This window comes from Crocodylus siamensis, chromosome 2 (assembly GCF_052110815.1).
Source record: "Crocodylus siamensis isolate JL-2025a chromosome 2, ASM5211081v1, whole genome shotgun sequence".
NCBI classification, from domain to species: Eukaryota; Metazoa; Chordata; order Crocodylia; family Crocodylidae; genus Crocodylus; species Crocodylus siamensis.
In genome coordinates, this window is record NC_143396.1 from 231,468,373 (window position 1) to 231,612,551 (window position 144,179).

General features: G+C 46.1%; 2 protein-coding genes across 11 annotated transcripts; both read right to left on the minus strand.

Annotated features, from left to right (window-relative positions):
* Nucleotides 1–7,206: 7,206 nt before the first annotated feature.
* On the minus strand, nt 7,207–81,364 carry TYRO3 (TYRO3 protein tyrosine kinase). 10 transcript variants are annotated; one of them, XM_090033380.1, is made up of 20 exons: nt 80,643–80,774; nt 79,889–80,090; nt 76,739–76,922; nt 73,088–73,188; nt 68,873–69,043; nt 64,773–64,859; nt 61,318–61,433; nt 56,718–56,895; nt 51,209–51,351; nt 47,570–47,714; nt 33,289–33,418; nt 33,004–33,104; nt 32,253–32,348; nt 27,662–27,742; nt 24,407–24,499; nt 21,579–21,700; nt 21,216–21,325; nt 18,398–18,557; nt 15,855–15,991; nt 7,207–10,188 (listed from the first exon to the last, which is right to left on the minus strand). In XM_090033380.1, the coding sequence occupies exons 2-20, from the start codon at nt 79,893–79,895 to the stop codon at nt 9,813–9,815; spliced, it is 2,538 nt and encodes an 845-aa protein (XP_089889506.1). In that variant the 5' UTR covers nt 79,896–80,090; nt 80,643–80,774; the 3' UTR covers nt 7,207–9,812. The 10 variants fall into 10 exon arrangements, with proteins under 10 accessions (XP_089889506.1, XP_089889507.1, XP_089889503.1 ...); XM_090033381.1 differs by having other exon boundaries at nt 79,889–80,093; nt 80,643–80,739; XM_090033377.1 differs by lacking the exon at nt 79,889–80,090 and having other exon boundaries at nt 76,739–76,940; nt 80,643–81,364.
* Nucleotides 81,365–90,105: 8,741 nt separating this feature from the next.
* LOC149871860 (transmembrane protein 151B-like) lies at nt 90,106–92,078 on the minus strand. Its single transcript, XM_090034648.1, has 2 exons — nt 91,932–92,078; nt 90,106–91,536 (listed from the first exon to the last, which is right to left on the minus strand). Exons 1-2 carry the CDS (start codon nt 92,076–92,078, stop codon nt 90,106–90,108), a joined length of 1,578 nt encoding a protein of 525 aa, XP_089890774.1.
* Between the last annotated feature and the right edge of the window lie 52,101 nt (nt 92,079–144,179).

A 144,179-nucleotide genomic window follows, 5' to 3' on the forward strand; every position in this document is an offset into this window, starting at 1 on the left:
TTGTCCTCCATTACAGTAATTCATTCCTACTGATTTACAAATTACAAAATTCAAACATTTGGGAATATTTGCCTGAATATATCTAGCTAGAAAAAGGAGCCACCTTTAAGCAAAATTCCCTGCTGATGTCTGTAGGTGCAGCTATACTAACTTTAATGGAGTTCTGACCATTTATTCCAGCAGAAACTTTGGCCCATTGGGAGGTGAACAATCCTCAGACACTTTCTTAGTGCTGCCTCAGAGAGATTGAATAAAAAGGTGCATTTGAGCTAGAAAACATTTCAGATCATGAAACAAATTCATCTCAGGTACACTCGTGAATCCAGTTGCGCCAGTGAATTCAGCTACCCTAGCTTAACTAAGATCTAATTTGGCACAATACTTTTAAATACCAAGCAGGGGATTTCTAGGCACACTTAATGGCAACGTCTGACCCACTATATTCAAAGGTATTTGCATGACTTTCGTGGAGTTCAGTTTCAGTCCTCTGCCTGTTTACTCGTCCCCCTTATCAAAGTTTGCATTCTTCATTTCAGTAATGCCTTATGGCTCAGGCACACACTCCACAACTGATGAAGAACTTTACAAGCTCACATTAGTAAATAAACAGCGTGCTGGTGGTAGATTTAATCTACATACCAGTTCTTCTTTCTCCTTTGGGGCATAGTGCACACAATGGGCAGAATATTGCTTTCATTCATGCTGATGCAGGTCCACAATCATGCAAATTAAATTTGCAGCTGATTTGTTTTAGGCCTACGCTTAAGTAACTGAATGGAATTGAGTCTAGTTATGAACTGTGCTCTGCACTGTCACTTTGCTTTAGTTGAATATGAAGAGGAATATACTTCCTCAGAAACAACAAGAAAACCCATAACTGCAAAAGCATACTGCCATTCAAACCTCACTGTACTCAACTTGAGGGTTCTCAAGCTTTTTCTGTAACACAGACAACTCAATAGGGCAGATTTGCAGATCATCTCCCCTTCCATTCAGGCATATAAAATATCTGAAGGGAACCTACGGCAAGTGCTTACCCAGAGAATATATCAGGAAATGCATTGAACAGATTAGTCTGTCAGCTGAGGGAAATGGAGCTGTGCCAATTTCCACCAACTGAGAATTGGGCCCACCCTGTTTTAAACTCTCTTGTAAGATAATTTAACAAGTAGAGAGCACTGTGCTCTCTGCAAACCACTAGCAAGTGCTGTGTGAACTATCAATGCTACCCAAATCTGAAATGCTGTTGGCACTCTGAACACATTGTTCACTTAATAGACAGAATGCCTTACACAGTAACTAAGTGAGCAGTACCATGCTGAATTCATTGTATCCGTCATCACATTACAATTACAGCATTTTGTTCTTTTCAAAATAGCCTTCAGTTGCTCCCAAGACTTTCAGAGCTGTCAGTGTGGCTGGCTTTGGTGAAGTGCTGATCATCATTTAATACCATGGTTAATGTTTCCAGCAGGATTTCCCAATACACAGAAAACCCCATTTTCCTTCACTAAGTCCTAATAATTCATACAGTGACTGACACCAGTTGGTCCCTGTAAGATTTATAAAACACTAAACCAATTCCTTTTTACCCGTTATCATGCTCATCAGAATTTAAACCAACAGGAACAACCAATTTCCTGGGTCAGACATTTCTTGTAGTTACTTTTCAGTGAGGTAGCAAAAACTTGGGAAAACAAAACACTTACGACCCTTTTCAGCAGCCTTGTTAGGCAGGTTCTGAGAACATTGGTCAGTGAAACTATAACAGATGCAGACCAGCAGGAAGGGTGTTCAACTGCACAGCTCCTATTAAAGAAGTCTTTGTGCTACTCTGGGCAAGGCCAAAGACTATTCTTTTTCCCTGCACTACTAGGTTTAGGACTGGGCCTGTTTAAAGTACCTGGAGTGAACCCAATGGCAAAGCAGGATCAAAGCCATTTTCCATGCTGTTCTATTGTAAGGCCTCCAATCCCATAGTTATTAGGATCTGATTCTCACTGGCATTCAGGCCCTTTAGTCTTTTTTTGCTCTCAGACTGGAAAACATATTTGTGATGATTTTAAAATGTTATGTATTACATAATGAATATTGAATAATAAATAATTCAATAATTATTAGCTCAGGAACATATCTGTAGGTATAAGATACTGTAACGACAAGGGTCATAGACTAGTCCAGAAACAAAATTCCTGAAACACTGGGGATTTGCAAATGCTGGCAGTCATTTGATGATACCAAAACAACAAGTAGCACCAGTAACAGCAAATGGAATTGCCAATAATTATCCAAGCAGACAACTGCAAATCATTTGACCTGCTCCAGGTTCTTCTCAGGCAGAGCTGTGGTGGACTTCATTTGGAGCTTTTTTACTGAGGAAAGACCACAAGATCAGACTCTGTGTAGGTCAAGGGGAAAAAAAGGTGGGGTTAGGGTTACTTTACTTCAGCTAAGTGGCTTATTCTTACACTTCCAGGAATATCTGTCCATGTAAATCAAATATTCCATTCCTGCCCATCGAAACTGCACTGCTCAGATGTGACAGCAGTCTCTGGGAATATGCTAGCTGTGTTAGACATGGCAGTTGTGCTCACTAGATTCACTAGAGCCATTATCCAATAGCTCCTCAAAAGAGCCATGTATCACAACACATCTTGCCCCCATTCCCCCTCCCCCACTACTCTCTTTGGATTTTACATCACAAAAGGCATCTTAAATGCAACAACAACTGCCTCTGAGTGGCTTGAGAAGACAATACTGGGAAGAGGTTACTTCCGCTTTGAAAGTGAGAGTGACTGAACTTGCAGGGGCAAGGATTTCTTAGGATGATAGCTGTAACTGTGTAGGGCAGGTTCCTGCGATTTCTCTCAAAACAGGCAGCTCAGCCTTCAGATTATTTGCTCAGATACCAGATGGAAAATTCAGAAAGGGCGCAAAAGTGTGGCACTGGGAAGGCAGTGGCGTTTTATTGGCTCCATTCAAGAAGCAGGAAGGCAAACTTTTGAAGACAGCCTTCCAATATGATGATAGTAGGGATGCCAAAAATCAGATTCACAGAAGTTTACTGGTGGAAGGTGTTGGGGAGTAAAGGCCCCAAGGTCACGGTGGGCCGGGCGGTTCGAGAACGAAACAGGTGGGATTAGCGGCGAGGAGTCTTAGCGGCGAGCAGTCTGAGCGGTATGGGACTCGTGCAGTTTCAAAGTAGATTGACTTTATTTACTTATGCTTTGGAGCATAGGCAGAATTCTTGCTTCAGTTACAGTTACAATAAACGAACACGAACAACAAAGGAGACTGTTGGCCCACGGGGTTCCCGAGCTGAGCCCTTGCTTTCTACCCCGAAGGATAGGTGCGGCTGCCCACTCGTTAGTCCCAGGGCTGGTCAACAGCTTATTGAATGGGTGACAAACAATGAAAACTGTAACACGATGAACGCTGTTGTGACGCCAGTCCAAGGTGGACGAATGGGTAGTCGAAGAACAGTGCCGAGGTCGAATGTTGAGATGAGATGAAGATGTCGTAGCCAGTTGGTTTGGTTAGGATTGAAGTCAGTCGGGTGAGTCAGTCAGATATCAGAAGCAAGGTCGGAAGCCAGAAGATCAGAGGAGTATCAAGTATGAGATCGAAAACGAATCGCAAAACCGCACGGTGAGAAGACCGGTGCGCTTAAGGCCCTCCTGAGGAGCAGTCCCTGCAGCCACAGCCTCTGCTTTCAGGATCAGGTTGATCTCTCCCTGCGAGACAGTCTCTGCTCAAAGCAGTCTCCACTCTCAGGTCGAGTCTCTTCCCTGTCTTTCTGGTCTCCCCACTTGGTAGGGGGCTCAAAGTCTTTTATAGCAACCAAGCGGCCAACCAGGTTGCTAAGCTTTTGGAACGTTCTGGTTTAATTACCTCATTCTGTTGGTACAACTGAGCATGTGCGTACCAGATTGCTTCATATCTCTGCCAGTACTGAGCATGCAAGCAGGCCAGGCATGATTGACAAGCCTTCAGGTCATCCAGGGGGCACATGCTGGGCATGCTGTGGAATTTTCCATTAACCTGGCTTGTTCAGGCGTGTCAAATCCAACTCTGTGTTGTCAGCAGTCAATCAAAAATTTTGCTCTGACAGAAGGGACCTCTTGAGATCATCGGGTCCAGAGCTACTAGACTGAATCTTACTTCCTGTGCTCTGCTGACAGGGTCTATAGCCCTCCACCACCACTGAAGGAATTAGCAAAAATCCTGGGTACATCTGCAGGAGATATTTACTGTGGAGCTGCCTAATTAGCTCCACAGTAAAGTCTTAGCATCTACACATGTGTCTCTGTGTGTGTGTAACTAACTAATAATATATGTCATCGTCTTCTCTGATGTACGGCTGGTGTCTAACTTCTTCTGCTGTGTTGTGTTTACTTGTGTGTATGTAACTAAAATAATATCTCTTCTTCTGTTTGACTTCTGTGTTGTGTTAATCTGAATCTCTATCTGACTTCTTCTGTGTTGCCTTTAGTCTGTATGTAACTATAACTAATAATAATTATATATAGTCTCTTCTTCTATGAATGTCTGACTTCTTCCGTGTTGTAATAATATCTGACTTCTTCTATGATGTAGGTGTGTGAGTGTGTGTGTGTGTGTAAGTGTAATGTATGGGCTTCCCTGCACAGTGATGGATTACACTGCCATATACTGCCAGGAAAAACAGCTTTTTAAAAAAAATGTTGGGGAAAAAAAGAACAAATATAAATTGAAAGAAATGGATTGGATAGGGATACGTAGAGGGATTCTAGTTGGTGAGCTATAGCCATTCCTTTCCAAGGACAGAAAGTAGCAGGAAACTAAGTAGGTAGGAAGCCAAGCCAGTCCAGTACCTTTCAGATGCTGTACCTCAGGCAGAAACAGCTCACAAAAGGCACAAAAAGCCTACAGACAGAGTCTTATATACTGTTTCTATGTCCCTCTCCCTGTGATTGGAAGGGGACTCAGGGAAAGATCATAGTCACTGGCCAGGTAGAGATGTCAGTCTTTTCCCCCCTACTCTTCTTCCCTCTTCTCAGTTGGTGATGCATAGGGGGTGCATGCGGGTGCACCGGCACCCCGTGTGTGCCAGTGCACCCCTTGCGAAAAGGTGCTGCCAACACTGTCAACAGTGCCTGGGGGTGGTTGCCGCTTGCCATCCCCCCCTCGCTGCTGACACCAGCAGCGGTGTCTGCAGGTGGTCTGCAATTGCCACTGGCTGCTGCTGCCAGCAGTGTCTATGGGTGGTCGCTGACCACCGGCTGGCGCTCACCACCCGCCTCCCCCCATCGATAGCGCAGTAGCTGCCTGAAGGAGTTCCCCATTTGCTTCTGCCACACTCTTGCTGCTGGCAGCAGTGCTACCTGTGGGAGCTTGCCAAGCTCGCCCCCCCACAGCCTCCAGGAGCATGTGGAGTTCATGCCTGAAAGACTGTCTTCCAAATCTCTGAATCTTTCCCAAATCGATTCAGAGGTTTTTCTTTTCCCAATTTGATTTGGATTCAGTGATTCCGCCTTTGAATTGGGCTGAATTTTCTCTGAATTTAATTGCGAACCAAAGCTTCGCACACTCCTAGTGGGTAACACTCTGCAAACTTCACTGGAAGCACAGATGTGTCTGCATGGCCTGCTTCTAAATCTTGTACTCTCTAGGCTGGCCACCTAGTGCATAGTACTGAGCAATGGCTTTTGGTAACTATAGCATCTGCAGAGTGATTGAGAGCGAGTGTGTGTGTGTGTGTGTGGGTATGACCACTCTTTCCAATATCTTGATTAAAAAAAACTGGCATCTTGCCTCATCCCCCTCATAAGGTCTCACTCATCATTTGAGCTAATTGGTAATCTGTGCAACAAGGCCTCCTGCCAGCCAGGACTGCTCCGACCCAGCTCAATGTGCTGCAGTCCCAACTGCGTGTTTAAATGTGGTGCCCAGGAGCAATAAACTCTGACGTGATGTGCACCGGTGTTTATTATGTCTCATTAATTGCATGTATAGATGTGCCCACTGACTGCAAAAAGAGCAGAAGCAGACTGTCTATACAGCTTCTAAAAATCCTACATTTGAACAGCTCACAGGGCAGGTGAGGTTGTCTGGAATTTCTCTGCTTTCAATCCAAAAAATGCACCTGGAGGAGTCTGAGGCATGACAGTCTTTTCCAGTACTCTGTATGAAATAGTCTCTCTTCAGCCTGCCCTTCTGAAGCCCTCAGCTGCTGTGTTCTGCATATGGTACAGGGCCTTTCTTAATGGACAATTTTCATTCTTCCCAAGTTTTATTTTCCCTTCTCTCCTCCCTCTTTTATCACCTACTCTGCTGTTTGGATCATTTTTTTCTGCATTTTACACCTGGGTCAGCCTAGTTTGAAAGCAAAAGAACTGTATCATATTCTTAACCCTGTCCAAGATATATGACTGGGAGATGGAGTCTTAACCAAAACAAAAACTGAAGCAAACACAGTATGCCTGGGATGTCAGCTTTCCTACAAAGCAGATGGAGGTTCTGCCACAATTAGAGCTCACACCTTCCCTTCACCATGCGAGGTAGCAGGCAGCGTGCATGTGATCAATGTGCTGGATGCCAAAGAAGGAGAAGAGAAAGTTGAATCCTTGTACTTGGACTGCAGGAAAACTAGAGTCCTGACTGTATTACATTCGGGTCACTTACCTCAGCAGCTGTCATTTTCAGATGAATGCAGCCTTCATTCAAGGGGGCTGATAATGAGGCAAATCCAGGTACAAAGACTGGATTTTTAACAGACTGGCTGCAGGAAGATTTGGGAGAGTCTGTGCTGAGATTCTGTATCCTTGAATACCATGAAATCTATCCCCAGAGGGGCTCTGTTCATTCTCTCTCGAGATTTGGAAGAAAAGCTGGGCTTGACCTTCCTCTGTTTATAACAACCAGCCACAACCCATCAGAGAACAGGATCCCAACAGCCACAGCTTCTAACAGTGTCAAGGCTGAAGTAGCACTGAGTGATTCCATGGCCTGGGAAAGCTGCAAATGTCCTTTTCCCCCATTCTAACCCCAGAAAGCACCTTGCTTATTTCAGGTAGGGTGTGGGGAGGAAGATTGGTCTTGACCTGTTTATATGAGACTGAGAGGACTCACATGCCAGGCCAACAAATTTAACCAATGTCCCATTCAAGTGAGCAGACACTTTAAGAGCAGCATCCCAAATTCTGTGGATAAAAGCTGGGACTCTGACACAGTACACATTTTATTGTTAAAAAAGCATAAAAACTAATAACATGCTTCCAAGAGTTAGAGTGATATGTACATCTGCCCTCCCCAGGAGGCTGCACGGAGCTTAGCCTTCAGCCCTTACAACAAAACATGCACCCCTGCACAGGCTTTGTGGTAAAACAATACTCCTTGTTAAGTGTTATTTTTTCACCTGTGCCCTGGATTTTCTTGTAAACTGGATTAAAAAATTGAGATTATCTGGTGTATAAAATGGTGCATGTCATACTAATGACTGAGATACTGTTCAATACTTCTGGGAGGCATCACTAGGGCATCGTTGCTTTTGGGTTTCAGTTTAAGTAGATTTAAAAATATGACAGACAAAAGCTCTAGCCAAACCCTCAGATCCAAACTACCCCAAGCTTTGAGTGCTCTAAACCAGGGGTTGTCAACTGGGGGTATGCAACCCCCCACGGGTACTTGAGAAGGCCCAGAGGGTACACGTGGATGGGCGGGGATGGAGCACCACCATGCAGCATCCTGCGCTGTCGTGCAGGTACCACCCACCCAGCTGGACATGGCGGGGGGGCAAGGGAAGCTCACACGCAGCAGCTGCTCCTGCTCCGCATTCAGCCACATGCAACCCGTCCCCTCCTCCCCCCCCGGCATCTGGCTGCCAGGGGTACACTGCTCCATGTCTGGCCACTGGGGATACAATGATCTGAGAAGGTTGAAAACTCCTGTTCTATACCAGCAGTCAGCAAAGTTTCAGAACTGCAAGCCAGAATGACCTGGCTTGGGTCTGAAGTGGGCTGGTGTTCCCACCTGATCAATGCCATTGCTTCTCCCCAACACCTTGCTGTGGCACTGGTGCAGGTCCCAGCTGCTCAACCCCAGTGCAGCTTGTTGCTGCCTGGTCCCAGCATGCCACTGAAGCCCCCTTGATTTGTGGACTATATGTTGCTGATCTCTGCTCTAAAAACTGATTCAAAGTAGATCCAAATTTTGGAGTCTATCCCCATCTTTACAATGGGCTGAATGAAAATCTTGGACACCAAAGTTTGGACTGTTCACTTCCCAGATCTGCATTCAAATTATGCATCTTGCTCCCATCATTATCAAGTCATTAAAAAACATAAACCGAATTTTGCAGCATTCATTCCCAGGGAAGAGCAACGTAGAACCTTAAGTTGCATGAACCTGTGGAAGTCTTCAGAATGCAGGAAATTAAGAGAAAAAAATCAAGGCCTAGACATTCAGATAACCCGGCTAAGGTGTACTGCAGTTTCCCTGCAAGTATTGGGAAACCCTGCACGAAAACACACTGATTTACATTAAAATATTAAATTATTAAAAACATACATAAACCTTTTGCAGTTATAATGGTCAGACATGCCAATTTGAGGGAAGAAAACCTCATAGAGTTAAAATACAACTTTCTCCCTGCCTCGATGTTTGCAGTGATACTTGTGAATGCTCCAGTGTGGCTATCTTTTACAAGATGCCAGAAGTCAGGAACGCCAGTGGTTCTCAAACATTTTTCATACTGAGGACTACTTTTTTAGACAGAGCTCTCCCCCTTGTTGGCCCCTTTCCCACCAACATTGATCCCACACCCATTCTTCTGTGCCTTCAGTGTTTGGTAATATGAAAAAATAATCAGGCAGTTAAAAAGAAGATATTAATCTATTCTCCTCTAAAAGCAAATGCTGGAGCCTGCTCCCACTGAAGTCCACGCTTGCTTACAGACCCTCATTCTCTATTTCCACTGTTTCTTTCCTCATCCTAAGTGTAGCACTTTACATTCATTAGTACCGTTTCCCCCATTGCTGCCAGCCCCACTCTGCACTACTCTCATTAGATTTATTTGCAGTTTGATTCTGTTGTCATGCATGCCAGACCCCCCCACTTCCATTTTTAATCTCAGCTGAAATTTTGATCAGGGCTAAAATTAATAGGCTACTGGTTAGAGAAAGGGCTAGCTTTTTGTTGGTTTCAATTCAGTTGCTCACAAATGTGCCAGGAAAGTCTTAGAGAGCCTGGACTGGGCTGTGTCTAGTGACAAATGTCACTGCTTGAAAATGACAGATGTTTAATATGTCTTGGCTGGATAAAAACAGCTCTGCAGAACACAGCTTGAGAACCACTGAGGTAGGTGACAGGTCTAGACAGTACTGCTGAGTGAGTACAAGGGAGCTTTTTTCCCTTATGTCCTGAATGACCGTGTAAATTGCTAGTGCTTCTAGATGTACCAGTCCCAAACTCACACAATTGGAGTGGAAAAAAAACACCCACAAAATAGTGAGCACTGATTGACTAGCAGGTACAGTACACTCTGTGCCAGCAGCCAATGAGAATTAGCTGAGCACAAGCTCTCATTGGCTGCCATTGCTCTGAAACCACTCCCATCTGATGTGATCGACCTTTAAACCTACCCCCACATATCCAGAGGGTGAGTATGATTTGTGATCTTCCTGAGCTGTCCACAACTACAGCTCAAACAGATACTGGCAACTACTTGTGCTCCTTAGAAGCATCCCACCACTGGCTTTATAAAGCAGTGCAACATGGTAATACAGCTGCATACATCCCTTCTTGGGGAAATGGAGTGTCTTTTTCCTTACAGGCTAACAACTCTTTTCTCCTTCCAACTCCAGTTCATGCAGAAGGCTCCTGGCCTCCCCTTCAGCTGCATCTGAATGTCTTTCACCTTCAGCATCATTCCCAAGGCACAGAGGGCTCATGATGTAACGGTAGTTACTAGTGACAGCAGCAGCTGCTCCAGCAACATTCTCTTCATTGTCCAAATCTCCAAATGAAGTGTGCAGGGCAGGGTCACACCCAGAAGCCTCTTTGTCTGTCCCAATGTTGACATACAGAGGATCTTGACTGGAAGAGAGTGTAGACATTCTCCCCTGAATCATTTCCAGCTGTAATTTCAGCATAGCAAAGCTAGGTCTGAACTTGGGCTCAGGATGCCAGCATCTGCACATGAGATCATAGCTGCAATACAAACAAAATAAAAAAGAGCTGAAAAGTATAGAAGCCATCTGCCTTCACTCTTAAAGAGAGTCTGTGTTCAATGTAGACTGCCCACTAGTAAAGAGATTAGGAGCACTATCAGCAAACAAACATAATCCAATTCTTCACTCAGTGGCAGGTATGCAAATACAATTTAGGGCTTCATCACACAGCTAATGCACTGGGCCATGATAGAATGATACAATTCTGCCTTATCTCCATGAAAGCAGTGAGGAGAATTCTGATATACAACCAAAAATCTCTGTATGCAAAATGAATCCCCAAGCAGCCAGATCTACAAAGGAGCAACTCAAAATTCAAAAGAGAAGGTTCACAGAATTTTTCTGGGCAGAGGTTGGGTTAAGTGGATCAAAGACAGGGTGATGATGAGGAAGGGGATATTTTATCTTTGGTCTGTTAAGAGCCTTAGTATGGTTATTTGTTCAATTTGAATCATAGGTATTCTTTGAAACTAGGCTGGATGTGTCACTACAGCACTAGAGCTATTTAGACATGTGCATTTTTGTCAATTGACAAATACAATTAAAACAAAAAACCCCACAAGACACTGTTCTCCAGAATCTATTCACAAAGGCCATTCTGCTCAAGTTTTGAACAGGGTAAGAGAACATGGCTTCTAATTTGAGGAAGAAAATCAAAGTCTAAGTCTCCTGACATGTTCCAAAATGTTTGCATTTTAAACAAAACAATTGCTGAGAAGAAGGAGGTTATTTATGATGCTTAAAACAAAATGAAAAAGGCCAATCAGACATAGGTGTTTTTTAATTAAAGTTTCATTTACTGATGCTGATTGGCACAAACCAAGTGGAACAGTTAGTAACGGATTTTTTATCTGTTCATTAAAATGGGCATGTTTTATTATCTCAGCAATGGATAAGAAACATTATCTTTCCAAATTCTGATCTAATGCAGATGAAACTGTGAGAAAACAACAGAAGCCTTGCTCAGTGCTCATGCTTTAGTAGGCATGAGTTATTTCTAGTATGAATAATAGACGGTTCTCTCTAAATGCAGGGATGTAGTCAGGAAAGCCACAGCAAAATTGGAGTTGCAACTACCAAGGGATGCAGAGGGTAATGAGAGGTTTCTACAAGTATGTCAGTAACAAGAGAAATATCAGGGAAAGTGAGAATCCCTTACTGAATGGGTGAGGTAACCTTGTGACAGAGTATACAGAAAAAGCTACAGTACTCAATGCCTTTTTCACCTTGGTCTTCACAGGCAAGGTCAGCTCCTACACTACTACAACTGGCAGCAGAGTTTAGGGAGGAGAAGAGCAACCCTCAGTGGTGAAAGAACAGGTTAGGGACTACTTAGAAAAGCTTCACACATGTCCATGGGGCCAGATGGGATGCACTTGAGAGTGCTGAGGGAGTTGACTGATGTGATTGCAGAGCCCCTGGACATCATCTTTGAAAACTCATGGCTATCAGGAGAGGTCCCAGATGACTGGAAAAGGGCAAACATAGTGCCCATATTTAAGAAAGGGAAAAAGAAGGATCCAGGGAACTACAGACCTGTCAGCCTCACCTCAGTCCCTGGAAAAATCATGGAGCAAATCCTCAAGGAATCCATTTCTAAGCACTTGGAGAAGATAATGATTAGGACCAGTCAGCATGGATTCACCAGGGGCAAGTCATGCCTGACCAACCTGATTGCCTTCTATGATCAGATGACTGGCTCTGTGGATGCAGAAAGACCAGCGGATATGTTATACCTTGACTTTAGCAAGGCTTTTGATATGGTCTCCCACAACATTCTCGCAGGCAAGATAAGGAAGTATGGGCTAGATGAATGGACTGTAAGGTGGATAGAAAATTGACTGGATCATTGGGTTCAGAAGATAGTAAGTTGGCAGCTGGTATCAAGTGGACTGCCCCAAGAGTTGTTCCTTGGGCTGGTTCTGTTCAATGTCTTCATCAACGACCTGGAAGATGGCATAGATCGCACCCTCAGTAAGTTTGCAGATGATACCATGCTGGGCAGAGTAGTAGATACGCTGAAGGGTAGTGCTAGGATTCAGAGAGACCTAGACAAATTGGAGGACTGGGCTAAAAGGAATCTCATGAGTGCAAGGTCCTACACTTAGGATGAAAGAATCCCATGCACCAGTTCAGGCTGGGGACTGATTGGCTGGGCAGAGCTCTGCAGAAACAGACTTGGGGGTAACAGTGGATAATAAGCTGAATATCAGCCAGCAGTATGCCCTTATTGCCAAGAAGGCTAATGGCATACTGGGCTGCATTGGTAGGAGTCGACAACTAGATCTTGACAGGTTACAGAGGTGGGCAGATGAGAATAGGATGGGTTTCAATACAGACAAGTGTAAGGTGTTGCACCTGGGGAGAAAGAACCAGCAGCATACCTACAGGCTGGGGAACTCCCTTCTCATCAGCACAGACAGAAAAGGATCTTGGAATCACTATTGATTCCAGAATGAACATGGGCTGACAATGTGCGGTTACAGTCAGGAAGGTCAACCGCACTTTGTCACGCATCCGTAGATGCATCATGAGCAGGTCCAAAGAGGTGATCCTCCCCCTCTATGCAACACTGCTCAGGCCGCAGTTGGAGTATTGCATCCAGTTCTGGGCACTGCACTTCAGGAGGGATGTGGACAGCATCAAGAGGGTCCAGAGGAGGGTCACTCGCATGATCAGGGGACAGCAGGGCAGGCCCTGCGAGGAGAGGCTACGGGACCTGAACCTGTTCAGTCTCCACAAGGCTGAGAGGGGAACTGATGGTCGCCTATAAACTTGCCAAGCAGGCAGTGGGAGAGTCCCTGTTCCCCTGAACACTACCGGGGCTAACAAGGAACAACGGCCATAAGTTGACTGACAGTAGATTCAGGCTAGATTATCAGGAGGTGCTACTTGACAGTCAAGGCGGCTAGGATCTGGAACCAACTTCCAAGGGAAGTGGTGCTTGCTGCTACCTGGGGGTCTTCAAAAGGAGGCTAGATAGCCACCTAGCTGGGGTCATTTGACCCCAGCATCCTTTCCTGCTCATGGCAGGGGTTGGACTAGATGGTCTGCTTAGGTCCCTTCCGACCTTACCAATTATGAAACTATGAGTGTTGCCAGCAGGGTGAGGAAAGTGCTCTATTCAGGACTGGTGAGGCCAAATCTGGAGTACTGTGTTCAGTTTTGGGCTCCCTGCTACAGAAAGGATGTGGACAAATTGGAGAGAATCCAGTGGAGGGCAACTAAAATAGTGAGGGGGCTGGAGGTCATGACTTATGAGAAGAGGCTGTGGGAACTGGTCTTAGTCTAGAGAAGAGAAGACTGAGAGGGGATTTAACAGCAGCCTTCAACTACCTGAAGGGGGGTTCAAAAGAGGATGGAGCTAGATTGTTTTCAGTGATGACAGAACAAGGAGCAATGGTCTCAAGTTGCAGCAAGGGAAGCTTAGGTTAGATATTAGGAAGAATTTTCTCACTAGGAGGTTAGTAAAACATTGGAACAGATAATCCAGAGAGCTGGTGGAACCTTTATCCTTGGAGGTTTTTAAGACCCGGCTAGACAAAGCCTTGGCTGAGATGATCTAGTTGGGGATGGTCCTGCTTTGAGCAGGCGGTTGAACCAGATGACCCCCTGAGGTCCCTTCCAACCCTAATTTTCTATGATTTTGTTTCAGAGGGATGTGAAGGAAGTGGCAGAGCCCTTACTGTTGGAATAACCAAGCTGAAAATGGCCTTTCTATTCTAGATACTCTGCAACTACAAAGAAAAGCTCCTCAAGCCATTTATCAGCCACAGTACCACTCATGATTTTTTGAAGTTGAATGTGGATTAAACTTGGGTTACTGCAGCTGAAGTAATTTGAATATTGGTGGATTAAAGTCATTGGCACAATAATTGGGGAGTGGGAGTTTTCAGTTCTTCTCTAACTTCTGCTTCAGCAGGCAAATCTCTGACAGTTCACTAGCTGAATTACCATATGTTTGCCCTCCATCCTGCTATGGCTCCTCCTGGCACTCATTTAGCTAGAGTACAGCCAATTCTATTGTTCTTTTTTCTCTCTGTGCATCATCCACAAAATTGGCATTTAAATTTCTATCCCTTTATTGTTGCCAATCCTGCCGGAAAAGGGAACAATGTGTTATCTTAAAGTGCTGGCAGTGAAAGCCAACACAAACAAACCAACCTAGTTTAGAGCTGCACACTGAGCAAATTCAATAGTGTGTTCATTGAGGAAAAAGGACCTAGCATTTTCTGAAGTATGGTAATTTTTACTTGACCAAATCCTAACTACTTTTTATTGCTTTTTATTTTGTAGCAGCAGATTACATATATTTTCTGGCTTTGTTGTCTAAATTAAACAACGGTATCTACAAAGGTGAAACAGTGCATGGAAACAATTAAAAAAAAGTAATCTGCCAAGAGGACTAGAAAGAATGACTTGTTCATTAACAAATGCCTAGAGCCTTATGTGGAAAAGAGAGATCCCATTAGATCTGTGTGAGGGGGTAGCTTTCATAAGCCCCATCAAAATGTCTTCTGATTTGGGGTTTGTGATGGGCTGGTTCATCAAAAAGACATGGATAAGTAAAGTGGTAACTGGCAAAGGGATTTAATGGCCGCATAACCTATTTATAAAGGACAAATGGGGAAATAAAAAACAACTTTGGGAATTATTCAGCACAGAGTGTTTCTTATTTCCTTTTCTGAAATGCTTTTGTCCTGAATTAATAGGCATTTATATTTGGAAAAATACTGGAGGAATTCAAGTTGCAGAGGAAAACATCTGTGCTTGTGGTCAGTTGTTAGACTCTAGTTTGAGTGAGGTGGAAGGTACTGAATTCTAGGGGTGAAACACTGCTCCAATGCTGAATACCCAACCCAACTTGTTGTACATTAGGTCTGTTCCGAGACTCACTTCCCCCAGTGCTCTGCCTGATTATTATCTAGCCAACCTTTAGGGCATTGCTGGAGGCCCACATTGTTTCTTAGCCATTGACATAGAGGAGTGAGTTTCTGAGACTATAGCTAGTTTCTCAAGAAGTCAGAGACCTCATTAGAGGTCTGAAACTGTGGTCAGAGACTACAGTTTCACAAAAGGTCTGAATCTTTTGCAAGAGGAATAGAATATATTCTAACACATTAGAATGCTGATATTGTTTAAGCTCTTGGGCCAAAGTAGGTGTCAATGTATATACCCTGATCTCAGTTGAGTTATACAAGTAGGAAAACTGATGCTTTGTTTTTATGGTAGCAGCAGCTCAAATAATTTTCTAGTGGGTGCCATTATATATTAAAAAATAAATAAAATCTGATCAGAAGCCCAGCCTGTTGCCTCTGTCTGTCTGCCTGTCTCCATTAAGCATAGCTTATTTGGCTATATCTTTTATTGGACCAACTAAAGAGTGGGAAACATGTTAGACAAGCTTTTGGGCACAAAATGCCCTTCTTCTGGTCTGGAAAAGAAGCAAATAGGCTGTATCTACTATCTGATATACCTCCCAACTCTATAGTTGGTCCAGTAAAAAAGGATACTACCAAACACACCTTACTTCTCACATATTGCCCAGGCCTTCATAGCTATAACAACACTATGGCCCTACTACTACCACTATTCAGACAAAATCCACAATGGGAATCAAAAGAAAGCATGGGGCAAATTACTCACACATCTTCCAGGCACTCCGGGGGCTGCTTCAGCCTGTTTCCGCTGATGAGGTAGTTGTAGATTTCTGCATTCTCAATGCCTGCATATGGAGTCTGTCCTCGGGTCACAATCTCCCACATGGTCACACCAAATGCCCACTGAAATAGAACAGCAAGCAAAGCTAGCAAACAAACATCTCTGCTTGCCAGAGCAAGGACCCTTCCTTTCCAAATTATTTCTATTACCTAATTAGCTTAATGTCCTGAGCCAGACCCTGGAGTGACACAGGTTTAAATGGAAACAGAATTTGGCCCACAAGCTGAAGATGATGCAGGTAACAAGGCATTTTTGGCTTGTGTTCACTTGCCCTTAACAGCATAGCACATGCCAATGAAAACAGGGGAGCATCACCCTCCATGCATTCTTCACATGTGGTAGTAGGCACACACTTCCAGTATGATTTTCATACACTGTAGTAGATATATGCAGGGAAGAAAGAGCTAAGTCTAAACTAAAGATACTGGAGCCAGAGGTATAACTGGAAAGGTTTACACCCTGGGCCAAACCTACTGTAGGGATCAGGGTTGAGGGCAGCAGGACTCAAGGCAGACCCAGCTACTGCAGGGCAGGGGGAGGGGGTGTCAGTGTGGTCAGCAGCTAGGGAGTTAAAAGAGCAACTGCTGAGCAAGAGACCCTCCTGTGGCTGCCACCAAATTTTGTCATCAGTGCTGATCAACAAAGGCAAACTGAGCTGCAGAAAACCTGACAGCTGCAGTAGGGCCAATGCAACACCTGGCAGCTGGTCTGTTAGCCCCCACACTGGTCCCCATGCCAACACCTCCTGCCAGCAGCGTTTTGGTGCCCCCTCTAAGTCTGTGCCTGGCGTTCTGCTTGCCCATGCCAAGTTATGCTGACTGGACATATCATCTTAATTATCTAATTAAGTTAATTAGATGATATGTTGTGTCTAATGAGGTATGTTCCTCAGGAGAAATATCCCATTCAGATGTGTCCAAACATCAATCATTGTACAATGTATATGTGGGCCACACCTTGCACCATGCAATTTTGTAGCCAGACTTCAAGGTACTGTATTTACTCAAATCCAAGATGAGTTTTTTTCATCCAACCAGAATGGGGGGAATGCCTCATCTTGAATTTGAGTACCAGATTGCAATAAGCAGCAGCTCAGCTTGGGGCTGAAGCCAGAGCTGAGTTGCTACCTACCTGGGGCCAGGGGAGAACAAGGGAGACTGAGGGGGATGGGGAGAGGGAGGAATGGGGGAGACAGCATGTGTGGTTGGAGGGAGCATAGAGAAGACCATGCAGCCTGCCTGCACTTACCTTCTGCTCCAGCTGTGGATCCTGCAGGCCTAACCCAGTCCAGCTGGGAGCTACCACTGCTTCTCCCTGGCCAGGGTAGGATGGGGCTGAGCTGGGGCCATTACTGCCGCTGACTGCCCCAAAGCCAGACTCCCCCCGCCCCACACACACACAGTTGCTGTCCCCGCCACAGCAGTAGAGGGACAAATTTAAGATCTTCCAGTAATCAGATTACATAAATGGAAAATTATACATTTATAATCTTCCTTGTATAGAATCAAATTATTGGGAGATCATTTTAAATTTTAAGTTTTTGGATTGAGGTAAATACAGTATTGTTAGCCTCCTCTTAAAAGGCAGGGTGAAGAACTGGTAATTAGGAGCGCAAGTTCACAAGCCAAAACAGAAAACAGTAGGAATCCAAATCAGAGGGGATCTAGGGAGAGAAAGGAGAGAACCAGAAGATAGGTCCAGAGGAAAGGGAGATGAGTTCCAAATTAATATACTTATCCTCAACTACTCAGCAAAATGGAATGAGGATGAGTATCTCTAGAACAAAAATACTTTTTGGGCTGTATTCTATTTGAATTAGGTGCCTACATGTGATTCTATTCTACCCTGCCTGCGACCCTGAAAATCCATTAGTGCATCTTCTTTTCTAATAACCGCTATCTTACCTTTAAGATGAGTCACAAAAAAAGCAGCAATAAGTATTGTGGTAGCCCTTCCCAACATTGCCCTCTGTAGGGTGAACTATTACTGGCACACCTGCTTGCGTGTGTGTGTGTGTGTGCGTACATGTGTGCGCGCACATGCAGATGAGAGAGAATGAGAGAAATCACTTCACCTTCCTGTAACAATGGAAGGCAGAAAAAATGGAAAAAAACAACAGTGTGAAAGAAACTGAGAAGAGATGGAAGCAAAGAAAGAAAGATAAAACGTTGGGGAAGGAGGCAAAGGATGAGAAATAAAGATATGTAGAAGTATCAGATGACAAAAAGATTCATGACATGCATATATGCAGAATAAACTACTCCCCCTCCAGTTTAGATATATCTCTTGCATTTCTCACGTTTGGAGAGCATCTCAGCCACAATGCAGAGAAGGACCTGTCCCTTCAGACAAAGAGTTGTCACATTCATACAATGCTCTCTCATCACCAAGGACCTGACCCAATGCATGATAAAGTCAACTGTAAGATTTCCACTGGCTTTTAGAGGACACCCAAAATCAAAACTCACCACATCACTGTGTGTTGTGTAAAGATTATCCGCAAGGCTCTCTAGTGCAAGCCACTTCACAGGCAGCTTGGAGGCACAGCCTTGGCGATAATAGTCTCCACTGTAAATTTTCTTAGACAGTCCAAAATCTGCAACACTTACATTCATATTTTCATCCAACCTAAGGGAAAATTTAAACAAGTAAACTGGAATCTGTGGGTTATACCAAGCAACTGGGCACTGGATGGCTCAGGGAAGTAACAATAAGATCAGGGGCAAGCAAAATACGGCCCACCAGGCCATTCTATCTAGCCTGCAAGGCCCCTTAAAAATTTAATAAATTAATATGTATTATCTCCTGGCTCTGTTTGAAAGCAGACAGGAGCCAGGGGCAGCAGGACCCAGAGGGAGCCTAAGCAGGCTTGAATAGCCCATCCCCTCCCTACCCACAGCCAGTTCCCTGCTTTCCTTCCCCAGCCCTGCTCCAGCACCAGGTGGCTCCCAGCTGCATCGCTGGACTGTGGAGCGTGGGACCACACTGTTAAGTGCACATGCAGGCTGAGAGGGGAGCATCTGTGCATGCAGGCTCAGGGCAGAGTCTGTGTGCGTGTGTTCATAGGGAGAGTCCCACATGTACCCCTCACCATACACATGTACCCATACCCTCCTTGCACTGCCATACACAAACCCCAGCTACCCTCCCCCACATACAGCCCTCCGCAGACCCATAAGCACCCACACGCCATATATCCACACACACCCACATGCTCCCTCACCCCACATACACACACCCTACAAACCTATACCCGCCCCCCCAACAACATACAAGAGTAAGACTTCATTTTAACCTATTGTGCAATCACCTCTATGTATACTACACAAGCACATGTAAATCAGGAGAAAAATATTTTTTGAAATCAAATTAATGAATGCTGTAGATGTTTACTTTTTAGAATATACAGTAAAAACTTTGTTATCCAGCACCCATGGGGAATGGGGGTGCCGGATAATAAAATATGCTGGTTAATTGAGAGACCTGAACAAGCATCTTTGCCTGTTCGGGCAGCTGCTTCACCCGTCACATCCGGGGCGTTGCTGTCCCTCCCAGCACATTACCTACCCTACTGCGGGCCCAGAGGGACAGGGAGGTGGGCTCTGTGCAGCCTGCTATGCCCTGGGCTGTGCAGGCTTGGCAGTGCAGGCTGCTTTGCCCCGGGTTATGGGGGCCTGGCGAAACTGGAAGTGTCACAGTGTGCGCTTCCAGTTTCGCTTTTCCCTTACAAGCTGGCATGCCGGTTAATAGAACATGCCAGCTTGTAAGGTGCCAGTTAAGGCAGCTTTTACCATAATATGGTATTTTTCTGGTTCCAAGATGGCAAAACCTTTTGCTGAAAGGAGTACTTCTGGGGGCAAGGCGAGGGACTTCTGGTGGCAAAGGTCAGGGGTTAGGGAGCAGGACTTCTGGTCACAAGATGGCAACCAGGGGGCAGAGCACCTGTTAAGGGGCAGGGCTACCCATGCAGCCCTCGACAGCTTGCCAAAACATGGTAAGTGGCCCTCCACCCAAAATAACTGCCTGCCCCTGAATAGAGATATAGAGCCTTTCAAATCCACTTCATCAACAGGTATGGCTCAGGTGGGTGGTGACTAAGTCATCCATGTCTCTTGACTATTTGGGGGCCAATGTGAAACTATGTTTGGTGGCCTCCATCCAGGGAAATTACTGGAGCACTGGCAGTGAAGATGCAGAGCAACTTCAACTAAAGAGGTCTCACAGAGGAACATCTCTCCTTTCGCCCAGGGCATTCAAGTTTCTGCTGCACAGTTTGCTTTTAAGGTATGCAGATGCAAAAAGATGTAGATAGAAACCTTAAAAGATTTCCTTTGATTTCCCCTTTAAGAACCTCATTTAACACCTAACCTAACTGCATTTTTCAACTGTTTCGAAAATCTGTGTCTCATTCAGTTTCACTGGCCAGAGGTGGTTTTGTTTATAGATGCATGAAGAATTCTATTAAAAATCGTTTGCCTCCAATCTTTGCTCCTTCCCAAAAGCAAAGAAATGAGCAGAAATATCCTCCCCTTCATCAGAGAAGGTATTAAAATCAGGGAAGAGAAGTGTCAGTTTTATATCACATGTAGCTGCCAACAACTGAAGCATGTCTGCACAGCCTCTGGCCCGTGCTAGGGAGTGCTATTATAAAATGGATATAATGTGTTGGTGCATGCTCATCACCACTCTGGCAGCTATGTTACATCTGTTTCAATGTGTAATGTGACATCCTCACTCAGTGTACATTGTGCTTCACTATAGTGGTCCAGGTGCATCGTGGACATGCCCTCAGTTGTTTCAATAGAGAGTTTTTCACTTAAGCCAGTATCTGGAGATAGCTCCAGGGTTTGATGTCTTTTGTGGGAAATCTTGGATTCTTTTTACAGCAGCTTTGAAAGCACCACTCTCTTACAAGATCCCAAATACATTCTTTGCTCCCTTGTATTGTGATATTGTAGCAATGCCCATTGTCAGAATGATACAACACTACAAAAATATAGTTTGTATCAACCTTGTGCATACCAGCTAGATGCAGGAGGGATCAATCTGGTTACTTAGCTGAACCTTAGAAGTCTCCCATGAGGACCTGCACTCCTTCCCATGGCCCCTGACCAGCACTGGTTTCCCCTTACCTGCTGTCACCTACTTGGATGAAGAAGTGATATACTGTTGATCTACCACCAAAAGGCAGGCTCCCCCCTTCTGACTTTGGGAGCTTCTAACTCCTCTCTCTCATATTCTGCCCCAGCAGCCTTTGTTTGGTGTGAAAGTGCTTGGTCCACTTACATGCAATTCCGAGCAGCCAGGTCCCTATGTATAAAGTTTTTTGAGCTCAAGTACTCCATACCACTGGCAATATCGATCATGAACTTGAGTAATGTCTGAAGAGGCAAATTCTGAAAGAAAGCAACAGTTCAAGACTTAATACTGGAATATTCAAGACACTAAGCACTGACCCCTGACACTCACCCCAGACACTCACCCTGGTTCATACTATGGGCAGTGAGGAGCTGGCTCCCACCAGATTACATACAGTCATTTCAAAATTGCATTGGCCTGGAGTCTCCTGGACACTTTGAGACAATCTGAATTTCACATCCCAGAACCTACACCATCACTAGACAACTGTACAAAGAGAAAAAGACTTACAAAAGGATTTTCTCCAATCCGTGACATCAGCAGAAAAGCATGAAGGTCTCCGTGCTTCATGAAGGGCAGGATCACCATGGGTATTGGGAGACGGCCCTTGGGACGACTCCGCAAGCTGACACCTAGGGTAAGAATATGCACAGAAAGAGTATTTTGCAACTAGATTGATACTGCGGATGAACCTGTTGCTCCCTTCATCCATCCATTTATAGGAAACATAGTTTCATAGTTTCTAGGGTCGGAAGGGACCTGAGCAGATCATCTAGTCCGACCCCCTGCCATGGCAGGAAAGAGTACTGGGGTCAAATGACCCCAGCAAGGTGATTGTCAAGCCTTGTCTTAAACACCCCTAGGGTAGGAGCCTGCACCACTTCTCTTGGAAGCTGGTTCCAGACCCTAGCTGCCCTGACAATGAAGTAGTGCCTCCTGATATCTAACCTAAACCTACCCTCTGCCAGCTTGTGACTGTTATTCCTGGTCACTCCTGGCGGTGCTCGGGGGAACAGTGACTCCCCCAATGCCTGCTGATCCTCCCTGACTAGTTTATAACAGTCCACAAGATCCCCCCTCAGCCTTCTCTTTTGGAGGCTGAACAGGTTCAGGTCCCATAGCCTCTCCTCATAGGGCCTGCCCTGTTGTCCTCCTCTGGACCCTCTCCATGCTGTCCACATCCCTCTTGAAGTGTGGCGCCCAGAACTGGATGCAGTACTCCAGCTGCGGCCTGACCAGTGCTGCATAGAGGGGGAAGATCACCTCTTTGGACCTGCTCGAGATGCATCTGTGGATGCATGCCAAGGTGCGGCTGGCCTTCCTTACTGCCTCTCCACACTGCCGGCCCATGTTCATCTTGGAGTCAATGATGACCCCCAGATCCTTTTCCGCCTCCCTGCTGACAAGAGGGGAGTTCCCTAACCTGTAGGTGTGGTGCCGGTTGTTCCTCCCAAGGTGCATCACCTTGCACTTGTCTGTGTGCCATCCTATTCTCGTCCGCCCACCCTTGTAACCTGTCTAGGTCTGATTGTAGCCTGTTGCATCCTTCCAATGTGCCCACGTCCCCCCACATCTTAGTGTCATCAGCAAATTTGAACAGGGTGCTTTTTACCCCCTCATCCAAATCGCTGATGAAGATGTTGAACAGCACGGGCCCAAGGACCGAGCCCTGCGGAACCCCACTGCCCACGTCCTTCCAGGTTGAGAAGGACCCATCCACTACCACCCTCTGGGTGCAGCCCTCCAGCCAGTTGGCGACCCATTTGACTGTGTGGGTGTCTACACCACAGCCCCCCAGTTTCTTAATGAGAACAGGGTGAGAGACAGTGTCAAAAGCCTTCCAGAAGTCCAGGAAGATTATATCCACTGCTACCCCTGCATCTAATGATCTGGTGATCTGATCGTAAAAGGCCACCAGGTTGGTCTGACAGGACCTGCCACTGATGAACCCATGTTGGTTGCCCCTAAGCATGCAGTCCCCTGCTGGCCCCTCCTGGATGTGTGCCAGCATAATTTTCTCGAACAGCTTGCCTAGGATCGAGGTAAGACTAACCGGCCTATAGTTTCCCGGGTCCTCCTTCCTGCCTTTTTTGAAGATGGGGACTACGTTGGCCCTCTTCCAGTCCTCCGGTACCTCACCAGAGCACCACGAGTGCTCGTAAAGTTGTGCCAGGGGACTTGCAATGACCTCGGCCAGTTCCTTTAGAACTCTAGGGTGGAGATCATCCGGGCCTGCTGACTTGAATACATCCAACCCGTCCAGAAGCTCCCTAACTAAATCCTCGCTAACCCGTGGCCCAGGTGTGCCTCCCCCGGGGCCCGAGGGGGCCCCAGCAGGGAGGTGGCTGTTCTGGTCCCTACTTAGGAAGACGCAGGCAAAGAAATCGTTAAACATGTTAGCTTTGCCATCTGGTGTGACGACCAAGTTTCCCATGGCATCCTTCAAGGGCCACACATTACCTGGGACCTTCTTTTTACCCCCTACGTATTTAAAAAAGGACTTCTTATTGTCCTTAATCTGGGAAGCTAGCCCCAGTTCCATCTCTGCCTTGGCCTTCCTAACTACCCCCCTACATCCCCGAGCAACTACAGAATTGCTCGGGGATGTAGGGGGGTGATCACTTGTAATTTTGGAGGGTTGTATTCTGTGTGTTGAGCCCACTTTCAAGGCCCAATTTCATGGGACATGGAGAAAACTCTAGTCTCACTTACTCAAATGGTACCTCTCGTGAAGGCCTTGGCTCCTTGCTGGGCTGGGTTCTGAAGTTTCTCAGATCCCTCTAAAGAGGTTTCACCTGCCCCATATTAATCAGAACGGTTTCATTTCTGAGGCTGCTCCATGTTTCCCACTGTCTTACAGGAAGGCAGTAATTGTTCTACTGTCTTCTCCCCAGGGCCAAGGGGCTTTAAATCAAAGGAGGAAGGGTTTCTTCTCTGCTATTCTTTTATTAACCCATCCATTGCACCTCTTTGTTTTGCCACAGTTTGGCCATTTCTCAGATGTGCCATCTGTGCTCATAGTTACGTAATACATTTGCAAAAGCCAATAAGGGCTGGATAAATGGTTTAAACAAGAAAAGGAAATTACAGATGCATTAAAAATGTGTGTGTATATATCTATGTAAACACACGCACACTTCAGCTCCTTCCAAGCCTGGAAAGGAGCAACTTCCATGGAATCTGGAAGGCTGTGGGCTTGAGAATTGCTGTTTGCCACCCTCGAGATGGCTGCTATTCAGTGCCTTGGGACCATATGTATAGTTTGTGAAGGAATTAGGGATTCCTTGTTCTTGAAGGTACTCTACTGTGACTCCTGTGGAACAGTACTGTTAGCTCACCAATCAATTTAGTAACATGAGGGTGGTCAAACTCCTTCATGCAGGCAGCTTCTCGCAGGAACTCCTCAATGTCACTCGAGGTGAAGATGTCCGCTAAAAAGAAGCCACATTAGAATTGGTTCATCAGTGCCTCAGAGTCTCCTGATTATCAGAAGCTTGCCTCATGAGGCATTACACACTGTCTCAGGCTAGATCAAGCATTTCCCAAACAAGCATATCCTGCCTCATTCATCTGGGGTGGACAAAAGTTGGAAGAAGGAGACAGTCTTATATACCCATCAGGGACATCTGGTAAATTGCTTCTTGGCAGAAAGAGGGCCTGTCTATTAGCAGCTCTTTTTTAAGCAACAGCTTTCCTTGGAAGCCATGGAAATCACACATGGGTTAAAAATGTGAGACCTAATTAGCTAAAAGAAACTAAATTATAATCAGGGATCCTTGTTTTCTCTGATAAAAAAAATCAGAAATTCTCTAATATATATATTAGTTGAACACAATGTTTTTTGATGTATTTACAGTTTTAAAGCAATTTGGAAGCCTACCAGTGCCTCAATTAATATAATAAAATAAATTCTAAATACCTACATATTTTGGCATTTGATTTTGGGTTTTTCATCATGGAAAATAAGAGCTTCTGCTGAGTCCACTCTGTACACCCAAGGGAATTATGTACAAAACATTCAAAATTATGTGCAGGAAAACTCAAAAATATGCAAATTATCATTATTATTATTATTTTTACAAACTAAATATAACACTATTTTAATCTTCTTTAGAAATATATGCATGTACCTTGTATGGTTGGAGGTGTGTGTGGGGGGGGAGAGTGTGGGGTTTGTGTAAGGTGTAAATATGGGAGTATGTGGGGTTTGTGGGCAGGTGTGGGTCTTATGGGGCAGTTGTAAAGGAGTGTGTGTAGGGGGTGTGTGTGGGGTGGGGGGGTTGTGGTGCAAAGCCCCCGCTGCCAGTGGCTCAGCAGCAGCAGGCAGCGGGCCTTCATGGTGTTCATGGCTGCAGCAGGCAGAGCCCTCAGCAGTGCGCACACGCTTTCACACCAGCCTGGTGTGGCTCCATGTCAGTGCATGGGGCTTATACCACTGCAAGCAGAAACTGCATGCCACTGGGCTGGGTGGGCTCTGTGCCTCCATGAGCAGCTTCTCACTGGAAGCCCCATGTGGAGCACAGAGCAGGCTGGCCCAGCCCAATGGCGCATGGCCCAGGAGCTGCGCACCATGGAGCCTGGCAGGCTCTGTGCCTCCACATGGGACTTCCAGCACTCCAGTGGGTAGCTGCTCATGGAGGCAAGCAAGAGCCCACCTGGCCCGATGGCGTGCGACTCTGTGCCTCTATGTGTGGCTTCCCACCTGGCCTGATAGCACACAGCTCTGGATCTACATATCATTGGGCTGAACTGGCCTTCCGTGTGGGGCTTCCCACAGACACCTTCCCGCTCCCTCAGCTCCACCCATACACCCCCGCCCTGCCCCACTGGCTCTTCCCACAGCCTCTAACCCCCACAGCCCTGGTAGTTACTCACACCCTCCCCATAGGGGACCCCCTCCAGGAGGTCTGGGGGACTGCAGATTGGGGCTGGAGGGGGTCCCCAGTTGGCCCCCAGACCTCTGTATATCCCACTTACCTCAAAGGCTACAGGGAAAGCGAGCCTGAGCCAAGCTCTCACTGACAGTCTCAGGCCCCACCCTTTCTCCTCTCCCTCCTCTTTGGGACAGGGCTCAGGGTTTGCCACCCTTTTTGCAAGAAGCTGTTGCAGGCTGGAACTCTGTCAGCCTGCAGAAAGCTCTTTGCAAAAGTGGAAAATCCATGCGTATCTCTGTTAAAATGAACAATCCTTTTTTTTTCTGTTTAAATTGAAAATTCACATTTTTTTCTGTTTTTTCCATGGGAAACAGAAAACGTGGATCCCTGATTATAATGGAGGAGGAGATTTAGGTAGCACAAAAGTTCAAAGAAAATGTTGTCAACTGACTAAATAGATTGGAATAACAGGCCAAATGGAGACAATTTAATTCATGACCCTGGTGACATGGAAGATCAATACTTTTATACCTTTTAGTGTTATTGATCCTTTTAATGTGTAAGAGTTATGATTTCTTTGGCACCAGCAGCCCTGGAGAGCTTGGACTGAATTCAGCACAGATCTCAAAAGGGAGGTGAAGGTCATGCATAAGACAACTTCTGATCTCATCACATCATATAAAACCACAGTCATTTATGTGATGATACTGCTGTTACCCCACATTTACACTGGTTTAAATAAGCTCAGAATTTGGCTCAGTAGGTAATGTTTCCCACTAATGATGCCACTGCTGAATTCAGTAGGTCTCTAGATTGAGGGCTGCAAGCTAGGCAGAAAAAATGATAGTAAATGAAAAGTACTAACTTGGCATTACATACATACAAAACATATAATTTAAACAGCCTAAGATTCTCAGGGAGATCATATTGAGTTCCAGGTAGAAACAAGCGTTACTTTTGTTTAAGACAAAAATACCTATGTCCACTTACACCACAGACTTTGGCTCCAGAAGTGATAGGGACAGTGTGGCAGAGGTTAAATCAGATATGTTTGGGACAGAACTGCTTTATACTGTCCTGGTAGCTGCTTTTCTTGCTTCAGCCCCTCAACATGCAAGTTACACTTGTTTTGTACCCACCAAATATCATTTGAAGTTATGCTATTGTCACATGCAACTGACCTGAATTTATACTGCTCGTCGCCTTGCCCCTAAATTTGGCCCAGAGTTTTTAACCTATTTTCTCCAGAATTTGGTCCTGCAGTGCTATCTGAGAATGGCAAAGTGGACTTGACTACACCATCCCTACCATATAATTTAGCATGATATAAAATCAAGCAGCTAAGATGGATCCCCCATATTTCACAGTAGTAGATGCAGTAGTATTTATAATTAGTTTCTGTGTCTCTGTCATATACTAGATGTTGTGTAAAGACCCAAGCAGGAATGATTCTTGCCCAGACAAGTTTATATTCTCAAAAGTTAGGGATGAAGGAAAAGGGAAGAACTGAGTGAAACAGCTCAGTGGAAAGTGCCCAAGTTTAGGTGTAGGGAGCAGTGGGGATGAAGGTATGGAGATGTTTTCTGGATGAATGAATCAACACCCTCCAGGCTGGCACTACTGGCAGAACAGACTGGATGGGGAGAGGAGGCAGTAATCAACTGAATTTTTCCAAGTTGTTTTAGATGAAGTACTTCAAGTGGCCCTGCTTGTACTCACCTTTCAGCATTTTCACTGCTACTTTCTGGAAAGAGCCATCCTGTAGTTTCAGTAGTGCTTCTCTAACTGAGCCAAACTCCCCTGTGGATTAGTGAGAGCAGACAGTCAGGGAACATGTCTAATGCAGAGGGGGTGACTCACACCAAGCTTTCTCTTTGGGTCATGAAGGGAGGAGCTCAAAGGCTATGAAAAGTGTAGCTATCAGCCACATTTTTAGGCCTTCCCTATCAGCACCAGTGGATACATGTGCATGGGAGGCAAGGCAACAAGGGCTGGGAAAGGAGGAACAAAATAAGGAGAAACAAAATCAGACTGGTGATATGGTAGGCAGGACACAGTAAAAGCAGTTTCAACAGGCAATCCTCTGCTGACCTACTGGCTGAGGATATGCTGAGTTAGAGTGGAGGTTGCAGCTGGGAGATGACAGGAACATTTCTGGGGAAGAAGTACTGTGAGGGTCTCAGCTAGGGTCAGAGAGGGGACTTACAATTGCAGAGTTAGGGTGATTGGTCAGCGAGGGAAACTGTTAACATGACAGCTTTCTGAAGTGACAGCTCTCAGAGATGATATTCCAGTGACCATGCCAGTGAGAGGCGTTCACATCAGCACTCAGTCAACTAAACCCAATCAGACCTTTTCTCTCTAAACTCAGGGAGTGCCTTCCATCAGCTCCTCTCTCAAGAGGAGACAAAGCTCTAGTGTAGATGAAGTGTGGCTGACTGACCCCAGTTATATTCTTTTAGCCTGGAATGATTAAAAAAAAAAAGTTTTAAAATGAGCGTTAATATTTCTTCACCTTAGTTTCGCTCCTCCTTTGATCTGCCTGATATGGGATGGTCCAGTTGCTAAATCAACCTAATTCTGTAATTGCTTATCTTGTATTTCAATGCATCTGGTTTGAGGTGCCTTGAATCAGGTCATAGTACTGCCAACCAAGCAAGATGAGCCAAGAAGCAAAGCCAGACAGATTTTGCTTCTCTGCCATGGCTATGTTTGCTTCTTTCTGCTAGCTACTCTATTTACTTGCATACCACATGCAGCTTTCTTCCCAAAATTAGCCACCCAAAACTTGGGTATGCATTTTAAGTGAGGAAGTCAATTTCTATACTGGAATGGAAGCATGGGGATGCTGGAATGTTGCCCAGGGCTGGCTGCCTCCTGGCTGCATAGATGAGTGAAGTCACAAGCTAGAAATGTAACCCTACCATGGCTGCCACCAAATTGGCAGCATCCACATGACAAGATTAAACCACTAGGCTGAGTGGGAACAGGAGGGTGAATGATGCCGGTAAGTAGACTCTGTTGCTGTTCCATGACGACAGAATTCAGCTACAATTCTGTAAAAATCTTTTTCTCTTCATTCTACCTTCCCAAAACAAGGTACATGTCTTATCTGGGGACACGTTATATATGAGAATATACGGTATTCTCCAGAGCCATGCTTTATGGTAATGCTGCTCATTCCCACGTCACAACAGTTAGATCACAGACAGCTTCAAGTCACATTTATACTCCCCTAATCCTGGGAAAAACCAAGATCTGCTACATTAATGGAGATTACCACTGCAAATCATCCTGTACTCTCTCTCCCACACCCAAGATTCCCCTCTGCTGAGAACAGGGGTTGAGACCCAGAACAGGGAAGCATAGAACAGACCACACCAGGGCTATGGCAGCTGGTTTTCTCACACTGAGGGTGTCCCCAAGTTCCTTGTCAGCAGTTTTCCAGCTCATCTGCTGCATGAGGCAGCACAAAGGAGTCAGGGCAGGAACCAAGGACAAAAAGGGTTTATGCAGGGAGGATTCTCAATGGTTGTCCCCCAAACTCAGAACTGGCAGGCAGTAACAGGCAGAAACATTATTTCCATCCCCAATATTTTTCCTTGTAACAGTTGGAATCTGAGCCCTTTGCTGCAGGTAGGTTATCTTCTAACCAAGAACTGACATTTGTTTGGGAATGCTAGGGAAAATGGTCTCATTGCAACTGGGTTGCAAATAATTACATTAAAAGCAATTTTTGTATTAAAAGGAAAACCACACCTCTCAGCTCCCTTCTCCATGGCCTACTCTGCCTAATTTCTATTTCCACCTCAACTACTGGTCTTCTGATTGAAAATTATTTTTTCTAGGGAATAACCTGAATTAAACAAGGAAATATAGTAAAACCTAGTTGTTAAGACACCAGCCTAGGACTTGGGAAATCGCCGCTCTGTCACAGAGATGCTCTGCCCTTAGTCTTCTCCAAACTAAATAACCCTTGTTCTCTCAGTCTTTCTTCATAAGGCCTGCTTCCTAGGTCTCTAATACTTTTTTTCACTCTACCGGACTCTTTCTAATCTGTCCTTGTCTTTCTTGAAATGTGGGGCCCAAAGATGGACCTAATACTCCAAGTAAGGCATAACCAGTGCCAAACAGTATGGAAGAATCACTTCCATCAGTTTCCTTGATTTGTAAGTGATACTCCTTTTAATACAACCTATTATGGCTTGGCTTTTTTGCAATAAGAGAACCCTGTTGGCTCATATCCAGCTTCTGGTCCTCTTCTATTTTAGGCTATAGACATGATCACTGACTCACAGACCACAATGGTGGGTGAAGACTATGGACCTAACAAAGATCTGAGGTATGAATACTGTGCATTTCAGCTGATATACAATCAATAAGCTTGCATTTAAGTTATAAGGAGTAGCCTGGAAAGTAGAATAAAAATCTGTTCATCAAAGCCACTAATATTAGAATAGGCCAAGAATTGCTTTGTTGAAAGTGCTTTAGAGCAGCTAAAAGTAATAACTGATGTTATAAGAATTAAGTTGTATGTAGTCAGTTAGAATTCCATTGAAATAATTAACCAATAAGGCTACAAGTACACCTCTGAAACATGGAAGATGCCAAATTTTAGCCGATTTTGGATTTTACACTTCACTGCAGAACAACAAGGAAGTTTTTTTACCTCTCTGCCTGCCATCTGACACCTCCAGGGAAGGAATTCTACCTGAGCTACACATCAAAGAGCTACTCAACACAGCTCACAAAGACTCTCATGGACCCAGAGGGACAGATTTCCATCTTCAGCTCCCTCTGTGCAAAAATGAAGTTCATTTCCTACCTATGGGGACTTTTTACCATCTTGTAGCATCTACACTTTTCCCAGAGCCTGATGAAGGGACTTTGATCCTGAAAGCTTGCAGAAAAAGACAATTTTCTTGCCATTTTCCAGTTGGTCTAATAAAAGGTATCATTTTGGAACTAAGAGTTCTAGTTTTTTGTATGTACTGAAATAATTATACATCTTTGTTAACCTGTTGTCAGCCTTGGCCACCTTCAAGGGACTTATGCTTGGTACAAAAGTATGACCGAAGCATGCCTCAAAGCCTGTTTCAGAATGAAACTTTGCAGATGTTACAACTAGCCTAATCAGCAAAGTAAAAGAAACAGAACATGGCCATTAATGCTCTCAGATGGTGAGGGAACGAGAAGAAGTCCTTTCTCCCAGAACTGTACTTTTCACAAGGACATAGTTAACTGGCATCTTCCAAGTCCATGTATAAATATTAGGTGTGAAAATGGCAGGATTTTGAGAAAACCTCAGCAAATTAAAGGCAGCCTGCTGCCACCTTTCTTCCCCTCCTACACCTTCCCCAGCTGGTATAGGTGAGAATCTGTATTGGGCTGTTGCAGGTAGCTAGACAGGCATTGAGGTGTAATTGATAAAAGGCTGGGCTATAGACCTGTCTCTTGCCTTTTCATCTGGTAGTAATAATACCTTACCTGTTAAGAGGAAATGGAAAATCATTAGGACACGTAATTTTACCTTGACTTGGTGTACAAGAACGGTAGGCATTAAGGAATTTGTCCCTTAATTTGTGTTTAAGTTTGCAAAAGATTCCTGATCATAGATAGACTGCAGTCTTGTCTCTCTAAAGACCAAACAGTACTGGGTTTTCAGTAACACAGCAGTACTGCGGCCTAATCAGCCACTACCTAGTTCATGTCTGTGCATTCAAATATTGCATTTGTGCAGGACTTTGCATTTGTTCTTGCTGAACTGCTTCAGGTTGATATTGGATCATTTCTCCCAACTGTCCAAGTCATTCTGATCCTATCCCAACCCTCTTGTATATCAGTAGACCAGGAATACTGTGTAATCCCTGATGTACAGTAAGGTTCATAATTTGGTTACAAAATTCTTGACAGCCACAGTGTAAGAAGCGCCTGGAAGTGTTTTAACACAGGAGATGGTTAGAGGTCCATCTAAATTACAAATCTCAACCATGTTTAACAGGATCAGGGACAACAGAGTTGGTACTGCTTTCCTGTACATAGTGGGCACATCTATGTGAGATGCTACATGGACATCGCTATGGCAATGTAGTGTCAGCGGGCACAAACCATGATGCCAACACTACTGTACAGTAGCAACAAACTAGTGCACAGTAGGGTCGGAAATGAACCTTGTGTTGCCAGGATTGCTCAGCAACAGCGGTTACTGCACTCAGGCACATGTGTAGATGCACCCAGTCATGGCTGTAATATAGATGGGGCTTTCTGTCATAGCGCATAAGGTCTTGTTCAGGTTTTGATATAAACTTACCTTTGCCTAGCATCCTTCCTAAAGTAAACTGTTGCTCCTGAATTAAGACATCCTTGAGTTTGGCTTTCAGATCATCACTGATCCCTATGCTCTCCACTGGAAAAACAAACAGAAGAGAATCAAAAGGGAGGCAGGATCATAGATTTTGTCACAATATCCAGTGAGTCCATCTTGGTGGTGCCACCTCATAATCCAGCTCTTTAGTCCTAGCCCCACTTGCTATGCTGAAAAACATTATAGGCAGAATTCTCCCCACACTCCAGATTCAAAGACAAGAAACCTGTAATTTTCAGGCATAAAAACTTTTTTCTTTCAGTGTTATAGCAATTCCCTTGCTGCATCTTTGACAACACTGCTTTGTACTGAAGTTTTGGAAGATAATATCCATTGGATTTTTCTGAAGTGTAAAAAAAATCAAATGGATTTGATTTTAGTTACACACTATGTAACTAAACAGGTGATAAGCTAGCCTTCTGTTTCTGCAACCTTTGGTTCAATCCAATGTGGTGAATTGATTCCAAACACTACTGGCCACTTGTCCGCAAGACAGTCCAGCTTAATTGCCAGACTCTTCCTTGGACTGGATTAGGAACAGGATCAGTTGTGAGCACCTATGAGAACCACATGGAGAACCATGCCCATCACCTGCCCACTTTATGCCCAGACCTTCTTTAAACTACTCTTAGCTTTTTATTCTAAAAAGCACACTTTAGGCAAAAAAGGAGGGAGTCACTCAGACCATTTTACTTACATGTTGCCTCAATAAGCTCTGGGCCTTCCCTGTTGAAAGACCTGGCAGCTCTGAAATGGACCATTGGCTCCCCCCTGCCGACCACACTGCCGAAGGCATGACTAGGTGGCAAAGAAAAGCAGAAAACCATGACTAGCCAATTCATTGTTACAAAAACTGCCTGGAAAGGAGCAGAAATGTTTTATTTCCAACTTCTTGTATATAAAATTGATGAAATATTACTGATGAGGCCAAGTCAAAAACCATTTTCACCAGCTTTGAAAGCCATTAAGGAATGTCTCTTACCCAAATCGAGTTTCTTTTCTTCTTTTGCGAAGGAGAATCAGTGCCAGGGCAACAGCTGTCACCAGGGCGGTGAGAATGCCCAAAGCTACAGGAACCCAGGATGTCCCATAAGGGGGTTGTCTCTGGCCACCTACATGAAGGAGAAGACACCAGTTAAAGAGACCATCAGTGCCTGACAAGCAACAATTGAATGAATCCACATCATCCACCTTTCCCTATGAGTTAACAGGAGTGCCAACATGTTGCACAATGTGTACACTGGGGATCATTCTGCACTGATATTTGACCTATACAGTCAACAAACCATCAAAAACTTAATAGTGTAATTAGGGCCATTATATAGCATAGGTATGGCAGAACTGCATCTAGTGGGTCAATTCTGTTCTTAGATATAGAAAAAGACATCATACCAAGTTAAAAGGAGGAGGGAAATACCAGTCATCACCTGCTTCCCAGGTATTGTTTTGTGTCTTCACTCCTTTCCTATGAGATGTGAAGCCAAACCAGAGAAGTAGTAGTCTTTATTCACGTCTAAACTGCTTCAGCTTAACTTCCACTTACTACAAGATTACATACACAAAATACTATATAATCTCACATACAACACACACCTTTTCCCTCCAAAATCAGCCCCCCAAAACTGAGGTGCATGTTTGAAGCAGGGAGGCTGTTTCTTCACTGGAAAAAGAGAGCTCCTGCAGACACTGTGTATACCACGGAGCTGCCAAGATGGCTGTCATTTGTGCCTGCTCAGCGAACCGAAGGGGCAAAGTCCTGCATCAACCCTTTCACAGCCATGGCAATAGGGTAAGTACTGTAGTCTGTGCCCAAAGCAGCAACTGAGCTGCTGGTAGTATCTTGATGAGGCTTGCAATGTGGAAACAACACTTTATTTACAGGAACTTATACGAAGAACTACTTGCAGTAAAGAACTAACAGTTTTGCTTCTCCCCTTTGGAAGGGGTTACCGCAGTGCTTCCCAAACTTTTCCTCACCAAGGCCCCATTTATGGCCCCATTTTCTCAGCATGAGCCCTCACTCCCAACCCACAGCCCCCCACCCATGTAACCCCATCCGCTGATGTTGCGACCCCAAATGGGGTCGCAATCCACAGTTGGGAACCACTGGTCTAAGGCCTAACACTGTTTGACAGATTAAATCCTCTTGGGAACATAAGTGTATCCAGGAAGCATGATATTGTAGGAGACCGTCAGCCACACCAGGAAGCTCCTGATACTACACTTCCTGGACACACTGGGCACATCAAGACAAGTGGGAATGTTTGTTTCTTCGGGGGGACAAGTAGCAGCTGCACAACTTGTACTGCTGTCACTTGACCCAGAAGAATGCCCATACTATATACACTCTGGCATGTGGCAGGTTGGGGTAGGAGAGGCTGGGGCCAGCAACTGTGTTGGCCCCAGCAGCCTTACTTGCGGTTCTGAAGGCCCTGGGGAGCTGCAGCCACAGCACTCCTACAGCAGGGAGCCTGGCCAGCAGCTGGAGTGTGGCTCTGACCCGGTTTTGGGCAGCGCATGCTGCCACCATGTGCACTGTACACTGCCGCCCTGCTTTTTTTTTAGCATGCTTTTTTTGATCCCAGGATCTCCCTGGGTCAAGCCCACTCCCCCACACTGCAAGGTAGCAGCATGGGGAACACCTGCATGTGTGGTATGACACTGCAGATGGGTCTGCGGTGCAACATACAGCATGTCCACACCCATCCGGACGCAGCTACTATGTTTTCAGGCCTTACTATAGGTTACATGCTCTGGAAAAATAATTTTCTCTATGATCTGACCACCAAAAACAAGATATGTGTTTTATTTGAGGGCCTGGTGTATGGAAAAGTGTGGTAGATACTGCAGAACAGCTGCCACATGATAATACCCTCCCTTTTTAAGGTATCTGTCTGTTCATACCCTTAGTGTAGTAATGAATGAAGTAATGGTTATATTGTAGGTTACACCCTTTTAAGTGAGGTCAGACTGGTTCATCATATTTTGGGACACTTTGGGGTAGAGTCTGACTGTTTAACAAGGGTAGTCACATGTAAATGTATTACTCTGTCTGGTCTTTGAAAGAAGTTTCTGTGGAGTCTCGGTTATGTCAGAAAAGCTGTATCTGATGTTGATAACATTTTGAAAGACCGAGGACAATTTGATTTATCGTTTTGATTTCTTTATTTTCTACATGGCAAAATGCAGTGCTGAACTGAGTTATTGCAGTGACTTGGAATAAGCTTGATGCTCTGTCCAAACTAATTAGCTCTAGGGTTAGGCAAAACACCTTGCAAATGCTATTGTATTGCTTCCAGCAACTGACCCATCTTATTCGGAGCTGGTTGGGGTATCCCATAGCCATTACAGCACATCTTGTACACACCCACAGACCCTGGGAAACATGGAATTAGTTACAACTCCAAGGTATGATAGGACCTAAGCTTAAGAAGCTAACTTTCTGAAAGGTCTCTGAGTACATGAGCTTGTAAGAAATTAAGCATAAAATTGGTTCCATCTTCTGTTTCAAGACTGCTTTTTACAGTTTTTTACCCAGGAAAGGCAATATAGGAATCCCTTTCTTTTTTGAGAACTGCCTCCAAAAACAAGCATCTTTGTGAATATTCTTGGGGAAGGAGCGAGGCCACATAATTGTGAATGTCCCTGGACACAGAAGAACCTGGAAACCTGCCAATGTGAGGATCTGAATGGTATGGAATGGTATTCCAGCCATCAGGAATGAAGGTAGTGAAGCAATAACATACAAGCATTGATATACTGTTGCTAAAGTTTCAGTGGTACCTCAGTTTAAAGTGTGACATTTTTATTGATTTGTTCTCATATTCTTAAAATCCAAGATAGCACTAACACCTCCCAACTATTCGAGGATGAAAAATAATGCAGAATATGTCCCTCAATAGCTCTTCGACCTTGACAGCAGCTTGAAGCCTCCACCAGCTGACTTTGCTCTACTCGGAGCGGAGGGGAACGAAGTAAGAAATTTTACTGCAAGTTCGCTTACGGCCTTGTCACGCGTTGACTTATAATAGTTGCAAATCCATTGAAATGTTGTGATGTATTGAAGTTAGTAGGTGTTAGGGGATAGTCACACATTCATTTTCAAGAGATGCAAATCACTGAAATGCAGTGACCTATGAAGGCAGACATAACACTTGAGCTGTTCCGAGACTGTCACAGAGAACCAGTTCATGACTGTCCCAGTTTTGAGGTGTCTCCACATATACTGACAAGGGTTCAAAGTAGAGTCACTTTCCAGGCATTGCAGTGCTATCAAACCACCACCAGGGGTTGATAGTGAATATCTAGCCCAGCCTACCTCCCAGTGGCAAGTGCCCCAGCATGCATTGAGTAGGGAGGAAGACATCAGTTGCCTACAATTTTCTGATCCCTTTCTTGTGAACACTGAGCTCAATAAAGAAGATTCCTACATTTTACCAAAACCTGCATGGTGGTACCCAGACTGGGGGTGCCCAAGTATGTGTGTCAGGGGGAGAGAAGGGGGAAGGAGTAGAATGGCTGCCTAAACCTCTGCTTCTAGGTTCCTGAGAGCTGGGTAATCAGGGGCTAATCAGAGCTTCCGTAGCTTATAAAAAAACACTTCTCCAAGCTACTCAATTTATTTAAATTCCTGACTATGTATCAGCATTTGGTGCATCACAGGTTGATTTGGGGGTAAAGGGGTGGCCAGTTGGTTGGGGCAGAGAGCTACCTGGATCCCTGCTTCTCCTTTTTTGGAGGGCTGGGTCGTCCAGGGGATTACCCAAGATCTCCAGCTCAGGCTACTGTCTTAAGAAGACTTTTCCTAGGGATGGCCATGTGGGAGGGGGCTTGGACCTCTGCTCCTGGGTCCTCCAGAAAGGTGAGCATTCCATCTCCACTACTTGGAAACTCTGTTTTTCTCCAAGCCACTTATCAATTTCATTCCATTTGTAGCAACTGGACAGGCTTTGAAGCACCCCAGGCTAATTGGGAGGGGAAGAGGGGTAGGCAGAGGGGGTATCCCTGCTTCTGGGTTCCCAGGGGTTGCCCAAGATCTATCGGTTGCCAGAAATTGAATGAAACTGGCCAGTAACTTGGTCAAAAATGCTTTTTAAAAGCTGCAGTAACACTGGGCAACTCTCCTAGAGCACCAGCACCCCAGAAACCTAAAAGCAGGGTACTCCCCATGTATCTGACCCCCCTATCCCCAACCCAAAAATGAGCCAGGGATGGCAGACTGGGTCAAGTGCAAGCAATATTGGTACACAGCAAAAACTCCGCTACCCCAACCTGAATAGCCCGTTTCCATGCAGTAGGTGGGGCTGGCGGAAGAGCAGTGCAGTATGGGATGCCTGGAGGACTGACCAGACACTAGTCCCAAATAGCTTGGTGTCTGCATGTAACACTGAACAGGTTCAAGAAGGACCATTTCAAATAATACCCGACTATCTAGGTATACTTTTGAACTGTTTAAGGAGGTTTAAAACATTCTAAATTGGCTTGTACATCTGGGCATTTGCAGTTTAAACAATGTTTAAAATGTTTTAGGGATGCAGACAGATGTAACGTTTACAGTCAATACATAAGGAATAAGACTTGCCTGAAAGGGAACAACTTTGCAACTGCCAAGAGGGCACTTAACACAGGCTAAGCTGCTTGAAAATATATGCTCACATTTTAACTACACTTAGCAAATGTTAAGTTGAACATATGAAATGTTTATTAGGGCTGTGCGAAGCTTCAGTAGCCGATTACATTTGGAAGAGATTTGGCCCAATTCCACGGCTGAATCCCTGAATCCAGAGACCCATTAAAAAGGTCCAAATTGAAATCGAAAGCCTCCAAATCAATTCTGAAAACTTTCGGTGCCACTTCAGACATTTGATCATGGACTAAACAGGCAGCAGTCCTCAATGTTGGAGACAGCTGCCTCAGCTGGTAAGTCTGCTGTGGTGGGCTGAGTGGCAGATAGAAGGGGTGTGAGGGGGGACAGATCAATGCCCCCACAGCGAGGGAGGGATTGGGGCTGGGACCTGGGCTGCGGCAAGGGCTGCCCAGGGAGGGGGTGGGGCGGGTCATGCTGCTGTGTGCCACCAGTCTGGGAGCTGCTTGTGTGGCAGCTTGTCCAGAGGCTCTTGCCACTGGTCTGGGAGGGCATGGGGCAGGGGCATGCACCAAGATCTGCATGGGGTGGGCAGGGGCTGCGCCAGGCAAAAAAGACGGAAGGCACTGGGAGCAGGGGCTATACCATTATGCTGCCTCCGGACAAGTGGTGTGCAATGGTGGGAGCCGGCCCAGCCTCCCTGTGCCCTGTGCGTGAGCAGCAGCTTCTTCCCGGTTGGGCGAGTGGCAGCAGGGCAAGGGGGGGGGGGGGGGGGCATGTGCTACCAAAAAGTCACTGCAGCCCCCCATAGCTCCCTCCTCCACCCCGCATGCCCTGCAGCCACTCACTCAGCCAGGGTGAAGCCACTGCTCATCTGGAGGCAGCACAGGGGCTCAGTCTTGCACTGGCCCCACACCAGCTGGGCGAGCTGTGTGGGGGGGCATAGCCCCCACTCCCAGCGCCTTCTGCTTTTTGCCCAGGGCAGCCCTGGCCCTGCCCACCCTGCACAGATCCTGGGGCACACGCCCCTGCCCCATGCCCTCCCAAACTGGTGGCAGGAGCAGCGGCGAGAGCCACGGGACAAGCCACCACACAAGCAGCTCCCAGACAAGCCACTCCACCCCTTCCCTGGGCAGCGCTTGCCCCAGCCCAGGTTCTAGCCCCAGCCCCAATCCCTCCCTCACTGTGGGGGTGTTGATCTGCTGCCCCCCTCCCCCCCATGCTCTCCTTATTAGCTCCCTAATGAATCTGCTCTGCCTACCACTACAGACTTACCAGCTGGAAGCAGCTGGTGTCCAGGGTTGAGGACTTGTGCCTGTTTAACCTATGGCCGAATCTCTGAAGCGATGCCGAATCTTCGGATCCCATTTGGCCAAATTGAAATCGGGACAGTATTTCGAATCACTGTTCCTCCAAATAGGACAAATCCAAATCAAATACTTGCCACTTTGCACAGGCCTGATGTTTATCCCACAGTGAGTGAAGGATAAATTACTGCAAGTTAGCTTTCACTTAACTAGGGGCAAGACCATGCACATAGGCAGCTACTGTGGAGAAGACGACATGTAAAGCCCTACTCCCTTTTAGCCTTTTGCAAATTCTGTGTTTACTGGCAACTAATCATACCCGTCTTCCAGATAGGAAGAGAGGGCAATCCAAGGGGCTGAGAACCAGAGGAACCTGTCTTTGGGGTCTCAGACAGAAGTTGAGGGAAGAGTCTGGTATTGTTGCTGGTGGAGCCTTGCTTGATGAATACATTTCTGGACCCTTCATACCATTTGATTGTATGTCTCTGAGATTCATGAGATTTTTTTAATAGAAAGAAGAATTGATAATCTACTAAACAGGGGCAAATTAAAGGAGAAATATCAACTCCCGAGTTGGAATAAATAACGGATATGGGCTAATAGTCATCCTCTTGTTAAAAAGCATTTAGTTTTAGTTAGAACTTTAGTGCCCATTTACCAGCACCCATATTTTGTGACGTTATTTAGACCATTCAGCATCTGATGACTCACGTGTGCTGCTTACAAAAGCTTATGCATTTCCCATTTTTTTAGTCTATGCAAGTGCAAATTTACCCTGGTTTCTGCCAGACCATCTACACCAGTCTCTAGGCACCCTTTTCCTTATTAGCTCCCTAATGAATCTGCTCTTTGAGAGAGGATGAAGAGGGATTAGAGATTTATAAATACAGCAGCAAAAAAAGTCTCTCTCTCTAGCTCTGTTCACAAGTCTTCAGAGAAGCTGGATGTCCCTGCCAAATGATCAGAAGGGGAAACAGTTAATGGTGCTGATGCAAATGGCCAACCCTAAAACCTAGAGATAAGGCCCCATTGAGACCAATCTTTCTCCAAGCTATTGTTTCAGTCTCTGTTTGAAGAGATTTGCATCACATTCAGACAGGATCTTTTTCACAAATCAGAAGGGCAGGAAACTAATCTTTCTTGCTTTAAAAAGCTGAAATCTTGTAGAAACTAATGGGACCATCAGAGATGTGTAGAAACAGGGAACCACCACCCAGCAGCTCAATCTGACCACTCTGAAAGATGGAAGGGAAACACTACTGTAAGCTATGACCATCCCCTTAGCTCTACCCACTCCCAATTCAAACAATGTCAATCTACACAAGGTACCTATATAGGCTTAGGGGTCATGGGAAGAGGAACAGCCAACCAGTCAAAGAACCTGCCTATTTAGATCCCTACTTCCCACATAACTAGAGAGAAACACTGAAGTCGAATAAGTTAGGTCCTCAAAAGTTGCCTCTCCCCCCACCATCTCTCTCTAGAACATGCCTGAAGAAATGCTGTGCAAGGCAAACAGAAGGCAATATTATACATGTGCTTATAGGAGCATTTGAGGGAACTCTGGCATTGTGAAAGCACTAGTTTATATTAACTTAACAGTTCTTTCATCCTGAGAACCTACAAGGAGTGCATCCTCTGAACCCTGTTCAGCACATGATCATAAACATTATGAGTCAGAGAAACCTATTAGCTCATTCAACTTGTGTCCTTAAAGTGCAGGGCACAGGCCACTATCACGGGTGCCTCTTAAAGCATTATGCATTCTTTGTGCCTGCTTCCCCTGTCAGTGAAAGAGTTGCATAGAATCATAAAGAAGTAGGGTGTGGAAGGGACCTTTGGAGGTCTTCTAGTCCAATCCCCTGCTCAAAGCAGGACCATCCTTTACTAGATCATCCCACCCAAAGCTTTGTCTAGCTGGGTCTTTAAAACCTTCAAGGATGGAGGTTCCGCAAATTGTCTAGGTAGCCTGTTCCAATGCTTTACTACCCCCTCTTAGTGTGAAAGGTTTTCTTAACGTTGAATCTAAACTTTCCTTGCTGGAACTTGAGATCATTGCTCCTTTTGTCAACTGCCACCACTGAGAACAGTCTAGCTCCATCCTCTTTCGAACCCCCCTTCAGGATAGCTAAAGGCTGCTATTAAATTCAGTCTTCTCTTCTCCAGACTAAACAAGCCCACTTCCCTCAGCCTCTCCTCAGAAGCCATATTCCCCATCCCCCCCACTATTTTCACTGCCCTCTGCTGGGCTCTCTCCAATTTGCCCACATCCTTTCTGTACTGGGAGCCCAAACTGTACACAGTGCTCCAGATGTGGTCTCACTAGTGCTGAATAGATGGGAATAATATTCCCTTGATCTGCTGGCAATACTCCTACTAATGCAGCCTGGTATCCTGTTAACCTTCTCGGCAACAAGGGCACACTGTTGGCTCATTTTCAGCTTATTGTCCACTGCAACCCCGAGGTCCTTTTCTGAAGAGCTGTTGCTTAGCCAGTAGGTCCCCAGCCTGTACCAGTGTGTGGGATTGTTCTGGCCTAAATGCCTTTGTACTTGTCCTTGCTGAATCTAATGAGATTCTTTTTGGTCCAACCCTCCAATTTTTCTACATCTTTCTGAATCCTAGCCATATCCTCCAGCATATCTACTACTCCTCCCCCCTGCCCCCCATCTTGGTGACACCTGAAAACTTGCTAAGGATGTACTCTCTTTCATTTAAGTGGTTGATGAGAATATGGAACAAAATCAGCCCCAGAACCAACCCCTGGGGCATTCCACTTGGTACTGGCTTCCAACTAGACATCAAGCTATTGATTACTGCCCTTCGAGCCTGGATGTGTTCAAATCAGCGGGTCCAGATGCTCTCCACACCAGGGTGTCGAGGGAGCTAGCAGGGGTTATTGCAGGGCCCTTGGCACGGCTTTACGAGCGCTCATGGTGCTCGGGCCAGGTGCCAGATGATTGGAAGATAGCCATTGTGGTCCCCATCTTTAAAAAAGGGAGGAGGGAGGACCCGGGCAACTATAGATCCATCAGTCTTACCTCAGTCCTAGGGAATCTCTTTGAGAAGATCATCGAGGAGCACTTCTGCGATCGGCCGGCCTCAGAGATGATGTTCAAGGGCAACCAGCATGGTTTCATTAGGGGCAGGTCATGTCAGACCAACCTGATTGCCTTTTATGATCAGATCACAAAAGCATTGGATGCAGGTGTCGCCGTGGACGTAGTCTTTCTAGACTTCAGCAAGGCCTTTGACACTGTCTCCCACCACATCCTCATTAAAAAAATTGGGCGACTGTGGCATTGATGCCTACACAGTCAGATGGATTGCAGATTGACTGAAGGGTCATACTCAGAGGGGGGGTGGTGGATGGGACATATTTGACCTGGGGGGAAGTGGGCAGCGGAGTCTTCCAGGGCTCGGTCCTTGGGCCCACGCTGTTCAAGTTCTTTATCAGCAATTTGGATGACGGGGTGAAAAGCAACCTTTTTAAATTTGCTGATGATACCAAAATTTGGGGTTAGGTGAGCACACTAGTAGGGAGGGAAAGACTGCAGCAAGACCTGGACAGGTTACAGGGGTGGGCTAACAAAAACAGGATGCGCTTCAATACTGACAAGTGCAGGGTGCTGCACTTGGGCAGTAGGAACCAGCAGCACACTTATAGAATGGGAAACTCCCTTCTTGAGAGCACAGAAGCAGAAAGGGATCTTGTAGTCATTGTTGACTCCAAGATGAACATGGGCCGACAATGCGAGGTCACGGTTGGCAGGGCTTGTCGTGCATCCACAGGTGCATCTCAAGTAGGGCCAAGGACGTGATCCTCCCCCTCTATGCGACACTGGTCAGGCCACAGCTGGAGTACTGTGTCCAGTTCTGTGCGCCGCACTTCAGGAGGGATGTGGACAACACTGAGAGGGTCCAGAGGAGGGCCACCCGTATGATCCGGGGACTACAGGGCAGACCCTACAATGAGAGACTGCGGGACCTGAACCTGTTCAGCCTTCACAAAAGAAGACCGTCTATAAACTCACTAGCGAGGACCAGAAGGGTTTGGGAGAGACCTTGTTTCCCCTAGCGCCCCCTGGCATAACAAGGAATAATGGCCACAAGTTGTTGGAGAGGAGGTTTAGATTAGACATCCGTAAAACTACTTCACTGTCAGGGAGGCTAGGATCTGGAACCAACTTCCAAGAGAAACGGTGCTGGCTCCTACCCGGGGGGGGTCTTTAAGAGGAGGCTTGATGCCTACCTAGCTGGGATCATTTGAGCCCAGTTTTTTCTCCTGCCCAGGCAGGGGGTCAGACTTGAAGATCTACAAGGTCCCTTCCAACCCAATTTCTATGATTCTATGAGCCTGACAATTCAGCCAGTTTTTTGTTTGTTGTTGCTGTTTTTTTTTTTTAAATCTACCTTACAGTCTATTTATCCATCCTGTACTTCCTGAGCTTCCTTACGAGAATATTGTGGGAAACTATAAAAAGCCTTGCTGAAGTCAAGGTATATCATGTCCACTCATCTCCCCAAATCCACAGAGCCAGTCATCTCATCATAGAAGGTAACCAGGTTGGTCAGGCAAGACTTGCCCTTGGTGAATCCATGCAGGCTGTTCCTAATCACCTTCTCCAAATATTTGGAAATGGATTTCTTGAGGACCTGCTCCAAGTTTTTTTCCAGGGACTGAGGTGAGGCTGACCAGCCTGTAGTTCCCTGGATCCTCCTCCTTCCCTTTCTTAAAATGGCCACTATATTTGCCCTTTTCCAATCTTCTGGGACCTCTTCCAATCACCATGAGTCTTCAAAAATAAGTCTGCAGTTCTGCAATCACATCAGCCAACTCCCTGAGCACCCTCAGGTGCATTGTGTCCAGCTCCATGGACTTATATGTGTCTAGCTTTAAATAGTCCCTAACCTGTTTTCACCACTGTAGCCTGCTTACCTCCTTCCCAAACTGTGCTTCCAGGTGCAGTAGTCTGGGAGCTAACCTTACCTGTGAAGGCTAAAATAAAAAAGGCACTGAGCAAGCATGGCAGCTTTTTTTGTCACTAGATTGCCTCCCCGATTCAGTAAGGGACCCAACACTTTCCCTGACCTTCCTCTTGCTGCTAACATACTTGTAGAAACCCTTCATGTTATCCTTCACGTCACTTGGTAGCTGCAACTTTGGCCTTCCTGATTTCATCCCTGCATACCTGAACAATACCCTTATATTCCTTCCTACTCATTTGTCCAAGTTTCCAGTTCTTGTAAGCTTCCTTTTTGTGTTTCCCACGTGAACAAAGCAGAGCTTAAGTTGCCTCTCTGCAGTAACAACTTACCATTTATATAAGCTTGGGTATCTCTATTGCTGTACTGGGAGACAGTCACAAACCACTCCTGGCTGTGCAAAGTCTGCCCAGGGGTAATTTGCTATTTTTGGAAAATAAGCAACTTTTCCACCAGATACAGGCTGGGACCAGAGGTTGATTATTTTTGCAACTCTGTTTTAGGACCTATTAGTATTTCCATAACAAAGTTGTATTTCCGGATGCTAATATCCATGGCTGCTTGTGCTTGCTGTGGGCCAACCCTTGGCCAAAGCATAGATCACGTCAGAATTTTATCGTAAAGCAGTTTTTGAAATCAAACTAAATTAATGCTGGGTTCTTTTAGGGTTATCTTAGTCCATTTCAAAAGGAAGCCATCAACTGGCAGTCTGTCAATTAAGAAGCACCTAAACATTGCTTCAGGCACCACACCGGTGGCTGCTGCCAATTTTGTTGAATTTCAGTAACATTTTCCAGGCCTTTAGGGTAATTCTTTCTCCTCCAGTGTTATGGAAAAAACTTGTGCAAATAGTAAAGGTAAAATGACTGCCTTGAGGGCAATGTCACCCACAACCTGCAGTGAAGAGCCAGAGCAGAACCTGCACCTAACTTCATTCCAACTCAAGACCTATAATGAAGGTATAGATGACCTGTGACACCGACCTCTTTGTCATCCTGTGACACTGACCACATCTCTTTGGGCATGAAGGACCATCGCATTCATAATGAAATGGCTGTAAGAAGGGATACAACTTCCCTCAAAGTTCAGGATGGGTCTCAGATGTTGTTATTCCTTCACTTTTGTGATCACCAGATTGACACAACACATTTTGAATTATAACCAGTCAAGATTTTATTTTAAAATTGGGGGGGGGGTGTTGAAATCTATTTAAAGCAAACAAAACAAACAATAGTGAAGCACCGTGCAGGAGATGACTGAAGCCAGTAAAAAACAAAGCTCTTTTTTGTTCTCTCTCAAACAAAAAAACCCCCAACAACCTTAGACATCACTGTTCAGAATAGGCCCGTTGGCCCACTGCTTTGCATCTTGAACAGTGATTTACAGTCTGATGTGGGTGAAGAATATTTTCAAAGCAGAACCTACACTGGTCAGCCCTTCTCATCTCACTGGGTCAGGTTTCCCCTGTTAAGAGCAATACCTCTTTGTGTAAAGGTAAAGGACTGGATGAGATGGAAGACAATGGAAAGCCCTGTGGTTAGGTCTATTCTGTACTTACACCCTGTAATTTCACAGTATACCAGCCAAGGATGTGGCAAACTGGCATAGATGTACACTAGGCTGCCCAACTTATTTGGCCCCACAGATCAAATCCAGACTGCAGGGCAGCAGCCTGTCAGCACAACTGCTGGAGCTACTACATTGGTGTGACCCTGGAATGGAGAGGGTGAATGCCACTGCTGCTCACCCCTCCATTTCCTGTGATGCCAATCTGAGTCACCAGAGGAGAGAGTCAAGATCCTGAATTTGGTGGTGGGAAAAGGTGTGTGGGATGAGTGAAGGCGGCATTCACCCCTGGGTTCTGGAGCTGTGCCAGTGCGGTGGATCCAGTGGTTGTGCTGATAAGGCACAACTTAACCCTTCACTGAAACACCTGCATGGGTCACATGGAGTCCATGGGCCACCATACAGACAGTTTTGCTTTATACCATTGACATGCTGATTTATGCCAGTTATTGATCTGCTCCCCTGCAGCAATGATTTTGTCCCACATTTATACCAGTATAGAAGGCCTGTCTACATTCAGAGTTGTAATGGCTTAACTTAGAGCAAGGGTGGGCAATTATTTCGGCTGACGGGACACTTAAATTTTGGTGAGCTGTTGAGGGCCACACACAAAATCTTTCAGAAAATATAAATGTTAACATATTATAGACAAAACAATTACACTAGAAACCTAACACTTACTATAACATATTTAATTGTATTTAAAAAAGTAATTTTTACCTTGATTTATGTTTTTTGAGTAGTGTATATATAGAAGCAATTGCATAATAGCTCAAAATAACATCTTACTCTTGTATATTGCATGTGTGGGGACAGGGGAAGTTGACACGTGTGTGTGGTGGGGGTTGTATGCATATGTATGGGAGGCTGCCCTTGCACGAGGCCCTGGGAGCCAGCAGGGAGGTGGCGGGGTGGGGAGGGGGCAGGGGAAGGCAGAAGGCACAGGCAACTGAGCTTCCCCAGCGATGTGGTGCAGGTGTGGTCAGCCCTCTCCCCCAACCACATCCAGCCCACGGCTGCCAGTGTAGTGCTCTGCATGGGACCAAGCCCTGCCTACTCCTACCTGGAGGTAGCCCATGTCCTGCTCTCATCTGTTCCTGCTCCACATCCACCAACAGCACCATCCTGGCCCCAGCCCCAGCTGACAAAAATAGGTTCCTGCTGGCCACTTGAGTACTGCTTGGTTCCCCAGGGTAAGTTACTGCAAGTTAGCTTTCACTTAGGAAGGGGTAAGAGCATGTACATGGGCACCTACTATGGAATAGATGACATGTGGTAAAGCCTAAGTAAGTCCCTTTTCACCCCTTTGTAAATTGTTTCCATGTCCACTGTCTACATGCCGGACTGCAACAGTTTAAATTAATGTGTGATCTTAAACCGATTTGAATTCAGTGTCCACACAACCGTTTACATGAGAATTCTTTTGTTTTAAGTAAAAGTGCTCAGGAATGACTTTAAACTCAAATAAGGTAACCAGACAAGGCATCACTGATTTAATTGAATTCATTACTGATGTGTATGGATAAGGCATAAGCAAGGAGCATCAGGCTCCCATCTTTCTCTCTCGTTCTGCATCTCTCTTTTCCCTCCCTGTGCTGCCCACACAGCATCAGTTAAAGAAAATGTGGCACAGCTGGGAGCTGTTTTGCTTATGCCACAGCTTTAAGTAATCCTTAAGTCCAGTTTTGCTTAAATGAAATACCCTGGACCTACAGCAGCTCTGCTCAATTAGAGATTCAGGCCATGAGATTCCACTATCGCCATCTTAAAGCTTATGCTTGTTATCAGCAAATACAAACCAAAATCATCCAGCTACTCACCTAAAACCTCTTGAGCTGCAACCACTAGAGGGTCACTCCAGGGTCCACACCCAGCTGAGTTCAGTATGCACACTCTGATGATGAGGTCTTTTAGAGGATTCCATGTTGTAAGATTGGCAGTTGTCTCCTGCACGATCATCTCTCCCTGAAAGCAGAAAACAAAAGTAGTCACCTATACTCAGAGGAACCTATTTTGGACTTGCCATCTCTGGAAATTGTTAAGAGCAAGTTAGATAGACATTTGGCTGGAATGGTTTAGCCAGGGATGACCCTGGCTTGAACACAGGGCTGGATTAGATGACTTCATGAGGTCCCTTCCAGCCCTATTTTCTTATGATCCTGTTTTTTATTAAAGCAGAGCATCCTGTGCAGAGTTTAGAGTTAAGGCTGGGAATAAGGATTCCTGAGTTCTAGTTCTGGTTCTGCCACATTTCTTTAGGCCAGGGGTTGACAACCTATGGCCCACAGGCTAGATTAGGCCCACATACACATGGCTTTGGCAACACTTGGCAGCTGGGGATGCCTTCTACCAATGTTCTCCTTGTGCAGCCACAGGGATGAATGCCAGTTGTGGCAGGGTCCCGCCCTCTTCTGCCCCAGGTGGATTTTTGTGATCTGCAGCTGGAAAATGTTGCCTACCCCTGGCTTAAGCCAAGAGCTATTGGCCTTTTTTGACTCAAGGATCCCTTTGGAAAATGCCAACTCATATTTTTGACCCATCTTTTGACCACAGGGAAATATTTAAAAAATTCTGTTGTAAACAACTCTGAAAGATCACAGTAGGTCAGAAGGTTTTTGAACTATAGGTTCCTATTTGAAATTTCTGGGCTGCTCCCTAAAGTCATGCATAGGTGCCTGCACAACTAATAGTGCCAATATTGTATAGCACTGTGTCACCTCATGGCACCCTGGGGTGCCGTTGCATCCTGATTGAGAATCATTACCTTAGGCTTCTCTTTCTACATTTTCCTTTTGCTGTCTCTGAAAGAGCCTTTATTTTCCTAAGCTATAAGAATAGCATGTAGCTTAGTTAAATATCTGGGATCTTTGCATGAAAGTTGCTATAGAAATGTGTTTTTACCCTTTTAAAATATACAATTTCTTCTTCAGTTTCAAACACTTTAATGTTGCTCAAATTTCAGGACAACATTCATGTTCAAGGTTCGCTTAAAAAGACATGACAAGGTACTGTCCATAATTTTAAAAGATCTTTTTCACACACCCCACAACAGATACTTGAAAACCTGACTCCATTTGGCTTCCAATACTGGGCTCATTTTTCCACGCTCACTGATACAGTTCAGGAGGAGCCCCACTCCAGGCAACTGAACTCTACTGGGGTAAGACTGGTGCATGTGAGGGCAGAAATAGCTCCATTTTCCTCTCCCTTTGTCTGCCATTATAGGGCTATCGGCAAAACAAATATAACTTAAAGAAAAAGCATCTGCTTGGGTTGAAAAACTACCATAAATCATGTAAACTTCAAAAGCAGGAACAATGAAAACTAAGCAATGGAGGCTGAATCTGGAACCCAGACAATAGCTAGGGTCTATGTTAGGGGTAGGCAAAATGGCAGATCCATTCCCCAGCTGCCCCTGTCTGTGCCGCTGCAGCTGGTTTCCATGGCGACCTTAGCAGTGATGGTACCATGCCAGTGAGGGGCAAGTTTCCAGAGACCAGGTCCCAGCAGCACTAGCAGGGTGTACAGCAGAGTGGCGAGCGGCCCCATGGCTGGGGCTGGCGTTTTGCATACCCCTGCCCAGGGCACATAGGCAGAGGACTGCAGCTCTGCCCCAGCTCTGGACCACTGTCACTGCTGCAAGATCCCAGCCCCAAAGCAGCTCCCCACCCAGCTACATGCCCTGCCAGCACTGCTGGAGCCGGTCTCCATGGAAACCCTGGCCCCAAGTCATCATGGTGCCACCACTGCTGGGGTCTCCATGGAAACCTATCACAGTGACATGGGAAGGTGCTCCTGGGCAATGGAGCCTGCCACTTTGCCTGCCCCTGGTCTACGCTCTAGTCAGCTGCAGGGATGCTGGCAGGGGGTGGGACATCTGCAGTGGCTGTAGCAACTGGGCTGGCAGCAGTGGCAGGTGCCATTAATGTGCACCACCTAAGTGTCTGCTGCACATTATGCTCCTGCTAGAGCCTGTCACCTCACCAGGGACCCTTTGAACTGCCAAGGATCAAACAAATACAAGATGTTAAAGCTTTCTTCTGAACTTAATTTGCAGCATAACGTACATTGTTTAGATAATCACTGGTATTTAGGGGGAAAAATATCTGACATCATAGAGAGGCCAGATATTCCCCTCAGGTTGAGCTGTGTTTTGGGGCAGGATCTTGAGGGAAGAGGTAGTTTTTCATCTTTTCTGTATTCCCCTGAGGCAGGGAGCAGCTGGGAACAGACTTGGCTCTCAGTATAAAAATTGGAGAGTGGGGCTGCTTTAATTTAAATCATGTACAAATGTTCAATTCTAGCAGTGGAAGCTTTTCATCACAGTGGAAATTTTCCACTGGTAGAAGCGATTCTGGGAGATGATGCAGTACGTGTTCAGTCTAGTCGCTCCTTTTCCCCTGCACCTTCCTGAGACTGGGGTGATCCCAGCTGGGGAAAGCATGGTCTAACGCAGTCCTCCTGTTCCCAGAAGGACTAAACAGCACAGCAAAGCCCTCTACCTGCTACTTACTCTGGGACTCTGGCGCAAGAAGCAGGCATTGGGTTCCCAGTACCACTACCTCTGCTTGGTTCCCTATGTCTGGGAGCCAAATGGAGAGTGAAGTGGGGCAAATCCCCCTGCCTGTTTCTCATGCTGGGGATTCTGGAGTGGGAAGCAGGCAGCTGCTGTTCCTCTCCCATTCTGGTCTTCAGGGAAAAATGCTACCATCTCTACATAGTAATTCTATCCAAATGATTTTGGGGGGCGGGAATCAGACTTCAACCAACCTTAAAAAGAGCAAGCAATCAGTCTGAAGGATTGTGCTTTACCTACCTGCCTTCTAATACAGCCACCAGCCTGGTTTATTCTCTCCCTCACATGCACATACACAGCATGTCTGCACACAAAGAACTCCCACTAATTTCAATCAACTCTGTTTACCAATTTATTTTTGGACATCATTGGGAATTTGGGGTGAGCAAAGAATACAGGGCTGAGCACAAACACATTAAGCCAGATCCTTAGGTGGTGTCCATCTGTGTAGGCCCAGCAAAAATCCAGGGAGCAATTCTGGTTTACACCAGCTGAAAACCTAGTCCACTGCTTGTGTAGAGAAAGTAGCATAGCTGAAGAGGAGGGAAGGGCAAAAATAATGGGGAGGTAAGGAGGAGAGACCAGGACAGAGGTCCTAGGTGCTGCCTTTGGGGAAGTACATGAAAGTAGCTGCTGCCACATGGTGTCTGATAGAGACATACAATTATTTTTGCCCCATGATCTCAGAGACATATAATTATTTTTGCCCCCCCCATCATCAGCACCACAGCAGCCGGCACTGCCTCATGCGCCCTCCCTGCCCTGATGAATCTCTGGGAGAAAAATAATATAAGAGACAGGGTGGTCTAGAAACCTCAATTTTAACACTCCCAGTCACAAGTCAGCTGCTAGTCTCTCCACTATTTATTTCTCAAACAGTTACCTGAGTGACATTGTCTTGACTCCACTCTAGTCTGTATCCCAGTAGATTTTCCTTCATTATTTCTGGCACCACTCCTTCCCACTCCAAAATCAGGCTAGATTCTCCTTGGATGACATGGACGTTTTGTGGGATACTGCTTGGAGCTAAAAATGGAGGATAGCGAGTTAATCATTCCGCACAGATAAACACCCGTTGCACCCGTGGGAACCATAAATTCATAGATTGTAAGGCCAGAAGGGACCTTGGAAGATAATCAGGTCCAGCCCCCCTGCACTAAGCAGGAAAGATTACTGGGGGTCACGTGACCCCAGCAAGGTACATGTTTAGTCTCCTCCTGAAGATTTCCAGAGTAGGTGATTGCACCACCTCTGGAAGGAACTTATTCCACAGTCTGGGCATCCTGACCCTGAAGAAGCTTTTCCTAATGTTGAACCTGAAATGGTCTTCCAGGAGTTTGTGGCCATTACTCCTAGTTTTCCCCCTTGGGTGCCCTGGTGAACAGTTGCACACCAACCCCTTGATGTACTCCCCCAGTGTAACGGTAAGCTGCTACCAGGTCCCCTCTCAGCCTTCTTTTCTTCAGACTGAAGAGTCCCAGATCCCTCAGCCTTTCCTAATATGACTTGCTGTGTAAGACTCAGATCATACAGGTGGCTCTTCTTTGGACTCTCTCAAGCTTGTCCATGTCTTTGTTAGGGTGTGGCGCCCAGAACTGGATGCAGTACTCCAGCTGTACTCTCACCCATGCTGAGTACAGCGGAAGAATCACCTCCTTGGCTTTGCTGGAGATGCACTGATTGATGCATATCAGAGCATTATTTGGCCTACTGGCTACAGAATCGCACTGCTGGCTCATAATCATACTGTATTGAGCCGTATACTCAACAGCATACTCATATACCCAGATCACCCCTTCCATGGTAACATACAAGAGGTGAGTCTAGGGTGCAAAAGGGTTTGTTTCTAGTTCTTCCACTGGGCAAGCTGACATTTGCTCCTGCCGCTCACTCCTACAGAGGAAGCAGAGGGTGAACTCACCATCCCGCAGGCAACACAGGCTCTACTATAGCTACTGCTCCTGCTCTCCCCAAGACAAAACACAAAGTGTTTGTCATGGGAGACTACAGCCTGAGGGGGCAATCTGCCAGTCTGACTCCTTATCCCAGGAAGTCTGCTGCTTCCCAGGAGCCCGCATCCGAGATATTGAAGAGAAGATCCCTAAACTCCTGCAGCCCACTGACCACTATCCCATGTTCCTCATCCAGTGGGCACCCAGCCAGGTCATGAGGCACTACAGGGATTTGGGCTAAAGGGTCTGGGGGTGCAGGTGGTGTTTTCTTCGATCCTCCCAGTCTTGGGCTATGGGCTGAGGAGGCAGAGGAGGATCCAGGTAGTGAACTAAAGACTGCAGTGCTGGCGTTATTGGGAAGGCTTCAGCTTCCATGACCACAGCTGCTCTTTGGTGACAGAGGCAGTGAGCTGCTGGGAAGGGACGGCCTCCACCTCTCTCCACTGGGGAAGAGGCTCTTCTCAGCCAGGCTGGCTGACCTGCTCCACTGGGCTTTAAACTAAGCCCACCGGGGGAAGAGGGGACTACTGCCACTGATGGCTGCCTGAGCAACCCTTGCAAAGCCAGCAGGCCTGGGCACTTAAGGAAGCCCACCCTTGTCCCAATCTGTGGGCAAGGCAAGGGCTCCCAAGGGGACACCTGCCGGCCTGTACATGAATTCCAGGAGCATGGGGAATAAGCAGGAGGAACTTGTCCTCCTGCTTAACATAAATAATTATGAGGTCATAGGGATAAAGGAGACCTGGTGGGACTCCACCCATGACTGGACCACGGGTATAGATGGTTATACCCTGTACAGGAGAGATCGAGTAGACAAAAGGGGTAGAGGTGTAGCTCTCTATGTCAAGGAGAGCTACATGTCCCTGCAAGGTGATATTGGTGCCCGGGGTGGATGGCTGAAGCCCCTCTGGGTTAAAATCCGTGGGGAACACAGCACAGGGGACACAATGGTGGGAGTCTACTACAGACCTCCCACCCAAAGTCAAGAGTTTGACCAGGAGTTCGCCAGGGAATTGGCTGAAGTCGCATGCTCCTGGTGTATGGTTGTCATGGGAGACTTCAACTACCCAGACATCTCATAGGAAGAGCACTCAGCTAAATCCAAGAGGTTGCAAAGGTTCCTCTCATGCGTTGATGACCTCTATCTGACTCAAGAAGTCTACAGGCCAATGAGAGGTAAAGCGCTGCTTGATCTGGTACTGGCAACTGGGGATGACCTAATCAGCGACCTAACGATAGATGGGAAGCTGGGTGACAGCGACCACGAAGTGATCATCTTCATCATCTGCCCTAAAGCTGGCAAGTCAGTCAGCATTACAGAAGTCCTTGACTTTAGGAAAACTGACTGACAAGCTCAGGAGGCCTGTTGGTGAGGCCCTAAGGGACCACGACCCTAAGGGGAGGGGAGTTCAGGAAGCATGGTTGCTCGAGGGAGCGATCGTCGATGCACAAGCTCAGGCTATTCCGTCTCAGAGGAAAGGCAGCAAAAGGGCTCAGCAGCCCCCTTGGCTCTGCAGGGAACTAGCAGACCTCCTGTGTCTAAAAAGAAAGACCTACAAAGGATGGAGAACTGGATCCAACTCCAAGAAGGAATACTCTGCACTGCTCTGGACCTGCAGGGAGCGAACCAGGAAAGCCAAGGCTGTGATCAAACTTCAACTAGCTACAAGTATCAAGGACAATAAAAAGTCCTTTTTCAGATATGTGGGGAGCCAGAGAAAAAGCAAGGGCAACATTGGACCCCTGCTAAACCAGATGGAACAACTGACGCCCAAGAAAAAGCCAACCTATTAAATGGGTACTTTGCATCGGTCTTTCATCAGTCCCACAGGAAACCCATGCCCATTACGGGACAGGGAGATGCCCTGCCCTCCATCAATGCTGACCTCGTGAAGGAACACCTTGAGAGGCTGGACACCTTCAAGTCAGCCGGCCCTGATGATCTACACTCCAGGCTACTCAGGGAGCTGGCGAGCGTCATAGCCCAGCCTCTGGCACAGATCTTTGAGAACTCCTGGCACTCTTGGTGTAGTGCCCAAAGACTGGAAGAAGGCCAATGTGGTGCCCATCTTCAAGAAAGGGAGGAAAGTGGATCTAGCAAGCTACAGGCCCATCAGCCTGACCTCTATCCTGGGCAAGGTCTTGGAAAAGATTATCAAGAATGCCATTCTCAACAGACTAGCTGACAGCAATATCCTGAGGGATACCCAGGATGGGTTTGTTGTGGGTAGATCTTGCTTGACCAATCTCATTTCCTTCTACGACCAGATGACCTATCACCTGGACAAGGGAGAGGAGATTGATGTCATATACCTTGACTTCAGAAGAGCCTTCGATCTAGCATCTCATGATCACCCCTTGGCAAAACTGGCCAACTATGGCCATGGGTCCACAACGATCCGCTGCCTGGGAAATTGGCTCCGTGGTCGGACCCAGAGGGTGGTGGTTGATGGAAGTCAATTGTCATGGTGTCCTGTGACCAGCGGGGTCCCACAAGGCTCTGTCCTTGGACCTGTATTGTTCAACATCTTCATTAATGATGTGGACATTGGTGTCAGAAGTGGACTGGCCAAGTTTGCCAACGATACCAAACTCTGGGGTAAAGCATCCACACCTGAGGACAGGAGGGTGATCCAGGCTGACCTCAACAGGCTCAGGAAATGGGCACACGAGAACCTGATGGTGTTTAACACTGAAAAATGCAAGGTTCTCCACCTTGGGAGGAAAAACCTGCAGCATCTTTATAGGCTCGGCAGTGCTACGCTGGTTAGCACTACAGATGAAAGGGGGTCATGATTGACCCCAAGGTGAATATGAGCCTTCAATGTGATGCTGCGGCTAGTAAAGCGGGCAAAACACTGGCTTGCATCTATAGATGCTTCTCAAGTAAATCCCGGGACATCATTTTCTCATTGTACTCAGCCTTGGTGAGGTTGCAGCTGGAGTACTGAGTCCAGTTTTGGGCTCCACAATTAAAAAAGGATGTGGAGAAGCTTGAGAGAGGCCAGAGAAGAGCCACACACATGATCAGAGGTTGGGAAAACTCCTTATGACGACAGGCTGAGAGCTGTGGGACTCTTCAGCCTGGAAAAGCGCAGGCTTGGGGTGATCTGATGACCACCTATAAGCTTATCAGGGGTGTTCTCCAGGATCTGGGGGAACAACTGTTCACCAGAGCACCCCAAGGGATGACAAGGTTGAACAGTTATAAACTCCAGCAAGACCGTTTCAGGCTGGACATAAGGAAGAATTTCTTTACTGTCCAAGCCCCCAAGGTCTGGAACAGCCTGCCATTGGAGGTGGTTCAGGCACCCACACTAAACACCTTCAAGAGAAATTTATCTTGCTGGGATCCTATGACCCCAGCTGACTTCCTGCCCCTGTGGCAGGGGGCTGGACTCAATGATCTTCCAAGGTCCCTTCCAGCCCTGATGTCTATGAAATCCTTTAAAATAGCTCTACTCATTTGCAAGACCCACACAGATCTCGGAGAAACACCAAGGCCTAAGTCCATTCATACGGAAGTCCAATAAACTAACTTTGGGGGCCCCTTACATTTTCCACTACCATAAAAGACCTTCCAAAAAGTCAGTACGTCTATTAGGCCTACCAGGCTAACGCAATTATTGAAGAATGAATCAGATTCTATTCCATGTAATGTATCATTAGTGGTGTCAGCCATATTCCAGCAGCAGGTTTTTTCCTCCCAGAGATGATGTAAGAGGAAGAACAAATGTGCCAAATTCATCCCTGATATCACTTCACTTAAGTCAACAAAATGACACCAAAAATAAGTCACAAGGGTGATTTTGGAGTTTATAACTTTTACTGCTTGACTTGCACATTGGGCAAATTTGATCTGTAAACAAATTACTGAATGAGTTTAAGTCGGAGCTGCCAAGACATCACTTTACAGTCACTTTTCTGACAATAGCATGACTCACTTTGGGCATGTCTCTACAACTAACCCACAAACGCTTGCACTATAGCTGAGAAAATAAGCTCCACCCACCTTTCTCCCCCCTTATGGTGTACTAGTGAATAGCAGTAAGGTAGGGCAGGTGGTTCAGGAGTGGCCTCAAGAGCTCTGAAGCAGCCCCAAGCACTCCAGGCCTGCACTCGGGCTCTCCCAATACAGAGAACCTGGGCTTGGCCCTCAGCTGCCTAGCAGCCAATCTTTAGTGCACTGGAGCAGATGCGAGAAATGAGAAGGGCTGTTCTTTCAGCAGTGATCCCATGAAGACATGTCCTTCAAGACAAATGAGAGCAAGATGGTAGGAGTCCTTCAATGCACCAAGCAAACTAATAATTTATAGGTTCCTTGCATTTCTGAATTAACAGGGTGTTCAGTGAAGAGTGCTAATGGTTCTTTCTGAGCTTTCAGGACCAATTTATTATAGAGTCCAATTATAATTTTAGCTTTTCCTGATATTTGCTTACCTAACCCCAGAGTCTGAAAATAAACCCAGTCTGTGAAAGGGGAGCTGCCCATTTCATTGGTGCATAGTACACGAACACTGTAATTGGTGGAATGTTGTAATCCTTGTAAACTGTAGGCAAACGAAGGGACAGGAATTACTTCTGTTGAGATGTCTTGATCATCATGGGACTCTGCCACCTGTTTCAAGAGGGAAAGCAAGTAGATGTATATTAGGATAACCAATGTGACAAGCCAGTCTGTGTAATAGAAGAGGGTGTCATTTACACAAATGGTCAATATCTGATCCTATTTAGGATTTGGCAGCAACAGATGCTGAATCAGCAGCACAGTATATTTAAAAGGAACACTGCCAAATTTAAATTCACGAGCCACATCCTTATTTAATTTAATATGGCAGAGTTTCATTGACGCCAATGCTACTACAATTATTTTACACCAGCTGAGAACATAGGTAAAAGATTCTAAAGTCTGAAGGCTATATTACAAATGCATTAGATTGCTAGCAGTGCAAAGAATTATACAAATCTTAAATTTTCTTGATGCCATGAATTCTATCCATTAGCTTAGATAAATGAAGAAAGTTAAGATAATGAAAACAGATCAGCTTCACTTCTGGCTATTGTCAGTTCCTAATCAATACCCCCTTCAAGATTTCTTGATCTAGCACAACGATTCCCAAACTGTGGTACATGTACCCCTAAGGGTATGCACTACATCTCTGGGAGATGCAGGAGAAATTGCATAATGGAGGGTTTAATTTTAATAATAATTGGCATTTAAGGGGTTAAAATATAAAATGTATGCTGGTAGCGGTCCGTAGGCAGCTGGTAAATCTGGAAGGGGGTACGCAATAAGAAAAAGTTTGAAACCTCTTATCTAGCATAATGCCACTGGGGGGCAGATTGCAAACATCTCAGAGGCAAGTGTCTCTGCTTTAATTGTGCAACTCTCTTGACTAGAATTAAAAAGAAAGACACTTGGCATCATGTTTATTGGTCACACTTTTGTAAAATATGCATTTGTACAAAACCTGAATTTTGGTTTAGATTTGATCTGACAGTGTCCCTTTCCTAAGCAAACACAGCCTCTCTTCTGACCTGACAATAGCAGGAATGCAAAGGTACACCAATATATCAGTCCATATTTGATTGGCATGGTTAAAAGGAAAATTTACAGCATCTGAAATTGGCTTTTTTTGGCCGATGTAGCTGATAATGTCACTGATAAACGCTCTGTGTGTGTGCACAATGGCAGCATGCACACAGCCAGGAATGCAGCCTGGCAGCTTGGAGGGCAGAGTCCAGCCAGTAAGTCTGTGGCAGGGAAGGGGCAAATCAAGGCCCCACAGGAGGAAGGGAGCTGGGGTGGGGCCAGGGCATGGGACACAGATGAAGGCAGCTCATCTGGGGGAGAGGGGGACACATGCCCCCAGATTCATGCGCAGGGCGAGGGTGGGATGCCCACTGTGGGCTTGGAGCCAGGGGCTGCACCACGCTCTTCCTGGGGGGGGGGCTGGGCTGGAGCTGCACTCAGGGTGGGTAGCAGCAGCAATGCTGGGAGCGGGGGCTAGTCACCCCAAAATTCCCCGTAGCTCCCCCTCCCAGCGCCGCTGCTGCCCTCCCCACCTCTGCCCACCACAAATGCAGACCCAGCCCAGCCCCTCCCCCCAAGAGGCTGGCACAGTCCCTGGCTCTGAGCCCATAGTGGGCAGCCTGCCCTTGTCCCATGCACAAATCTGGGGAGCACATGCCCCCATGCCTCCCCCATGGTTGTGCACAGCAGCAGGGAGCCACCCCCTCTCCAACTACCAGGACAAGCTGCCTGCAGCTCCATCTCATGACCTGTACTGGCTGGGCAGTGCCTGCCACTGCCCCTCTCTCTCCCTCACTGTGGGGGGCCTTGACATGCCCCTTCCCCACCACAGACTTACCAGCCGGATGCTGTTCTTAAAGCCACTATGCTGCAGGTTGCTTACTGGATCAGTATTGGCCGATATAGCTGGTTAATAATTGGCCACCGGTATTGCTCATAAAAATCTTTATCAGTGCACCCCTAGAGGAATCCACTGGGTAGCTCCCAGGGTCAAAACACAATTAAAAAAGATGGGAACAGAACCTAGACGTTCTGATAAAGGTGAAACTGTGTTTGCTAACTTTATTTTCATTAACAACAGCTCCCCATCCCAAAACACACACACACTTCGGACTATAAATTTGCTTAGCTACTAAAACAAAGGAATCTTGACTTGTGTACAGTCTATAATAGACAAACACATTGCTCTTATTGTCAATCAGTGTCATCCTAATCCAGGCGGAAACTATGACTTTTTTTTTTTTTTTTTTTTACTGTACAGTTCTGCCATTCTGGTTAGGCTTCTCTTCTACTTCCCAAGGGGAAGCAAAGAACCTACATTCATTCCCCACCCCCACCCTCTGAATACTTCCAGTGCTAAAAGGAATGAGATGAGCAACATTTTAGCCTTTCATGTGAGCAGCCCCCTGTCTGAGCCAATGGTGCATTGACCCATAACATGCCAAACAAACAAGAACCAACAACTCCCTCCTTCTGTACCCCTCCTAGTAGAAGTACAACTGTTCACTCACTGGGGGCCAGAGACTGCATTTTCACATTGAAATGTGGGTCAGTGGCTCTTACAAGAATCAGAGCCACGGGGACAGGGAGACAGGGAAGGATGAAACATAGTATTTCTGGTGCCAAAACCACAGCAGGAAGCTCAGCTCCCTTGGTCTAATACTTTTCTGTAAATGGAGGAGTCTTATTGTTGAGTTCACCTGATCCGAGATGCAAGCACGGGGACTCCATTCTTCCAGCACGGAGAGAAGGGTCTGCAAGGCTTAGAAAAGCAGCTAGAGACTGCTGAGTGGATGGAATCTGAGCTGCTTTGATTCTGCTCTCTCTCTAGCTCTCCCACTCCAAAACAGAGAGGAGGAGCTCACAACCCAGAGAGAGTAGCACTGTTGAGGCTGATGAGCATGCAAGCCAGGAAGAATAGGCTGTACCAACTGGGGCCAACTCAGCACTGTGAGTGCAGGAAGAAATTCATTTTGGTTCATAAACAAGAACAGCAGCCAACACAAAACACTGCCCAAGATGAGAATGATCAACTGTATCCAGCTACTCCCTTCTGCCAGGGGGTTAAAGTAAACCTCACCAAGACAATGCTTGCTTTTATTTGGGAAATAAACATCAGAGCTTAAGCTCTCCTCCTTCCCATCACTCTCCCCAAGAGAAAGCAGGTTAGCTTGTGCTGCACTGGTGCTTTGGTTTATTGTTGTGCTTCTGATCACCCCTCTCTCCTCCAGTACCAGCTGTCAGCAGCACAAAGGGGATCCCCTGAAGCTCACCTCAATGCTGTAATCAGGGAGGGGAGCCAAGGGGCCCGTGTGTGAACACTGCCCAACATTCAAAGCTGTTACAAACCACTCAGTGAAGGACCACGTCTAGTTCCACAGGCCTGGTCTGATGTAGGAATTACTGCTTCACTCTGCTTGGCTCACTGTCACTAACTCCGTGATCCAGCTTCCAAACAAAGCATGTAACACTAGGGGCCCTGCGACATGTTCAATAGGCCTGTGCAAAGCAGCAAGTCTTCACTTTGGATTCGGCTGATTCAGAGGGACAGTGATTTGATTCTGTGATTCGAATCACTGTCCCAATTTGATTTGGCCGATTCGGATTTGGAGGTTCAGCCATAGACTATAATGGAGAGTCACTAAAATACCTATAACTGTCATTTCTTTGCCGATTCGGATGAAAACAGCCGGGATGGTAGCCCCTTCTGAGGGCATGAAGCATGCCAAGTTTCAAGATAGGTGCAGGGTTTTCTGTGAAAGTGAACCTCAAGCTGTGCCTTTTCCACATATGGAAGATCACCCCATCCCCCTCCCTCTTCTCAGGTTCTGTTTGCTGCAAGCCTTCCGAATCTGCAAATCTCTCTGAATCAATCTGGAGGCTTCCAATTTGATTCAGACCTTTTAACGGGTCTCCCGATTTGATTCAGATTCAGATATTTGGCCACTGAATTGGGCCAAATCTCCTCCAAACTGAATCGAATACCGAAGCTTTGCACAGCCCTAACATTCAAGTTAAAGCTGGATAGAAATGAGCTAGAGTTCTGGCACATTTTCAAGCACTAATTTTGTAGCTGGATGGCTTTCATGGCTGGATAGTCATTTTTATGGTAATAAATCTTATAATAAAATCTTTGCACGTATGGCTGGTCTAAATTTATTGTGCGATTAACCAGTTAACAGTGTAATATATGTAAAGTGTAGCAGAGGTCTAAGGTTACATTTTGCCTGAAGTTAAGCACCTGGAATTTTAATTAGGTTACTAAAGACATGGTCTGATTTTCAGAGGTATTGAGCACACAAATATTTCACTCAGCTCAACTAGAGCTATTATCATCCCTGAAAAATCAGGTACTTCTCTAGGTGTCTAAATGGGACTTCAGTTCTCTCCTTTAGGCTCTCACATTGTAAAATTAAGGCTTACAAATATCTGAGAGAAGGCCTAGCAATGAGACAGATCAGAGAAATCCCACTGTTCATACAGGGCAGAGAGTCTCGAAGGCCATACCTGAACAGTGCAAGAGCGAAGGGGAGAGCGACCATCAAATCCTGGAACCCACGTAATGCTGGCATTGTAACTGGTGACTTGGGTTACCGTCACATTGACAGGTGGGAGAGGCATTGCTACAAGAAAAGCAGGGAGGAAGGGGAAAACTCTTTAATACACACAGAACTGAGCAGATGTGCACATAGAGGAAATTCGGAGCTCGGATCTTAAACTCAGTGAAGCCATGAACTGTAATGAAGCCAAACCAAAGCAGGCCTTTGGAGACAGTCCCTGATTATTGCCAGTTGAAACTTATAATGCTTGACAGGGATTCCTCCTTAAAATAATCTTCTGCTTTGTTCTCTTAAACAATGATCTCTCTGAATTGACCTTTATATGGAAAAGTGGTCTAATGTGTTGTGTTTCAAAGGCCTGAGTCTCCATGGAACAAGAGATGTATTTCAGTTTAAAGCCCAGATTCTCCATTTCTCATGGACTGCATTCAGTGGTGAGAGGAGGAAGGTAGTTTTAAATCACCTTTATACCTACAATGTTCTTTGTGCTCCCAGAAGTCAGTTCAACCATGCACATTAGTAAAAGCAGCCTGAAGTCTGCTCTAACTTACGCTTGGCTACAACTGCTCTCTAGAGGTCATTTCTCAGGTGAAAATAGTTAAGAGTGCAGCACATTCTAGTTAGGTCCTGTCCATCTGTATGACTCCTACACTGAAGGCTATGAGAGAAGGTGGCATTAAGCAAGTCTTCATTATCCTACAAGTGTTATGAGGTCCCAGGGCAGGAACTGTGCTTTCTTAACAGAAGAGGGGCTTTGAGGTTGACATTAGGTTGGTACTTAGGCTGAGAGATAAACACAGGTCTCCTTTCTATGGACTTCCTACATGAATAAATCACTTAAGTGCTGTGCCTTGGTTTCCATGTAACATGATAGTAACTTTTTGTGTCCTAGCTTTTGTCTGTCTTTACAATTTAGGCTATAAGCTCCTTGGAGAAAAATGTCTGTGGGTTTTGTTTTCAGTGCAAAGTGATTTAAGATTATAACTCAAATGTTGCCTCTAACTCAAGCTCTTGCTACATGCAAAAAACTTTAACTCCAGCAAGATACTGCTTCAAGACAGCAGGTTCATCAAGGGATACAGGCTCTAGCTCTAGGGAGCACAGACTGCCAATTGTGAATATGCTCACTATATAGTATGAATGCAGGCTAGCGCTACTCAAGCACAGTAAGACCTCCCACCTGAAGTCTTCCCACAATTCCCTTTCAGACCAGAAAGGGACAAACGTTCTCCCCAAAAATCCCTGAAAAAAATTCAGTGACTCAATTTACTGTATCATGAAGAACTATGGGACAGAACCCCAGAAATGTTAGTGTCGCATTAGTGAGTGCAACACCAGTGGGAAAAGAAAAAGCTGAATGTTAAGATAAGTTAACTACAGTGAAGACATACCCTCTTATGTGTGGTTTTAGAGTGCCTAGAACAATGAGTCTTTAAACTTGATTGGTGCCTGTGGGAGCTACAATAATAGTAATTTTCTTTTGGAATGTACCCAGCACATTGTGGGCATCACTGGGAGTGCATAATGAACCACAATAATGAAATAGGAGGGGGAGGAGATTTTAACAGTTTGTAATTGTCCCATCAAAAAATGTTTGTCCATGGAGACATAGAAGAAGAGTCAGTAATAAATTAGAGACCCAGAGACCCCATATATCTGTGAAACAGCAAGACCTGATCCATAAACGTACCTAGCTTTCCTTACACAAGCAGCTTCTTTAAAGTCAATGGGATTACTCACATGCTTCAGAGAAAGAACACATATCTGTTGGATCAAGACCTAAATATGCATTTCCTACACGTTCTGCTCTGTCTGAAGCCATCAAAAGTTTTGCCCTTTACTTAAATGGGAGCAGAGCCAGATCAGCAGCTTGGATCATTTGTTAACAAGCAAGCTTCCCTCACTTTATAACTATTCCTTTCAACATATTTTTGAGGAATGGAATACAAGAGGCTACAGTATGTGACTGGCAATATGAAAGCTTGGGTCCTTTCCCTTGCAGCGCAGCAAATTTTGTGACATCTGGTAAGCCCCTGAACCTCTTGGTGCCTCCCTTCCTACGTCTACAAACGATCACCTCCCAGGGGGGCTGGAGAGATTCATGTGTTGCTGTCTGATTGTGAAATAGTTTGAGATCAACTAAATGCAATTATTACAAAATACATGAAAACTTTTAAACCTGAAGTCAGCCTGCTTCTTTATGTTCAGTTTACTGAAAAAGGAGTCTGTTCTTTATTTAGTTTGTCTATACATTAAATATATTTCAGATTAAGATACAGCATGAATTTAAAGGGCAACAGATTTGTGAGTTAAACCAAGTAGAAAAAAGGCACTGATATCCCAGAATAAAAGTGGCCGTAGGGGGAGCTATTCTGCAACAGCTAATTTCCATGTATAAAACAAGCTTTTTGGGTGACAGCACCAAATGTTTTTGAATTATGTTATACATAACAGCAGAAGAGGCCGTCGCATTAAGGGAGGTCACCATAAAGGAAAACATAACCCATGAAGTGTCGGTCTAAACTTGGCCATTAAAATTTAACACATTAACCAGCATGATAGTAAATTCTGGTTAGACACAGTTGTTTGTTCCCAATTGCATTTAGCCTTAGCTGGGAACAAAATGTGCATGATGTGGCTAGGCCAGAATTTAAAAAAATCAAGTTATATATTGTGTTGTTAACATACAATTAAAAAAATAAAATGTCAAACACAAAGATGCCCTCAGAGGAAGGTGTGTGGGGCAGGGAGGAGATATGCGATTATCTCTCTCTCTCTCGTTTCAGTTATTTGGCTCAAGGGAGAACATGACAAAGGCTCAGGGACTCAGAGGGATGTTTGTTTATGGAAGGCCTAGAAATCATTCATTTAAAATGAGATTTTAAAGGGTACCAAACACAAAAATCCATAAAAGCATTGTCAATCTGTGCATTTTAATGGCCCCTAGTGATCTCTTTCCCTCTCTCCTTCCAGTGTCTAATGAGATGCCAGTACATTGCAAAAAGGAGGGAAAGGTCTCTCCAGCTCCAAAGACATCTGTCTCTGGGAAGGAAAAATTTCTCTTGTTACACTTTTAGATTACATCCAGCCATATCTTTAACGAACAATTCTGCTGCCTTGACTCTCTCATTTTTAAGGAAAATCTGTTATTTTACACCATGTTTCCATTCCTGACTCAGCTGTGGTTTGTTTTCAATTGCCAATTTCACTGCAGGGATATGGGCCTGCATATCAAACAGTGAGAAGCCATTATAGCACAGTGCATTGTTTCATTGGCTCAGAGCTGTAACCAGCACAGCTCTAAGGCAACTTGAAGACAGCCCGTGAAGTCAACATCACCCCTTCATCCCCTCCCCAAAATGAGACTCCCCCAGCCACTCTTTCACCCAGGAGTTCTCTCACCTTTAATTTGGACAGTGGCTGTCCGGGATGAAGACAGTCCCTTTACATTGTGGGCTTCGCAGGAGAAAACTGCGCTTTGATTAATACCTGGAGATCGGCCAAGGAAAGAAAAACAAAGAAACACAAATGGCTATATAATCCTGCTTCAACCTCCAGCAGAATTTCAATTATGTTTGACATCCAGCTCATACCATATATGCAACTGGACCTGAACTGGATGCAAGTGGATTTTTTTTGGTGTAATTAACATGTCATTTGCTTTGTCTAAAATGAAGACCATGTGGGCTTGTACAGGAGCCCCCCCACTGGTGTTTTACACAGAACACCAAAAGCAAGAGAAGCTGGAAGCAGTAGTGTGAAGCCAGGAGCTCTCACCTCATGCCTGCCATTTTGTTATTACTAACCTCAGCCTCCTGCCCCTGCTTCCCTTTGATTGTTAGCTGCACTCACTGATTGTGAGTTGTGTGTGCAAGGTCTATGTTTACCCATGTGTTTACTCCCTGCCTATTGCAGCAGATACCTGATGCTCATCAAGAGCTCTGGGCACAACTGAAATCCAAAAATCCAATGCACTGCAAACAGGCTACGAATCTAGTTTAAGTCACAAGGAAACAGGGTTTGGTGCTTCCAGCCTACAGACAGGTTGCCCTTTGCCCTTCACCCTGAATAGCCACACACAACAATGCAAAGTAAGTGTGAAGTGGACATGAAATTCTAGTGAAACAGAACAGAAGTACTGACACCCAGCTCGCATGGATACAAATCACTAGATGATGGACAGGGCATGGCAGGGTCAGGCCTCTGCATCCCAAAGCCAAAGCATACTGTAGGACTGTTGTTGACAGACAACTTTGAGAAGCCCAAGATCAGCGTTTCCAAATTAATCAAGTTTGAGATGCACTGTAGAAGAAAATCCAGTACTTGCCATCACTATGCTTGCCCTTAGTCTGCTCTATAGGGCTCTGTTCAAGACAGGCCAATAATTGAAATGGCAGCTGTGCTTGTGGGTTAGGTAGGAGATGCTTTCTCCAAGCTGTGTGCAGCGAGTAGCTTGCACCGTGCCTGCCTTCGCTGCATCTGACTCATCTTCAGCAGGACTGAAATTGACAGAGAATGAAAAGCAGGAGGGGTGGAGGAGAGGAGGTGGAAGAAAGAAGAGACTGCAGGGAATAAAAGAGCGAAGCATTTTAATATCTTCCACTTATCCCACCCAACCACTGAGCAAAGCATTCCAGCTGGCAACAGACCAGGCAGTATTGCTATTATTCAGAGTGCAGTAGTGCCCAGATTGTAGTGGGCAGAGAAACAAATCATCTTTGTCCCAGAGAGGTTACAACAGACCTTGTGAACCCAGATTGCCTTCCTCCCCCCACCCAAATGCTTGCTTGGCAGCCCTGCTTTCCCAACACAGCAATCTGCTCCCCACATCAGCCAGGGGCCAATTGTTTGCTTAGATCAAGACATTTGCTTTAGTTAGTTACTGCTTTAATAAATATTATTTTTACTAATTCCATACTTTCTTCTGCCAAACCAAGCTCATTCCCTCACCCTTTCTGCCCCCAAAACTCAGCCTGTTCTAACAGGCACTGTGACCATTATAAGGATATGCAGCTTCATGCCTTGAAAGCTGTTTGCTGTTTCAAAGGCAAGACCAACAGGCAAAGCCCAGGGACTACTGGAATGTGATATTTTCTGAGTAACTGCTGGTTGAATTTCCAGTCCAGAGGATTTATTTTCCTTAATCCTCCTCCTGGTTTGAAAAGGACAAGATAAACATGACAGACCACTCACTATTTTAGATCTAAGCACCTCTCTGCCTGGCAGGGGTTGAATCGCTAGAATGAGAGCACACCCCAGTTGGCCACCACCCCAGGACTCTGCAGAAGGATAGTAGGAATGGGCTTTCCACTAGCTAACAACATTGTTTCTTAGGTCTAATGCTCAGAGCAACATCAGCTAAGACCAGGAAGAGCTAGCCTTATGGAGCGTTTTCACATGTGCTGGGCAGAAGGGGGGCATGCGTTAAATAAAGCAGCTCCGAGAGCCACTCTCATTAAAGTGCCCAGAGCATCTCATGTATCAGTGTCCCCATGCTTCAAAATGGTGGTGAGCGCGCTTTATCTAAAGCTCATCAAACGAGCTTTGAAGTGTCCTCGGCGCCATTCTGAAGCACAGGGACCAAGGGCCAGACACACGCATGGGTGAACCGGGCAGCCACTTGAGGCCCCAAAATGCTAATTTTTCCATTGTCTAATTATTGTTATTACCTCTGGCAGAGGGGAGGCCAATACTAAAAGTTCACCTGGGGCCGCCAGGAGTCTAGGTACAGTGCTGGCAGGGTTGCAGGGGCTGGTTAGAGCATGGTAATTAGCACACTCCAACAGACTAGATTAATCAAGCCTGCTCTGATGTGCTGTAAGTACAGTGCATCAGAGCAGCCTCCCAGCATGTGTACAGACACCCTTGGCTCCCATATGTTTAGGGTATTGGAGGAAGAACAAATACACCAAGATTCCAGTGCAGACAACAAGGAAGCAATTTACAGCACAAAATGTAGGGACATAGCACTGGGAACAATTTACATCAGGATAAAAGAAGGCGGAGTTTTATCATATATCAGCTGTTCTATTGTAATTTCCTGTGTACATGCCTTATAACAAGGCAAGTAGCAGCTCACTCACAGCAGCTTAGCATTATAGAGCTCTATTAGCTCCACCAAAGGGAAAAAAATACCTCTCCTTGGCTTTGATTTACCACAGTATAAAATTGTGCATATGGGCAGTTAGTGTGGAGCATTTGACATGCAATAAAGCCCTCATCCACTTTTCCCTCACAGCACCCTTAATGCCATGATGACTAACCAGCCTTCTTCCGTGGCCCTGTATCACTTCCTCTACAAAACCAATACTCTCTGAGAAGTCATGACATCAGGATAGTGGGTGAAGAGAGACTGCTTCCTGGGCGTCTTTCCCCTCCTGATAGTGTATTACTCCTGTTTCCACTTTGACCAACAGATTATATCATACAGGAGCACCTTGAACTTTTTTCTTGTAGCAATACAAAGTAGCTCCACAAAAGAGAGAACAGATGACTAAAGCACCATAAACTGCAACCTGAATTTCATATTAAGTCTTCCCATAGAACCTAATTTATATGATTGGAAGGCTCAAGGGAATGGTCAGAGACACAGAACCAAATTCACTGTTAGTGTAACCATATTAACTTTAATGGAGATGAATTTGGCACACAAAGCTTTTTGCCTCTAAATTGCCAATTTAGATTTGTCTCAGGGTTGAACACATCATAAAACATTACCACCCAACGGTTGTCTGGTTGCCAACTGGAAAGAAGCGGACAGCTGCAGAATAGGTTCTAGAGGCCAGACAGTCGCATTCCAGTTACCCTTCCTTTGTTGGTAGTTTCAGCAGAAAGGCCAAATCACCTGTTCATTTGACTGGTCCCTTTCTGGCTCAGAGCTGATCACATTGATGGGAAAGACATTGTGCAGGCTGTGGGGCAGAGACAGGATTCTGCTCACCAAGGCTGTCAATTCATCACCTCCCACAATAATGCATTCACACCATTTTAATTGTGAGATTAATTGTGCAGGTGTCCAACATGGCTGCAGTAGACAGGGAAAGCACAGCATCCACCAGGGTTCCCAACAGAGGGGGCCACAGGTTTCAGTAGGAATGTAAGCAAGCAAAAGTGGAATGGCTGCAGGGAATGATAGTGTGCAACATGATTGGAGATATTTGGACCCATAGACCAGGTGTTACACCAAAACAGTTTGCTAAAAACAAGAACATACACACTCCTTGCAGTTAGAGTCCCTGACTAGTACTATGCTTACCACAGTCCCTGCTACACCACTGTAAGCTCCATTTGGTTTGTGCCATGGAAAGTGTACTAGGGAACGATGACACCATTGAGTGGCCTCTATTGTACAGCCAAGATTTATTTGCATCACAGCTCAGCTGAGGCCTAATCTCATGTTACACAGGTATCCAGTATCACTGCAGACACTCTGCTGCGAGTTAACAAGAGAAATTTTTCCCCACTTTTCCCTTCTGCACTCTTTACACTATAGGCAGTCTTACCTGACATATTCAGGATGGAAGGAGAGATGTCAGGAAGCCCCACTCTGGAGTCTCCCATCCACCAAACAATGGTTACTGGTTCAGGAGGGCCAACAGCAGCACAAGCCATGTGAAACGGGGCGTTGGGGGACACAGATACATCCTGAGGCTCCACAGTAAAGTAAGGCACACCTAGAAAAGCAAACACCAAGCTACTGTATCTTCAGTCATTCTTTCTGCCTCTTTGTTAGCTTCCAATAATCTTTGTACGCAGCACTGACAAAGCACCCACCATCTAAGCACCTCTAAGCATTTTGCAAATACAAAGGTTCACATTTCCTAGAAGTCCACCAGGACATAATGACTCTAACTCCAACAGAGTCAACAGGAGGTCAGGTACCTGCTCCCTGAGGTGCTTTTGAAAGTCCTTTGGTAAATAGACTAAATAGCAGTGAAGTGGATTTTTTTATGTTAATATTATCCACCTCCCTTTGCAGAGAGAACTGGGGTACAGAGAAGCTAGAACCAATATTCTTAGATGTACCAACTGTTTTTATTCCATTTTATTCCTGCTTCTAGGACCTTGGCCATGCATTAAAAATTCAGTCCAATGACCACATTGAACCAGCAGTTTCACCTCACCCAAAATCTGGAAAAGAATTAGCCACGGATGGCATGTAATAACGCATCTCTTGCAAGAACCCAGAACCTTTATTGTGCCCTTCCTCCAAAGCCTGAACTGATGGGCCTTGCAGTATGACGTCAAGGCCAGTAGTGTCAGGTAGCCTCAGGATAATGGCGAGCATTGATTTTCCAAGGTGAGGGTGCTTCACAGATAGTGCTTTTGGCAACCCTAACATAATCAATGGAAAGACTCCTGTTGATTATGAGTTTTGGATCAGGCTCACACTGAGGAAAGGGCAACTTGATCATCTCAGTTGACTATATCTGGAACACTCTCTCATCTTAGTGGTTTATCACCACAATATATCAAACTGCAATACAGATAAGAAAGCAAGAGATGTGGTCTCTTGCATACTGAAGTCCCAAACCACTCAAGGCTTTTTATAGATCTAAACAGACAACCCACTTCAACCAGTCACCAAAAGGCAATAGAGCTGACACATGCTTCTGGTGAGCTACATCACCTAAAGAAGGCTGTTATATCCTGCTTGAGCTTCAGTTTCTTGCTTGATTTAAGGTGCAGTTCAATACAGTCCACCCCTCGGTACTCAAATCTTGAAGGGCCAAGCATAAATAGCAGGGGCAATATTTGCATCCAAAAGCAGATGACCTACTCTCCTGACCCAAAAATGGAAAAGGACTCTGAAAACTGCTGCAGCATGATCACTTGGGAGTAGCTGTGGAGTCAACGATATTCCTGCTCTGGGAACTTGAATGCTGAAGTTATAGCACTTTAAGTCTGTCTTTCGCCATGTAGACAACTGGCCTTAACGACTGGGAGCTGCAGTTGTTAAACCCCTCGGAAAATCAGAGTATTTATAGAGGTGACTAAGGGTACAAGCACACAAACCATTTACCATGAGATAAAAGGATGCAGGGCGTTATCACATGTCAGGTACTGCTTAGTAAGTACCTAAGTGCATGCTCTTACTCTGTGGTAGATGAAAGCTAAACTATAGTACTTTGCCTTTCTTTCACAGGCTAAGCTGCCACAGTTTAGCTTCCACTTCAGAATGCGTACACAGGCAGTTCCATGAAGCATGTGATACGGTAAATTCCATCCACCGTCCTCTCCCCCTCCTTTTAAACTTATGGCCATTTGTTTGTGCGCTTATGCCCTGAAAATGTTAGATTCCTAATATTTCACCACTCAAATTTAAAAACTTCTGCCTCCTGATCCTTCTTTTCTATCCATCAAGCAACTCCCCTCATGTATTGCTCACCTGCTTTCACACTGTCCTTTCTGGAGTGACAGGAGTAAGAATAAATGTCTCATTAAAAATAGTTCATCTAAGTTAGTGTTTTCATTTGTGGGGAGGAGGAAGGAAAGAAAGTGCTTATCTGTGATGTTTAATGTGCGTAGTGGGAGTGCCCATCAGCACGCGCTTTATCTTCTCTTTTATCATAGGCATAACTAAAGAAGAGAGAGATCAGCAGCTGAGTAAGCCTCCCAGCCCGTGGCCAGGATCACTCCTATGCCCCTTTGCCTTGCTTCTGTTGGAAGTTAGATTACAATGCACAGTGACGTGCCTGTCCTGTGCATGAATGGAGTCCCTCCCTACTGCCATTTTGCCATGGGACTCCAGGTAACTCTACTGCCCTGCACAGGTTCTTGAGGGGAGTCCTTCAGGATTCTCCAGGTTTTCCCACTTTTTCAGAGGTTATTGCAGTTGAGGGGGAAACCCCCCCCCCACAAAAAAACAGGTAATTAAAAAGAACCAAGCTTACACTAACAGCAGCGTCAAGCTGCCTAGCTATCTTGCAATATAGAACCTACCACCACACAAGCCAAATGCCAGACCCTGTAATGGATTTATCCTTATCCTACCTTGATGAGGTAGTTTTAGCTTTCCCATGTCACGTATGGGGAAAATGGGGACCCAGAATAGTTACGTGACTTGCCCACAGTCGCACAGAAAATCGGTAGCAAAGCAAGGAATTGAATTTTGATCTTTCCAGCCCCAAGCTGGCAGCCACACTACTGGGCCAGCCTTTTGCCATAGCCTGGCTTGCAGATAGGTTTAACTCAATGGAAGACAGTCTTCCAGATACGACAGTCACTTATTTTGTGAACACATCAGAGGCCAGTGCTACCATCTGTATCAGTCACATTGCAAAATGCGTCATTTCAAGGGGAAAGTTCTAGAGGAAACTTAACCCTTCTTTTTGAAGGAGCCACACGAACCAAAGTGAACCTATTGTGTTACCTCTCCAGGTATCAAATATTGTCATGTTTTATGTAAGACAGACTTCTATATTCTAAATAGGAGCCAGTTTCAAAGCCGTTTTCCTAAGTTTTGGAGAAAGTCTCTCATAAGACCAAACACTCTAGCTTGAGTATAGGAAACAACACAGATACACACACATCTTTTTCTGAGAAAAGGTTATGTTATTTCACCTTGAATTTTAGATGGGGAAAAAAAATCAATTGATTAATCACAGGAAAGCATTCAAATCTGTCTCAACAATATAATCTCTGCATAGTAGTTCATACTGAAGGATGCTACAGCCAAAATAAAATTGTATATTGAAGGCACCCCCCCCGCCCAAAAACAAAAAACAAAAAAACCAACCAAACAAACAAATGCATCAATGCAGTCACCTCTGGAGTAGAACATGGCAGCCATTGAAGACTGAAAAACTACAGAGGAAACACTCTTAGGGGACAAAATGCATCCCTATTCTTGTGAAAACCTCTATGACCACTTTGTCAACTATGAATGACTAGGATCTTAGTTTAAAAATTTCCATCCAAAACAATAGCACTTCCAACATCAGTACCCCAGAATGCTGGGGCCCCAGCCCAGATGGAAGAAAGCTGCCTATTGAATCAACAACAGTGTTGACTGCAAATAGGCAGATTTCCCATCTAAATACTAAGCAAACCTACCACTTTCCACTTGCAAGACATAGTAAGATCACAGCCACAGAAGGCTGCAGGCTGTAAAGAGCCACCAATCTGGCTAGGATACAAATGTGCAGAAGCTCTCTCTTTACCAGGCCACTTTGTTGTGTAACACACATCCAAGATTAAAAACTCAGGTTGAGGAGACTCTGCCGCAGTCAAAAAACACTGCTACTTGAACCAGTGCCACTTATGGAAATTCCAAAGCTAAATGCTTCCCCTGGGACTAAAACACTGATGCCAACACTGTAGACTGTGGATGAGCAATGATCTATGGAGCTCTTCCAGGTGATCTGCAGAATGAGCCAGTTGAAGACCCACGTAGCAAGGGAAGAAGGGGAGGTATATTCATGAGGCCAAGAAGGGGAGGCATGCTCATGATAAGATCTTTCACTCACTTTGTGCTCTACAGATTTAAAAAATGAAAAGCCATAAACCAACACATCCTCTCTTAGTTCATCTGTTACCACTCTCACTTCCTACTTCTGCTCCATAGTTAGCCCTTTGTGGTAGCTTATATTTACTGTGACTGTCCACTGCTGTGAAAACTGTAGCAAATCTTCTCTCACCACTTCTTGACAACAGCAGATTAACGTCCCCAACACAAGACAAAATCCTGAGAGGAAGCCAACGCTATTCCTCCTTACCTTCCACTATGAGCCACACTTGCTGCGATTCTTCCTTCTTCCCCCTGTACTCAACCTGGCACCAGTACTTCCCAGAATCTGTCCGTTCGACGGATTTCAAGCTGAAACGAGTCAAAAACCACATTGATATTTACATTATTAAAGCACCTGTCATCCCTCACACTTGGCAAACCACATATGCACACTGCACCACTGATATGTAGCCAGCTCTGAGGAGGGCACTAGAACCAGCACAAAGCATGCAGCAGGAGAGAGGAGACTCCTACTTCTTGGAAAGGTGTTGAAGGGTGTTACATCCCTACACAGGGCAGACAGACCCTCATCTGAAATATTCACAGAGGAAACAACAACATGGCACTTCATTCAACTGCCTTGAAAACAAAGAAGTTAAGAATTAACTGGCAACTCCAGAGACCCAAGCTAATCTGCAAAGATGGGTACTAGGACAATTAAGCAATCCCTAGCCAGCAGCTCCAATCCATAAACCTACAGAGAACACTGTGCTTTACTTGGGTGATACTAGTTGGTCTCCACACCTTCATATAACAACAGATGAGTCAGAACTGGATTGTAATATACTCAGCGTTATTCTTACCCTAGGAATGCTCCTAGCTAACTGCTCTACTCATACCACAAAATGCACAGGGACAGAACCTCAACTACTGACTTTAGTGGAGCTCTGCCGTTTTATGTCATTTGGGCCAAATTCTGTCCTCAGAGTCATGCTGTTGTCAAGAGAATTGCACCTCTGCCAGTGAGGGCACAACTGGAGCCTACTTGATATCAAACTAATGGACTTCAAATCCAAGGGAGAAATTCTGCTCCTACTACTGTAAATTTGAGGTAACCGCATTGATTTTAACACCATTCCCCCTAGATTTACACAGGTGTGACCAGGGGCAGAATTGGGCTCCAGGAGTGAAGACTCCATAGTCTCCTGTACCAAGAACCCAGTTGCAAACATCCTTTGATCATACAAATACAAAATGCAGCCTCGTGATGTTGCGACCATGCATCTGCTGCCATGCAGGAAGATCCAATGCCTGCTTTTCTGATGGCATCAGTTGGTTTTGAGGATAGGGTGAATGTGCAGGGGTGGAAAAGAGGATGGGGAGAGTGCTTGCTGAAATGCACAAAGTGCTCCTACTATAGCCTGATTTTCAGAGCTGTACCTTCAGATGAAGTCAGCTGTTCTGCCCATCCAGCTGCATGCTCTGAAATAGAGTGATTGTAGGAGAAAGTCACAAAACGGCATGTGGTTGAAACAGTCACTTCAGGAGAAGAAAGGAAACAGAAGGAAGATATGGCCACAGCTAGATCCAGCATCCAGAATTGGTGCTGGAGCTGAAGAATTTTATTTTCAGTTGAGAAGGGTGAAAGGATGAGAAAGTGCTTTGGAGATCAGGCCATGGGAATGATAGCAGATAAAGAAAACAGACAGGTCCCTCATCCAGGCAGAAGGTTCCTAGGCCAACTGCTTATGTGATGTAATGTACGAGATGAATTACTGTACATGGATTTTTCTTATCCAAGTAGTGTTTACTGGAGTCTACATTAATCATAGGGACTCTTCTAGACTGTTAGTAGAGACTCCAAGTTAAGCTAATCCAAAAAGCCTTGAGGAGAGGGGCCCTGTCTTTGAGAAGGGGCAATTCTAGATTGAGTCTGGCAGTTCCAAATACTCACGCTTACGGCAAACAGAGACAAAAAAAAAAAAAGCCGTGTGCGAGATGGAGCTTGAGATCTTGCTTAACACAGCAGTATTCCTAGAATAAATTAGAGTTCACCTTCTGCTGATGAAAAGGTATGGATGACCGGCTCCAGAGGCAGTATTACAAGCCTCTGAGTAGAGCCAGCCTGGAGTAAGAGTGCTACTCTTGTGGAATGACTAAGAGACGGTGTGCATGATAAACACTCTGCTCCACACAAGAGTGAAACCTGGTCTAGTGAGTCAGATTTTAAATTAGAGCACCTCGCCCTTTTAAATCAGAAAGAGAGGAGTGACCAAGGAAGAAAAACATAAATGAATGAGAGAGAAAATATATTTATACAAGTCAGACTTTAACCCTCCAGCTGGACTGCAGAGTTTCTTACAACAAATGAGGTGAAAATATCTTACACATTCTTGTTGTTTGTTTTTTCTACCCAGTGCTCTTAAAAGAACCCGAATGAAAGCCATAGAAAGTAAAGTCTGTTGTCCAGAGAGCACAGACAGCATGGACAGAAGTAGCATCAAAGCGTGGTACATGAAGGTATTTTGCTTGGCAAGCAAGCCTCAGGGCAGACAGTGGGGAAGCAATGAGGGGCCCAATCCTTGTTGTGGCAATGCAGCCTCAGCCACTACCCCACTATCCACCTTGACCTGCTACCAGCAACAAGCAACGCCAGGGCTCCACAGACCCTGGTGCAGCTGCTTTCAGCCCCTCCGCTGCCTGCTGTGAGCAGCCCAGGCTCCCTAGTGGGCACACATGCCTAAGGACAGACAGTGATGAAAGGGTTGGGGTTGCACCACCACAAGGATCAGGCCCCTTGCAGCTCCCCTGCTGTTCACCCCTGGCACACCAACATCTTACAAGTCAAGATTGCAGGTGTTTTTGGTACTCTGTCCAAAAATGTTGCCAACCCCCAGTCTACTAAGACGCCTTCAAAGTGTAAGGCTGGTCTACACTGCCAAGACATCATGCCCAGGACTCCCGTTGTGCAGCATACCCTGTTTACTGACTCCCACTCAGCACGCGCCAGATTTCAAATATGAGATAATGTTGTTGCCTTAAGCAGTTCTGAGCAAGTGTCCCACCAGACTCAGACTTTCTGTCTTAAGTGTGGTTACTGGTGTGTGCTCAGCGCCACTCTAAGGAGGATGGATGCCTTGGCCTCATTCTGGGATGTCGCATGTGCTGAGTGGTAGCAAGTAGGTGGGAACGCTTTGTGGTACCTGTTCAGGGCACAGCATGAAGGTGGTGCAGACAAGCACTCATTTCTCTCACCCATTCAGGCCTCTGCTGAGACTGCTAACAAGGCCATTAATTCTGGTGGTGGATAGCTATTTACTAGAAACTGGGCTGAGACCATTAACCTACTTCTGACCTTGGATGAGACTTTAGATAACAATGACTTTTAGCCACAAATGAGCGAAGCTGGATTTGAATTGGAGCATTACAGCAAAAGACTCCGCTTCCCATCACTGATTTTTTCAGCCATTCTGTTGCCTGTAATGATGTTACAGCACTGGCACACCATTCAGATACGTATACAACCCAGAACTGGAGACAGGTTCTTAAATTATTTTCTTCAAAAAGGGAGAGGAAAGAAAGATAGCTAAAAACATCTTCACAATTTCAGCCCATGGGCAGGATAGCCGGTGGGATAAAGAATGTCTTTTACCTCAAGGTTTCCCGTCTGTCTATTGTTGTTATTTGCAAAGCACCCATCACCACAGCATCTAGGAACCTAGTCTGATTCCATCAGCTAGAATTTAACTCATCCTTGGTGATCACCACTGTAGGTCAAATTCTGCGCTCAGTTACCCCTGTGCACTGCTGCTATAAGGACTCATCCCCAGTGTTGGTGTGGGGTTACACAGATGCACCCAACAGCAGAATGTGACCAATTAGCTTTTATGACATTCTTTCTTCTCCACACATGTAGTACCTGAGAAAACCGATCCAGTGTTCTTCATCTACTGGAATGTACACCTGGTCTACACCCTGTACCACAGCTCCATCCTTCATCCACAACACCTCTGGGTCTTCCATTCCCTCCAGGGTGCAATTTAGTTTCACGGGCTGACCCTGGGACACCTTTAATTTGATTGGAGATCCTGTAAATTTCATACCTAAAAAAAATACTCCTCCTCCCCACCCCCAAAAAGGCGGGTTGGAGTACAGCAAATTAATCTAGGTTGGTGGGCTATAATGCAACACAGTACACGAACACACTACAGAGTCTAAAACTGCCTTGTCAGAGCTTTAATAGGTTTGTTTAATGATTATGATTTATAGATTTTAGTTACCCCAAAATGAGAGGGGTTTAAGCTATACAGGGCATTCTCATAGCAATGCCAGTTGGGATAGCAGCAGGGCAAGCTTCTACACACAGTAGTACCAGGTCAGGGTTATACAGAAATGCAGTCAGCGTCCCCACAGCAATAAGCCAGCTGTGTTGATTGTTTTCCTGCCACAGAGCCATGCCTCCCCCAAATCCCCTCTTTATTTGCAGCTTCTATGATATGTTCCTGTACTATTACTAAATAACAACTTTTGCTCTGTTGTACACATTTGTAAAGAACTGGGATTTTAGATAATCAAATCATAGCAGGTTCTTCAGTGTACGCTGTGCCACTGCACTACAAAAGTGTCAGTGCAATTTACAAAACCCATGAAAGTGAAGCCTGCTTTAAAGCATTCCCATGCCAGGAACAAAAACTATGTACAGATCACATTTTGTCTGTAGTCTGTGGCAGGGGAATATTTCAACCAGTAAGTACGTCCCATCTCACTCTCCCCACCTCCCCTTTGCCGGGCCAGAGATACAGGGCTAGATTTAGACCTCAGTTACGCCAGTGTAATCTCAGAGTAATTCAACTCAAATCAGTGGGATGATTCAGGTTTACACCAATGTGAAATGATTAGTATTTGTCACACATGCATGAATAAGGAGCATTGCCTACTGTCAGAAGCAAATGCATGGAACATATTACCATGTAAAAACATGGAAACCAGTGTCGTAAGTACACGTAAAGGATGCATGTATATGAAAAATGAAAGGATTAAAGGAAGCCATAATAGAAAAGGGACAGTAACAGATAATAGGCAAGTGACTTTTTCTTGACCAACAGCACAGGGACTAACTAGAACAAACCTCTGATTCAATCTAATCCAATATCTTGCTTTTGGTAGCAGCCCACATTGAATCCTCCAGAAAGGCGAGTCCTTTCACCACCTGACCAGCTGTGTGGCAATATATCACAGTACACAATGACTCTATCTCGTCTCATATGTAGATCACTTCTATAATAAAGGTGGCTTACCAGCTTACAGTGCTTGAAAGAAAACACCTGTGCAATCAAGATTACATTCAGACACAAAGCCCTCTGCTTCTCAAACTTTCTGTACAGCCTGTGAATAATCTCTCACACACCACTTTCCTTTTTGTTGTCATATCAAAAACCTCTGGTAACTGTGGCAATTGCTCACATGACAAAGCAACATCAGGGAAATATTTTGTGCATTTTCTGTTCTGTTTTAGGAACCAGAAGTCAGGAGGATGTGCCACAACTGTGTGACAAGCCAGCTTTCTACACATCTACTACAAGTCCTTTATGCTGTGGCGAAAAGCTGAGAACTCCTGCAGAAAAAAACAGTTAAGAGCTGGTTTCTCACCTCAAATCTTTATCCTTCTATTTGCTATTAATTTAAATCAAATCTGCCAAGAGTATGGAAACTGGTAAAACACATTTTATTTTAGATGTAACTAGGCTAAAGAATTAATTACTTGAATAAAGATGATCTAATTTGAGATTACTTAACTCATCATGTAGCATAAATTACACGTCCCCATGCACAGGAGAAAACATCCTTCGTTTTTGGGCATAATGTCACAACAGGACACTAAAGTTTCAGAGCAAATCTCTCTGTTATATAAATCTAAGGTAGCCAGCTGGTTAAATGTTCATACATATTGACAGATGCTTATTCATAACATATGCCTCAACAAAACAGCAAACTATGCAACTTCTTATAATCTGCTTTGCTGAAAGTGTTAACCATAACGTACATAAAGAGATGATCTCTTTGGAAGCCTTTTAAGGCTTCAGTTTCCACCCAAGCTGATGATGCAAGAAATCAAAACAGTGCTAGTGTATGCTTTAACTTGGCTGTTTTCAACAGCACTTCTAGGCAACGCACAAGTACAGCTGAACTGAAAGGAAGAAAGAGGAACAGGAATAGTAAACAGATTTATGCTTCTGTCATCAATAATACAATGTTCAAATTGCAGTGCCCTTTTCTAGTGATGACAGGAAGGTACACATAGGCAAACTTGGTAAGGACCAAATATGTTATTTTGGGGGGTAAAATTTCAAGGGTTCACTATGAACGCTTATTTCCAACTATACTTCTCACTACCATCCTACTTCCAATTTTTATCTAAATATGTTTCTACCGTGCAGGTTACAAAAACTCAGACTCTAGTTTTTCCTTTTTCCGCAAAGCATGTGGAAATTTGTTAAGAGTAGAAATTGAGATTAGTACCTGGTTAGAAAATAAAATCATATCATGTTCTTATTGACTAATTGTCAGGCAGACGCGAGAAGGACAGAGTGCTGGGCTGTTAGCATATGCAGCATTCCTTGTTTTTTAGCTCACTATTGATGCATGTTTTGATTATAAATGACAGAAGTCAATTGAAATTGCTCTTGGAATTGAGAGAGAAAAATTGAGAGGAAGGCCAACAGGTATTTCCACTCTAAAAGCAAGAGCTCCTCATTACCCCAGCCCAGCAAGCCAATCCACAAGGCAGATTCTTGAAATCAATGTACTCAGCCTATGTGGATCCAAATGCAAACCCAAGAGCCAGATTCCCAATAAGGTCAGTTAGTGCAAAATTTGTGTGTGCAAGAAATGCAGGATTATGCTTCTATACCTATGGCTGGGATAAAACTTGGGGGGAAAAGTCAGGTGAGAAGGAAAGCAAACAAAAGCAGGGGAGAAAAAGATTATCACCTGGCCTTCCCATGTGGCAACTCCAGCCAGGCAAATAAGGAGGGGAACAATGCATTTGCAAATACTCTCCCTGAGTCACCTAGCATTTGCTACTTCTTTCATCTGCAGCCAAATCAAGTCTGCCGCTTGACGCACACGACTAAGCTGCAAAGATTCATCGAAGCTAACGTGGGACCTGTGCTCCCAAGACGACTGGTGCCAGAAGTGCTCTCATCACCATTTTGAAAGAGCTCTTCTGACTCCTGGCAGACTGGCCTCCCAGGCTCAGCAGCTTTTCCACCCTGCTTGAAAAAAAGAAGGGGAGGGGGGGCATTTCTTTCTGGCTGGGAAGCTCAAGGCCAAGAGTGCCTCCATCCCTACGCTGAGACCTCCAAATAAGCTCCCTCCCTTTTCAAGAGCGATGGGTGACCCCCCCCCCCCAAGGCAGTCGCAAATGACAAGAGCCGTGGCGTTTGGGAGACGGGGACCTTGTGGTCCAAGTGTGCGGTGGCCTGAAGGTCTCCGACATCCAGGGGCTGGTGGGATCCGCGCCCAGGCCCTGCCGGCTCCCGCGGGGCTGCTGGAGCCAAGTCACTTCCCCAGGCGCCGCCGCAGGGGCGGCTCGGACCGCGGCCGGGGCAAGGGATCGGGGGCCGGAGCAGGCCTGAAGCCCTCCAGAAACATACACAAAAAGGATCTGGAGCCACGTCGCCGCGGCTCTGCCAGCACGATCCGGGAGCCCGAGCCGCCCCGGCGGGCGCCTGGCCCAGCACCGCGCTGACACCGGCCGGCCGCTGCCCTCCTGCCACCCCCGTGCGGGCGCTGCAGCCCCGGGGACGCCGGCGCAGCCTTACCTGCCACGGCCGCGCCGTCCCGGAGCAGCACAGCCCATAGCAGCGGCGGCAGCAGCAGCAGCAGCCGCGGAGTCCCCATGCTCTGCCTCAGCTCCGCGCCGGCTTCATCCTCGCCCGCCCCGCGCCCCCGGGGCCCGGCAAACTTGGCGCGCGCCCCCCGCCCCGCGCCGCGGGTCCCGGCTCGGCAGGAGCGCGGAGGGGTGTCGAGCCGCCCCGCGGCCCCGGCTCGGCCGCCGCCAGCCAGCGCCGGAGCTCGCGAGGAGCCGGCGGGTGGGACCGTCTCCCTCTGCCGGCGCTGGGCTGCAAGCGAGAGCACTAGCACCCGACTCCGACTCCGGCTCCGGCTTCACCGGCAAATGGCGCTTCCCGGCGGCCGCAGACCTGATTTGCAGCCGCGGCTGACATCACTCGCTCATGAATATGCATGGTGGCTATTTCCGATCCCGGCGCCCTGAACTTCTCAGCAAGTGGAAAATAACCGAGCTGCCCCCACGCCGCCGCCCCCCGGGAGGGGCGAAGCGAGGCGAGCGCCGGCCCGCGGGTGACCTCCTGGCACAGCCAGGGGCTCCCCCTCATGGCTCGCCGCGCCCCAGCTCGCTCTCGGCTTGTGTCAAACGGCGGGACAATGCTCCAGCTCTCTGGGGAGCCCCCCGGGGGCCTGAGGGGCACAGGGCACTTCCCAAGGCTGAGCCCGTCCGCTGCGGGGGAGGGGGGAGCGTGTGGCAGACGGAAGCCCAACCGAAGAGTCAGGTGGGAGCGGAGGGGGAGGGGCTCCTGGTGCGCGAAGGGAGAAACCCCGGCAGGGACGCCCCCAGCTGGTTCCGAGCCGGCCGCTGGGGATTCCTGGGCTGCAAGGGCATGTCTGCCCCGTCACTTCACGTGCTTTAGGTAGTGCACTTAAATCTAGTGCCTCCAATCTGCGGTACTAGAAAAACGCGCATTCGCCGATTTTCATATGTGATTATAATATATCATACGTCTATTTCAATCTATGAATCTATTAGCTAAGGAGCACGTTGTTGTGATGCTTGAATGCATGTTTAAATAGGCTAATGCACATTAAAGTGCAGGTGTAGATGCACCTCCAAGTGTCTAGTGCAGAGCCAGCAGCCTAGCAATTGGGCAGTAGGCCAGAGCCCTGGGTTAGGCAGCAGGAGGCGAGAGGAGGCAGCTGGGCATGGTCAGGAGCACAGGACTGGAAGGGAAAGAGCCCGAGGGGATAAGCCTGGGTCGCTGAGGCACGGGGTCAAGTGTAGCCCTAGCTGTGGGGGTGAAGAGCTCTAGGGAGCAGGGAGCTGCAGGCCTGACTGGGTGCTGTCATGGGCTAGGAGAGCTAGTGAGCATGGAAAGGGCTGCAGCAGCTGTATAGTGACTCTGAGGAGGGCTTCCAATCTTATATAAAAGTTACATAAATAACTACAAAAAATGTGCAGATCATACTTTTTCTGACCTTGGTCTGAGTTTTTTCAAAGGTTGTGGTTTATCAGATTTGGGAGTAAGTCTGTCTAAAAAGTCTTCCAAACCCAGGCCTTTCTCCTTCACTTATCTGAGCAGGAAATTAAGTCCTGTTGTCGAGATAACAAGCTAAAAGCATCACTTGTGCCTCCTAACTTTGAATGTCTAGTTGTCAAAGTGATGGGACTGGCTGGTGACTGTAGGGGTGGTAAGGAGGCCACACAGGGGTGCCTGAGGGGTATGCCCAGTTTTGAGCCCTGCCAGATGCAGGGGTGTAAGATGCAAGCAGGCTGAGGCTACAAGGGCCAGAGCCTGAGCCTGACCTTGCCACAGGCGGCCTGAGGCTGAGGAGGCCTGAACTCAGAGGGGACAAGAAAGGCAGGCTGGGGCTGATGAGAGGCTAAGACTGAAAGGCTGGGTCAGAGCAAGTGATCCCAGGCTACAAGTCTAGAACCAGAGTAACCTGTAGGCTAAGGTTAATAGGACCAAAGCCCATACACAAAGGTAAGTGATGACAGAATGGCATCCACAGGGGGAGGCTGGAGGCCACAATTAAAAGCCCTAAGGCTTAATTGGGGCTGATAGTTTTGGTTAGTGGGCAGAGGGCCCAGAGACCACAAAAGGTCTGTTAAATACCAGGGACATCACTCTGGCACTCAGGGGCTGCCTCCCTATCTGTCAAAAAAAAAAAAATCAAGGTGTGGCAGGACAGATAAAAAGGGGAGGTTATATAGAAGACTGGGAGTATGGGCAGGATTCTGTTGGCCCCTAGGGGGTGCCCCAGCAGTCCCAGAGTTTGTCCTGGTGCAAGTGGCCAGCAGGGTCCTAGGGCCATATTCAAGCTCCCACATCATTCTCTTCATTTTCACAGAAACAAAGAATTCATAAGTCCCATTGGAGCTGCTGGGTACTTACAATACAGGCATAGAGAAACCAAGGGAGGAGGGTCCAGCTACCTGCGCCAGGCAGGTAAGATTGTCCCTGACATGAGGCACTTAAAAAGTAGATCCTTTAGTTACTTCAGACTAAACATGGATTTAGGAGACAAATGTTACTGGACTGAAGGTTCCCACCTGGATTCCTTGTGACAGCTCTGATTCGCACTGGACTTTTAGGCCCTAAATGGGAAGATCTTCCAAGATCTGCAGTCCTGAGTCATCTATCAGCAGATCGATGCCTCTGCACTGCTTCCTGGACTTGTGTGCCCTCATCTCAGTACTTTCAACCCTCTTCTCTCCTTCCAGTAATACTGGCTAGTTAGGCTTTCTGCAGTGGAGGCATTCCCCATGTGGCTTGTGATGGGGTTACAGTGCAATGACCAACCTCCTGCCAGTATTTGGCATCCAATTTCTGCATTTATTTGCAGAGGAGCTTTGACAAGGTTCGGAATTTTTTCTGTGTCCTCCAATTCAGATTTGCTTGATGTGGGCCCCTGTAATGTGGAAGTTTAGGGCACAATATGAACTTTGAAAATAAAAGAGGTTAGCTCCAAGTTTCCCTAGAGCTATTACTGCAATGGTGAAAGGACCTTGTGGTAATTAGCAAAAACTCCCTGACATTGGCTTTTCATAGTAATCACCTTGAGAACCAGAGCTGAAAGGCACCAGAAGGGGCAACGTATCATTACAGCTCAGTACAATTTTCAGATTCATAATACTACTAAGTTAATATAATGCATGGCATTAATACAATACCCTCCATCTCAGGCTCCTGCTGTATGCTACAAATTTAGTGAATGAAACCCTAGATGAGGGTGGGGAGAGTTGTTATCCCCCTTCAACAGATGAGAGAGCTAAGGGCAGGCTGCCTTGCAGAATTACCCCATTATCTTCCAACCCTTGGCCTCTGGGCTGTGGATTCAGACTTATCCACATCAATTTTCATTTCTGTTAGGAAATCCTGAGGTGCTGAAACAATGCCAAGAAGACTCCAAGACTGGCATGAAAAATCTGTTTCTCCCTCCTCTGTTTCTGCAGACTGAAATGAAGAGGCAAGGAGGAGGCACTGACAAATCGTGTATCCCAAACAGCTAAAGGAAGACCTTGGCACTCTTGGTGCTTCTGCCTATGACAGAATCCATCTGCAGCAACTACAATGCTTTGGCAGATACTTGGGCAAGGCTGCCCTGTCCATATGTTTACTAAAACCCTAAAGCACTTCCACTGTAATCTCTGGACCCTAGTTCAGTCTCCCTTATAGTCTAAGGTACCAATCTAATAATATATTCTATATATTTATATATCTGTTTATTTGAGGCATCACTTATTTAAAAAAAAAGTAACCATGTTCCCAAGGTTTAGCAGTCTTGTGGAGTGTAATGCATGTAAACACTTTGTTTTCCTACAGTGTCTTTCATGTGAGGATTTCAGTGGGCTTTACAGGGCTTACAAAGGTCACACCAACCTTGTGACAATGCAAATGTTACATTGCTCCTATGCTGTGAGTAAATGCCAATACCCTCAACTTAGAAATGAGGAAGCCAAGGCACAAATGAATGGATTGACTTACTCCAGGTAAGAGAAAGTTAATGGTAGAGTTGAGGGCTGACTCACATTTTCTGGTTCTCTGTCCCATGATGTAACTATGAGATAGTGTTTCACATACAGAGCCATAGGTTAAGATCATTGAAACCACAGCAGAATAACAAGAAAACTGTGAGGGATAGAGGTTTCATAGAAATTAAGACCAAAAGTCCCTGTATGTCACATGCCATTGGGTATCACCCAAACATTAAACAAGCCCAAAGATTCTAGTTAGCTATATATTTCAGTCCTCAAAACTCAAATGAGTGCCAGAAGAAACAGAAGAGACTCCAGTTCTACCATGCCCTTTCAGCAGTGTGGAATTGCTGCAATTTGGATAAAAGTAATTTTCCACAAGCACTTTTATTCAGTACGCCATCTTAAACACTGCCCTGTCTCCTGATGTTGGCAGTTAACTTAGACCAGAGGTGACCAACCTGTGGCATGCGTGCCACAAGTGGCATGGGTAGCTGTGAGTGTGGCATGCGGCAGATGGGGAAGGGAGCAAGCAACACACTTGTAGACTGGGCAGGAAACACAGGGCAGGAGGCAAAAAGCAGAGCAGAAGATCAGACAGGGAGAACTGGACAGAGAGCAGAAAGCAGGACAGCCAGTTGGGCAGAGAACAAGGCACTGAGCAGCAGATTGAGCAAGGGAAGGGGATCAGAGTGATGCTTGAGGAGGGTGCAGGGCTTAATTTGTGGTAAACCTGCCAAAAAAGGTTGGCTCCCAGTGATTTAGACAAAGGCAGAGAAACCTTTATAGAAGGTTCCAAAGAGCTGCTGGGAGGTCTGAGATTGCTACCTACCCTTTTACTTTTGTTCTTTTAAAAAGAAAAGATATTTTCATCCCTCCCATTCTCCACCCCACCCCCCAAATATTCAGTCAACTATAGAGCTGGCCTAAATTTTGACACATTTTCCAGATAAGAGAGAAAAAAAGTTCAACAGATTATTTTCCTGGGTTTTTTTACCAGCTATAATTACCACAATTTCTTAAAAACAAGCCAGCAGAAACAGCTTTATCTGCAAAGATGAGTATATGATACAAACTTTTTATTAAGTGCCCAGGGCCAGACTCTGCCAAAAATTAGTGTAGTTCTGTTGAATTCCATAGAACTATGCTGAGTTATGCTAGCTGAGGATCTGGCCTCAGATATTCTGAGAAGTGGATTATCAGCAATCATAAGAATGAAGAACCATGTGAAAACTGGACTGACATCCTGGATGCCTTGCCAGCTGGATTGCAGAGGGCTGTGCGAAATCTTACAGAGTGCTAATATAACTAGGAAGAAATCAAAGGAACCTGTGACTTATGATTCTTTGTTCTTCAAAGCATTCCAAAATAAATGTTCCTTTCCCTTAAGTATTAATGAATTAGGAACAAATGCCGTTGTGCTATTGGCCCTAGACAACAAGTACCAATGTTCATTGCACAGATTTATAAAGGACACCCCAATATGACTCATAACTTATCTAACTCTTTCTTGCTTTATGTCCTTCCTCTATTTTATTAATGTATTTTATATCTTACCTGCCTCAGTGGATTCTATAAACACATTCTAGCAAAGACATAAAGAGCTCAGCAATATAGAGGCCTAATTACCAGTGGACAGACTTGAAATTTTGCTATTGGATATCAAAATGCTGAGAAAAAAATTGGTGATGAAATTGTCATGACTTTTCTCCTTCATTTTTCAATCCACTGTAGAGCTGGTCAAAAATTCAATATATTTCTAAAGATAAAGGAAGCTTATTTTTTTAAAAAGTTCTGCCCATCTTTTCCCCCAAAGAGTTCAGAGCTAATTGTTGGTAGAGCTTAACATCTTGTCTTCTCCAATCTCTGACTTGAACTTCAAAGAGCACAGTTGTTCCCTTAGTTAGAAGATATCCCTATCAACTTGCATTAGTAAACTGAAATGGTGGCAGGCGTGACAGTGAGGTGACATTTCAAGGGACACAGGACTAACACTGTTCTGCTGCGTAGGAGATATAGGATGACTGATCAGATGCTCTCTGAGCTGGCAGTGTGTTAGAACCAGCATATTCTGCTCCAGGTCATAAAGGAGCTACACCTAGCTTTCTGGCAATCATTCCCAGTTGTTTTGACAAGTAACATGAACAAGCTCTGAAGCTATACCACTCGTTTAGGTCTTGGATTTTCAATATATGCCCCAAGGCATGTTTACAGCGTGGGGAGGAAAGTTGTTGGAAACCTGTTGGTGGACATTCTCATAGATGTAGCACAGACCTAACAAACATATTCTTTGAAAAGGTTAAATATGTTGGCTTAGCAATAACTGCCTCCCACGATCTGCCCTGCCCATGATAATAATGGGGTTGTTAAGGCTTGTTCACGTCAGATAAAAATACTATAAAATAGGGACAGTACCTGAAGACCCACTTATAATACAACTTTCCATAAACACAGTTGAAGCACAAGTCAGTCTGATACTGCAGATGGGACAAAAAGTTCTTTTAACCTTAACCCCAGAGTGACTGTGCTAAAGCTTTACACAGTCGTGGTTCAGAGACAAAGCTGCAGTATAAGACTAAACCCCATTTTGACTGTCACAGGGTAAACACCCAGTAATTATAATTATGATATATGTTGCCTCATGGAATTGTGATTGTACATTGAGAGCTATCTTTTTCCATATTTGAATCCCTGCCTTTCTTTTAATTGCTATGCCCTCTATCATGCTTTCCTATCTTTTTCATGTTTTATTTTCTCTATCCTTCATCACTTCCATCAGAAACAATGTTGAAATGTCTCCTCCAGTCCTTGTGCTTCCTGAAGTTGCAGCCTCCTCCAATTCAGATTTTCCATATGCCCATAGTTTAATTTTGTATGAGTGTGTGCAGAGGAGGAAGGGAAGCACATTAGAGAATCTCAAGTGCTCCATCTAAAACAAAACAAAAACAGAGGGATAAACCAGAGCTGTAAAAGATCAGAGCTGACTCAACCTAGATCCAAAATTTTGCCAAGACCTAAGTGATGGCAGGCTGGGGTGTTGGTCACATCTGGGTTTGGGGTTTGTTAAGATCTATGCTTGAGCGTGGATCTTGGTCTGAGTTTTTTCAAAGTTTGTGGTTTCTCAGATTTGGGATTTTGGGATAAGTCTATGGCCAAAAATTCCTCCAAACCCAGACCTTTCTTCTCCAGTTATCTGAGCAGAAAATTAAGTCCTTTTGTCAAAATAACAAGCTAAAAGCATCATGTATGCCTCCTAACTTTTAATGTCTAGCTGTCAAGGTGATAGGCACTTACACAAAAATTACATAAATAAATGAACTCATACAGACCAAAACAACCTTTCTGATTGCAATTATCATCATTTACAGTAGGTCACATTTGGGTTGCATAAGTGAAAGTAATCCATATGTCTCTTGTAATGAAATAAATGCAGTATTACAAAACAGAGAATAATTAAACCAAAAGAAAATGTATTGCATGTGATGCAACAGTCAATGCCATAAGAAACAACTATATATGTATAGATACATAGAGCTATATAATCTACACATACTAACCAGACTTTACACGTTCCAAATTACAAGTGGATATATAAGAAGCTGATTAGGGAGCAAGCAGTGTTTGACAATTCCATACAGGACATTGTTTCTTACTTACTTATCCTAAAGGTTAAAACACTTTGTTTTTTGGAAGATAGGGTATTGTATTCTGATATTCACTACAAACCATGAATGATCAAGACATCCACCCTCCCCAGTGCAAAGTTTCAAAGGCTTGTGTGCTATGTGACAGCCCTTTACTGGGTGCAGGTTTGCATTCTGAGATGGTCCTTAATGGTTCCTGAGAAGGATCAACAGCTTTTGCTTTGGCTCTTGGAGCTAGAAAATAGTTCAGATACACTGACTGCCAAGTGGGGAGAGCAGGAGTGTCACTGATAGGCTTAAGAGTCCCATCTCCTGTACCCAATGCCAGGTCAGCACCACTGGTGTTCACCACACTGGACTGCCTATTATTGAGGAGTCACTAGATCTAAATGTAATACTGGTTAAGACACTTGCTCAGAGCAGTAAAAGATGACATGGGAGCCAATCCAATAGCATACATAATGCTGAGACCCATTTATCACCTGCAGCAAGCCTTCTGGCTGGGGTAGAACTGATATAAGGGCTCAATGGCAGCCTTGATGCAAGTCCCTGGTGTAGTAGACATGTTGGTGGTTTGGAGTGGCATGGCAAAAATAGAGTAGAGGTGCAGCCTAGTATACAGTGCTAGCAAGGGTTCCCTGGTCTCACACAGAGCAAAATGTAAATCAGAGTCACTCTGGGGTCACTCCCATGTACACTGTGGGATAAATCAGCCTCCAAACAGCTCCAGAATACAGGGTCTACAAAAGGTAAACTATGGCTACATTGGCCTCAGCCACATCACTGCTATGCTAGTATAAGAATGGAATACTTGGGAATCAGGGCCATGCTGTTAAAATGGTAGTGCCAACCAGCAACTGGTCTACCCTAGTGCTCCTAAATTTGCTGAATTTGATGGTGCAGAACTGGGGTTAGCAAAAATAAGAAACATATGTAAAATTTTCATAGGGTAGAAGACAAGACATAAAAACTGATGAGAAAAGAATGATTTTTTTTTCCTTTAGTGGTAAATTTCTTTTGGTGTATGATCCTTCAGTGAAAGTTCTGGGTGCTCAGCCCAGGAGCAGGATTTTTGTTTATACAAGTGGTCAGTTACCCTTGTGTGGCATACCCATTGTTTCTGACCAAGATATACTTGCTGTAACTCTGAAAGCAAGAAGGACACTTTGATAGGGCAAGACCCAGAACTCCAAGACTCCATGATGGAAGGAATGAAAAAATGAAAACAACTTGGGAAGCAAAACGGAGAGAAGACAAAAGAAAGATGCCTGGAGAGAGAAGAGGAGGAGGAAGCAGAAGAGAAGGAAACTGAAAGAGCTTTGGGAAGGTTAGCCTCATTTGGAGGTTACAGCAAGAGACTAGGAGTCCATAGCCATGAGTTCTATTTCTGGCTCTGCCATTGACTTCTGCATGTCCTTTGGCAAAGTCATTTCACTGCCCTGTTCCTCAGCTTCCTACCTTATGAGAGAGTGAGGAAGGTAAATACATCAGTATTTTCAAAATGCTTTAATATCCTGAAATGGTAATTGCTTTAGTGGTTTAAAGGATCTTACCTGAAATGTGAGAGAAAGATGGAGATGGAAATGAGAAGGGAAAAGTAGAAAGGCGTTTTCTGAGAAGAGAAAAGAAAGGAGAAAATAGAGATACAGACAAAGTGGTAGGGAAATAGAGGGAAGGTAGCCTTTGGACACAAGGTACATATTTTCTTGCACTATCAGGGAAGGTATTTAGAATCAGAGGATTGCCTTGTGGAGCTACTATGCAGTGCCTTGATATGTATGTTTTCTTTGTTAGTAGCACCTCTGTCAAACAGAACTAGAGCCATGAAGCCTTAGGGGGGGAGGCTCTAAAGCCCATAGGGTCCTATCACAGAGAGGTCTCCAGGCAGGATGAGCGTCGAATGTAGAAGTGCCTTCTGTCATGCCCTTCGGGCCTGTGCACAATTAGCACGGGGAAGAAACGGGCATCGTGGTAGGTTGGTGGGTTTTCATTGATGGCCAGCTGGCTGGAGTAAGAGCAACATTGTTCATCATGGCAGCCCCGGTCTGCTATACTGCTGCTGCGACTCCTCCAGAGGCCTGTCCTGTGGGAGCCATGGATGCGGCACAAGGAGAAACGGCTGGTGTTGAGGGAGAGCCGGGAGTTCCCGCTACAACTGTGGAAGGCATGGCGAGAGAAGATGGAGGAGGTGCTGGAGGTATGATGGCACCGCTCGCAGCCATGAGCAATTCCACTGTACTGGCATACAGAGTAGCTGTTGTACACAGGGGTCTCTGTCAGATCCATTAGCATGGCTTCTGAGTAGCTGGGGATCAGCTGCCGGTTGGTACAGATATGCCACTCCAGTTCAGTACTGTCCTGAGTGTTGTCTCTGGGCATGCGATACCTGTATAAGGGCTCCTCTGCTGTGGTCGGTGCTGTGTACTCAAGGCCAAGGAGCTTCTCTACATGGTAATGCACATATGCAGTCCGATATTCTATAAGCACTCTCAGTGGCCATGATATCATCAAGATAGCTGCCACCCAGAAAGTATAGTGGGACACGTACCATGGGAGATGGTCTGGATCCCCATAGGCCATCATGAGCTCTTTGAAATCTACATTTTTGAGCTGCATACCTTCCCTGACCTCCATGTAGTCATCCAGTCCCTCAATCTCTGTGAAAAAGTGAGCTCTCTGGGTCAAGTAGGAGTTCTCAGACTCTAGACTGGCAAAGCTGAAGCATTTGGTGAACTTCAGCTTGGTGGCTGTGTAGCATTCCAGGCCCAGCAGTTCCTTGGAGATGTCCTTGTATCCACAATGAGAGTAGTCAAACTCGGCTTCAGCCACGTGGGTGTTGACTCGCTCATGGTAGACTTGCGTGGTAGTATAAGCGTCTCCATTACGGTACCGGGTCACCTGCCGGGTGCGCCGCACAAAGTGGTAGCTGATGGCTTTCCACCAGATACACGGCGTGGCTTGTTGCATGCGATTGATGCATTCATAGACGTTGTCCACATCGGCCTTGTACTGGAGCTCACTTTTGACATGGCAGTGCCAGCACTCCACCAGGTAGACCGCATACAGCATGGTCAGGAAGGCTAATGGGATATAGACATAGCCATCAGAGCATGGGCTGTCATGGTAGATCATGGACTTGCCTTTGAAGGAGCTATCAAAGCTGAGCTTGGTGACTCGGGCAAGCTGACACCAGGCCACAGCACCCAGGCAGCCGTACATAAGGATGGAGAGGAGGAGGCATTTCCAGTGGGATTCTCTGCACATGCAAGCACTCAAGGACTGCTTGACAGGGCGTTGCTTGGAATCAGGCAGCAGAGACAGAGGTGGGGGGAGGAGAAAGACAGAGAGAGAGAGAGAAAAATCTGTGTCAGTGACACTGTTTTACATAATGCACACAGCATCCTTGAAAATGTTATTAGTTTAGCCCTTAAAAACCTTGGGGCTGGATTGAGCCCTTAGGCACAGCCCTGAGCAAGGGGTGCTATAAAAACGCCCAGAAAACAGCATGCACCAGAGAGAAGTCTCTAGGGCACAACTCCTCCCTGTTTCATCCTTGCTCCAGAGACAGTGATCATTTGCTGCTGTTCCATCCACCAGCAAATTGCTATCCTCCCTGTCCTGACTGCAGGGCTAACCTGTGTGTTGGGGTGGGCCTAAGCCAGCCTCCCCTCCCCCCGCCCTCCTCTCCTTACTTGCTTTCTCAGGGGTTGGGATAGGTAGAGGCATTGACTCTGCTTTCTGTTGGATACCTGGACCCAAGTTTCAATAGTCCATGCAGGGAGGTCTATGAGGTTCCTATCCTTCCTTATGCTCCTGTGTGGACCAAAGTCCACTTTCATTTACATGCTATGCAGTCCTGCAGAAGGCAATTAGATTAGACCATATAAGAATGAAGAGGTGATTTTGACTGTTTGCTTGACACTATTGTACAAATGGTGAATTTTTGTGTACCTACATCCTCCTTGGAGGAGCTTTGTGCTTATCTTTGCCACACCCCAATGTGGGCAGGGTAAAGCAGGAGGAATATAAATTAGAGTTAGGGCCCATTTCATCCAGCAGCAGAGAGCTGACTCAGAGGTAAGTTACACCTACCAAATTATCAACACCATGTGCTGCAACATTTTCCTGGAAGTTGCCCATCCAGAAACTGACTAGATTCAATCCTGTTTACTGTCAGACCTGACAGGACCACAGCACCAGGTGGCATGGATACAAGCTGATAACAGTATTAGCTGGCAACAACCAAAAAGGTTTAAACTTTGTAGCTAATAGGGTATCTGTAAATATGTTGAATCCAGCATGCTTGTGGCCTTTAAAGATCCAAAGTCAAGTTGTGCAGCTAAGTTCACACTCTTGTTCCTCTTGGCACAAATTCACCCGCTAAAAATAAAATGTCAGAGGTGATTTAATTTACCACGATAAAAAATGACTAACACAATAAAACAAAGTGACAATGTGGATCTTCAGATGCGATGAAACTAGCAAAATGGTGATTTCTGTCACGTGGAAACAGGAAAAGCGCAATGTGGACAAGGGCCCTCAAACTCTCACTGTGTTTCCTGAGAGGATATGATTATAGTCCCCTCGCCCTGATGATGTTAGAATGAATCTGTTGCCTGTGATGTTGTAGTACAATAATAACAATTTAAAAAAAAAAAAATCAAGCCAGTCAAGAACAGTAGCAACTGACTTGTCTCTTGACAAAATGCATCTCCAGTGTAGGTTAGAGTACTGGCTAGCTGCAGTGTACAGGCTGAAAGTGAGCATTTCATACTCAATAGCTGATCTGTATTATTGAGGCATATCTGCCTACCTGTTGCTATTTCTACCTCTTGGCTGCACTTTAGAGGAAGAGTATGACAGCAGCAAACAGGCCTCAGGACTTGCTCATTATCATGCTGCTTTTCTACCTCTTAGGCAAAAATAATTAATCTGAAGAGACCATTTTTAACATACCAAACTTCTCAGCGGTTTCCAAACAATGCCAGGTCTTTAAAGCAACCTACTTGCTTTAAAAAGAAAGAAAAGTTTCTTTTTTCTTCCCTCAAGTATAGAATTTTCCCCCATCACAGCTTACCTGAGACTCACAAGAGATTAGATTCAATTGTTTCAATAACGAGTTTAAGTCCCAATGCTCTATGACACTACAAAGCTAGAAATAGGAGCTTTATGCTACAGGAAAGAAAAAGATCAGTTTTTCCAGTGGTAGGACAGCGGCATTTGCTTATTACTTGCAGCTCTGTGAGATTTAAATATAATGTAATCAATGTTAGAAGCACAGAAAACCTATTTTAAGTCATCAGCTTGGTTTTATAGCTTCCTGTGAGCCCTGCACAGTTATTCAGGGGGTAATTTCTGTTTTCAGATCCGACACTTATAATAAACCTATATTAACTTAATTGATTTCAAGGAGTTACACCAATATAAACCTACAGCAATTGAGAATCGAATATGACCTCTGATGCTTCCAGAAGAAAATCATGAGTAAATATTATTCTTACTCTAATTGTTAGCTATGAGTATATTTGAATGAAGAAGAAGAATACTGTGTCAGATTCTCAGCTACACTACAACCCCTTACTCTATTCTAGAAGAGTTAGGGGACCAAACTGGATATATATGGAATTTTATGCTGACTTTATGCCGACAGAGGTCTTCTGGCCTTAAAGAAGGAAATGAGAGTCAGTCCTATTTTTACTAGTCTCCTTCAGGGAAAAGTGAAGGGAGCAGAAAAATAGTTGCAGGCAGTCTCCCAAACACTGAACAATAACTGAACAATAGCTGCTGTCACAAAATACATGCCTGAGTCCAGATGCGATCACTAACTGGATAAAATATTCTTGCAGCACTCCTTTTAAGACCCACCTTTAAACTGTAACTCCGTTATCATTATGGCAGGTTCCTTTGCACCACCCTACCTTTGGGCCCAGCAAGGCTCTGCAGGGATGAGGGAATGTCTGCCTTTTGTTCTATGTTTGTACAGCGCCTAGCACAATGGGGTTCTGGTCCACAGTTAGGACTCTTGGGTGCTACAGTAATACAGGTAATAACAACTGTAGACACTCAGGTCTTTCTTGTCCTTGTGTTTAAAGTTGGTCTCTTGGCTTTTCCTCTGTGAAGAACTGAACGGGGGGGTGGGGGGGTGCTGCAACAGTAAACTTCTCTAAATCATTTTCTAGAGTTGGACAGAAGAAGCAGCTGGGCTCTACTTCTACAGCAGACGGCTGTGGGAGAACTTAAAATCAGCAGTCACATGCTCATGCAGGCTGTAAAATGGGTCAGTTACATGTGGGCGATACACCAAAGGATCCTGGCTGAGATTGTCGTCGCACTGCGGGGGACTTAACCGTCAGCTTTAATGTTAAATGTGTGGTTAAATACCTGATAGAGATGTGGGGTTCTCACACTTTCTCCCAGTAAAGTAGGGCACGGTGTGTGAGGCACTAATTCCTGTTGCCACTTTAGAAGGGAAGCCAGAATAGCAGCCAAAATAAAGTTGAAGGCTGCTTGGCACCTGCCTTCCCACCCACTGTACAGTACTCAGAACTCTCCTTTGCCCATGATGCCAAAATTACTAGTTACGCTTCTGCTTTCTCCCTACCCACCCCTAAAGTCTTCAGTCTGGCCCGGAATATAGTGCTCTGAAGTGGTGGTTGAGGACTGTTTAAAGGTCAGTTCTGATGCTGGTCAGCCAGTTATGCTTCAAGGAATATTGGGACGATGCTAACCAAATACAACAAGTATTCAGGATTTTCAGCAAGTGTAATATTTAGTTTGCCCATCCTGACAGCCTTTAACTCTCTTTACACTATTGTCCAGGTATGCCATTGCCTTTGCAGAACCTCAGCTGCAGACCCTCACATCATCCCATCTCTTGCCTATATGATGTTGCTTTCCTCTCCTTCTCACATGCCCCACAAAAGTGCAACCATATTAGTTCTATCCCCAGACAGCTCCAGTAACTCCTCACGTACCTGTCATCCTCTCTCTCTCTCTCTTTTGGCTCCTTTTGCTACTTCCTCATCCCTCCTACACCAGATATCATGGATGCTAGGGAGCAAGCTTTCTCCTCTGCAGGCTCTGCCATGTGAAAAGCCTTGTCTATACGCTATTATTTCTCCCTCCCATTTGGTTATTTTAATTCTTTAATATTGTAATACTATAATCTAACACTGTAAAACATTTTGGCAGAATATGCAGAGGAAAGATGCCAGTAAAAATAAATAATATCAATAATAGTAATAAAGCATCACCTACATTAGAAATCTAATAAACATACCTATCTTTTTCTGCCTAACTAATCAATTAAAATACTAGAAAAATGGTTCCCAAACTTTACTGGCTTCTATAGCTTCTTCTTAAAAACTTGAAGACCTTTGAAGTACTCCTCCTGGCATGCATTTGTTTAGGTCATAAAAGGGCATAACTTGCAAATATTTCTGGACCTTAATTCTACTATAAGTGTCCAAGAAATCCTTTAATATATCAATTATAAGTAGGACTGGCCAGAAAGCAAAAATTCCATTAGGTGAAAAATATTGAGGTTTCTAAATTTGTTGCAATATGGAAGAAAACCATAACCTTTTGGAGATTAAGGGCATTAGAAACCACAAACAAAAACAAGAGAGAGAAAGACTAAACCCCAGAATACACAATAGGGCACTGGTCAGCGCATTTACCTGGGAAGTAGGGAAGCCAGGTTCAGCCCCTAGTCTTGATGAGGCAATGTGCTCTAACTGTATACTGGACCCAAGGAAGAGCATCTAATGAGCATAAGAACACAAGCCCAAAAGCTTGCCCAACAGCTATCCCAACTATACAGTTAGGTCAATAAAAGGTATCACAAAAAGTTTTCAGCTCCAAATGTCTGTGAAGTTATTTGAAGAACTGGAATTTTCCAGTGAAAAATGTGTCATCAACCTCTAATGCTATCACTTTTAAGCATCTCAGGTTTTTAGACAGTGTATCAAGAAGAAACACTTTAAAGCATCCTTTATTCTTATTTAAGAATGTTGTATTATGCAAATGAAAAATATGCGCCACAAATAGCATAGTGTTATACTTTGGCATACCACTGAACTACAGGCAAGGGCTTGGCTTTTTAATCTTGTTTAATTTAAGTTCAAGTGCAAAGTTTTTATCTGCATTACTGTTGAACATGAGCCAAAGTTTTCTCCATCTCTTTTTTTACATATAATCAAGAGGAACACAAATATGTATTTTATATATAATTGAGACGAACACAAAACATTTTGAATTGCTCTCATAGAAAGTGAGAAAAGTGCCATTAAAGAAAAGAGCGGGGAAAAAGAAGAGGGAACGGGGTGGGGGGGGGAGAGAGAGAGAGAGGACGAGAGCTTGTATGTGCGCATGTCTGCTTATGTATATTTGTTTGTGCACACGAAAATACGAACGTACATACATCCACAGGCCCCACCTTTCCATTAAGACAGACAAAGGTCTGTGTCTATGGATGTGCCCCAGAGCAGGCAAGAGCTATGCATGTGTATATGTATAATGAAGTGCAAGGCCTAAGAAGCAAGGAGAAAAGGAGGTAAGAAGGACTTGACTGGAAGAGGGCACAGATTTCCCTGGGGCAACCTGTCCTCCCAAGTAGGGCCTCTAGATGCCTGTACAGTGAGACAAATAGCATGAAGGCTGCTTGTATTAGAAGGAGGCACTGAGTTGGGAGCTGTGCTGTTGAAAAGCCAGGTACCTTTGTTTAGACCAGTGATTCTCAAGTAGGGTGCTACAGCACCCTGGAGTGCCTTGAGATCCTTTCAAGGGTGCTTCAGGATGCCACAAGTTAGTGCTATTAGGTGCACAAATATGATTCACAAGATAAACCCAGAGATTTCAAATAGCCATCCATAGCTGTGGTCTTTCAGAGTTCTTTGCATCAAAAGAAACTGCTTCATTATTTCTCTTTAGGCAAAAAGGAGCTGGTATTTCCTGAGGGGCCTCAATTCTATCCAGGAGAATCACAAGTCTATCCAGGGGTGCCTTGAGTATAAAAAGGTCAAGAACCACTGTATATATTACAGTGCAGTGCTGTGTGCACTCTGGCTCTGGGCTAATCTACCTTGATCATCTACCAGGTCAGAACTAGCACAGGTATCTCTACTTGGCACTACACTGTACAGTGTAAACATGGGAAATGTTGTTTAAGTGGTTAGTGGGGTCACTGGAAAAAAGTCTAGAGAGTCAAAATTGGCAATTCAAAACTGGAATTTATGGAATTTACTTGTACCATCAGGTTTTACCAGGCTGGCTGTTGAACAAAACCCTGAGGTGGGACTGGTGAGTCAATGCACAATTATGTTCACTTTCCTCTGGAGAGTTCTGTGTGCAACCTTATTTGCAAATGATAAAATCATCAAAGCCCTGACTAAATGGATAGTTGCCTCTGCTAGGGAGGTGGCAGGTACCCAGGTTCAAGAGCTAGTACGAAATGCTTTGTTTAAGATATCTTTTGCCCAGGCATACCCAGTGCTTCAAATTATTTGCTGAACTGGAGTTACAGCATGTTTGGCTGTTGCTGAAGCAAAAGCAATTTCAACCCCCGCTTGATTTTTTTTTAATACTTTGGGTTGTAACAGCTTGGAGTGAGAATTTGGCTTCCACTCCTGCATAGTAATGAGGGATGGAAGAGGAGAAGAGTATGAATACGCAAGCTGGTATATACTTCCACCTGCCTATCAAGGATGGAGCCTGCTCTGTTGGCTAGAGAAAGAAGCTGGTACCAGGATGCCTGGATTCTGTTCCTGACTTTTCCATTGATTTTGAGCAAATAACCAGGATTCAGGTGCAGCCAATTAAGTGTGCATCTTTATTTCCATTCTGCATGTATTTAGAAGACATGGTCTCAGGTGTGCCCATTCAAGTCCAAAGGGTAACTTTTTTTCTTTCATAGATTTCATAGACATTAGGGCTGGAAGGGACCTTGGAAGATCATTGAGTCCAGCCCCCTGCCCCAAGGGCAGGAAGTCAGCAGGGATCATAGGATCCCAGCAAGGTAAATATCCAGAAGTCTTTTAAAGGAGTTCAGAGTAGGTGGTTGAACCACATCTGGTGGCAATCTATTCCAAACCTTGGGGGCTCGGACAGTAAAGAAGTTCTTTCTTATGTCTAGCCCGAAACGGTTATGGAGGAGTTTGTGACCATTCGACCTTGACATCCCTTGGGGTGCTCTGGTGAACAGATGTCCCCCCAGATCCTGGTAAGCACCCCTGATAAACATATAGGTGGCCACCAGATCATCCCTGAGCCTGCACTTTTCCAGGCTGAAGAGTCCCATGGCTCTCAGCCTCTCTTCATAAGGTCTGCTTTCCTGACCTCTAATCATGTGTGTGGCTCTCCTCTGCACCCTCTCAAACTTCTCCACATCCTTTTTGAACTGTGGAGCCCAAAACTGGATGTAGTACTCCAGCTGTGGCCTCACCAAAGCCGAGTACAAGGGGAGAATGACATTGTGGGATTTGCTTGAGAAGCATCTATAGATGCAAACCAGCATTTTGCTTGCTTTACTAGCAGCAGTATCACACTGAAGGCTCACGTTTATCTTGTGGTCAATCATGACCCCCAAGTCCTTTTCGTCTGTAGTGCTAGCCAGCGTAGCACTGCCAAGCCTATAATGATGCTGCAGGTTTTTCTTCCCAAGGTGGAGAACCTTGGATTTTTCAGTGTTAAACACCATCAGTTTCTTGTCCACCCATTTCCTGAGCCTGTCAAGGTCAGCCTGGATCGCCCTCCTGTCCTCAGGTGTGGATGCTTTACCCCAGAGTTTGGTGTCATCGGCAAACTTGGCCAGTCCACTTCTGACTCCAATCTCCGTATGATTAATGAAGATGTTGAACAATATAGGTCCAAGGTCAGAGCTTTAGGGGACCCCACTGGTCACAGGGTACCATGACGATTGACTTCCATCAACACCACCCTCTGGGTCTGACCATGGAGCCAATTCCCCAGCCAGAGGATTGTGGTGGATCCGAGGCCACAGTTGGCCAGTTTTGCCAAGAGGTGATCACGGGATACCAGATCGAAGGCTTTTTTGAAGTCAAGATATATGGCATCAATCTCCTCTCCCTTATCCATGTGATAGGTCACCTGGTCGTAAAAGGAAATAAGGCCCCTGCTCACCCAGGCCTCCCTGTCCCGTAATGGGCAAGTGTGTTCCACGGGACTGGTGAAAGAATGATGCAAAGTACCTATTTATCAAGTTGGCTTTTTCCTGGGCATCAGTTGTCAGTTGTCCCATCTGGTTCAGCAGGGGTCCAATGTTGCCCTTGCTTTTCCTCCAGCTCCCCACATATCTAAAAAAGGACTTTTTATTGTCCTTGATACTTGTAGATAATTGGAGTTCTGTCGCAGCCTTGGCTTTCCTGGTTCACTCCCTGCAGATCCGGACCAGTGCAGAGTATTCCTTCTTGGAGGTGGATCCAGTTCTCCATCCTTTGTAGGTCTTTCTTTTTAGACACAGGTCTGCTAGGTCCCTGCAGAGCCAAGGGGGCTGCTGTGTCTTTTTGCTGCCTTTCCTCCAAGATGGGATAGACTTTGCTTGCACATCCAGGATCATTCCTTTGAGAAGCAACCACTCATCCTGAACTCCCCTCCCGTTTGGGTTGTGGCCCTTTAGGGCCTCCCTGACAAGGCTCCTGTGCTTGACAAAGTCAACTATCCTGAAGTTGAGGACTTCCGCATTGCTGACTGACTTGCCAGCTTTACGGCAGATGGTGAAAGTGATCAGCTCATGGTCACTGTCACCCAGCTACCCTTCAATCATTAGGTTGTTGATTAGGTCATCCCCCGTTGCCAGTACCAGGTCAAGCAGTGCTTTACCTCTTGCTGACCCATCAACTACTTGTGTCAGATAGAGATCATCCACGCATGAGAGAAAGCTTTGCGATCGCTCGGATTTGGCGGAGTGCTCTTCCCATGTGATGTCTGGGTAGTTAAAGTTTCCCATGACAACCATACACCGGGAGCATGTGGCCTCAGCCAATTCCCTGGTGAACTCCTGGTCAAGCTCTTGATCCTGGTCGGAGGTCTGTAGTAGACCCCTACTATTGTGTCCCCTGTACTGTCTTCCCCACAGATTTTAACCCAGAGGGTCTCTAGTTGTCTACTCTGGGCACCAATGTCGGCTTGCAGGGACACGTAGCTTTCCTTGACATAGAAAGCTACACCCCCATCCCTTTTGTCCACTTGTTCTCTCCTATAGCCGTCTATACACGTGGCCCATTCACAAGTTCCTCCTGCTTATTCCTCATGCTCCTGGCATTCATGTACAGGCAGGCAGGTGTCCCCTTGTCCACAGATTGATCCAGGGCTGGGATAAGGGTGGGCTCCCTTAAGTGCCTTGACCTGCGGGCTTTGCAAGGGTTGCTCAGTGGGCCAGCAGTGGCAGTAGTCCTCCCATCCCCCAGCAGGCTCAGTTTAAAGCCCAGTGGAGCAGGTCAACCAGTCTGGCTGAGAATAGCCTCCTCCCCAGGGGAGAGAGGTGACAGCCATCCCTTCCCAGCAGCTCACTGCCTCTCTTGCCAAAGAGCGGACTGTGGTCATGGAAGCCAAAGCTTTCTCGATGACACCAGCACTGCAGTCTTTAGTTCACTACCTAGATCCTCCTCTCCCTCCTCAGCCCACAGCCCGAGACTGGGAAGATCAAAGAAAACACCAGCTGTGCCCGCAGACCTTTTAGCCCCACTCCCAAATCCCTGTAGTGCCTCATGACCCAGCTGGGAGTGCTCCGAGCCATCTCATTTGTGCCTACATGGATAAGTAGCATGGGGTAGTGGTCAGTGGGCTGGAGGAGCTCAGGGATCTTCTCCTCAATGTCTCAGATCTGGGTTCCCAGGAACAAGCAAATTTCCCAGGCTAAGGGGTCGGGGCAGCAAATTGCCCCCTCAGTCCCCCTCAGGATGGAGTCTCCCATGAGAAACACTTTGCATTTGGTCTTGGGGAGAGCTGGGGTGGTAGCTATAGTACAGCCTCTGTTGCCTGCAGGAGCCGGCAGCTTGGCAGGCTCAGCTGGGGCTGCAAGAGTTTCATACCTGTTGCAAAGCTCCAGCGGTGGGGGGACCTTGATGCAGTGGACCTTGGGGCCCTTGATCACCTTGGTCCAACCCCTTGGCTGGACAGCAAGGGAAGTACTCATGTCCTCCCTTGTCCTGGAGGGCAACCATGGTCTACCCTCTGCCTCCCAGGGGAGAAGGGCCTGGCAGTGGCAGTCTATCTCCTGCTCACAGTCCCTGATGGCACACAGTCTCTGGACTGCAGCCTGGAGCATCTCCAGCTGGTGTGCCACAGATCCCAAAAGGAAGCAGACCCCACAAGGGGAGGTGGCCATGCTCCTGGGCCCCAGAGCCTGAAAAAGTGACAGGTAGCCCCACAGCCGAGAGCCAGGGGCTCCGTCTGTGTGGAGCCCAGAACCACGGGCTCTGTCTGTGTGGATGCCTCTAAGATGCCAGGCGGGGGGGACTGCAGACCCTGAGGGGACCCTCGGGGTGCGGTGTGTGCCCATCCGCATCATGCCACTGGTAGGCCGGCTATGACTGGGAATGCCTACCCAAGGGGGTTCATGGGCAGGGCCACAGGCCCTCCTGCTCACCTTCCCCTGTGAACTCCCGTGCTAACTCCCGCGCCGGGCCCAGAAGCGCGCCTGTTTGTGCGGCCTGTTCGCAAGGCTTCGGTCATGTAGCTCCCTGGGGGGCTGAGCCAAGTAGGAGCTGGGGGGGAAGGGGGCATGACCCTCTGCGCCTCCACTCAGCCCGCTCCCAGCTGGCTACGTCCCTCCCACCATGGGCCCTTTAAAAAGTACATTCAAAAAATGAAGTTAGAGGTTCAAGAAAAATACTTACCTATGATTCAGTCAGGAAGTATATTTATAACATTTTTCTTCCTGACTGTCTCAGGAAAGGCAGAATTTTAAAAGAGCTCATCAGTTGCCTAGAAGAATGTCCTTATTTTCATATACAGTCTGAACTATTAGAAGTAGAAATGTAGGACAACCTTTTCAAAAGCATTCATTGATATTGAGCATTCCAGTGTTCAGCTGGACAATTTGAAACAGTTCAGCCCTAATCTTCAGAGGCACTCAGATTTTGCCTTTGTAACTGTTAAATCCACTGCACTTCAGACAAAAAGACCCACTATGTGTCAGGCTGCTAGCAGACCACTGAAAGAGTTGGCCCAGTGATCACATGACTGATCCCAGTTAATTATTAGTTAGGAATTTTTTCACACAAATGATGAACAACAAAGTTCTGGTTATTTTTGGGCAGTTGGGTAGTCCTAGATATCCAATACTTAGGGATACTTCTGGCTTTATAAGGATATTATAGACCAAAGAACTTAATCTTCCATTACAATTCAAAGCAGATTTATAGTTTAAGATCTGAAGGGGTCATTAGGTCATCTAGTGTGGCCTTCTGTGTATCATGGGCCATTACATCTTATCCATTTATTCCTGTGTTGAGACCAGTAATTTGGGTTTGGCTGAAGCATGTCACATAGAAAGGCATCCAGTCTAGATTTAAAGACAATGGGTGCATCTACAGGTGCAATTAATGTGACGCAATGAACTCTGGAGCAGTTCGATCTAGAGTGAACTGCTCCCAGGCAAAGCCTCTACACGTGTGCCTGGGACAGCATCAGTTTGAGCCAGGGTGGAACAGGCCCCCAGCTCGGTGGGCTGACTGGGCAAAATTTACGCCCACCGTCAGCATCTATATGGGCATTTCAGTGCAGTAAACTACTCTGCTGTAAGATAGTATTGCCTCTGACAGTACTATCTTACAGAGGAGTTGATTAATTCACTGCACCCTAATATCAGCACAAGTGTAGACAGTGTGCTTTACTGTGCAGCTAATTAATCTACTCTGCAATAAAATGTATGTGTAGATGCACCCAATGAGAAAGAGAATCCATATTTTGTCTTGATTGCTTGTTCCAGTAGTTATCCATCTTCACTGTTAAAAATGTGTATCTAATTCATTCTTTTAATTTGTCTGGCTCCAGTTTTGGGTCTTGCCCTGCCTTTCTCCACGAGATTTGACAGACCATTAGCCTCCAATTTTTCTCACTGTGATGGTACTTATATGCTGTACAAATTACCATTGATCTTATTTTGAGAAATTAACCAGATCTCTCATTGTCAGGGATTTTCCCAATCCTCTACTCTTGTTCTTCTGCACTTTTCCCAGTTCCTTCTTAAAACATACACCCAGAAATGTACATATCATCCCAGCCGTGGTTTCACCAGTATCTCATACAGAGGCAAAATTATCTCCTTTTTCCACCCTACTCAGCCCTTTTTCTGCTAACACATGACACATTGGAAGTTCATGTTCAGTTACTTTTCCACTATGAACTTCAATCCTTTCAAGTCACTGTTTTCCAAGATACAATTCTGTGTTCTTTATGAACAGCTTGCAATCCATGTTCCTACACGTCTGACACTGTATTTGGCTGCATTAAAATGCATTTGGTATGAATGGGCCTGGCTTTCCAAGTGATCCAGATTGCTCTTTCTGATTATCATGTCCTTATCATTATTTTCCACTCTGCCAATCTTTGTGTCATCTGCATATTTAGCAGCAGTTATTTTACACATTTACTTTCAGATCATTGATAAAAATTGTTGAAGTGCCTAGTAATGATTCTTGCCGAACCCCACTAATGTAATTTGTAATTAACTACTCATTTATAGAAATGCCATCGCAAGATTAAGTGTCTGAATTACTTCATCACGTGGGCCTTGTTTAGTCATAATAAAGTCTATGCCCCTTTCAGTACCAACCTACTAGTGAAATGACCATTCTGGATAGTAGCAGCTTTACACAAATCCTTCCTGCAACTTCAGTTGAATAAGCTATACTTTAGTTTCTGTTCTAAACAGCGAATGCTGCTGTATGTTAAACAGTGGCTATAATCTACTCCAGAAGCAGCTTCATTTCAATAGTGGGTGAGGCAATTCCTTTCTGTATACCATTTTCTAGCCATCCAAGTGTGGATAATAGGCACTTGTTTTAAGCCTTACATTTAATCCACTTCTATCTTTGACTGGCAAAATAAATTTGACCTGAAAAAACACCATCCTTACTCTGACATCCAGGATGGATTTTCTGTAAAATTCAAGAGATAGACCAGGTTTTGAGTTACAGGTCATAATCCTGACATGAAATTTTGACATATATTTACTATTTCTTTGTATTTTTCTAGATAAAAAGGACTTGTTACTCTCCCTTCAAACTTTCACATATTCATGGCACCTTCATTGACTAGATATGCAGCATACCTACAGCGTTGGTTATATAAGTTGCAATTATATTAAATTATTTGTAAGTTTCTTCTGTTGAGTTTGGGGCCCAGTCCTTGTTATACTATGCCTGGTTCCCAGCTAGGCTCCTTGGTTCCCTATTTTTAAAAACATTTAAATTCACAAGTAAAAGAACATTGCAAAAGTATTTCCTGTCCCTTTCAAAGCCACATGCAAACACATTTGCCCTTGATGGCTGCCCTGGAGAGCTGCGGTTTTGCTAAAGCTGAATGTTATCATGTTTAAAGTGAACAAATGAGAGAAAACAGACGATAAGCAAGTTGTGCCCTGAATAAAAATAGACAAATGACAGAGAAACAGAGGAGATCGTGAATGAGAGAGGGAGGAAGAAAGGATCAGCTAGATGTGGTCAGAATGTAAATGGTACGGGGGAATGGAAACTGTGATGACTGATGGGGTTTGTGTAAATGCCAGAAAAGGAGCACACTATGGAGAGCTCCAGTGGTGCATCACACATACCCTCCGCAGTCTGCTATACCCTGAAGAGACATCATGTTTGCACCCTTGCTTACTGTTGTGTTAGAGGCTCATGATCCCCAAAATGTAGCTCTTTCAGGAGCCACCTGCAGAGTTCATTGGTGAGGGCACTTCAAAAGAAAATGGGAAAATTCCTTCAAATTCCTTCACAGCAGCCTGGAGCTGTGGGAAGAGATTTGTGCTAAATAAATGAGTTAGAGAAATGCACATACTGTGATGGTCAGCAATGTATTACACTTTGCAATGCATCAGTAAGAATATATGTGCATTGCAGTGACATAATGCCACAATGAAATCTTAATGCGACATCAGAACCTCACCCCACAGTAACTTTATGACTCCACTCCATGACAAAGTGGATTAACAATGCAGGAAGGTTGAGGATTACTCATAGGGGCAATGATTCAGTGTTATTATTTACACGGGCTTTCATTTTCTTTTTTAGCAAAAATTTCTTGCCAGGGGAAAAATGAGTAAAAATTGAGGAAAACCAATGAGGGAATCACAGGTAAAGCAACAGAAGTAGACAGAGAACAAGGAAATAAAGAGAAATATGGTTATCTAAATTTCTCATAGGTATAATTCCATTGGCTTTAGTGTCTTTATGCCTGGGAAGAACATATTCCAGTGATGTAAGTGAAATAAAAATAGTACTAGAATATCAAATATTAGACACTTTGCTATGGCGTGGGAAGAGCACTTGGCTAAACCCAAGCGGTTGCAAAGCTTCCTCTAGTGCGTGGATGAGCTCTCTCTGACCCATGAAGTCTACGGGCCAATGAGAGGTAAAGCGCTGCTCGACCTGGGACTGGCAATGGGGGATGACCTAATCAGCGACTTAACGATCGATGGGAAGTTGGGCGACAGCAACCACGAGCGGATCACCTTTACCATCCGCCATAAAGCTGGCAAGTCAGTCAGAAGTCCTTGACTTTAGGAAAGCTGACTTTGACAAGCTTAGGAGGCCTGTAGGTGAGGTCCTAAGGGACCCTAAGGGGAGGGGAGTTCAGGAATACTGGTTGCTCCTTAAGGGAGTGATCCTCAATGCACAAGCTCAGGCTATTCTGTCTCAGAGGAAAGGCAGCAAAAGGGCTCAGCAGCCCCCTTGGCTCTCCAGTGAACTAGTGGACCTCTTGTGGCTAAAAAGAAAGGCCTACAGAGGATGAAGGATGGGATCCACCTCCAAGGAGGAATATTTCACGCTGGTCTGGTCCTGCAGGGACCAAACCAGGAAAGCCAAGGCTGCGATGGAACACCAGGTAGTTACAAGTATCAAGGAAAATAAAAAGTCCTTTTTCAGTTATGTGGGGAGACAGAGGAAAAGCAAGGGCAACATTGGACCCCTGCTAAACCAGATGGGACAACTGACAACCGACGCCCAAGAAAAAGCCAACCTATTAAATGGGAACTTTGCGTTGGTCTTTTATCAGTCCCATGGGACACCCATGCCCGTTACGGGACAGGGAGGCCTGGGTGAGGGAGATTCCCTGCCCTCCATCAATGCTGACCTCATGAAGGAACACCTTGAGAAGCTGGACACCTTCAAGTCAGCAGGCCCTGACAATCTACACCCCAGGGTACTCAGGAAGCTGGTGAGCATCATAGCCCAGCCTCTGGCACGGATCTTCAAGAACTCCTGGCACTCTGGTGAAGTGCCTGAAGATTGGAAGAAGGCCAGTGTGGTGCTTATCTTCAAGAAAGGGAGGAAAGTGGATCCGGCTAACTACAGGCCCATCAGCCTGACCTCTATCCTGGGCAAGATCTTGGAAAAGATTACCAAGGAGGTCATCCTGAACAGACTAGCTGACGGCAATATCTTGAGGGATACCCAGGATGGGTTTGTTGGGCATAGATCTTGCTTGACCAATCTCATTTCCTTCTACGACCAGGTGACCTATCTCCTGGACAAGGGAGAGGAGATTGATGTCATATATCTTGACTTCAAAAAAGTCTTCGATCTGGTATCCCATGATCACTTCTTGGTGAAACTGACCAATTGTGGTCTTGGGTCCACCACAATCCGCTGGCTGGGGAACTGGCTCCGTGGTCGGACCCAGAGGGCAGTGGTTGACGGAAGTCAATCGTCATGGTGCCCTGTGACCAGTGGGGTCCCATAAGGCTCGGTCCTTGGTCCTGTATTGTTCAACATCTTCATTAATGATGTGGAGACTGGAGTCACAAGTGGACTGGCCAAGGTCACCGATGATAGCAAACTCTGGGGTTAAGCATCCACACCTGAGGACAGGAGGGCGATCCAGGCTGACCTTGACAGGCTCAGGAAGTGGGTGGATGAGTACCCAATGGTGTTTAACACTGAAAAATTCAAGGTTCTCCACCTTGGGAGGAAAAACCTGAAGCATCCTTATAGGCTTGGCAGTGCTACACTGACTAGCACTACAAATAAAAGGGACTTGGGGGTCATGATTGACCACAAGATGAACATGAGCCTTCAATATGATGCTGTGGCTAGTGAAGCGAGCAAAATGCTGGCTTGCATCCATAGATGCTTCTCAAGCAAATCCCGGGATGTCATTCTCTCCTTGTACTTGGCCTTAGTGAGGCTGCAGCTGAAGTATTGCATCCAGTTTCCGGCTCCACAATTCAAAAAGGATGTGGAGAAGCTTGAGAGAGTCCAGAGAAGAGCCATGCACATTATCAGCGGTCAGGAAAGCAGACCTTATGAAGAGAGGCTGAGCGCCATGGGGCTCTTTAGCCTGGAAAAGCACATGCTCAGGTGTGATCCGGTGGCCACCTGTAAGTTTATCAGGGTGTTCACCAGGATCTGGGGGAACGATTGTTCACCAGAGTGCTCCAAGGGATGATAAGTTCAAACAGATATAAACTCCAGCAAGACTGTTTTTTAGGCTGGACATAAGGAAGAACTTCTTTACCATCCAGGCCCCCAAGGTCCGGAAGAGCCTGCCATCAGAGGTGGTTCAAGCACCCACATAGAATGCCTTTAAGAGAAATTTGGATGCTTATCTTGTTGGGATCCTATGACCCCAGCTGACTTCCTGCCCCTTGGGCAGGGGGCTGGACTCATGATCTTCCGAGGTCCTTTCCAGCCCTAATGTCTATCAAATCTATGAAATGGCTGAGTGGACATGGATTTTAGCCATAAGTCTTAAAACTTTTCCATCTTGATCTAGAGATAGCTGTGGAAATAGAGTCACAAAAGAAAAGAAAGCTAACATGAATGATCAATGTATTAATAACATGTTATTGTCCAGCACTGTGATACAGTATGGGCAGCAGGGTGCTGCAGCATTCCGAAGTCAGATAGAAATGTTCAGTTTGCCTGCAGTGGGATTGTGGAAAATAGAAGATTTCCTAGTTAAGTTGCCAGTGAGAGTTGTACCACAACTCACTTTTCTTCTGACCATTTTGGAGCCTCCAGGCTTGAGATCTCAGGGGCAGTAACTCCACAGAAGTGAGACCTATTTGATCCCTATGCACTGGGGGCTAGAAAACCAAAAAGAATAAAATGGAGACCAACTTATTATGAGGGACGGGTAATGAGAAAGAAGGAACAGGGTTGAAGGTCACAAGCTTGAAACAAGGGTACCAGAAAGGGATGACCACCCCTTCTCAAAGGAGTCCCAGGAACCAGTAGACATTACCCACTATGGCTCTGCCTGGATATGTGAACAGAGGAAAAAAGAAATTGTCCCCATCCATCCCCTGAATGTAGAAAGTTGTGGAAAAAGTATAAACCCCAACTTCAACAAGAGGTTCTGGAGGGTGCAGAAAAGGGGCTATAACTTGATGCAATGCCTGGAAATGCACGCATGGGTAACTCTATACTACTGACAGAACAATGTCAGGGGAGTTTGTAAATCACATCCAAATCATGGGCGTGTGCATGGATCCTTGAAAAAACTGCCAATTTACATCTTGTTGAACTGTGGGACCAAGATAAAGGCTGTCTTAAGGGTTCTTACCTCTGTAGATGATAAAATGTTTTACCACCTAGTATTTGAAACATGAAGTGTGTCTACATGTAATGCTAACTGAGCAGTAGCTGAAAAATACTATGCAGTAGTGCATCACAGCACAGACAGTTCCAATATGCTACTGCACAGGATTATTAGGCTACTGTGCAGTAGTGTCACATAAAAGATGTTCATCAGCACTACAAGTACTACATAAATGTGCTGTAACAAGTGCACAGTAGCATCTCATGTAGACACACCCAAAGGGGAGGAAATGAATAATATGGTGCACAAACAGATACAGCTGTTCTCCTGATGGGACTTTGAGACAGATTGGCTGGGTCTCATTAAGTCAGCTTGGATGGTACGCTGGAGGTTACCTGCAGGCAGGGGCCTGACATCAAGTTGTAGAGTTCCAGGAGGCACAGTATATATGCACAAGGAGCATATTCCTGTAGACTCCAGTAGTAAATGAAAGGGCAGCTTTCACTTCTAAGACCACAAGTGGAATGGCCATCCCTTGGAGCACCACAGATTCCACCACAGACCCAGGAGGTAATCAAGATGGTCTCCAGTTTGGGTGATATCAGCCAGGATCTTTGGGTGATATCAGCCAGGATCAATCTCTGATGCACCCAGGGTCCTATGCTGCCTGTGCATTGATCTCTGAAGATGTGGCTTTTGCAACGTGGGCTCAGCGGGGAGGTTTTTAATTTCAGTGATCTACTTACAGAGGCCAGTTTCCAGGTCCTGGACAATGAAAGTGGCGGTTGGTTGGAAACCACCTTGGGTGGTGATGGTTGGAGACTCCCTTCTGTGGGGGATGGAGGCATCCATACGCCATCCTGACCTATTGTTGGTCTGCTGTTTGCCTAGAGTCTGGATCTGAGATGTTATGGAAGGATTACTGAGACTCATCTGGTCTTCTGACTACTACCCCATGCTGCTCATCCATATGGGTACCAATGTACTGCTGGGGTAACCCTGAGTAGATCAAAGGTGAGTACAGGGCTCTGGATGCAAGGATGAAAGGGACAGTGGATCAAGTAGTATTCTCCTTGATCCTTTTGGTCAAGAGGAAGGGCCTGGCAGGAGCAGATACATCCTGCAGATCAGTGCATGGCTGCACAGACCACAGGGTGTTGTTCCAAGAAGGAGGATTGCTAGCAAGAGACAGGATTCTCCTGATAAAGAGAGGAAAAAGCATTTTCACAGACAGGCTTGCTAATCTAGTGAGGAAGGCCTTAAACTAGGTTTGCCACAGGATGAAGACCAAAACCCTGAGTGTGGCAGGGGGCCATCTTGAGGCCAGTTCAATCTTTGGCCCGCTCACCTGTGTAGGGCAGTCTGCCCATCTGACTCACCTACCATGCCTTTGATGTAACTCAGAAAAGTTGTTCCGAGGTGGGAGGCTGCCCATTTAATGTCCTGATGCCAAGGGCATAATGCACGGCTCCGTATCATCCCTACATGGTGTCCCATGTTTTGTAGATGGCATCACTATATGGCTCCAGCCCCACACTGGGCCTCACTATGTTTCAGTCTGACATTCTGACCCTACCCTGGATCCCTCCTACTCAGGCAGCTTAACCTCCGCCATCATCTGGGGCTGTAAACCCTGCTAAACTCCTTTCCTGCTTGGTAGTGGCCCCACTCTGGGACCTTTGGCCTTAGAGGGCCTGGCCTCACCTCAGGCCAATTGGGACCTCAGGCAGCTTGTTCTGGCCATCCCTTGTGGTTGGCATTCTGTCCCTTCAGCCCTCGTGGTCCTGGCTTCAGACCAGTCAAGCTTCTCTGGGTAGGTTCTTGGCAGGTCTGCCTTCTGAGCTTGTGGACCACGTAGTTACTCTGGACCCCTCCTGGGCCCACTCTTCTACCCTCCCTGGGCTCACTTTCTCTGCTCCCTATGTGCAGCCTGTGCATTATCTTTCAGGCTTCCCACAGACCCTTCTCTACACAGCCTCCGGCTCTCAATCCACCCCCTCACTGGGGCTTCTGGGCCTTATGACCCATGGGCTTCAGGCCCCACCCTATGGGTCTTAGCCTTGTGCTTTTCTATTGGTGAGTGCACTCCTAGCCTTTTCCCTCCACAAGACAGTGGGGGTTGAGGGTTTCTGGTGCCCCATACTTGCCTTTCACTAGAGAGGCACAGGTGTGGCATTTCCTGGAGACTACCTTGCCACAGGCAGTCCCACCACACCATCCTCCCCAGCAAGGTATATTTCATGTCAGGCCGCAGGACCAGAAACCTCCTCCATCCCCATAGTGCCTACCCTCAACCTCCAGGTGTTCTGGAAGCAGCAATACTCCAGCCAGGAGATGTTCACTTTTCAGTTCCCCAGTTGCAACTGCCCAGCTCTGCTCTCAGGCCCTGTCTTATGCCCTGACTGCCCACCCCTACTCCAATCAGGCAGCCTCCTGGATGCTACATGACCCTCCTAATTGGGTCTGCTCCCACCTGCAGGCTGATCTGCAGCCTGCTTAAGCCCTTAAAGTGGCAGGCAGAACCTGTTCCCTCACACACTGAGGTGAGTGGGCAAGCAGGTGACTCGGAGGAAGCACAAGCAGGAGGGGACAGCAGAGAAGGCCTTCTCATTCTTCCTGAGAAAGTAGGGCAGTTGGCTAGTTACCTCAAGTATCTGTACACGAATGCATGAAGCCTGGGAAATAAGCAGGAAGAACTGCAAGTCTTCACACAATCACAGAACTATGATGTGACTGAATAACAGAGACTTAGTGGGATAGTTTGCATGACTAGAGTACTGTCATGGATGGGTATAAACTATTCAGGAAAGACAGGTAGGGGAGAAGAAGAGGAGGAGTTGCACTTTATGTAAAAAAGCCTTGTGTTTGCTCAGAGCTCCAGGATGAAACTGGAAATAGGTCTGTTGAAAGTCTCTGGATTAGGGTCAGAGGGGACAGCAATAAGGGTGATGTTATGGTGGGTGTGTGCTGAGGCTTTCTTTAAACAGCTAGCAGAAGTTTCCTCATCACAGGCACCAGTTCTCATGGGGGACTTCAATCACCCTGATATCTGCTGAGAGGGCAATACAGAAGTGCACAGGCAATCCAGGAAGTTTTTGGAGTGTTAGGGGCAACTTCCCTAAGTGTTGGAGAGGCCTACTAGGGGCAGTGCTTTTCTTGACCTGTTGCTCACAAACGGGGAAGAACTGGTGGGGAACGTAGTAGTGGATGGTAAGTTGGGCAGCAGTGACCATGAGATGATTAAGTTCAGGATCTTGAGGAAAGGAAGAAAGGAGAGCATCAGAATAAGGACTCTGGACTTCAGAAAAGCAGACTTTGACTAACTCAGGGAACTAATGGGCAGGATCTCCTGGGAAGCCAGTCTGAGTGCGAAAGGAGTCCAGGAGACCTGGTCATTTTTTAAACAAACCTTACTGAGAGTACAGGAACAAACCATCCTAATGTTCAGGAAGACTAGAAATTATGGCAGAGACAAGCTTGGCTTAGCAAGGAACTCTTCAGTGAGCTAAAACATAAAAATGAAGCTTACAAGAACTGGAAACTTGGACAAACAACTAGGAAGGAGTATAAGAGTATTGCTTGGGTATGCAAGGATGAAATCAGGATGGCTAAAGCACAATTGAAATTGCAGCTAGCATGGGATGAAGGGTAACAAGAAGGGTTTCTATAAGTATGTCAGCATCAAGAAGATTGTGAAATCTCCATCCTTGGAGGTTTTTAAGACCTGGCTAGACAAAGCCTTGGCTGGGATGATCTAGTTGGGACTGGTCCTGCTTTGAGCAGGGGGTTGGACTAGATATGACCTTCTGAGGTCCCTTCCAACCCTAACTTGCTAGGATTCTATGAAAGAACTGGTCCTGGTGACAGGCCAAGGTAGTGATGCAAGGTTATCTAGAGAAGCCGTGTAACTAACTGAGAACCATTTTGAATCCGTCCATGTTCTCTTTTTGCATGCTTGTGCCAAATTAATACCTAGGTCAGGTATTCATCTAGCATCTATACAGCCAGGGATGGGCCCAAAATAAAATTCCAGATGCTACCTTCTTGGACTCTAGCAAGCTGACCACTCCTGAATTTCAGAATGTAAGTTTCAGTCAACAGAAAGGGCTGAAAGCATGGCATTAAGGGCAATTCAAGGGGAGACTGCAGTAAAAATAATTTGTTCGGCATTAGAGAGATTTTCCCCACCGCACCTGAACATGTAGCATGTTTTTTACTGTGTGTATGTTCCAAATGTGTGTTTGCACCTTTGGGATGGAACACCCGTCAGAGTGAAAGCTCTGGGCTATAGCTGTTTTTATAGGTTGTTGTGTCAGATGCTGCACAGGAGTATTCTCTTCTTGGCTCTAAAAAAACTTGCACTCATGCCATGCCTTTCATCGTATCACAACAGCAGAGGTATTTATTCCTGAAAAAGATTTAATCTCTATCACTCCCACCTCCTTCCTGTGAACACGATTCTCATTTTTGCTTTTTAACTCTTTGCAGTGCTTTCTATTTTTCCATCACTACAGATAGAAAGACATGCATAACAAAGGAGATCCAATCTCTCCCCAGTTGAGACCTGTATCAGGATGGCAGGTAAGACTCAATCTGGGATAGCAAAGGATGACTCACCTGATGTCAGATTCTAGGACCCTACAAATGAATCCTAAGTAGTTCATACTGGCAACCATAGCAGGTGGGTCTCTAACTTCAGCCTGGTTTATAAAAAATGTTTGACCCTATTTCTGAAGAACAGAGAGCTAGAACCAGGAACTGAAGGTGACTTCAGCCTTAAAAGCAATTATTTTTGGAGGGCAGTGTTTGTAAAAATAAAGGAACCCTGAGGGAAGAAGGATGTTTGGATCCTAGCTAGCATATATGTGGCATATTAGAGGCAGGAAAGGAATGTCACCTCCTTTAGAACCAAGGGCATGGAGAGAAGTGAGCATAAGTGAGAGAAGAATTGGACCTGAATCCTTTAATGACCAGGAGACATCCAGATTGTACAGGTATAAACACCACATATGAGACAGCTTTCTAAGCAGAGAAGCCTTATCAATTTTCAAAATTTTCAAAATAAAAAACAAGTCCACTTTTGTGCTAATTTTTTTTCTGGTTTACAAAACATTCACCCAAAAAAGCCTCCCCTTTAAAAAAAAGTGCTGATGTTGCTGCTGCTGGCTTCTGACTCAGCAGCAATACAATGGGCATATTCTAGGCATGGAGGATTTTTTCCAGTAATTCTGTGCACTGAGTTCATCATGATCCAATGAGCATGTGTTATTAACTTTTACTTTGAATACGGGGGTACCACAGATTGTTAGCACATACTTTGAGCCTTTCTCTTCATTCCAAACTCTAGTTATCAAATTTAACTCTCAATCTATGGGACTGTCTGTTGCTTTGGTAAACACAGAGTAAATTCTACTTTGCAGAGCAATGTGTCTTGAACATAACATTTTTTTAAAAAAGTTTTGATCACTGCAATGAAAAGTCAGAAAACGTCAAGTGTCTTGGAAGAAGTTCCTGACAAGCCAGGGCATGGTATGAAAAGGTAGCACTGTTCTAATAAAATTGGGATGTGTGGTCTGTTTAGTTGTCAGCATCATACAACTCTTTACTCAGTGTTATCACTCTGAAATCTGAAGAAAGTGAAATTCTCTAGTGTGAGCTAATGGTGTTCACAGAGGTGTGAAAAAAAGCTGCAAGAAAGAATCTGTGCCTGACTTTGCAACCCACTCACTAGTTACTTTTGGACCAGTCATTTAACTATTTGTGAATATAATAATATTCTTTTACTTCAGAGGGATCCTGTGAGGCTTAAATAGTGAATGCAAAGCTCTCTGAAATCCTCAGAATTTTCGTAGGATTTCAGGCCCAGTGAAGTCAACAGGAAACACACTATGGATTTCAGCGTGGGCTTTAGATCAGGCCTGTAAGAATAATACATCCTTTTCTGGTTTTCCTTTTAGTGAGTACATGTGACATGCAAACTGAACAATATAAAGTTCTGGTTAGATTACCCACAGCTCTGCCCTGTCAATCCATTTAAAGTACTAGCAGTGTGAGCTTCCTCATGATAATAACCTGTCAGCAGCAGCCAGGACTCCTGAAAGGGAGTTTTTACTGCTGATCTGCTGCCAGTGACAGTTAGGCTCTGGCTGTGCTGGCTTTTGCATAACACGAACCAGTGTATTCCTCACAATAATATCCAGCAAAGCTTTAGCGCTTCAGCAGGGCTGTCACAGACAACTGGGATTCAAGAAGTACATTTCCTGAGAGCCACACCTTGTCAGACATAGCTATGACACCCAGCTTGTAACGGTGCCCCTGTCACTACTGGCCAAGATCCCAGCTGTCAGTGCTTCTTCAGGAGAGAAGGGGACTGAAGACAAATATCACTGCTTATAGACTGAACTCTCTCTCTCTCTCTCTCTCTCTCAGAGAACTGAACTGGATGCAATACTGCTGATATCAGAGTTTAATTTAGCCCATTGCATCCAAGGGTTAAAACGGGGACAAGGAGCCAAGACTACACGGTTTTATTCCCTGATCTGCTGCTGACTCATTTTTTTAACCTCAGAAAAGTGGTTCTCTTTAAAACTCAGTTAACCTTTCTGGCCCTGAATCTGTTCCTCTGTACGCTAGAAATAACAGTTATCTACCCCATAGGGATGCTGAAAGAATTATAATTTGTAAAGGTTTAAAGAATCAGATTAAAAAAACCAAAACATTATCAAAGACAACGTGAAAATGTGATGCAGCAGCTTGTGGAGAGAAGCAGCCTAGGAGCAGTGGCTCCCCCTTCAGTGTGGCTGAACATACACGTGGTAACCATATTTGAACTCACATCCCTCAAGAAACTAGACCCTGTGGCATAGCCAATGGCCTGCTGGAAGTCATCTCTTCATGAGGAGCATCCAGTAGGTGGTCATTCTTCTGTCCCCTACCCTTGAAAATACCTTCATCAACCTTTCTGCAGGTGCTCCAAACACTAGCGTCTTCCAACGCTGGCCTCTGAGAACATGCTGGTAATGGAGAGAATTCCTTTATTACTAAGGCTGCCAGAAACAAGATGCAGAAACCCTAGGCAAAATTATTTTACACCAGGGGCATCAAACTTAGCCTGTGCCACGGGGCTCCTCCAGGGCTGGATTAGTAGGCAGCAGCTGCAGTGGGGCCAGGAGCAGCAGTGGAAGCCATGGAGCAAGTGACTGTGGGCCAAACTTTGGCCAACTGGCCAAGGGGCTAAGCAGGGTTGTGTCATAGAGCCCTTGCTCACCTGCCTGCCACCAAGGGCCATGTCCAGCATGGCCCTAAGACCCCAGATTCTGTAGCAGGCTCCATCCTTTCTAGCTCTGCCCCCAAATTTCCTGGCCCACTAGAAGCCCAGGAGGCCAGATGAAACAGTTCTGTTTGACACCGAGGCTTCATATTAAAACACAAATGTAAGGATTCAGCCTCAGTTCCTAATGCAGTCCTCAGGGGTAGTCCAATTCAGGGTTATAAAGGGGCACTTTGCAGGCCTAGTGTCAGGAATAACCCCTGAGGGCCACCCCTTCCCTGTAGACAGGCATAGACAGATCTGCAGAACCCTTTGCCAGAGCCTGCCTCCCAGTCTGGCACCTGCAGTCTTACTCAGCTCACAAGGTCCTCCTATTTGCAGCCTACACTTGGCTATCCACCAGCTTGAATACCATTAGCTCCCTTGCAGCAAAGGGTGCTTTCCAGCTTGCCCTCAGCCCTTTGTATCATTTCCAAAACTGCCCATCCTCTTCACTGGTCCCAGGCTGCTGCTTCTACCCTGCTGGTCTGGAACCTGGTCTCCTTTGAGGTCTGGTCCTATTTGCCTTTCCTAATGGAGCCCTCTGCTGCCTCAGTGTTGAACTGGAGGTTAGCTCAGACCTGTGATGGATCAGCTAGTGAATAAAAACACTATATTTTTTGTGTGAATTACCATATTTCACAGTATAGAAGTCGAGTTTTGAAGCCCAATTTTTGTCTCTTAAAATTCAACCTCGACTTATACACCATGCCCTGTGAGCAGTGCTGCCTGGACCACCTGGGAGCTCAGGTAGCACAAGGTCGGCTGGCAGCCTGCCTAGCGTTGCCACTGTGGAGGGAAGAACCAGGTTCCCCAGCAGCTGAGGCACTGCCCAGTGGCAGCTCACGCCCCCCCCCCCAAGTCTTGGAGTAGGCAGGGTGACTCTGCTGAAAGCAGAATTGGGTCCCTTGATGCTTCTGCCTTCAGTAGGTGCCTGTGGCTGGCAGGACACTTGGCTCCACCCAGAAAGGGGCTGGCTTGCCCCAGGGGCAGCACCAGGCATCCTGCTGGCCTCAGATGCCTTCGGAAGGCAGAAGTGGTGAGGGGCCCAATCCTCTTTTTAGTGGAGCCTCCTTGCCTGCCCCATGGCTGGATGGCAAGCTGCTGCCAGGCTGGGCAGCTCTTGAGCTATGGGGTGGGGGCAGGAGGGGGCAGTCCTTCCCTCCATGGCGGCAGCACCCCTGGAGCCAGTCCGGTGGGCTGCCAGTGGGCCATGTGCTGCCTGAGCTCCCAGGGGGTTGATCCAACTTCCTGGGAGCCCACCAACATGCTGCCTCTCCCACAAGCCCACCCAGGCTTCCAGTGCCTTACACACTCAGGCAGGGTCAATTTATACAATGGACAGACAAAAATCCTAACTGTTTTTTACAGAAATATGGGGTTGACTTATACAATGTGTCGACCTATACACTATAACAGTGGTCTCCAAACTTTTTTGATCACTCACCCCTATCAGTAAAAAATTTTTGAGCACGCACCCCCAATATATCTATATTTGTAGAAACAGAAATAGAAGTTCTAATATTTTCTTCCTGCACCCCAATGGATCGTCTTGCACACCCCCTGAGCTGCGTGCACCCCACTTTGGAGACCACTGCACTATAAAGTACTGTATGTAACTTTGTATATCACATACCTAACACAGTACCACAGAAATAGAAGATTAAGATGTTTATCAGTACCTGCCCTCTACTCCTCTCAGAGATGCATATACCCACTGCTAGAACCACCACCACATATCAGACAACTCATCACAACCTTAACTCTGCTTCAGGAGCGATGACAGACTTCCAACACTTCCTGCTTAATCCTCTAGCACTATGAGGAACCATACTTCTCCCTGCCTTTCCACCTACCCACTTTTCTGCTCATACCTCTAATATCAAACTCTCATGTTTGGGGAAGGGGGATGTAACAAGGTGGTCTGTTTCTTTAAGAGGGGAACAGTCAACCTTGCTGAGACAGCCCAGTTGCACGGCATTTGGATAATGAGGGAATATCCCTCTTGGAGTTTGAAACCCCAAGGGAGAGAGTAGAGGGGCAAAAAATGGTGGGAGAACAGTTTGCAAGCAGGAAGCAAGCAGCATGCAAAACAAGCATCCTACCAAGAATGGACGGGGCTGCTATGCTGTGGTCAAACCAAAGAGCTCTTTCCTAGTGCCTGGAACAGGGCAGATGTGTTTGATTTTGTTTGTTTGTTTGTTTCCTGGGCAAAGGCTGTGAAGCCAGCAGGGCTGGTTGGGAAGGTCCTCAGGGAACAAAACCCACCTGCAGAAAACAGCAGCTAGGCAACCCCACTTTACAAGCATGCCAGAAGGCTGCTATTCCTGATGGGGTAAAGAGAAGATTGTGGCAGGTGTTGTCTATATAGCAACAGGATGGTTGTGCTAGTGGTGGGGGCTGTGTCTTAAGGAGCAAGGACAGAAGGTGTATTGTGTTAAGTGACTGGATGTATCTACTTCTTGTTCATTCTTTTGGTGGATTCGCTTTAGTTCCGTTGGGTACAGAACAACCTTAATCACAGACAACGTAGTGGGTTTTGGTTTCCCTGCGATTCTAAGATAAAGAACTTCAAACCTAGCAGCGCCTACTTTCACAGGGTGCCCAGCCATGCTGAACAAACAGCTGCTGCTTTCTAGAAGACTGCAGTCATCATAAATTCTGGTGTCTTTCAGCAAACTGCCGCATAAGCTAACAGTTCTGCTGTCATGCCACAATAACTTTTTTAATAAAAAAAACCCAATTCTATCATTGCAAAGACCCCTTCAAGCTCTTACTATGTGTAATATTTTGACTTTTTACATTTTGTAACTTTCAAGCTAGATGGAACAGAAAAATCACTGAGAATGTGAACTCTTTTGTGGGCTAATTATTTATTCACCGGTTATCACTTGGGAAGCAATTAACTAAGCTTCTTGAAATTCCTCAGAAAATTTAAGCTTTAGGTGAAAAAATGACCGTAACTCTGGTGTTACAGTAGTGTTGCCATAATGACTGAATACATCTTAATGTCCGTGGCTTGTCATCATGTTAAGACTGCTACACTAACTGTCAGTGGCAGAATACTATCATTTATTAGAAACCTAAAACTTGTACCACACTCTACATGTCCTTCAGAATTTTTCAGTCTTGAGAAACTCTTTTGCAATTTCTCCAGTCCTGGTCAGAAGAAAAATCTTAGCTATTTTCTTTTGAAAGGCACAAAAATGATGACAAGAAAACTCACAGTATCCTGTTTGGGGGTTGAACTAGATGACCTCTCAAGGTCCCTTCTAGCCCGACTTTTTTATGATTCTATGATCCATGCGTCTCAAACCAAACTGGCTAGCAGGGTTCTAGTACAGAAAAGATCAATATACAGCCACTCTAAGGACAAAGTCTTGGTCCCTGCCATTGAAATAGGCAAATGTTGGGAGTGCCACAGAAGTGTCATGTTCTGCTCCCTGGAAAGATGGATCTTATGACACCCTTTAACAACAACTTCAGCTGAGCAGAGAAGCCTTGAAAGGCACCAAAGGGAGAAAGGTCTAATTCCTCCTTATTTGATAGAGGGTTGTCAAAGGATGGTGCCTCTGATGTGTTTCCATAGAGGAAAGCAAATACAAAGAGGATGCTTGGGAGTCCAAAACTGGCTTGAAGAATCATTTACAGTCTTCATTTTTGCCCATTGTGAGACTACTTCAAGGTTGATAAGCCAGGATAATTCATGGCTGGGAAATGAGGCTTTCCACAAAGGTCATACTGATACTGCAATGCTGGATGTGATCCACTCAGATGATTCACTGCTCCTCTGAGTACTGAGTAAATAGCAGTTATTCCTTTCCATTGTCACACAGCAGTTACAATAAATGTAATTCAGTCTGACCCATTTAAAATGACATGCCACCTCCTCAATTGGAATAAGCTGGCATAGATCCCATGAAGTCAATGTAACCATATCACTGTGATATGTACTTAACACACCTCATGTATAAGTTCCTTTGAATCTTATGTTGTAATTTTTTTACTATCTTGTAGTTTTAAAATGACTGCTTTGTTTGGGAGCATTTTGAAAGTCAACTGGAGGGCATGAAGTTTCATAGTTGATAGGGTCAGAAGGGACCTGAGCAGATCATCAAGTCCGACCCCCTGCCATGGGCAGGAAAGAATGCTGGGATCAAATGACCCTAGCAAGCTGATTGTCTAGCCTCCTTTTGAAGACCCCCAGGGTAGGAGCAAGCACCACTTCCCTTGGAAGTCGGTTCCAGATCCTAGCTACCCTGACTGTGAAGTAGTGCCTCCTGATGTCTAGCCTGATCAACTTGTGGCCGTTATTCCAAGTTGATTAATCCTAAATGAGTCAAGCTGGTGAAGCAACAAATGTGGTTTATTATGATAGTTACCATATTTTCTCACATGCAACCCACTCCTTTTCCTTCAAAACCTGCTGCAGATGCACATTATATGCAAGGAAAAGGGCTCCCTTTCCTCCAGCAAATCCCTTCCCCAATCATGTGCCAGATCAGGATGGTGTGCTGGGTTGGTCTGCGGTCAGAACTAGCATGTTGGGTGCAACCCACCAAGTGGCTCCAAAACCAACTCAGAGTTGGTGCATGGCCCAGTCCCATGTGGCCAGTGTGCAGAGATGGACCCAACATGCAGCTCCAGCACTGACATGCCAAATTGGGCCCCACCAGCACCAGTGTGCTGGATCAGGCTCCAGTTCTGACCCATGGCTCCAGAGTCTATGTGCCAGATTGGGCCCCAGCCCCAGCATGCAGCCCTGAACCCCAAAAGACCCAGACTTCTGGTACCTACCCATATTGCATGGTGAAATTTTTCTCCCATTGTTGGGGCCTTCCAAAAACAGGGTGCATGTTATATGTGAGAAAATACAGTAGCTTTTCAGGCATCAGAGCAATGCTGATACTGTAGTCCAGTCCACTAGTTTCCCAGACCATTTTCTGAGTGAGGTCCTCAGCAAAGCCTCCCCCACAACACTCTTCTGAAAGAAAATCCAAATGGCTGGAACTGAAGAGGCACTAGCAGCACACTGCTAAACAGAAATTTCCTCTGTTGAAGTCTTGGGCCTCTGAGAGATATTCATTTTAAGGCATGATGGGATCTGACCCCAATCCCAGCAGTTGTGTCTCCTGCCAGGCTACACATGCATGGCAGAACACATGATTCTGGGATTGGGGATTAGATCTCAAACCTGACTTGCCAGATGGGGAGGAGCCTAATATCATGATTCTGGGCTTGTCATATACCAGCATGTTGAAAGCCAGGTACCCACAATGAGCTGATTGCTAGCTAGGGCTGAGACTAAACTGGGGTCTGGAATCAGCTCCAGTCCAATCCCAGTTTAGCTGTCAGTCAGCTGATTGTCAAAACCCAAGTTGGGCAGCACCCATTCATCCCCATGTACAGGGACCTTGGGACTGGGCTGCTGTGACACACATGGTTTTACTGGTTATAGTGCATGGGGACCCCTGCCGCAACCTGATCCTGGGATCCCCGTGAGCTGGGATGGGTAAAGTATATTTTTTATCAGTCCTGGCACATAGGGACTGCAGGATCAGGGAGGTTCTCCCTAATCCCAGGTCCTGTTGTATTGGGACCTTTGTGTGCAGCTGGGCTGTACACCCAGTTTTCTAACATCTGTAGTGCATGGGGACCTTGGGATTGGGAAGATGCTCCTCAATCCCAGGGTTCCCAGTCATGAGGATATCAGAAAACCACATGTCCAGGCCAGCTGCACATGCAGTTTTTTAAGGTTTGGGGTGCAGTGACCCTGAGATTGGAGACATTCTCCATGACATTGGGCTCACTGGATCCCTAATCTGCTTCTGATGGTCAAATAGGGGATCCAAAGTCCAGGGATCCCCTATTTGACCATATGCCTGACTGGGTTGGCCCATGATGGATCCCAACACTTATCTAACCATTGGGATCTGGACCACGGGTATAGACAGCTATACCCTATACAGGAGGGATCGTGTTGACAAAAGGGGCGGGGGTGTAGCTCTCTATGTGAAGGAAAGCTACATGTCCCCGCAAGCTGATGTTGGCGACCAGCATGGACAGCTAGAGACCCTCTGGGTAAAAATTCGTGGGGAATTCGGCACAGGGGACACAACGGTGGGAGTCTACTACAGACCTCCCACTCAAAGTCCCGAGCTTGACCAGGAGTTCGCCCGGGAACTGACTGAGGCCACTTGCTCCAGGACCTTGGTTGTCATGGGTGACTTCAATTACCCGGACATCTCGTGGGAAGATCACTCAGCTAAATCTGAGAGGGCGCAAAGCTTTCTCTCGTGCGTGGGTGACCTCCACCTGACTCAAGAAGTCTATGGGCCAACGAGAGGCAAAGCGCTGCTCGACCTGGTACTGGCTACAGGGGACGACCTAATCGGCGACCTAGTGATTGATGGGAAGTTGGGTGACAGTGACCACGAGCTGATCACCTTCACCATCCGCCGTAAAGCTGGCAAGTCAGTCAGCAACACAGAAGTCCTTGACTTCAGAAAAGCCGACTTTGACAAGCTCAAGAGGCTAGTTGGTCAGGCCCTCAGGGACCATGACCCCAGGGAGATGGGAGTTCAAGAAGAGTGGTTGCTTCTCAAGGAAGCGATCCTCAGTGCACAAGCTAAATCTATTCCAACATGGAGGAAAGGCAGCAAGAAGGCACAGCAGCCCCCCTGGCTCTCCAGAGACCTAGCGGACCTACTGTGGCTAAAAAGGAAAGCCTGCAAAGGATGGAGGACGGGATTCACCTCCAAGGAGGATTACTCCGCGCTGGTCCGGTCCTGCAGGGACCAAACCAGGAAAGCCAAGGCTGCAGCTGAACTCCAACTAGCTTCAGGCATCAAGGACAACAAAAAGTCCTTTTTCAGGTATGTGGGGAGCCGGAGGAAAAGCAAGGGCAATGCTGGACCCCTGCTAAACCAGATGGGGCAACTGACAACTGACGCCCAGGAAAAAGCCAACCTATTAAATAGGTACTTTGCGTCAGTCTTTCATCAGTCACACGGGATGCCCATGCCTGCTATGGGACAGGGAAATCTGGGTGAGGGGAATCCCCTACCCTCCATCAATGCTGACCTCGTGAAGGAACACCTTGAGAAGCTGGATACCTTCAAGTCAGCTGGCCCTGACAACCTGCACCCCAGGGTACTCAAGGAGCTGGCGAGCATCATAGCCCAGCCCCTGGCATGGATCTTTGAAAACTCCTGGTGCTCTGGTGTAGTGCCAGAAGACTGGAAGAAGGCCAACGTGGTGCCGATCTTCAAGAAAGGGAGGAGAGTGGATCCGGCTAACTACAGGCCCATTAGCCTGACTTCTATCCTGGGGAAGATCTTAGAAAAGTTTATTAAGGAGGCCATCCTTGAGGCACTGGCCCAGGCTAACATTCTAAGGGACAGCCAGCACGGGTTTGTTTGCGGGTAGGTCTTGTTTGACCAATCTTATTTCCTTCTATGACCAGGTGACCTATCACCTGGACAAGGGAGAAGAGATTGATGTCATATATCTTGACTTCAAAAAAGCTTTTGATCTGGTATCCCATGATCACCTCTTGGCCAAACTGCCCAGTTGTGGCCTTGGCTCCACCACGATCCGCTGGCTGGGAAATTGGCTTCGTGGTCGGACCCAGAGGGTTGTGATTGATGGCAGTCACTCATCATGGTGCCCTGTGACCAGTGGGGTCCCTCAAGGCTCTGTCCTGGGACCCATACTGTTCAACATCTTCATTAACGATGTGGACATTGGAGTTAGGAGTGGACTGGCCAAGTTCGCCGATGACACCAAACTTTGGGGCAAAGCATCCACGCCAGAAGATAGGCGGGTGATCCAGGCTGACCTGGACAAGCTCAGCAAATGGGCAGATGAGAACCTGATGGTGTTTAACACCGAAAAATGCAAGGTTCTCCACCTTGGGAGGAAAAACCTGCAGCACCCTTATAGGCTCGGCAGTGCTACGTTGGTTAGCACTACAGAAGAAAAGGACTTGGGGGTCATCATTGACCACAAGATGAACATGAGCCTGCAATGCGATGCTGCGGCTAGTAAAGCCACCAAAATGCTGGCGTGCATCCATAGATGCTTCTCAAGCAAATCCCGGGACGTCATTCTCCCCTTGTACTCGGCCTTGGTGAGGCCGCAGCTGGAGTACTGCGTCCAGTTTTGGGCTCCACAATTCAAAAAGGATGTGGAGAAGCTTGAGAGAGTCCAGAGGAGAGCCACGCACATGATCAGAGGTCAGGAAAACAGATCTTATGATGACAGGCTGAGAGCCATGGGACTCTTCAGCCTGGAAAAGTGCAGGCTCAGGGGTGATCTGATGGCCACCTATAAGTTTATCAGGGGTGACCACCAGGATCTGGGGGAACGTCTGTTCACCAGAGCGCCCCAAGGGATGACGAGGTTGAACAGTCACAAACTCCTGCAAGACCGTTTCAGGCTAGACATAAGGAAGAATTTCTTTACTGTCTGAGCCCCCAAGGTCTGGAACAGTCTGCCAGCGGAGGTGGTTGAACACCTTCAAGAGTAAATTGGATGCTTATCTTGCTGGGATCCTATGACCCCAGCTGACTTCCTGCCCTTTGGGCAGGGGGCTGGACTCGATGATCTCCCGAGGTCCCTTCCAGCCCTAATGTCTATGAAATCTATGAAATCTATGGGCCAGCCATAACTGGCCACACCTTCAATTTAACATGATACAAATGAGCCAGACAGTTCTTACACATGGTATCTGGAATAACTGTGAGGCTTGTTTACTGTATTATCACTAGGAACTGGTTTTAATTATGATTTTGCATTTTTTTGTAAAAATCATGAAATTAAGTGATTTTAATTAAAACTGATTTGCAATACAGTGCCAGGATATGGCCACTTGCTGGGGAGTTCCCCAACAACCAACTATATCATGACATTTTGTTGCAACAAGATGGTTGCTGCAGGCTGGGGAAAGCATTCCCCAGCCATCTGCTCAACCCAGGAGAGTGGGAAAGGGGTTGCAAAAGAGACAGGGTAGGGAGAGAGCTTTGGTGTGGGTGAAGCTATTGCTGTCGCTACAAAGTCTGAGGTGATCACAACCATCAAAATGGTGCTGGCCCCACATTTCCTATAGCTTGTGAATGCCCAGGAGATTACTGATGCTTTTCTATGCAAGGAGTTTCCCAGCTGCATTGAGGAAATGGATGAATGCACATTCCAGTTCTCTATTCCTCTCCACCAGGCCTCAGAGTTCATTAGTGGGAAATGTTTTTTTCCTTCATCATGCCGCAGGGAGAAGGGAAATGGTCCAGAAATGTACATGGTATACAGATTTTCATCAACTCCACCTCAGTTTTGCTGACAAGGAAGGGAAGGTTTGCTAGTACCATTCTCCACAGTTAAGTGCTACTATTTCCCTTCCATAGGCATTTGATAGCCCTGCCCACCTGTTGCTTCCATGGCCAGTGAAGCCTTTATATTGGGCACCTTGATTGCAGAAAGGAAAAGAGCAGCTGCAGGATGACGGTGCCTATGCCCTTAGGTGGGTCTAGACCAGGCTGTGCACCCATTTGGTGGCTAGCTGGAGACACCACACAGTCCTTTTCCAGAATTTTGATGGTGTGCTGTATTTTGCCCAACATTAGCAAGAGCAAAGATGAGGGCCTAACTGAGTTTGTAAGCAACATCTGAAAAATCTGCTTAATAGTTTGAGCAATCAGAGCCATGACCAATTGTCAGCAGCAAACAACAGGAAAATCTCAACTGACAAAGAGTGGCCACTGGCACCTACAATGAGTAGCATGTGTGAACATAACTGTATACTCCTGCAACACATGCATGACTACAGCGCTGCTTGCTTGCAGCCCTTTTTGTCTGGGGAATACCAGTGATAGATGTTTTTGCACGTTACTTTTGTGCTCTTTCCACTGCCTGTCTTGTAATAGTGAGCTCACTGGCTTGCTTGGACAGAGAGAGCCTGTGGGCACTTAGCTGGTGTGATTCAAGGTAATCATGTTCCCCTGGAGCACTAATGGGACCTCCAGACCACCTCGCACAATCTCATCTACAAACCACCAAACAAAACACAAGCTGAAACATTAGCCCATTAGCTTCAATTTAATACTCCAGCCCATTGCCTGTCTAAAATCTTCTGTCTGAACAGCATCTACTTCGCCATAAGACATCAGTTCCTTTAAGGACTCTTCCCAGGAAAACAACTTCCCTCTGGCTCTCCTTAGCAGGCAGGTCGCTGTAAGGCTCTTCCCTCTTCAGTCTCCAGGGCCAGACTACCCCCTCTCTGGCTTAGGGCCTGCCTTTATATGACTCCCTGGCTTCTCCCCTTACTGGTCACCTGTCTCCCTGAGCTGCTACAAGTAAGTGTTGCCAAGTCCACTTATAATAAGCAGAATTGGGCTTTTGTTAAAAGTTGCTTTAGTTTTTTGAGAGTCATGTGTTGATAAGCACCCCCACTACCCTCTCTTTGAAATGGAATGGGCTTATTTTGAACTTGTTTTTAAAGGCAGTGTTGCTTTTTTTTTTCATGAGACTTGGCAACACTGCTACAAGTGTTTTCTGATACGGTTTTTTGGAGTAGGGAGGTCCCTTGCTGCTGAGCCCTGTGGTGTTTCTCTGCAAGCCCCCAGCCCCTGATGTTGCTGTTGCTGTTGGCTCTGTAGTAAGTGTTCATGTGAGTCTTTTCCATCCTTAAGTCGGCACCTGGGGGCTTGTCTGGCTCAGGGTTTGCTTCCCCTTCTAAGTAATGGGTAGGGGCCCCGTTACAGTAACATGAAAAGAACAGCAAACTTTTTGAACTAAAAAAAATGTATTTTATTGTCAGAACAAATGCAAAACCAGAGAGCACAAACTGGAGTAAACTTCAAATCTTAGGCATAGGGAAAATGAAGTGCAACAGGGCCTTAGGAATGTGAAAGCAGGGAAAGGTGCTATAACCCACAGGAGTAGAATGTGAGTGAAAGGTTGGAAACTATGTACATGTTCAAAAGTATTTATAAGTAATGAATAGCATGCAGGCAAAGGGCCCTTCAAAATGAGGCAACAATCACTGCTGCTGAGGACAGACTGACTGTTGCACTGACTGACTGTCATAAGGCTGAGGTGCCTGAGAGCTGGACTGACAGGCATTAAAAGCTGACATGGAGGTAGCATACAAAAAAATACCAGAATAAAGTGTTCTCCAGTGCCTGCTCTATATTCAGTGAGTGCAGCTCTGCTGGGGTCATATCAGTTCAGTAGAGGAGTAGGTGTTCATTATACCAGAGGAAGCTAAGTGCTGCAGCTGTTTCATTGACTCAAGCAGTGGCATCTCGTAGACTGTATCTTCTACTAAGGAGGATTGCATTTGCATCTCAAACTGGATGTTCCTGCAGATTGTGCCCACTGAAATGGCCTCTGTATCAACTGTGAAGACTGCCAGGCTCTTCCCAACCAGTTTTCATGCCTGCTTTACCACCTCTCCACAGGTGTCAGAGGAATCTGCCAGCTCCCCCAGCATCTTCTCTTTCCTTCTGTATTTGCTAGGTGCTTGGCTGCTGTCAGCACTTGTGAGTGTGATGTACTTGAGATGCAGGTGCCAAGCCTAGAGGGTGAGAAATACGGTAAATGTTGTCCTTGTTCTCATCTGTTTCAGAGATAAAGCCTCAGTCTCCCCACAGTTTCTTGGATACAACCATGACTCTCCTGACATTTTTGGGGAACCATGATCCTGTCCCTGACTAGCCCTGGGTAAGCGCTCAGATGCTTCAGAGTGTGGGGAGGACAGGAGAGTGGGACTTCTCTCTGATTCATTATTCCACCCTTGCACGTGCACCACTCAGTCCCCAGAACCAGCAAGCACCAGCAGTGGGGGTGGCCTGAGATGGAAAGCAGGGCACCATGTTGGTGATTTTTCTTGTAGTTTCAAAGGCAGTCTAAACTCTGGGGGACACAACTCTAGCCTGTGTGGTGTAAGGACAGCATAAATATTGTTTTGAAAAGGCTAAGGGGAACCCTGCAAGGTATGCCTTCATGCCATTCACTAGGATGGTGACCCAGGGGACCTTCAGGGAAGGGAAGGGATGGCTACTTATCTGGAAACCAGGGACAAGCCAGCCCTCTCTGGCAAAGTTAAAGCTTGGGTGTAATGCTACCTGCATTTCAAGTGCTAGTTTATACGATCCAGGTCCATGGAGCTATAAATACCAGCTTAGAGTGACTGGACAGCAAGCATGCTTTTGCTCTCTGGAAATAGCTTTTTAGGGCTTGAGGTGGTGTTAACAGCATGTGTGTATGCAGACACAGGTCTGCATTAGTGAGTCTATGATGGAGTGAAATTCTGTTTCTTGCTGATGTTATTATGCTCATAATCCCATAAAAGCTATTTAACAACCAGAAGTGCATCACTGGATGAATTACTTCTCCGTTTTGAGTCTGGTTTTCCTGGAAGGGGGAGGGCAGCAGCCATGCATTGGAACCAGCTCTCAGAGTGTCTGAGACAACGACAGGTAGCCACCTACCTAGACCAGTCAATGCTTTGCCCACAAGCCTTGGCAGTCAGCCTCTTCAGGAGGCAGAAGAAGGGAGAGTTTGTGAGATGGTTGCAGAATGAACACTGCCTGTATCTGACCCAGATGACCCTGCCAAAGGTCAGCAACATAAATAAATGCAGGCTGATCCAAAAAGCATGCACACTTACTACCATTGGCTGCATCTCCACTGTTGATGGGGCTGGATTTGAGGGTGGCAGGCTGGCTTGCAGGGCACTGAGCTGAGGTGAGTTGGGTTTTACCAACTGGAGGGGCCTCCAGTTCCTCCCTGGAACGCAGAGATGAGTAGCTGGGATTCTGGTCTTGGCTTTCTGGGATCACCTTGCTCTCACAGTCTGCCATGTCACTGATGCAGGCCTCATCCAGGTCAGTACCAGACCCAGCCGTGAAGTGTGCCCTGATACTGCTGTCCATAGACAGCATCCTTTCAAAGTCATCATGATAAGGAACTATTGTAAGGTCTTTGAACAGCATCTGGCCTCTGGATTATTTGTATCATTGCTTAATGTTCTGTCCCTTGTAGTGACTTTGCTGACTCTGTTCCGGGGCTCCTTTAAGCCATTTAGACAGCAGTGAAGCCATAGATAGCCTGGTTTTGGTGATTCATGTTCAGGGTCTGCTGTATCTGCCTCTCCCTGGAGCATAAGGAGATTGAAGACCATTGCACAGTTCCAGCTGCTGGTAAAACAGGCTGGAGCAGGTATCCTCAAGAACGCACACAAAGTGGTCTTGGATGTTGAAAAGAAGAAAGTATAGGGAAGGTGCCCAGCAAAAGTCCTTGTTGTATTCAGCCTGAGTGTAGTGAGAAACAAGATGACCCAAGTCACTGGTGCAGGTAAGACTGCCACCACCACACTGGCTGACACAGAATGTCATGTGGGCATAAAATAAAAGTGTAAATCAGTCGGGAACCATAGATTCAAAAAAAAAAAGTTCAACCTCAGATTCTCATAAACACATTCAAGTATCTCACAGACCTTGCCTCTAGAGCCTCCTGTCAGTATTTAAAGGGAGAAGGTTGTGTCTGGTTGGACACTAATCCCAGGGCAAAGGTGACCAGAGCTTTTGAAAGGATGCAAAGCAGGGTGGGATAGCACCTGGCTAACAAACTGGCTGCAACAGGAGGACCAAGGACAAACTAAAACATAAAATAAAACTTATGAAAGTGAGATGGTTTCAGCCCTTAAGTAAAATATGCCACTAAGGGGACAAAGCCAAGTCAGCTTTAGGTGCCAGGTCACAGATCACACCCCTTTTGAGGGGAAGCTGTCTCAGAAAGAAGCTGTGTCTGATTTCCCTCTCCTGAAGTCCCCCAGGGACACCTCTTTGTCCTTGGCTTCCCTGGCAATCTGTAGCACCTCCACCTGAGAGAGCTCCTTCTTTGCTCCAAGTGGGAGTGTTTTCCTGTTCAAGGAGGAGTGTCAAGAGTGCTGGCTTTCCAAAGAGCACAGCAGACCACCCTGCTCCAGACCACTCTGCTTTATTGCTCCCTGTCCTCCCTGAGACCACTCCTTTTTTCCCTCAGCTCTCAGAACCTCTCACCTCTTCAAGCGCAGTCAGCCACACTTGCAACAAAACTGTTGTAAAGCTACCAGCAAGCTGCCCGTCAAGAATGATGGGTGGGGACAGAGGTCTGCATTCGCCCCGCCACTCCCCACCCACCAGGCTGGGCCGGGGCCACTCCCCAGCTCCACCCCTGCCGCTTCAGGCCAGGTGCTCCCCCGCTCCCCTCCACCACTTCAGGTCAAGCTGGGGTTGGGTCAGGCTGGGGCTGATCCCCTCCTCGCCCCTCGGGGCCATTTCCCACCTCACCTCCACCGCTTCAGGCCAGGGCCGGGGCCGGGGTTGGGGCAGGGCCAGGGCCAAGGCTCCCCTTGCCGCTTTGGGCTGGGGCTGGTTTCCCCCCCCACCACTGCTTTGGGTCAGACCAGGCTGAGCCAGGGCCATGCCTGTTCTCCCTCTCCCCCCCTGCTGCTTCAGGCCGGAGCTGGGGCCTTGCCCCCCCATCCATCCGTCACCACTGTTGCCTCAGTCTGCAGGGGGATGAGGCCAGCTCCCATGGCCTCGCCCCCTACTCCGTTGCCACCTTCACAGTGGTGCAGCTCCCATCTGAACACTCACACTCTGATTGGTTGTTTCACATAACCAATCAGAGTGTGAATAAAGTGTTACAGACAGACAGACTAATGCTTTTATAATATTAGAATAATTCTAACCCAGGGGCTAACACTCACCCAGTCAAATGGCTCATCAGGGGAAGGGGAAGATGAGGGCGGAGGAAACATTGGACTGCCAGACCAAGCAACACCCACAAGTACAGCCCAGCCTAGACCAACGAGCGGAACATATACACAGGTAAGCGACAGGGGCCAGGGTAATGCTGAGAGTAGGGGGCCAGTGCACACATCTACAGGAGGCCTGAAATGCCTCTACACAAATGTTTGTAGCATGGGAAACAAGCAGGAGGAACTTACCCTCCTGCTAGCTGACACCAACCCGGACACAGTGGGGATCACTGAAACATGGTGGGACCTAACGCATGACTGGGCGGTGAATGGCAAGGGCTACAGGCTGTACAGGAGGGACAGGACAGGAAGGAAAGGTGGGGGTGTGGCACTCCATTATAAGAGGAATACACATCCTCGTCAATTAGCAAGGAATCAGAGGAGGGGCACTCTGAAGTGCTTTGCATTAGAATACAAGGCAGTCAAGGGGAAAAAGACTTAACGGTGGGGGTCTACTACGGACCACCCAACCAAGGGGAAGAGCTAGACCAGGAATTCGTAAGTCAGCTCACGGAGGTAGTTAGGTCAAAGGACATGGTCATCATGGGGGACCTCAGCTTTCCAGACATCTGCTGGGAAGAGCAGTCAGCCAGGTCTCAGCGCTCACGTAGGTTCCTATCCCAAATGCAGGACCTCCATCTAACCCAGGAGGTGCACAGCCCCACCAGGGGAGACGCCTTGTTGGACCTGGTGCTGGCCACCAGCGATGACCTGGTGAGGGGGCTACGGGTGTTCGACCACCTGGGCGACAGTGATCATTGCCTGCTGGAATTCACCATCCAGCGCAAGGTGGCAAAGGCCTGCAGCAAGGCAGCAGCCCTAGATTTCAGGAGGGTAAACTTCAATGAGCTAAGAAGAATAGTTAGGGAAGCACTGAGCTCCCGGAGGGGAGGGGAGCCAGGTGTCCAAGGAGAGTGGTTTCTCCTTAAGGAGACAATCCTCCAAGCCCAAAGGGAGGTAATCCCAACACGGATCAAAGGGAGCACGAGGGCACACAAGTCCCCATGGCTCACCAAAAGCATCCGGGAATGTCTCCTTGCTAAAAGAGAAGCGCACACCCAATGGAAGGGAGGGGCCATTACCAGGAAGGGCTATACTTCGATTGCTCAGGGATGCGGGGGGGCAGTCAGGAAGGACAAGGCAGAGATGAAACTGGGACTAGCTTCCTGGATCAAGGACAACAAGAAGTCCTTTTTTAAATACACAGGGGGCAAAAAGAAGGTTCTGGGTAATGTGGGGCCCTTGCAGGACATGCTAGGAAATTTGGTCGTCGCACCAGACAACAAAGCCAACATATTTAACGATTTCTTTGCCTTCTTTTTCCTAAGCAGGGACCAGAACGGCCACTTCCTTCCACTGGGCCCCCCTCAGGCCCCAGGGGAGGCGTACCTAGACCAAGGGTTAATGAGGAACTAGTTAGGGAACTTCTGGAGCAACTGGATGTATTCAAATCAGCTGGTCCGGACAATCTCCAACCTAGAGCACTGAGGGAATGGGTTGAGGTCATTGCAGGACCCCTGGCATGGCTTTACAAGCACTCGTGGTGCTCTGGTGTGGTGCCAGAGGACTGGAAGAGGGCCAATGTGGTTCCCGTCTTCAAAAAGGGGAGGAAGGAGGGCCTGGAAAACTATAGGCCAGTTAGTCTTACCTCGATCCTGGGTAAGCTTTTTGAGAAAATGATTCTGGTGCACATCCATGAGGGGCCAGCAGGGGAGATTATGTTTAGGACCAATCAACATGGATTCATTAGCAGCAGGTCCTGTCAGACCAACCTGGTGGCCTTCTACGACCAGGTCACCAAATCCTTACATGCAGGGGTAGCAGTGGACATAGTCTTCCTGGACTTTCGGAAGGCCTTCAACACTGTCTCTCACCCCATTCTCATTAAGAAACTGGGGGACTGTGGTGTTGACACCCACACAGTCAAATGGGTTGCCAACTGGCTGGAGGGCCGCACCCAGAGAGTGGGGGTGGATGGGTCATATTCAACCTGGAGGGATGTGGGCAGCAGGGTCGCCCAGGGCTCAGTCCTCAGGCCCGCACTGTTCAACATCTTCATCAGTGACTTGAACGAAGGGGTAAATAGCACCCTGTTCAAATTTGCTGATGACACTAAGATGTGGGGGGATGTGGGCATGCTAGAAGGGAGGAATAGGCTGCAATCAGACCTAGACAGGTTACAGGGGTGCGCAGATGAGAATAGGATGGGATTCAACACCAACAAGTGCAAAGTGATGCACCTGGGGAGGAAGAACCAGCACCATACCTACAGGTTGGGGAACTCCCTTCTCATCAGTGCTGAGGCAGAAAAGGATCTTGGAGTCCTCATTGATGCCAAGATTAATATGGGCAGGCAGTGTGGGGATATAGTCAGGAAGGCCAACCACACCTTGTCATGCATCCACAGATGCATCTCAAGCAGGTCCAAGGAGGTGATCCTCCCCCTCTATGCGGCACTGGTCAGGCCATAGCTGGAGTACTGGATCCAGTTCTGGGTGCTGCACTTCAGGAGGGATGTGGACAACATGGAGAGGATCCAGAGGAGGGCCACTCGCATGATCGGGGGCAGCAGGGCAGGCCCTACGAGGACAGGCTACAGGACCTGAACCTGTTCAGTCTCCACAAGAGAAGGCTGAGGGGGGATCTAGTGGCCTGTTACAAACTAGTCAGGGGGGACCAGCAGGCACTGGGGGAGTCCCTGTTCCCCCGAGCACCACCAGGAGTGACTAAAAATAACGGTCACAAGCTGGCAGAGGGTAGATTTAGGCTAGATATCAGGAGGCGCTACTTCACAGTCAGGGTGGCCAGGATCTGGAACCAACTTCCAAGAGAAGTGGTGCAGGCTCCTACCCTGGGGGTGTTTAAGAGGAGGCTAGATGCACACCTTGCTGGGGTAGTTTGACCCCAGTACTCTTTCCTGCCACGGCAGGGGGTCAGACTCGATGATCTGCTCAGGTCCCTTCCGACCCTAGAAACTATGAAACTATGAAACACATTATGGGGAACCAAACAGAGGGGAGTCTCTGTGGCTTGGTGCCAGACTATGACTGCCATCTTCCTTGGGGCAAAAGAGCGTCTAGATGCTCTACTTACAGAAGTATTTACAGCAACTATTTACAACCAAGCATGCTGACACTGAGACCCCGAAATGCTGCGCAGCAGAAGTACAACCTAGAACTCGGACCACGTAACCTCTTTGGTCAGGGGCTGCAGCATGAGTCTATGGCTTTCTGGAGGCTGTACTTACCTCTCTCTTCATGGTTTAAAATTTTTGTTCATTTAAGCCGCTTATCCCTTGACAGCACATCTCCTTCAGGAGAAGGAGCAGGACAGGAAGGTAGCAGGAGAAAAGGTCTGTCTGTGCAGCTAGACAGGGTCTCTGTCACTGTATATTTGGGAAATTGCATCCCAAGTTACTCTGGAGGTCCCATGAACCTTCCTGTGGCAAGGGAGATCTCACACAAACTCTATGAGGTGACCTTTGTTTAATTTCCTCACCTTCTGGCCACCTTCCCACTTACGAGTATGACCCTGTTCACAGGCAATCTCGATTTAGGGGGAACCACAAGGATGCCAGGTCTAAAAAGTTCTGGGGAATAAAAGAGTTGACCTTATGCTTAAGTGTTCTCAAAGCAGTGAAAAGATTGTTAACATCAGTGCAGTGTTTAAATGAGGTTGCGAAGCCCACATGTGTCTGGAAAGAAGGTTGTGATATACATAACTAATAAGTAATTAAAAAAGCAGGAGACTGGAATTCTAATAACCCCCTCAATGGAAAGTGTGTTATGTGGATTGACCATTTATGTACCATATTTTCTTGCATATAACACATCTTATACACCTTGTTTCTGAAAGGCAGAATGAAGAAAAAAAGATTGTTTCTTGTAGTAAGTGAGCAGCAGGAGCTAGAGAGCTGAGCCTGCTTATTGTTCTGCTGCTTGCCCAACACTGGCAGAAACTGCTCTTACTGTTTTTCTCACAGATAATGCTCACTCTAATTTCCAAACCATGTTTTTTGGAGGGGGGAAGGAGCGTGTGATGTATGTAAAAAATCAGTATACAAGAGGAAAGCGTCACCCAACATGCTGGTGAAGAGTGTGTGGTATATGTGTGTGACAGTGCCTGCAGCTCACAAACAAGCAAAGTTTTTAAATGAAGCTGTCATGACTGTAAATGGCACTTTTTGAAATAAGCTCTGTTCATGTTCCTGCACTGGCAGTGAGAGATGGATGAGGTGACTTAGAAGTCTCTTTTATCTGCAACATCTATGAATGTCACACAGCCTGCTTGCAGCAGATTTCAGTAGCATCTACCAACGGCTTCTTGTATTTCTCTCTTATTTGGACAGCTTAGCTTAAATGTTTTTGCACCCAATTTAAGTTCTCAAATGCAAAAGACAAGTTGAGAACAGCCTTGGACAATCACTTTTTAAAATCAGCAGGCATAGATAAGACAAACAAATATTTCAAAATGTCAGCTACCTGCTGGTTTCTGCTTTCCTTGGTGATTATGTAGCTTTGGAAGTATAAATGACTAGTTTGTTCATAAAATCTAATTTACTGAAACAAAATTTCCAATTAAGCTTTTACAAGGGAGATGATATTTAGGACCAGATCCTCAAATGGTGTAAGCTTGTGTGTCTATATGGAAGTCAGCTATTTATACCAGGAATGGGCCTGTCTCTCAGCAGAAACATGGCCAGCTAGCACTTCAATGTTATAAGCTAATATAGGGTCCTAGCAGGGAGATGGTCAAGAAATAAGGTAAATCAGAAGGAAAAACATGCTAGATAATCCACATATGTATCAAGTTACTCCTTGAAATAGCTGTAAAATAATTTCTTCCTCCTTGACTAAACAAGACCATTCAGGAGTCACTTCTTAAAAATCTGTAATACTTAATGGCATTGTTAATCCTTAAAACAATGCAGTATGTTAGATCCCAGTCATGCTGCTGAAGTTGTCAGTATCTCAGGCAAAATGCAGAATCGTGATCTAATGTTTTTGAGCTTTCCCCTCAACACGATGAAATCAGCAGTGAAGCTCCTGTTGGTCTTCATAGTACAGAATCAGTTCCAGAATTGGTAACCAGAAAATAAACTGATGTTTTTCTGTCTTGTTTTAAAAAGCATGTATTTAGTAGTAGCTGCTCCAAACATCTATTCTGCTACTAGCTTGGGATTTTACAGGTTTCCCTCACTTTATGCTGTATATGCATTCCTGGAAAATGGCGCATAAGTGGAATTTGCATAAAGGAAACTCACTTTACAATGTAACAATAGGGATGCATTCCAAGACCTTGACTGTACTGACCCCCAGACCCATTTCTACCACTTTTATGAGACAATTTTGGTACTCGCCAACAGCAGATAGTACACACAAGTACAGGGTGGTGGTGAATGTTTAGTTGGTGTAAAGAGAGGGTGGTGAAGGATCTTCAGTATCAGACTCCACATCACTGGTGGACCAGGGAGAGGGGGAGGAGATAAGATAGCGGGACAGTTAGAAGCCATAATGGGGATGGCAACTACAGAAACACATGTCACGGACAATGAGCGAGGAGCACAGATCCACACAGGAGACTATATTTTGGTACGCCTCATTCCCACAATGCACTACACAAGCAGCTGACTGGGGGCTTCCACCACACTGACTGCATAAGAGTGAATTTATCTCTTATATAACATATTTTTGGTATAAAAAGAGTCATTGCATAAGAGCAAATTCGCACATACAGAACTCGCATAAAATGAGAGAAACTTGTACTTTGTTTGTTGAAGGATGGGGGTTAATAAAAAGAATTTCCATTAAGACTTTTCTTGTATGGTTTATAATGATAACGGAACCCATAAATGATATGAATAATAGGAAAACAGCCAGGGAATAGCAGGAACTTAAGAGGAAGCCTGGGTGCATCTATACAAGACACTTTACTGTGCAGTAGAGCTAATTACTGTGCAATAAATGTCCACATCTACACATGCAGATACTTACTGCATAGTAATTGACTCTAATCACAAGTAAATTTGCTGCCTGCAAATGCAAGCAGCAAATTTACTTGAGATTACTTACTGTGTAGTAGTGCCTCACCAGGAGCAAATGTACTCCAGGTCAGCTGGGCAGCAGGGGGCAGGAGATTGCTCCCTGTTCCTGGGAGCTGCCTGCTTCTGGGGCAGGTTCTGCCACCAGAGCCCTGATGGGGACAATGTCCCCCTGCCCCGGAAGCAGGGAGCTCCCAGCCCCTGCTCTGTGGTTGCGGGGCTGGTTCTGGGAGATTTTTATTTCCCAGCCAGAGTCCTACAGTTGTGGGGCTCAGGCTGGGAGATCCTTATCTCCCAGCCTTGGTCCCACAACTGCAGGACTCCCACAACTGCAGGACTTAGGCTGGGAGAGAAGGATCTCCCAGTGCCAGCCTGTCAACTGTGGAGCTGGCTCTGAGAGATAAGGATCCCCCAGCCTAGGTCCCACAATTGCGGGACTCAGGCTGGGAGAGAAGGATATCCCAGTGCCAGCCCCAGGACTGTGGAGCTACCATTGGGAGACAAGGAACTCCCAGCTTGGGCCCTGCGATCACAAGGCAGGACCTGAGAGCTCCCTGCTGCCGGGGCAGGGGGACATTGAACCCACCCTGGCTCCAGTAGTGGAGCCCACCCTGGCAGCAGGCAGTTCCCAGGGACAGGGAGCAATGTCTCAGCCCCTGCCAGGAGCCAGCTGTCTTCTGGCCCCTGGACTAGCACCCAGAAGGAACCTAGAGCTCCCCTTGCTGCTGCAGGGGCCTGTTGCTGGGCTACAGGGAGCAGGAGCAGTCCGCTGCTAGGAGCAGCAGATCTGCTCCCACATCCCTGCATGTGTAGACATGTGCCTGGAAGAGTTTACTCTCCAGTAGTTCACTTGAGAGTAAACTGCTTCTGGATTATTTGCACATATAGATGTGCCCCCTGAAAACTCTACACAGAAACTGTATTTACATGGTGATGGCAGAGGTGAGAGGAAAAAACTAAATTACATGAGATTAGAGTAGTAAGGCAAGGGGTTATCATCTAAAATTAAACATAGAAACATTTGTATTGAACTAGAAATAAAAGCTAAGAGTAGGGATGAGTCAAGCGTGACATAACTTTCTCTGTTCAGAGATCAACTGCCCTCATCTTCAGAAGTGTTCAAGAATAAGTTAGACATTTTTATGGTGAGATTAATATTTTAGAAAACCTTCTGTGATTCATGGACATAGACTAAATAAATCAAAAAGTCCTTTCCAGCCCTGACCATCTACAGGTCTTCTGCACAGCCTTAATTACATCAGGGAGTTCTAGTAATATCAACAAATGTATACTGAAATAAGAGGAGACATATAATGGTAAACTATGTCACACAGATTGAAAAGTGATTGACTATGAGGATGAAGTACTTGAAGCCACACATTGAAAACACCATTGTCTTGACACCAAAAGTTTTAGCATAAGCAGAAATGTCAACTGTATGCCATATATTATTTTAAAGTGTTGGGCTTTTATTATGTTTTACTCTAACAACACTGGAACTTAATTTAGTCTTGGAAAAGGCTGCTGTTTTTGAAGGAGAGGATGACATGACTGTTGACCGCTGACATAGCTTCATCAATACTACCAGTAGCCTCTGGAAGTGTGACTGTTAGCTTGTATCCCCCATTTTCATTTTTAGAGTTCCTTTTTTACTCCTGAATACTTATGACCATATCTCTGCCCCTGGGAGTGTTTAAAATTGCTTTTAAGTTCACACTACTTTAAACCTTTGTTTACCTCCATGATGTGTATCATAGAATGCAGATGGCAAACCTATGAAACAAAAAAAGTACTACAAATACTACACTAAGTGGAAAAAGTTTAAATGTCTCAATTATGGGGTTGGTTAGCCCCAAACCTATTGCAACAAAGGATGCTCTGACACTTCCATTTACAACCCTTGAGAAATACAATTGAATCTGTTTCAACCAATGGCTCCAGAGTTGATATTATGTCAACACTGATGCAATACTAATTAATTGGAAGAGATCATCTGGGAACATCTTTCTAGGCCAAATCTTGAAATTCAGTCAGAATTTTGCCCACCTAACAATTTGGTGAGTTCTGTTAGAGAAAGGACTTCAGGATTCAGACATGTATTATATGAATGCATACTTCCACTTAAAGCTAAAATACTTATTTTTTAAGCTTTCTGGTTGGCTTTTCGCTCACCAAATAAATCATGCCATTGTCGCTGTCATGTCCTAACAACAATAACACCAGGGTATAGCGTATGGCTTTGGGGTTTTCTGTCATCTGATTTTAGGAATTTTTTTATAGCTCCTTCATGTTTTTAGTGTCTCCCCAGAATGGTATCTGCTGCACTCATGTAGAGCACACCATTACATATACAAGCCTAACACAAGCTGATCAGCAAGCATGAAAGTTGGCAATGCTTGTTCCGCCTAGTATACAGGGTTAAGTCTGATCACAGCAAGAGGTGCTGAAACATTTGCAGGCTGGGTTGTGATTCCGTCTGCAAACACTGATTTGGTCCATGAAACTGCAGCAGCCAACGGTTAGGAAAGAGATCAATTGTCATGTCCGCCAGACAACTGCAGAGCACTAACTTCTGACTTCCTTATATGAGAGCACAGGCTTGCTCCACGGAGCTGAAGAGAATCCCACGTATCAACGAGCACCTGGATGTAGTCAGTGTCTGCCAAAGAGCACTGGGCAGTGCTGAGTGATCCTGTGTTGCTCTTTTGGGAGGGATACAGCCCTGTCCGCGGCTCCCTGGACCTGTGGATATGGTGGTGGGTAAATCCTATGCCGTCATAGGGACAGCCTTGCACCCTGGACCTGCTGTGCGTTGATGAGGCTATTGTCTACTGTATAGGGATGGATTAGATTAGATCTCCCTGACCCGACTGGTCCATTTATACCAGGGACTGGTTACTGCCACAGCGATGGGAAGGCAAAACCCCCCAGCTGGGCTGCATCACATTTACTTATTTTATTCCCTCTCCTTTGCATTCACCGTCAGCATCAGACAGATCGAGTTGGGCAGATTTCAGCAGTGCCAGCTAATGACATTCTCTGGGATTGCTTTTTCTGGCTCTGAAATGCACCAAGGGGGCTTGGGTTGGGTTTTATTTTGGGAGGGGGGTTTGGTCAATGTTTTTTTCAGTCTCAAAGACTGCGTTTGTTGGAGCCGGTTCAGCTTAGTAAACACGAAATGCTGCAAGTGATCGAGTCCTGCATACAGTCCGCTTTTCCCCTGCAGAGTTCAATTTAGGAAACCCTACTGCTCACTGTCCTATTGTGTTTGCACACAGTGAGTATGTGCTTCCATCCACAGAGCTGTCTCTGAATACACACACACATACACGCACACACACTACACACACGCATACACATACACACACACACTACCCCCCCGCGCAGACAGATACAGACGTGCCCTTGATTGCTCACCTCCTCTCGAGCATCTGCAGATGCAGGTGTTCTTTCCTGGGGGGTATTTGCAGATGTTTCAGCAGCTGGTTCTGTATCCACCTCCGAAGACATCCTTTGCCATTACAGGGCTCTCAACGCCCCCGCACGCAAAATAAACCCCAGGAGCAACGGGATTTCAAAGTTCCTTCTCCCGGCAAAACAACGGGGTTTCTGCCCCTGGAAGGAAGCTTTGGCACAGCAGGCGTCTCCCCATCTTCAGAGCAGTTCTCTGGTCCTGCAGGAGCTACAGGATCTCCTTGTCTGGTCCCCACCGCCGCACTTCACACCCCAGAGGCAGGAGGGGGCCGGGGGGGTGCTCAAGTCTCTCACTGCCCCTTCATGTTGCAGGTCTGCCTTAGCAGCATAAGCCAGAAGCTGCACTTCGGGAAAGTGCCTCCCAGCTGGGGGGGAATGCGTCCTTGGCAATGACTGAAATCCTGCAGCTGATGGGTAACTTTAGGGATCAAAAAGCAGAGAGAACAAAGGCAGCTCTCAGAGATGAAGGGGCTGCTTTGCCAACAGCACCAGCCCCTCTCCCTCTGCCGGTGCAGCCTCCCTGCCTGCGCTCCCTGTCAATAAATCCTCAGCCTTTGCAGTCCACAACTCTGCAGTGGAGCTGGTGCCTGCCAACTTGGACTCTTCCTATCCACAGCAGCTCACACCTTTCACCCTAAGACCAACCGTAAAACCCGTCCTTGGGACGGGACGGCGGGGGGGGGGGCGGAGGTGTCTCTCTCGTGCAGGCTTCTAACAAAGCCCTAAATGCATGCCCAGAAAAAAATAACAAAGAACAAACTTCTTCGTGTGACACCTGGAAACCACCGTGGAGTGTGAAGGAGTCGTCCCAGTGCAAAGTCAGTGTGGCACAGAAAGCAAGTAGCTGTTTCTCATGTCCTGCTGGGCAGCAGAGCGTCCCTGTGCACGGCGCCTCCCAGCCCCGTTAGTCCATCCCGGAGCGAGGGGAGGAGAGCCTGGTCCTCTTTGGGAGGTGGAAAACTCAGCCCAAGCCTTTGCATTGTGTCTTTGCCGTGTGTCTGTGTGAGCTGTTCCAGGCTGCCTCGATGCCCAGGAGATCAAAGGTGAACAAAGCATCTGCTGCTTACAGTGGTATTAAAATGTTTTCCATGAAGAGCCCATGCCTGACTTTGGGGGTCACAAACCTTCCCCCTCTCCCCCCAACAATAACCAGACAAGCCCCAGCATTGGTCTTCTCTTCTCAGGGCCAGTGCACTTCATTCCTTAGCCAACATGACTTAAGTGTCCATCACCTCTCTCTTCACCAATACACCTTCCAAAGGAATTGAACCCCTTATCAGCTTTTTTCTCTTTCCCTTCTCCCTTCCCCCTCTCCAAAGCTCCCCAATTCCTTAGCCTCTTTTGTTCACATTTGTTTCCAACAGCTCCCCATCCCTCTCCACAACTGCAGCCTCCTGCAAACTCTCCACCTTGTTAATATTTCTTCCCCCTCTCTGCATCCTGAGCTCAGTGCATTCATTCATTACCTGCCCGCATGCTGACCATGAATGTTATGCTGCACCATCTTCTCTCTGCATGTTTGCTTCATGTTTCATTACCCTCTCTGCCTTGTGAGATTCATCTCATTTGATCTGTTTTTCCCCATATGCTTTGGAGAGATATATTCCTAAATGCTTTTCAAAGTCTTTCAGAGGTGAGTGAATGCATACTTCTGCCTTAGCTTCTGAATTCTCAAGTCCAGCCCTCTCGTGTCCCCTTTCTTTGTAATACTGCAACAGGCTCAACAAGAGCCCACACCAGATTAAAGTAGCTGGTTGCTGTCACTGTACATGGCCACGAAGATCCTGGAGCTTAGTGCATGAATATGCTTGCATAACAAAAAGCAAGGAGCCCAGAGTATGCTGGAGTTTTTTAGCCTTGTTGGTATCTGACTGAATAAAGTGTTTTAAGGGGATTCATTCAGTCGGGGTCAAGGTCTACTTTCATGCTTCCTCTGCTTGTAAAAAGATGTTGCTGGAAGGACAGATATGAGGTGGAACTGTTTTATCCTTGCTGGACCCTTCACTCAGGAGGGATTTTCCAAGAGGGGAAGACCTATCTAGAACTAGGTCTGATTAACTTTGTGGACATTTCTTTTTAACAACTACAGCTTATGGATATGCCTGATCGCTTTATAGTCCCAGGTACCTTTTCCTTCCCTGGCAGGATCCTTGTTTGGCTGGATGTCCAGGTGAAAAGTAGCCTGGTTTTTGCTCATGCCAGTCTGTGATAGGAAGTGTGAAAAGCACAGCCTTATCAATGGAGGAAACATATAAGTAGGTGTAGGACAGAAACAGTTATAATGCCATGCTCCCTTCCTGCAGACCATGTGAAAGGAAATGAGAGCTGCCAGCTGCAGGAAATGTATAGAGCAAGGGTTGACAATCTCTGCCCTATGGCCCAGATTTGGCCTGCAGAGCTATCAGAGCTAGCCCATCGAACCAGGGGCTTTGGCAGCATTCCAGTGGTGGGGGCTTCAATGGCATTTGGCAGCTAGGGGCTTGGCTGTGCTACAGCCAGGGAGCTTCACCTGTGTCATGACCAAGCAGCGGGGGAAGCAGTGGCAGCAGAGGCTGGGTCCTAGTCTGGGCCGGCTTGGCCCTGCGCTGTCATTCCAGCCTGACACCAAAAGATGTTGCTGACCACTTGTGTAGGGGGGTTAAAAACTGGGTTTGGCTGGTGTGTGCATGGTGTGTGTGTATGTGTGTAGACTCTTTCACTGGTTATATATAGTAATATAAAATGATGTATGGAAAATTGCCTGGGGAAGTGAGAAGTATTGTGGTTAAAGGAACATGGTAACCATTAGACCTGTGTGTTGAGGTACTTTGAGTGAATTATATGGGAGCGCCCAAAAGTTAATTTGCAGAAACTAAATGTACCAGGGTCACTGAAGGAAAAAAGATGAAGTGAGGCAGAAAGTTGCCTGATAGAAGGCAGGAGGAAAGATCAAATCGTTCTGAACTGGTCAGGCAAATGGGAATGAGAAACTACTCAAGCAGTGGAGCCCATTACCGTGGATATCAGGAATGAGGATGTTCAATGTCCCCCACCCATTCTTTGCCTACAGGTATTGAATATGCACCTATACTAAGCAAGAACCTGCCCATTGTGGCTTGGTGCAGTCTTCCACCAAGACTGCACCAAGTTTCATACCAAAGTATGAAACTTTTGACTCACTCACAGTTCCACAGATCCTTAGTATTTGTTGTTGAATAGATGTTGACTCTAAACAGGCTCATTGGAGGATGTTTGCAAGCTGACTCCAAAGACTACTAAGGAGAGGTGAAGTATGAGTTGGGATTTCAAACCTAAGCCCAGTTTGGGGAAAGCATAGGCTTTGGGTACATGGCACATCATTAAGTGCTGTCAGTACTCTAGTTGTTGCACTTGAACCAAAGCATGGGTAAAGCCTAAAGAACAAAGAACAGAACTGAGGTCTAAAAGGAGAAAAGGACGGTTACTGATTTGATAATGAAGCTTGAAGACAGGCAGAGTACCTCCACTTGGTGCTTTGTGTCTGCCTCCCTGGCTGCAGACTGACTGCATTTACTTTAAGTTATCAAGGTTGTCTTCTGACCCAGAAGGGACAGAAAAAATGAAAG

Coding starts and splice junctions, on each gene's coding strand:
- LOC149871860 (XM_090034648.1), bottom strand. CDS start 92,078: ATGAAAGTGGACTTTGGTCCACACAGGAGCATAAGGAAGGATAGGAAC. Junction 91,537..91,931: donor CCCAACCCCTGAGAAAGCAA/GTAAGGAGAGGA, acceptor CCTGATTCCAAG/CAACGCCCTGTCAAGCAGTC.
- TYRO3 (XM_090033377.1), bottom strand. CDS start 80,721: ATGGGGACTCCGCGGCTGCTGCTGCTGCTGCCGCCGCTGCTATGGGCT. Junction 51,352..56,717: donor TTTTCAGACTCTGGGGTTAG/GTAAGCAAATAT, acceptor CTCCATTTTTAG/CTCCAAGCAGTATCCCACAA. Junction 32,349..33,003: donor AGAGCTTATTGAGGCAACAT/GTAAGTAAAATG, acceptor TTGTTTTTCCAG/TGGAGAGCATAGGGATCAGT.